General features: G+C 54.5%; 6 protein-coding genes across 8 annotated transcripts in view; 5 read left to right on the top strand and 1 right to left on the bottom strand.

Moving 5' to 3' along the window:
- Positions 1–32527: 32527 nt before the first annotated feature.
- FRMPD3 (FERM and PDZ domain containing 3) lies at positions 32528–62783 on the top strand. The gene is made up of 13 exons (XM_059482958.1): positions 32528–32630; positions 32977–33022; positions 34063–34167; positions 35166–35273; positions 35754–35885; positions 36873–36992; positions 37109–37245; positions 37998–38121; positions 38703–38792; positions 40659–40841; positions 52644–52788; positions 57396–58211; positions 58981–62783. The coding sequence occupies exons 4-13, from the start codon at positions 35169–35171 to the stop codon at positions 61821–61823; spliced, it is 4695 nt and encodes a 1564-aa protein (XP_059338941.1). The 5' UTR covers positions 32528–32630; positions 32977–33022; positions 34063–34167; positions 35166–35168; the 3' UTR covers positions 61824–62783.
- Positions 62784–72322: 9539 nt separating this feature from the next.
- Positions 72323–84947, top strand: PRPS1 (phosphoribosyl pyrophosphate synthetase 1). 2 transcript variants are annotated; one of them, XM_059482765.1, is made up of 8 exons: positions 72323–72337; positions 72870–73085; positions 75283–75466; positions 75810–75908; positions 77553–77677; positions 79376–79549; positions 80422–80581; positions 80816–82872. In XM_059482765.1, exons 1-8 carry the CDS (start codon positions 72330–72332, stop codon positions 80906–80908), a joined length of 1059 nt encoding a protein of 352 aa, XP_059338748.1. In that variant the 5' UTR covers positions 72323–72329; the 3' UTR covers positions 80909–82872. The 2 variants fall into 2 exon arrangements, with proteins under 2 accessions (XP_059338748.1, XP_059338749.1); XM_059482766.1 differs by lacking the exons at positions 72323–72337; positions 80816–82872 and adding an exon at positions 82885–84947 and having other exon boundaries at positions 72822–73085.
- A 4228-nt stretch (positions 84948–89175) lies between these two features.
- Positions 89176–90644, top strand: LOC132080216 (thymosin beta-15A homolog). Its single transcript, XM_059483243.1, has 3 exons — positions 89176–89319; positions 89637–89741; positions 90143–90644. Exons 2-3 carry the CDS (start codon positions 89642–89644, stop codon positions 90178–90180), a joined length of 138 nt encoding a protein of 45 aa, XP_059339226.1. The 5' UTR covers positions 89176–89319; positions 89637–89641; the 3' UTR covers positions 90181–90644.
- Positions 90645–103136: 12492 nt separating this feature from the next.
- Positions 103137–104195, top strand: RAB9B (RAB9B, member RAS oncogene family). Its single transcript, XM_059482957.1, has one exon. It carries the CDS (start codon positions 103149–103151, stop codon positions 103752–103754), a length of 606 nt encoding a protein of 201 aa, XP_059338940.1. The 5' UTR covers positions 103137–103148; the 3' UTR covers positions 103755–104195.
- A 6499-nt stretch (positions 104196–110694) lies between these two features.
- On the bottom strand, positions 110695–117615 carry PLP1 (proteolipid protein 1). 2 transcript variants are annotated; one of them, XM_059483090.1, is made up of 7 exons: positions 117509–117615; positions 115078–115264; positions 114402–114663; positions 113472–113640; positions 113204–113277; positions 113028–113093; positions 110695–112672 (listed from the first exon to the last, which is right to left on the bottom strand). In XM_059483090.1, the coding sequence occupies exons 1-7, from the start codon at positions 117510–117512 to the stop codon at positions 112601–112603; spliced, it is 834 nt and encodes a 277-aa protein (XP_059339073.1). In that variant the 5' UTR covers positions 117513–117615; the 3' UTR covers positions 110695–112600. The 2 variants fall into 2 exon arrangements, with proteins under 2 accessions (XP_059339073.1, XP_059339074.1); XM_059483091.1 differs by having other exon boundaries at positions 114507–114663.
- Positions 117616–131715: 14100 nt separating this feature from the next.
- The window catches only part of LOC132079895 (glycine receptor subunit alpha-4-like), a 10663-nt gene continuing 4855 nt past the window's right edge, over positions 131716–137523 (top strand). The window contains exons 1-8 of the mRNA XM_059482763.1: positions 131716–131901; positions 134306–134439; positions 134875–134942; positions 135615–135838; positions 135968–136050; positions 136241–136381; positions 136464–136678; positions 136917–137066. Of these exons, the coding sequence (XP_059338746.1) occupies positions 131819–131901; positions 134306–134439; positions 134875–134942; positions 135615–135838; positions 135968–136050; positions 136241–136381; positions 136464–136678; positions 136917–137066 (1098 nt within the window). The 5' untranslated portion in view covers positions 131716–131818. The remainder of the gene's footprint in view (positions 131902–134305; positions 134440–134874; positions 134943–135614; positions 135839–135967; positions 136051–136240; positions 136382–136463; positions 136679–136916; positions 137067–137523) is intronic.

Here is a 137523-nt window from a genome sequence, read left to right as displayed (position 1 = left end):
GCCATCTCCTTGCACTGTGGCTGCTCCCTCTCAGCCACCAGGACAGCCTTTGCTCCTGTGTGTCCACAGCTCCTGGCTGGAGCTGGGCTTTGGGGTGCTGGGACTGGCTCTGGGTGCTCTGCCTGCATGGAGGAGTGCCTGGTGCTGGAGCAGGCTGAGCTCCTCGGGCTCTGTGATGCTGCTGCAGGAGCCTGTGGGGGAAATCAGCCCCCTGGGACACCCTGGCATGGGTGGGGAGCGTGGCTGCTCTCCTGGATTGACAGTTCAACCTGCCAGCTGCCCACTTGATTGGCATGGCAACAGCCACGGTGCTGCAGCTCTGCTTGGGAGGCACAACTTCAGCCTTGCTGCAGGACCAGCCATGAGGGGGCTCAGGGTGCTGCTGGTGGGGTGCTCCACCATGGACAGCGCTGGGCCAGCAGTGTCCCACAGCTGGAGCGTGCCTGCCCCCTCCCAGGGCTTCAGCACTGCTGCCACCAAGGGCTGTCCCTGCTGCAGCCCCAGCTGATGTGGCTGGTCCTGCTGTGAGGTCCCTGGGGGCCAGTCCAGCTGCCAGGAGCTCACTCAGCTGCCCAGGGAGCTCTGTCAGCTCAAGGGAATTGGGATCACTTCTCAAGGATGGAGCCATGGAGCAGATGCAAACCCACATCCCCTTGGCACAGGGGCAGGTGTGGGGAGCACAGAAGTTGACTCAGGCCTGGTCCCTTCTGCAAACCAAGGGGTGCAGGGCTGGAGACAAGGCTGGGCAAAGGAAGAGGTGCCACATGTATTAGGGTGGACAGGGACCTCAATCTTCCTAAGGCAGGAGGGCAGGCACAGGTTTGCAGGTAACAGCAGTGAGGTTGCAGAGAGCCTTGGAGCTCATTTCTGCCTCAGACCAAGGCAGTCTGAGCTTTGGACTGGAACTGAAGCCCTGTCTAGCACAGGAAAGGTCCCTGAGAGAGAGAAGATGCTGTTTGCAGCAGCCACCTTCATGTTCACCACCCAAGCTCCTGGGAGCTGACCTGCAGTGCTGGGGCTGAGCAGAGCTCTGGGACCTGCCCATGGATCTGCAGAGGATTACCCTCAATGCCAGCCCCAGGATAGCAGGAAGATGCTTTTGTCATTTTCTTGGTGGCTGCACCCTGACACGGAAGGACAAAGCCTCCAGTCCTCAGCTTTGCCTTAGCACTGGTCCTTCCTCCCTCCCACGATGTCAGGAGCAAGCCTCTCTCCTGATTCATGCCCATGAGTTCTGTGCCCTTTGCCAGGGCAGCTCCAGCACTCAGGCTCCATGGTTTGGTGGTGAAAAAAGTGTTTAGATAAAGGTAAAGTTGGGTGCTGCCTTGAGGAGTCTCTAGCCTGGAGCAAGGCTCAGATCATCTGAGGGTCTTCCACAGAATGAATCCCCCATCACCACTGGGGCAGCAAGGCTGCTCCCATCTCTCCTACCATGGGGCAGGAAACAGCACAAACCTGCCAGGGCTGAGATGCTTTTTGATGCCACCTTCCCCTGCCAGGACAGAGGAGATGCTTTTTGATGCCACCTTCCTGTGCCAGGACATCCCTGGGTGATGTCTCAGAGGCTGCAATGGCAGGAGGAAGAGGAGATGAAATAAGGGGGCCTTTTGCTCCATCACCAGGGCTTGTTTGGGTGTGCCCTCCCCAGGCTGCTGGGCTGCTCCAGCTTTGAAAGCAGGGGACAGAGACATGGACCCACACCAGGGAGAAGCACTTGGGAGAGTGGAAGGAAAAATGGCACCATCAAGTCATGCTGCTCATCCAAGCAGTGGCCTTGGGCACTGGCTTGTTGAAGGACACACCTTTTCCCACTTGATCCACCTAAAACAGAGTCTTTCTTCTTCTGTGGCTCCTTCTGGGGGTGTGTGCAGCTCCCTGCTTCTTGGAGGGCTGGAAATCTCTGATCTGGCTGGATATTAATCCTTGTGCCTGGCTGTCCTCCACAGGGAAGAGAGGGATGGCTGCTGCACAGCCTTCTGTGAGGCTGAGTGAGCTCTGCCCATCCTCTGCTCTCACCTGTTATGGTGGGAGCTGTCTTCCCTGAAAATGGAGAGCCAGGAGAGAGCTGGGGGAGGCCCTGCATGTGCCAGAGCAGATTTCTACAGCCAGGACAGACATAATGGCCAGGAGCCACCTTGGAGGACCTGACAGTCAAGAATATCTTCCATGCCACTTGAAGAGATGATCAGAGCACCATGGCTGGCTGTGGGGTGGTAGAGGAGCCTCAAATGTGGTGGAACCACAGCTGCACTGAGGGAACAGCCTGCCCAGATTTGATTTTTGCTCGATACTGCAAGTGCTCACACACATTCACAGATGGGCCTTTTCTCCCTGAGAGTGCACAGATCCTCCACTGTGGAAAAACCACTGTGCTTCTGCCTGGCCATACCTCCATCCCTGTCCCCTACATCCCTGACCCTTCCATCCCTGACCCTTCCATCCCTGCCTGCACAGCCTGAGCATGCACATGGATGCCCGGTGACGTTGGGAACACTTCAGAGCTCCCTCGTCATTCTCCCTCTCTTTCAAATTAAGCAAGAGCTGGGCTCAACAGCCAGTCAATAGCAAAACTTATCTCTTAAATAGCATTATTGATTGCCCAGGAAGCCTGGGTTTGTATCAATAGATGCATGCACACACAGGCAGGTCCTTGCCAGCTCCTGGTGGTGAATGGCACAGAGGAACGTGCAGAGAGGGTTTGCTGCAGGTGGGGACACACGTGTGAGTCCATGTGAGGAAGATGCAGCTCTCCATTGGAGAGGCACCCCAGAGTCTTTGGTTATGGGCCTTTCACACTTGCCCAGCATTATTGTGCTGCCTTGACCACTCCTGAACGTGTGTCCCTTTCTTCCTGACACATTGTGATGCAGGTTCTGCCAGCTTGCTTTGCCTCTGGTTGCAGGGAGGCTTCTGGACTCTGCTTTTGGAGAAGATGTGCAGGTGTCTGCCCACAAATTGAGTGGTCTCCTCAAAGGTCACTGACCCTACAGGGATTCTTCATGTGGAGTCTTGGGAAAGATGTGCAAAATTCACTCTGCTGTAGAGGAACTAGAGGAGAGGAGGAACTGGCTGGAGAGGAGGATGGATGAGACCCATCCTGCCAGGGAGGGCATTGCCTTGTGTCCAGCTCTGGGCTGGCAGTGCAGGCTGTGAGCTGGCACGTACGGGGAGTGTGGTGGCACCTGGCTGAGCTCCGTGTCCCAGGTGGAGCCATGGGAGTGTGGCAGGAAGGCAGCTCGCTGCCATGCCTGCTCGGGAAAGGCAAGGTGTGCTGCTGCAGGTAATGGGCAGTGGGTGGAGGAGGGCTCCCATGGGCTGTGGGGCTTTGTCTCCTCAGGGCTCAGAGTGGCCCTTGTCCCTCAGAGGTGGCAGAGTGCTTGCAGCAGCCAGGTCATGCATGGTTCACTGCTCAAGTCCCTGTTTGCCGAGGCTCCTGCACTGCCCGTGCCTTCCTAGCATGGAGCCAGGAGAGGGCAGGGTGTGAGCAGAGCTGTGTCCTTCCTCCTGTGCAGCACCACTGCTCTCCCTGGAGCAGCTCAGCCCTGGCTGCTCTGTCCTCCAGGGTCATGGAGCACGGCCAAGCTACAGTGATGCTCGTGAGAAGAATTGCAAAGCCTCCTGCTGACTTTGCTGTGGTAAAGTTCAGGCTGGGGCAGTTTTGCCCTGGTGCTGCAGAGCCCTATTGCCCAGCCTGGGGCTGGGAGCCCTGTGGCTGCCACAGAGCCAGCCTTGCTCACCTCACCTCATGTTCTAACTCCCACTCTGAGACAGAGCCCCATGTCCCATACCTGGCGTCCAGCCTTGCTTTGGACCATGCTGCCTGATGTTCTGCTCCCTCCTGGGATTACCTAAAGCTGCGAGAGGTGTCAGCAGTGTGATCAGAGGCAGTGAAACAGCACAGATGATCTGTAGGGTCAGCTCGCCAAAGCCTGGCGAGCCCCTACAGCAGGGGCTTGTAAGACCTCTGGCTGTGTCCCTTTAGCTGATCAGTGGGCATGAGAAGTTCTTGGCTGTCATGCCCGTGTTTCCATGTGTGTAAATGTGTGTGGATATGCAGCACTGTAAGATCTTGCTCCTGTTTGGAGCCTCTCAGCGTTTTTCTAGGCAGTGCCTGCCCGCGGCGAGCGCCGCTTGCTTGATCTTAGCCAGCCAATCTATGCAGGATCTCAGGAAAGAACAGTTGGGGTTTTATGAAGCTGGCATAATTTACAGCTAAAATAGCACACCAGATATATGTCCAATCAAATCTCCTTTGTAATCTTGTTTTCATTAATGCCTCCAGGGTGGTGATGGGGGGAGTAAGGCAAGCGAACTGCAAGGGGAGTTTATTACCCATGCCAGGGAGATTTGCATGATGCTCTGCACCAAGTGACCTCAATTTGCAGAGGTTAAAGCTGCCTCTGGTGGTCCCTGGCTTGGAGGGGTGTCTGCTGCCTGTGCTGGAGGCACTGAGCACAAATCCTTGTGCAGATGGCTGTGGATGTGTGTCCAGGACCATGCACACTGGAGCCATCCCAGGCAGGAAGAGCCATGGATGCATCCCTGTCACCCTGGCCAGCTCCAGGGGAAAAGGAAGGAAATGATCTCGCTGCCTTTGCAGGCTGCATTTCTCTTTAGTGTTCAAACCACATATTGTCCCAGATCTCCTGCCAATAGCAGGGAGCAAACTGATAATGCAGCTGCTATTAATAAAGCAGCATTGTTACATATTCATATCAATCAGACTTGTAATTCCACAACATTTTTTCTCCAGAAGAAAAGGCAGTGCTTCACTGGGGCGATGGAGGAAGCTGTCAGGTGGGATGATGGTGTTGGAGATGGCTTCCACCAGCACTGGCAGAACCTGCTCTCCTCACGTTCTTCTCGTGGGGATTCCTGCACTGGGGTCCTCATCCTCCTCCCCTTCAGCTTTCCTTCTCCCAGGGAATGCTGAGCTAAAGGGGGGATCCCCAAGGCAGCTCCAGGATGCCCAGGGTGCTGTCACTGTGGGGAAACACAAGCAGTGTGAGACAGAGAAGTGCTGAATTCCAGTGGCTGGTTTGGCAGGAGCTGCTCCATGTTCTTCTCCATTTTATACAGGAATTTTCGCATATTATGCAAATTTCAAAGCAAAGTATGGAAAATCTGGGTATAAATCTGGGATGTATGTATGTTTGTGCAGCCATTAGATAGGAAAGTGTACCACAGAATTCTGGCCAGTGGATAAATATACTTACACTGCCATTCCTAGAGTAAAATATGCTTTTTGTCATTGCTATAGTGTAACAAAAAGTACTGTCTCCAAAACTGTAGCAGCACTTTATGGTACACTATAAATTGGAAGAGATACCTGATTATTCATAGAGTATTATGGAGGTCTCAGTGACTTCACCATTAAGCCCACACCAATACTTTGTCCATAAAGCAAAACCCTCTCTCTGACTTCTTTATGATTGAATTCAACGTCCAGATCTGGCCAAATAAATCTTGTGAGGCTGAGCACATTTTTTCCATGAATGTTTTTCTGGAAACTCTCCCTTACCCTCGGGCTGGGAACATTTTGAAGCCTTAGCTGTGGGATCTCCAAGTCCTAAACCAAAGCCTCGCAGCCCTCGAGCCTTTCCAGGCTCTCTCGTCCCTGGCGCGTGGCAGAGCTGCTCCCAGCTCATCCCTGGATCCCCTGGCTGCTGGCACGTGCCAGGGAACGGGGCAGGGCTGTTCCACCAGCTTCTGTGGTGGCAGCTCTGGGGAGTGGGCTGGCATTGAGCCCTCCTGGCAGCAGCTGTCAGTCGCTGCAGCAAACAGCTTCCAAGCAGCTCAGAGGCTGAAACGACTCCTGATAGAGGTTTGTGGTATTAATTGGAGTTATGGAAAGGAGCAGCCTCGAAGGGCAGCTGGTGTGGTGTCACCAATGTCCTTCTGCCATCAGTAGTGCCACAAGTGCTGGAAAGGCTGGCACAGCCACAGCTCTGGTTCCCCTCTGCTGCCATGGCATGCAGGGTGTTGCTGTCCTGCCAGATCTTCAGCTGGGGAAGATGGGGAGGGGGAAAAAGGTGTAGTCCGTGCCCCAAAGGGTTTGTGTCTGGGGCCTCCATCCAGCTTTGGCACCTTCTCTGAGCATTGCTCAGCTGTGTCACAGCCTGCACCAGTGCTCTGCTCACCTGGGACAGGCACTGGGTGCATCAGGTGGGTCTGGCTGCCTGTGCAGATATCCAGCCTCAATCCATGCCATGTATTTCCTCTCTAGAAGCTTAACTGCTTCTTTCAGGTCATATTTCCTTGCTCTGCCTCTCTTTATTTCCAATATTTCAGTGCTCCCTTGAATCCTGTGCCCACTTCCACCATGGTCAGCAGCACCTTGGAGCATCCACGCCCTTCTCTTCACTTGGCTGTTGCTTGCACCCTCTGGGCTGTAATGGGGGCATTCCCACAGGGACTGCTCAGTGCTGGGAGTTACCATCCAGTGCTGCCTTCAGGTGGGGAGAGCAGTGGGAAATCAGTGTCCGCAGGCACTTGGAGCAATGTGTCCCTACCCATGGAGCACTTTGGAGATTGTTTCCTCCATTCCTTCACAAGGACAAGCTGGAAATGCTGCTGCTGCTGCTGCTCAGAGCCCTGGAGGCTGGTGTGGTGCTGGTGGGACGTGGACCAATGTCACAGAATCCATAAAAAAAGGATTTTTTATGAAAAATCCTTTCCTTAGGATTTTTCCTCCTGAGAAGCTGAGAGGCCTCAGAAACAAAATGTAAACAATGGTTATCTGCTGCTGTGGAATGCAACAGGTGCATCTGGGATTGGCCCATGTTGGATGTTTCTAATTAATGGCCAATCACAGTCTGCTGGCTCAGACTCTCTGTCTGAGACAGAAGCTTTGTTATCATTCTTTCTTTTTTTATTCTTAGCCAGCCTTCTGATGAAATCCTTTCTTCTATTCTTTTAGTATAGTTTTAATATAATATATATCATAAAATAATAAATCAGCCTTCTGAAACACGGAGTCAGATCCTCATCTCTTCCCTCATCCTAAGACCCCTGCAAATACCACCACAGACCAGGAGCTGCCATCAGTGTCACATCTGCCTTGGCTGTCACATCCCTCCCCTCAGCTGCTGGGTTGGATCCAGGTCTCTCTGGGGAAGGCCTGGAGTGGTGTCTGGGAGGTTCCTACCATGGCTGGTTGCTCTCCAGCCCCATGCAAGCATCCTCCATCCCAGGAGCAAGCACAGATACCAGCCCTACACTCTGGTTGAGCTCTGGGAGGGATCTAGTGACTTCTTGTCATGTAAGTGGTGAGTGTCCCTAAGTGCACTGGCAGCAAAAATCCCTAAACATCTCCAGAGAACCATGATGGTGCCTGGAAAAGTTCCAGTACAACAGTGGGGGATTTTACTGCCTGGATGCCTGAGCTGTTTGTCCTGAGGGTAGTGAAAACACAGGCTGGGGAGATGGGTGGTGTGTGGGCAGCTCAGGGGTTCATGTGCACAAAACTCTGTGGTCACAGGAGCAGGCAAGCAGGGTCTCTGCCTTCATCCCCATCACCAAAAGCATGGCAAGGAGTGCTGGGACATGTCCCTGTGGCCAGCTGATGGTGTGGGAGAGGCCAGCAGTGCTTCTGACCTCTCAGAAACCTGAGCCCAAGGGAGGAGAGATGCCATGGCAGTGCTCACCAGGATTTGAGCTCTGATGCCTAAAACTAAGCCCTTCCTTTGGCAGTGAGCAGGTCTGGGGTGTGACAGACAGCTGGGAACAAGTCCAGTTTGCCCACATTGGAGGCTGGACCTCCAGTGCCTCCTGACAGATGTGCCGAGTCTCCATGAGCAGTCTCTGGTGTGCAGCCATGCAGAGGTTCCATGCATGTTGTGCTGCCTCTGTTAAGGTTCCACGTTCAGGTTCCACATCAGCTCCTTGGGCTGAAGCAGGAGTTGGAATTTTGGGGAGAAGGAAGGAGGAGGAGCAGCCTGTGGGGTGTTGGATGGGAAGGAGGAGAGGGCAGGCACTGCCAGCTGTCCCTTGGTCCCCAGCAGGGCAGAGCAGTGGAGCCCAGCCTTGTTCCATGTGCAGTGGGTACAGACTGAGGTTAGTCCTGAACTGGCACCTCCAGCAATCCCCTTGCCCCCAGCAGAGTTCAAGTTGCTTGATTTTGGGAAGGAGTAAGAGAGTCAGAGCTAACAGAGAGAAGTCAGGAGCTGAGCTCGCTGCAGGTGGATTACTGGTGTCACAGGGGAGCTCTGAGGTGCCTGTGCTGTTTGCTGTGGCTCTGCAAGCAGGAGACATCTGGCTTTTCTTACCTTGTCTGTGAATTTAACTTTGTGTCTCTTCTCAGGCGGTGTCAGCTCAGGATGGCAAGGGAGATAAGGAGGAATTGGGTTTTTTGGTGATCAAAAACAAATCTGACAGACACATGGTTGTGAGCATGGTTGTGACCTTGCAGGAGTGCAGAGGCCACAAAGAGCTTTCTGTGGAAGAGAAGACCTGCCTGGGGAGACCGGGGGTGAGCTCCATCTCTCCCTGTGCATGGGAATAAACTGCTGGGTGTGTCATTGGGACACTCAAATCCAGAGATGAATTTCAAGAGGCAATGGCTGTCATGGTCCAAATGAGCAAAGTCCTGATCCTCAGGCAGATATTTCACCCTGGAAGTGGAGAATGGGTGACTTGGCAGCTCCTCTGTGTTGTGGTGTGGGCTGGGCTCCTCCCTGCTGCAGGGTGGGCACCCAGCCCAGGGCAGCACACAGCACCTGGGCAGGGGACACCAGGTTATCTGTGACACTCCTGATGTGTGCCAGAGCTGCACGAGGCTGTCTGCAAACAGGCTGAGCTGGAAGGTGCCCAAAGAGGGGCTGTGACAGCAGGAGGAGGGAGGACAGGGCCATCCTGCAGGGCTGGGGCTGCCCTGCAGCTCAGGATCCCAGGTGCAGGGACAGCCAGGCTGTCAGGAGCAGACGGGCTGTCTGTCTGTCTGTCTGTCTGTCTGCTCAGTCCAGCATCCCCTCTGCTGCTCCAGCAGGGCAGAACACGGGTCCCCATCTGCCTGGAAGCCTGGATGAGGTGCAGGGTGTCCCCTGCAGTGCTGGGTGAGCAGTGGCAGGGTGCTGCCCAGGGACACACTGGCACTGGGCACTGCTCCTGGCACAGCTGTGGCAGGGGATGCTGGCACCAGCACAGCAGTGCCTGTGCTGCCATAAATCTGCCTGGCATCAGTGCAAGGAGCATTCCTGCTGACTTATGGCTTCCGTGCTCCTCCAGGACAGGAAACAGCGTCTCATGGCTGGCTCTGCTGGCATCCACTGCGTCATGAGCTGTCCTTCCTCCCCGTGTGACATCAGTGGGACACGGAGCGTGGCTGCTGCTGAGGGCAGGGGTGCTGGGTGCTGTGCTGGCTGCTCACACCCATGGCAGGCTCTGCTGGCTCCAGCAGCACGGTGAGAGGAGCTGTCCCCACCCAGGGAAGCTGTATGGTTGTGGCAGAGCAGTGCCATGTCAGCTGTCACTCAGTCCCACCTTGCTCTGAGGACAGGGTGGTGGCCAGGTGTGAATGGTGCCACCCCTGCTGTGCTGCCTGAGGGCCCTTGTCTGTGTGTGTGTGTGTGTGTTACCCTCCATCCTTGCAGGTCAGTGCTGGATCCTCCCAAAGCTGCCTTGCTTGCAGAGCAGGAATGGCTGCCAGGGTCCTGTGCCACCACCAAGGGTGGCAGCACCCCTGTGGCACCAGAACAGACCCATGGTGGCAGTGGATAATGCTGGGGCAAGACCAGGGCAGCAGAGCACAGGCAGGGCTGTGCAGGGTGTGTGATGGTGTTCACAGGGGTCTGAGGATGAGGGAAGAGACGAGGATCTGACTCCATGTTTCAGAAGGCTGATTTATTATTTTATGATATATATTACATTAAACTATGCTAAAAGAATAGAAGAAAGGATTTCACCAGAAGGCTGGCTAAGAATAGAATAGCAAAGAATGATAACAAAGGCCTGGAGCTCGGACAGAGAGTCTGACAGCTGACTGTGATTGGCCATTAATTACAAACAACCACATGAGACCAATCCCAGATGCACCTGTTGCATTTCACAGCAGCAGATAACCATTGATTACATTTTGTCCCTGAGGTCTCTCAGCTTCTCAGGAGGAAAAATCCTAAGGAAAGGATTTTCCATAAACGATGTCTGTGACAGGGTGGCACCCTGAGCCCTGCTCCTCTCAAGCCAGGGGTGCCAGGCCTGGGAATGCCACTGTCCCCATCTCACTGTCCCCCTGTGCTGTGGCAGGACAGTCCCTGCCTGGTGCATTGAGACTCACAGGTTCCCCTTGAGTCTTAGTCTCACCAGCCTTGTGGCTGCTGCTGTCCCAGCCCACTCTGGGTGTCCTACAGGGGCATTTTCCCCCAGTGCCATTCTCTGTTGTTGCCTCTCTCCACACTCTGCTCTAGCTCTGGGAGCTCTGCCCTGTCCCACCCAGGGCACTGGGCAGCACTGGGGTGCCCTGCTCTGCTCCTGGCAGCACCTCAGCCTCTCCTCTGCACTCTGGGTCTCATTAGCCAAGTGCCTTCTGCTTCTGTGCCTCAGTTTCCTTGTTCTTGCAAGGAGAGTGTGTCTTGAAGTGTTTTGGGAGGAAAGGGAAAAGCCACACTCCATCTCTGTCCCTGATGTGATGGTCACCAGGCTGTGGTGCCTTCCTAAAGCCTCTTTGCCCAGGGAGGTCCCTCTCCACCTCTCAGCACTATAAATAGATGTGATGCAGCTCTTGGCTAAACAAATTTTCTCCACGGCTCTTTTCTTCCCTACTCAGAATTCAGGGAACATCGTTTTGGTAACCAAGGTATTTGCATAATCAGTGTTTTGTGGTAATTGCTCCCTTTCAGAAGAGGTGCTTATCATCCCATCGGGTTTTGAGGAGCCTGTGCTATCTTTGAGGCCAGGCAGGGAGGTGCTTTCCAAAGGGGAGTGCCTGGGCTGCTGCCCTGTGCTTTGGGGGATGCCTCCCCCGAGATGAGCAGGAGCGGAAGAGCCTCTGTGCTTCAGTGATCTGCTGCAAGTCCTTTCCTCCCCCCGTGCCTCAGTTTCCCCTTAGTCCCAAATAAGCTGGGAGGGAGGAGATGCCCCAGTGCAGTGGGACTCAGGGTGTCCCTGTCTGCAGGAGCTGCCTTCCCAGGGCTGCTCCTTCTCTCCCTGATGCGGTGGCACAGAACAGCAGCCCTTGGGACTGGCTCTGCAGGGCTTTTATAACCACCAGCCCAGTGGAGCAGGGTGGGAGGGATGGGGCTGTCCCCCAGCTGCAGTTTCGGGATCCTGCTGCTCACAGTGACCTCCAGATGTGTCAGAGTCTCTTTTCCCAGCCTGGCAGTCAAAGATGGAATCAGGACTCTTCCATTCTCATTCTCAAGGTTGTTTATTGTTTCTTATCTATGAAATTCTTTCTCTGGCCTGCCGAGGTCTGTCCAGCAGGTCAGACAGAGGCACTGCCTGCCCCCGGGACGGTGTTATCTTTTTATACGAAAAACTACATGTACATTATTTACCATAACTTCCCAATAGCTATCACCTATGTTAGACAGGGAGTTTCTACCTTAAACCAATCCAAAAGTGCCAGCATCACCCAGAACACGGAGGCTAGGAAGAAGGAAGAAGAAAGAAGGACAGGGCACACCCAAATTCCTCCATCTTGGGACCTCGAGCCCCCATTCTGAAAACCCCAAAAATGTGTTTTTCACCCTGTGACAAACTATCGTTCTACTTAAACTTTCGTGGCATGTAAATCCTTATATAAGGTTGGTAATTTTTTCCATGGGTCAAGATCAAAGGCACAGGGGTCTTGGGCTCTGTGCCAGGGTCTCTGAGCCCCCTGGCAGGGGTTTGGGCAATCCAGGACTGTCACGGACATATTTTGTGAAAAATCCTTTTGCCAGGACTTTTTCTCCTGAGAAGCTGAGAGGCCTCAGAAATGAAATGTAAACAATTATTATCTGCTGCTGTGGAATGCCACAGGTGCATCTGTGATTGGTCTTACGTTTGTTTTTAATTAATGGCCAATCACAGTGAGCTGGCTTGGGCTCTCTGGTCAGTCACAAGATTTTATTATCATTCCATTCCCTTCCCTTCCTTGCTAGCCTTCTGATGAAATCCTTTCTTCTATTCTTTTAGTATAGTTTTAATATATCATTTTAATATAATATATATCATAACATAATAAATCAGCCTTCTGAAACACGGAGTCAAGATTCTCATCTCTTCCCTTGTCCTGGGACCCCTGTGAACAGCACCACACAGGCCAGCCAGAGAGATGTCCTGGGTTCTGACACTGCAGGAGATGCCATGCCATGGGCACAGCCTGGCTCTGTGCCCTGTGTCACTGTCACTGCAGCCCTGGGCGGGCGAGTGGCAGCCAGAGCCCGGTGCCACCCTCGCCCAGCACTGTGAGTCACTCCCTGACTGAGCAGCAGCTCCCACTGGCAGCGTTTCCAAGGAGCCCAGGGGATGTCTCCCCGTGGCAGAGGCTGGCACCCCGACCTGGGGATGGGCAGGCTGGGAGCTCCCCTGTGCCAAGGGGGCAAAGCAGGCAGCCTGCTCCGGAGCAAAAAGCAGCAAAGCCTGGTGTTCCTTGTCATTGTAGGACATGCACACACTGCTCTTCTCAAGGTAAAAAAAGGAGATTTATTTTCTGACTCCCAACATTTATAGATTTCCAAAAGTGACAGTGGATTGGAGTGTGAAAGTGCTGTGACCGTGTTCACAGGGGTCTTAGGATGAGGGAAGAGATGAGGATCTGACTCCATGTTTCAGAAGGCTGATTTATTATTTTATGATATATATTATATTAAAACTATACTAAAAGAATAGAAGAAAGGATTTCATCAGAAGGCTAGCTAAGAATAGAAAAAGAAGGGATGATAACAAAGGTTTGTGGCTCAGACTCTCTGTCCAAGGCAGCTGACTGTGATTGGCCATTAATTAGAAACAACCACATGAGACCAATCCCAGATGCACCTGTTGCATTCCACAGCAGCAGATAACCATTGTTTACATTTTGTACCTGAGGCCTCTCAGCTTCTCAGGAGGAAAAATCCTAAGGAAAGGATTTTTCATAAAAGATGTGTCTGTGACAAAGTGCCGCCTCTCCAATGACAATGGGCAAACTAACAGTCTATCAAATTTCTCCTCTTTTACAAAAAAATGTAAAACAATAAGTTATTTATAGAAAGTGTATAAAAAAATTTGTTGCAAGAATGTAAACATTAGAAAGCTTAAAAAATCTTAAAAATCAAAACAACAGTTTCCCAGCACTGGCAAAGGGTGGAAAAGCTGTGAGGAGGGAGCTACTGGCTGGGACATGGCAGAGAGTGAGGGAAATGCCCAGCTCTGATGTGGTATTTTTGGGGTCCCTCAATGAAGGGAGGAATTGATGAATCTGACTCCATGTTCTTAGAAGGCTATTATATTATATTATATTATATTATATTATATTATATTATATTATATTATATTATATTATATTATATTATATTATAGAGAAAGGATACAGACAGAAGGCTAAAAGATAATAATGAAAAACTCGTGACTCTTTCTTCCAAGTCCGACATAGCCTGACCGTGATTGGCCATTAAGTCAAAAACAATTCACATGTTGGATAAACAATCTCCAGATCACATTCCAAAGTAGCAAAACACAGGAGAAGCAAATGAGATAATATTGTTTTCATTTTTTCTCTGAGGCTTCTCAGCTTCCCAGGGGAAGAATCTTGGGCAAAGAGGATTTTTCAGAAAATGTGACGGTGACATTCTGAGGCACCCCCAGTCCTGGAGGAGAGGCAGGATGGCAGATCTCTGCAGGCTGCTCTCAGGTTTGCTGCATTCAGCCTCTTCTGCCTTGCTCTTGCCAAGCCCAGGTGTGCTGTGCACAGCTCCTGGCGTGCCTGTGGGTCAGGACAGGCAGTGATTCAGGGCCCAGCCCGGCAGTGGTGCAGAGGTTAAAGCATCCCTGTGCTCCCTGGCTGCAGGAGGGAAAGCAGCCTGTCCTGTTCCTGCCTGGTGCTGCCTGAGCTGCCTGCTAAGCAGGGCTGGGGCTCCTTGCAGCGCTGATCAGTGCTCACCGAGCCATCCCTGCCTCCTTCTCTGCCTCTGTCCCACTCCCTGCACTGCCATCATCCCAAAGATGGCTCTGCCCTGCAAACCCAGCTCCTCTCCTGCCTAACCCATCCTCTGTGCCCTGTTCCTGCCCCATCCTCTGTGCCCTGTTCCTGTGCTGCATCAGTCAGAGAGCACAGGCTGCTCCTGCCCCAGTACCGGCTGTTCCCCAGCTGTATCAAGTCTCTATTTATCTATATAAAATTTCATGTCATTCATTGTCCTAAAAGGCTGGCAGGTAATTCTGTAATTACCATCCCTCCTGTGGTGCTGGCCTCTCCTCTCTCTGTGCTAGTTGGATATCCTCTTCAAGTTTAATCCCCTGGGAATTTACATTGTGTTTGCCATCCCCAAGGGAACAGTGCTGTTAAATCCAGGTGCCAGTGCTGGCCTCTGGGAAGCCCTTAATTACCTTTCCCATTAGCAGAATGCCCAATTAACAGCCCCTTGTGACTCCTCTGCTGGACCTTCTCCTGCCAGAATTGTTCTAGGGCTGGCTGTGTGGGCTTGGATGTGATGGAGTCTGTGCCCTCATCCCAGACAATCCAGCCTGGCGTGCTGGGATGTGCCAGCACTGTTTGTCCCACACCCTGCAGACCCCTTTGATTCCTTCCAGGGCTAGGAAAAGCTTCAAACTGCTTTGCACCCACCACTTTGCCTCAGAGACCCCAAACCCCATGGAGGTTTCTCATTGCAGCCATGTCATGAGCAGGATGGGAAGGGGGGAGGCTGCCCTGGAGAATCCCCCAGGCTTGGGGTCTCAGTGGCAGAGAGCATTTGCAAGGGCCCTTTCTTCTGGTGAGGCAGAGGATTCTGTGAAACACTTCAGTGCTTCGTTGGTTTTTGTGCTTTGCTTTTTTGTTCCCTTTAATGGGAATTGTATTCTGGGCATGGAGCAGCTGGTGATGCTCCTGGCTGCTGCTGCTGCATCACCTTTGAGCAGCGCTCATGAGACTCCTCTTTTCACTGCCTGTGCAGAGACCTGGAGCTGAGGAGCCCTGGGTGTGTTCCTGCTGTGACCCTGCTGATGAGAGAGACATTTCTGAGAAGGCAGGAGACACCTGGTCCTGCCTGGGGTGGGGACACAGGGACAGACCTTGGGAGCTGTGGGGGTTCACACAGGGTCTGTGTAATCACAGCCAGCCCCACTGATGGGTAACACCAGCAAAAGGCCGGGTTTTGATTGTTATTTCTTCTTTTAAAAGGTGCTTTCCTCAGTCAGAATCCTCAGGTTGCAGAGGGGAGCCAGGCCTGAGCCAGGGGAGGGATGAGAGCATTCCCAGGGCGTGGGGGCCTCTCCAGAGCTGTGGGTTCCTCCTGGGAGGAAGGAAGGCTGTGGGAGAGAAGCTGGATGCTCCAGTCTCAGCTGCCATCCCTTGGCTCTGTGAGAGGGAGATGTGGGGTTTGCTTTCTTTCAGCTCTTCAGAGGAGATCCCTTGATAAAAAGGGAACATCTTCCCTTGCTGCCTGCTCAGGCAGGGTGAGATCCCAGTTAGACTCTCTCTGCTGATGTGATACTGATGACTTGCCTGTGTTTACCTGCCCCTGGCAGGATTGCTGCAAATGAGGTGTCAGCAGGGATGCAGGCTGTGTGGGTTTTGCACTGGAGCAGGCTGAGGCTGTGGTCAGGATGCTCTGGCTCCCAGGGATGCAGGCTGTGTGGGTTTGCAGCAGGCTGAGGCTGTGGTCAGGGATGCTCTGGCTCCCAGGGATGCAGGCTGTGTGGGTTTGCAGCAGACAGGCTGTGGTCAGGGATGCTCTGGCTCCCAGGGATGCAGGCTGTGTGGGTTTGCAGCAGACTGAAGCTGTGGTCAGGGATGCTCTGGCTCCCAGCCACCAGCACGTGGGGAGCTTGGAGCTGACACTGCCTCATCACTCGTTCATCCACCTGGCACCCCTCCAGCTCAGGGACCTTGTGAAAATGCCTGGAGCACCAGGGGTGCTGAGCACAGCTCCTGCAGCCCCTCTGCTGAGGAGGTGGCATTTGTTGCTCCAGCACAGGAATCTCCTGCTTGTCATCAAGAGCAAAGGCCACATACAGCACCTGTGGGTCTCCCAGTCTCTGTGTGATTTGGCTGCAGAGCCCTGCTCTGTGGCTGCGTTTCTCTCCACAGAGAAAAGCAAGGCACAGCTTCCCAAGGATATTTCTGGGATTCACATTCTCTGAAGAGAAAGAAAAAACAATTCTTATCTCATTTACTGCTCCTGTGTTTTGGAACAAGTGGAATGCATTGAGGAAGATTATTTACCTGAAGGACTTTGCTTGATTTGATTCTGGTGTGAGTGTTTTGATTCACTGACCAGTTAAACCCACGTGTGTGTGTCAGGACTGTTGGCTGACAGTCATGAGATTCTGGGCAGTTCAGTGCAGTTGGTTGCTTATGCAGATTCAGTGTAATAGAGTATAGAATAATATAGTATAATAAAGTAATTAATTAGCTTTTTGATATCCATGGAGTCCAGCTTGTTTTCTCTCCCTGCCTTTACAATGCTGCTCCTGCCTGCCCATGAAGGAGCAGAGGAGTCTCTGATCTGCCCATCCTGCACAGGGTGTCAGGTGTCTCTGAGGGGAGTGGGAAGCACATCTCCATCCCCAGCACGGTGTCTGTCTCAGATTGCTTTGCTCCAGTGTTGGTTGGTGAAGGCAGAGCAGTGGTGCTGTGGGCAGATCTGGCTGCTTCACTCTCCAGCAGCTCGAGGGCACAGGCCAAGGCTGGTGGCTCAGGGCAGGGGAGGGGATGCAGGGCTGTGTCCCACAGGACTCAGAACCCCACCAGCACTGGCATGAGGAGATGTTTTGCCCCATGCCAGCTTCTCTAAGCCACCACCAGCCATTATTTGGAAACTGCCCCTAGACCCTGAGCTTTGCATTGCGTGTAGCCTCCAACATGTCCTGACCCTTCTGTCTGCAGCAGCAGGACTGGTGGGGCTGTAAAAATGTGACCAGAAACCTGGGAGCATCTCATCTCTGCCCTGCAGATGTGTGGCACCAAAATGCTGCTGGGTGATCCATGCCCAGTGTGTGCCCAGGCTGGCACAGAGCCGTGGCTCCAGGGATCTGCTCCTCCTCCCTCCAGCACTGGCACTGGTGTGAGGATTTGCAGATGCTCTTGGCCACAGGGCTTTGTCTCTCCTCCCCTTTAATTGCCACAAGGATAATTGGGTTTGTGTTGAGCAGGGGGAGTCCATGAGCTCTCGTTCCTCTGCAGCACCCATGCAGCTCCCTGGCAGCAAGCTGAGTGCTGAGAGGGTGCCGGAGCATCCCGAGGTGGGAGCTGAAATCCTCCCAGCTCCTTGCCCAGCTCTCCCAGATGGATGTCCCCAGGATGGAGCTCACAGCTCCTGTCCACCCATGACAACGAGCTGCTGGCAGCCAGCAGGAGGGAAGGACCAACTGGCTCATCTGTGAGAGCATTTGATTGATGCTGTTATCGTTTTGATTACCTTTTTTATAGGCTAGCAGAAGGATTTTAATCTGAACAGTGAAGCAGGAAATGGGAGAAGCTGTGCCTGAAACATGACGAGGAGGCAGCGAGGGCTGGTGGCTCCTTGTGCATGCTCCTGGGAGGTGATTTTGGAGCTGTTGGCCAAACTGAGAGTGTCAGGTAGAGGCATTCCCGATCTCACAGGAGCTGTAGCTGCCTCTTGTGTTATTTACAGCACAGCTGGAGCCCAAGCAGCTTAACCCCACCCCAGAGCTGCCCAGAGCCAGGCACTGCCTCAAAGCATCAATCTGAGCCAGCAGAGGAAGGGACAGCGAGCTCTGGGGCCAAGCTCAGCTCTCTCTGCTGCTTCTTGTGACTCAGGACAAAGTCATCTGATGTCACGGCACCAGTGGCTAGGAATTGTCATTCTCCAGCAGTGCCAAGGTGACAGCTGTGGGGACCACGGGCGGTGCTGGTCCTGGCTCTGCAGTGCTCTGTGGATGTGAATGCTGCATCAGAGAGCTGCTGCTGCTCTGCTAACTGGGCCACCTCTCCTCTGAGGCTTCTCTGAGCCTCTACCAGTGCCCTGCAGAGGGTCCAACCTGCCCCAAAATTGCTTTGCTCCAGTGTCTGTTGGTGAAGGCAGAGCAGTGGTGCTGTGGGCAGATCTGGCTGCTTCACTCTCCAGCAGCTCGAGGGCACAGGGCAAGGGTGGTGGCACAGGGCAGGGGAGGGGATGCAGGGCTGTGTCCCACAGGACTCAGAACCCCCCCAGCACTGGCATGAGGAGATGTTTTGCCCCATGCTAGGCTCTCCATGCCACCACAGATGGTTCCTGGAGGGTGTTGCAGGGTGGGTGTGAGGTGGGCATGGTGCCTCCATCTCCATCCTTCCCCCCCTCACCAAAGGGGTGTCAGGGACAGACAGAGGTGATACAGAGACTCCATCCTCAAAAGGCATGAAAAGGCACTTTATTATTAGAAATCCACTGTTCTTATAAAAACATTGATGGACCTAAGTCCTGATTGGGCTTTAGGAATCTTCTCTCACCTATTGATCAAGAAGGGACAACTCCTTCTTATAAACATCTTTGACAAACAGAGATTGCCTGCCAGGTGCAGAGATTGAGATAATAATTGTTCTCTGAGCTTTCTCACAGTTTCCCAGGAAAATCCTGGGAGAGCTGTGTCTCTCTCTGTCCAGAGCATTTGTGATTTCCACACCCCTGTGCCTGCCCCAGCTCCTGGTGCTTCAGTGTGGGGGAATAGAATGTAAGAAAATAAAGTCAGTGCAGAAGGCAATCTCACCCCTGAGGAGTTGCAGCTGTGCCAATCCCCAAAGATTAGGGATGGCCGGCCCTTAACAGGCCACAGCTGTGTCCAGTGAGGATGAGTGCTATAAAGGAGTGGGTTAGGTGGTTGAGGAGAGAGCTGGAGTTTGTTAGTTGTGCTGTGAAGAAGAAGGCGTCAGTGCTATGAGGAGAAATCACCAAGAAGGTATGGAACTTTTGCAACAAGATGATAACAATTCAGTGGCAGCCAAGTAGCTGTTTCAGCCTGATCCCATCAGTTTGCCATGGTCTGCAAAGCCACGAGTGTCCTGCTGCAGGAGACATACAAGGAGCCAGGTGCCAAAAGCAGTGGCTGGCACCCCTTGGGCACTGCCCAGGGAGCTGATGGGGCTCCCACAGGCAGGCTTTGTGTGCTGAGGCATGGCAGGGGTGCCAGAGCCCCGTGGCAGGGTGGCTGCAGGGTGGTGTGCAGGAGTGTGTCGCAGCTAATGCAGTGTGACGCTTTGGCACGTCCTGCTGGGACAGCCAGAGCTGCCATGTCACCTCCAGAGCTGTCACAGCTGACACAGCACAGTGCTGGCTGTACACAGGCACTGAGGGGAATGCTCTCCCTGGGTGGGGAGGGAGAAGGGCTCTGGGCTTATTTGCATGTCCTCGGATGATCAGGAACATGTCACTTGGCACTGGGATGGATCCTTCAGAGACATGGAGCCAGCTGGGGTGAGGGCAGAGAGAAGGGGGGGCTGACATGCCCCTAAGCCAGGGAGGTGATGCTGAGCATCTCCCTTAGAAGATTCTGGCATGAGCAGAGCATTGCCTGCCAGCCCAGTGAGGGGTTTCACACCCACCCAGGCAAGCTGGGGCTGCCACAGTGCCCAAGGCCATGGCACAGGCTCTTTGGGGCTGGGGTGGTCACTGAGCCCCGGGGGATGCTCAATGGGGCCCAGAGAAGGCTCTTGAGGCACCTCCTGCCCAGCCCCACAGTTAAACCTGGAGCTGGATGTGGCACTTCATAAGTGAAATGCAGGAGCTGAGGGACACAGTGCTGCCTTTCCCAGCCCACTGCACTTCACCCAGGATGTGACCAGTGTCCTGAATGGACCACTGTCCCCTGGCAGGAATTCTGGGGCACAAGGTGCCCTCATGGAGCAGCCCTGGGGGATGCTTGTGATCCTGCACCTCCCATTTCTCTGCTCTTCCTGCTGCTTTTGATGCTCTCCAGCAGCACTGAGGCTCACAGTGCTGAAACCCTTCTTCTCAGAGAGAGAAACAAACGTGGCACAGGCCCAGGGGAGCAGAATTCCCGTGTGTCTGGGGAGGCAGGCACTGGAACCAGACAGGCTCTGACAGCTGCTCCCAGGTCTGCAGCGCCCCAGCAGCGTGTCAGCCACGCACAGCTCGTCCTGCACAGCATCAGCCCCCCTGTTCCTGGCTGCTTTGGCCATGATCAGCCTGTCCAGCTCCCAGGAGCTGCCTGGTTTCACCTGTCCTGGCTGGGAATGCATTTGGGGTGAGAGCTGGGGTGACAGCCTTGGGCTGCATCCTTGTGGGGCTGTGCCAGTCCTGGCAGTGGGACTGGGAGGCAGAATGTGTTTCCAGGCTGAGTCATGCTGAGGATTGTGTCTTGTGCCTTGTTACGGGTCCACTTGCAATATTCACTTGGCAGAATCAGCCCATCCTCCCTCCCTCCTTCCCCATTTGTGTGTCTGTCTGTCCCTCCCACCTCCTTCACGTAGCAGCAGAGTAGCACTTGTGGGGGGGGAAAAAATTAATAAAATCTCTACCTGGAAGCTCTGCAGGCTGTAAGGTCAGGACAGCAAGCACTGCTCGCTGTGCAAGGCACGGAGCTGGTGTGCTGGGCAGGCAGGTACTCACCCAGCTGCAGCTGCAGGGCTGGACTTGGGGGGAATTGCATCCATGGGAGGGGGAGATGGTGGCAGGGAGATGGAGACACACAGCTCCTGTCCCCTATGCCAGCCAGAGAGCTGCAGAGAGGGACAGGGCACCTGCACTGCTCTGTCCCCCTCCCTGAGCTGTCTCTGCTCAGCTGCTCTGTGTCTAGGTTATTTTAGCTTTGATTCAGCTCTGAAATTGCCTTGGCTGAAACTCTGTCTCTATTGTTTTTGGTCTGCAGAAGCATCATTGAACGTGTCAAAAAGATAAATTGGAGAAAAAGAGAGGAAGGGGGGAACAAAGAGAGGAGTGCAGTGCAGTTGGTGAGGAGAGCCGTGCTGATTGTGGTTTCCTGGCTGCCCCAAGCCCACACTCCCTGTCCAGAGGCAGCTCCTCGCAGCCCTGTCCCCTCCTCTGCAGGACTGAGACGCCCCTCCAGTGTCTCACCATCCTCCTTTACCTTCTGCCACAGGGCTTTTCCCCCTTGGCAGAGCTCATTTAGGCTGAGCATCTGTCCTGCCTGAGCCTTGTCTGGAGCATGGTGAGCACTCTGAGACCTCTCTCTGTCTCTGCCCTGCCTGGTGGGTCAGCCAGAGCACCACAGCAGGGCTCTGGAGATCAGAAGTGGATAGGATGGGCAGCAGGAGGGGTCCTGGGTGGGGCAGGGGCTCAGAGCAGACCTGTGTGTGTCCCCAGGGGTTTCACTCACTGGTGGCCCCTTGGGTTTTGTGTGCTAGAAATGGCTCCTGAGGTATTAAAAGTCTTTTTTCCCAGCCTCGTGACCAAAGAAGAAGTCAAGATTACTTGGTTCTGGTTTTCAAGGTTGTTTATTTTCCTTTATCTATAAAATTCTTTCCCTGGCTGAAGTCTGTCCTGCAGATTGGGTTGAGGCACACTGACCACCCTTGAGGTGGTGTTGGCTTTTTACACTGAGAACTACGTGTACTTTATTTACAATAATTTTCCAATACCTATCACCTATGTTAGACAGTCTGTCTCTACTCTAAACCAATCCAAAAGTGCCACCATCACAGCAGAAGATGGAGGACAAAAAGGAGAAGGACAGGACACGCTCAGATTCCTCCATCTTGCCTCTTGAACCCCCATTCTAAAACCCCAACATTCTACTTTTTCACTCTGTGATAAATTCACTATCATTCTATTCAAACTCTTGTGACTTGTAAATCCTCACACAAAGTTGGGAATTGTTTCCATGGGTTAAAATCAAAGGCTCAGGTGTTTATGACTCCATGCCAAGGTGTCTGAGCCCCCTGGCAGGGTCTGGAGTCCTCCAGGGCAGCCAGAGGAGTGTCCTGGTTCCAACAGAGGCCTTGTGCACATCTTGGGGTTCAGCCCCCACAGCACCTGGTCCAGGGTGCACAGAGCTGGGGAGGGTCTGTGCAGGTCTGATGGGTCAGTCTGGGCTCCAGCCCAGGAGTTCAGGGCACCACTGTCCCAAAGCTTTGAACAGGGCTCAGGTTTCTGCATGCCTGGAAGGATCAAGCCTGAGGGATGAGGTTTGGGGTGTAATTTGGTTCTGGAGGACATGGTGCTGCCCATGAGCCAGCACTGGGGCTGTGGCACTGAACAGCATTGCTGTAACACCTTCATAATTGCTAATTACCTTTGGGGAGGAGGGGGAGGCACCTGGGAAAAGAGCTGGCAGTGAGTTATGGGAGGTGGCAGGAGTGGTTGTTGCTGCTGCTGAGGATGTTGGGGCAAATGAATAACCTGTTAAATAAAATGTCAGCCAGGAGCGGATGGGAGCTGGCATTGCTTTTTCCGTTTGCACTTTGCAAAATGAATCTCCCTGTGCGTGGTTGATTTGCTTATTCAAAATAGGCCGTGGTGGAGGGGCTCTCCTGCTGAACCTGCTGGCACCAAGGGCTGAATTGTGTCAATTCCCTTATCCAAATGCTCCTCTGAATGGCTGCAGTAATCTAAGGACATAATCCATTGCCAGAGGAGAGAGGTTTTCAGAGCCTAATTCCCTTTGTTTCTGGGAGCAATGAGAATGTGAGAAATGAAGCTGAGAAATTGCCGTGGAGCTCCAAGCTGCAGCCCAGTGCTGGGAAAGGTGAAACCATTCCCTGCCCCAGTTGCCTTTCACACCTGCAACGGGGAAGATCGATCTGTGTGAAAACTCCAGGAGGCAAATACTGAGTGGGTTCCATTAGATAAGGCTGGTTTCAAATGGAAACTGATTTGCATGGGCTGATTAAGCTCATTACTACAGCAGGAACTCAGAAAATCATCAGATCCCTCTGCAGCAGGAGTGCTGAGCTCTGCTGCCATGGTGCTTGGTGTGCAGCACTGCTGTGCCTTCAGCAGCATCTCCTGGGGCTGCACACAGCACCTGGCCAGCACCAGCCTGAGCTGGCCAGCTTGTCACACCAATATTTATAAATGATTTTGGCTTGTTTAGAATCCTGTTGGGGCGGTTTTGTCATCATGGGTGCTTTCAAAGCGCTCTGGTGAGTGCAGGTCTGTGGGCAAAGCAAAGCTGTGGGCACCCACAGCATGTGGGGAAGGAGCTCCTGCCTCTGTCTCTGTCTGGTACCCAGAGGGCTGTGCTGGCAGCCCCTTCTCTGCCACAGCCAGGTGAGTGTGACCCTGGGGGCTGTGTGCCAGTAGGGACCAGCATGGAGCTGTCCTTTGGGGACAATGTGTGCATGCAGACCACAGGGAGCCGGGTGTCCTGTGGGGGACAATGTGTGTGTGCATCCCACAGGGACCTTGGGGCATGCCAGGAGCAGCTCTGTGTCCCCATGTCTCTTTCAAACTGAGAGCAGATTGATTATCAGGAAATAATTCCTCCCTGTGACAATGGGGAGGTCGTGGTGAGGGCTGCTCAGAGCAGCTGTGGCTGCCCCATCCATGGAGGTGTCCAAGGCCAGTTTTGATGGAGCTCTGAGCAGCCTGGTCTGGTGGAAGGTGCTGCTGCCCATGGCAGGGGGCTGGAACTGGATGAGCTCTGAGATCCCTCCCAACCCAGGCCATTCTGTGGTGCTGTTCCTGCAGCATTTCCCCAGGTGAGCAGCTTGTGGAGCCTTGAGGGTGAGGAGTCACAGGGCTGTACACAAACAGGTGCTGCTGCTTCTTCAGTGCAGCATTTGTACACCCACGTGTTGAAAACAGAGTCCACGTGGGCAGGTGTGCCTCTAAAAATATATATATATTTATATGTATATATACACCTGGCAAGTGCACTGCACTGATGAGCACACACGGACTCTGCAGTTTGCAAAGTCCTCTCCTCTCCCTGCACCCCCAGGGCCACCCTGGCACAGGCAGCAGGGCTGGGAGCTGATTGTGAGGAGATTATAAAGAGGAATAAACTAAGCCTCTCTGCTAGAAAGGCCAGGAGCCCCAGGCTGGAAGCATCACACAAAGGCTCCTCTGCTCTGGTGCATTTTCTCTTTTTAATGTCTTTGCCTTTATCTTGCATCAGCTCAAGAGCTTTGCTGAGCCCTGGAGCATGGATAGGGATCCTGGGGAAGGCAGGGGTGGAGAGGACTCTGTGTTTGTCACCTCCATGGGCAGGGTCCTGTGCAGCTCCTGCCAAGGCTGGTGGCAGTACTGGGGCTTGTTGGGACAGTCCCTGCTGCCATGCAGGTGAGCTTGTTGGGCCAGTTGTGTCACAGCTCAGGGGACCATCTCACCAATGCTGTAGCCCCAGAAATGCTCCAGTGTTTGCCACCTCTGGATGGGCTGGCAGGGCAGGGCTGTGGGTTGCTGGGTGAGCTTTGGGTCCAGCTCAGGCTCCCTGTGCAGCCAGGGGCTGTCCCCAGCAGTCTGGGCTGGGGATGCTGTTATCTGTCCTGCTGTTACCTGTCCTGCTGTCCTCCCTCCTTTCCCCAGGTCCCTTCCATGCTCTGTGCTAGGTAGAGATAGCACTCCAAGTCATCCACTGAGGAAATTGCTCACTGTAAATCCACACTGAAAGTCCTGGGATTCCTGAGGGCCCAGAGGAAAGTGCTTGATTGGATTTTCAAGCCTCCCTGCCAGCAGTGGGAGAGGAGGGCTGACAGCCTCCCTGAATCTTCCTCCCTGGTGCCTGGGAGGGGATGCAGGCTGTGCCTGCTCGCTAATGGAATGTAAAGGATGTGTAAATCTCCTGCCTTATTTAACTCCCCCCCTGAACTTTAGATGCAGCCATAAATTTCTCCTCCTGCAAATCTGCTGGAGCAAGGTGGGCCCTGGGTGCCCACGCAGGTGTGGGGGGAGCCATTCTGCTGGCTGTGTCATGCAGCACAGGCCCTGTCCCTGAGGGGCACGAGGCTCTGGGGACACACTGGCTGCACTTGGGGGCTCCTGCAGGAAAGGCTCAGTTTGGGTTCAAGCTGCCCAGGCCAGCAGAAGAAGTGCAGGAGCACCTGGGGTTGGTGTCATCCCCCTCCTCCCCACGGGGCCGGGGGTGTTTGCCTCCAGTCCTGCCAGGAAGCAAATAAAACACAGAGATCTCCCGAGTTACAGCTGCAGCAGTGACAGGCAGAGAGTGGCCAGGCTGTGGTGGGGATCTGGTATCACTCCAAGCCCCCATCATGCAGCTGAACATCACACAAAGAATGGAGAAAAATGCTGCAAATTTTATTCTATTGCTCCTTATCTCTGATTAATCCTCTTATGTGTTCATCTCATTTTATCCCAGTGTTGACTGTCTGTTTATTGTATTTCTGTAGTCCTCACAAAGACAAAAATCCCTCTGAGTCTTGCCTGGCTGGGCGAGGGGGGGCTGGCACCAGTGGAGCACCACAGAGGGGAGGACCAAGGCACCGTGCCCATGGTCACCACAGCAGATGGTGGCAGAGGAGGGGCTGGAAACCAGTTTCTCCCAGGCCCTAGATTAGTGCCCAGCTGCTTGGGCATCCCCAAATGCAAAGATAGATACCATAAAATCAGTTGTTTTATGGTGTGGCTGTGCAGCCTGTGCTCAGGGCATGTTCCCAGTGCACTAGAGAGGAGACAGGCTTTCCTCTTCACACCCCTCTCTCACTGCAGGCAGATTTGTCAGAGCCCTGCCTGTCTCAAGTCCCTCTTCTCCATCCCAGGCTCTCTCAGTTTTGCCAGCAGCCCCCTGGTTCTCCACCTGCTGCTGGCTGAGTCAGGAGCCTGAGCCTTCTGGGCCTGACCCTACTGCTAAAGGATTTTGCTTTGATTCTCTTCTCCAGCTGGGGAGAACAAAAATCCCTTAAACAGCCAAAAATCGTAGGGAAGGTTGGAGGAGAATTTTTTTACCTGAGTGGGAGCCCCTGGTTGAAACAATTTGGTGGAGGAGGATGGTGACTGTAATAGCATTAAACAGTTTGGAGGAGAATGGTGTTTGTAATGTGGTGGAGACTTGCACAGATGAGGGAACCCACTGTCTTCAGGGGGCATTTAGACAGGTTCCAGCACCCCAGCCTGTCCCAAACTTGTGCAGGCATGGCCAGGCTGTGTGAGTGAGCAATCTGGGGGTTGTCATCATCTCACACTCAGCATCCTTCTCTCCTGCAGGTGCTGAGTGCTGCCCTGGGACCTGAGGGCATCCAGTGGCACACTCAGCTCAGTCCCATCTCTGCCACACCCACGTGCACCTCAGGCAGCCCATGCAGATGCACTGTGCCAGCCAGGTGGGCTCAGGTTCTCTTTCCTGCTGCACATTGATGAGACAACTCTGGTGTAAATTCTCCCAGGATCTGGCAAGATACAGCAAGGAAAATGTGGAAGCTTCTGGCTTTAGTAGCTAGAAATTGCTTTTCAAACCCAGTCGAATTTCCAGCTTCCCCAGCATCCTGTGGCAGGGAGCTCCTGGGATTAATTGGTTTCTGTGTGGCAAAGTGCTGCCTTTTCCATGTGCCAAAACCTCCTTCCACAGGTGCCTTCCAGTTCTCACCAGTGCCAGCTCCCTGCCCAGTGTCAGGCTGCTCTCAGGGACCACCATGGTCCCTCTGCTCCTTTCCAGCCTGGAATGCCAGGTCTCAGCTGGGGAAGGCAATATCTGTGTGTGTTTGCCTCTGGAAAGTGCAATACAGGCTGAGCTGCACATTCTCATCTGGCCGTGTCTCCCAGAGCTTGTTTCAGGACAGCCTCTCCCTCTGCAGAAGCTGCTTTTTCTGGTGACCTGAGCGTGGCTGGAGGTTGTGGTGACACACAGGGTCTTTGCTAGCCATGCTTATACTCCATTTTTTTGTAATTGGCATCATTACTTTGAGAATTTTTGAGCCCCTCTTGCCCCCAGCGCCTTGTTGAGCTGGCTCCACTCCTTGCCAGGGGGATTTAATTCCATCTCTGCCACCTCCAGGATATGACAGGTCCTGGGATTTCCAGCTAGCCCCCAACTCACCTGGCCCTTCAGCCTGTGTTTATCTCGAGGTGAGATGCCAGGAACATTTAAAAAGCTGCAGGCTGAGCAGCAGAAGGCTGCAGGTGCTGCCCAGAGCCAGGCTGCGGCTGCTGCCTCGTTATTTACAGCTGCCTTTGGCTGCTCATCAGCTTCTCCGGCAGCCCTGCTGGACACTGCTCGCTGTCTGCTTGTCCCTGCTCTGAGAGCCAGGGGGATTTGTGCCCTCCAGTGGTGCCATCTGGCACCCACCTTTGTACCAGCAGCGTTCCCAGCTCGCCTGCCAGCTCGGGACAGCCAGCTCCCTCTGAGGAGTTTCAAACTGCTGCCCAATCCTGACAGCAAATCCAGGCTGGAGCACAGGGGGAAAGTCGTGGGCCATATGGCAGAGCTGCGTGCAGGCTGCATTCTCCTGGCTGGGTCCAGGAAGGATTTCACCCATGAAGGCCAGGGTTATTGTGCTGCCCTGGTGCTGGTCTCAGCCAGGCTGGCACCCCTCACCCAGCTCTCCTCGCTGCAGTCAGCTGTTGAACACTGCCAGAGCAGGGGCAGCATTACCAGCCTGTCTGGGTCTGTGTGGCCAAGCACCTCCTCAGGCAGGACAGCATCTGTTTGCCCGTGCTGGGGGTGTCTGACACCTAAGCGTGGCCAAATGGCACTGCCAAGGTGCCCAGCTGCCTGCTGGGTGCAGCTGCAGGGCTGATGGAGCAGGCACACTGTGGTGGATCCCGTGCCAGCCTGCCCGGCCTTTGTCCCTGCTGTTGGTCCCCACGTGCCCTGGCAGCCCCACGGCTCCATCTGAGATGCAGACTGGGCTGTGAGGCTGGAGCTGCCATATGTTCCCCATAAAAAGCCCTTCCTGGCCCGTTCCCTGGTGCTGCCACACGTGCCCAGGATCCCACATGCCTCACCAGCCACTCTCCAACTGCAGCCTGGCAGATGGAGGAGCAGCCATGGGCTTGCAGTAGGAGAGGCAGGACTCTGATTGTTCTTGGGTTCTTCACAGCAGCACAGGAAGGGGGAGGAGAGCTGGCACATCTGCAAACTGCCCCTCTGCAGAAGGGACAAGACCTTCCCATCCCCATTCCCCATCCTAGAGCTGAGCTCTGAGCTCTTCCTGGGCTGCACAAAGTGCTTTCACCTGGTGCACTTGTTTAAAGGCAGGTGGAAATGGTGTGAGTATCCTGGCTGGAGGGAGACCATGGTTCCTCCCAGGCAGGTGGTGCTGGTTTGTTCTGGTGGCAGATGGCCAGTCAGCATTGAGAGCAAAGGCAGAAAATGAGTCCTCAGAGGGAGCAGAGATTTATTGCGGTAGGAAATTAAAAACGGATGCGTCAGCTTTTGGAGTAACTCCTGTTCTGCCTTTATCTGTTTGGGGGGATGAGGGCTCTGTGTTAGCCCTGTTCATGGCAGGGGGGGGCTGAAGGTGCTCAGGAGGCTGAAGGCACATCCCTTGGTGGTGGGTGAATCATGATGAGCAGTGACTGCACCGAGCTGATGTCTCTCTCTCCTTGGGTGGCAGAGTGTGACCAGATCCGTGTCAGCTCTGAGCACACGAGTGTCCCAGCCTCAGGAGTGGGACATCTTCATGCCACATCAGTCAAGACACCATGAAGAGCCAGGTGCTCCCACAGGGCTACATCCATGGTGGGCTCCTGCTGCTGCTGGGCACAGAGAGCTTTCTCCTGATAAATCCTTTCACTTTGAGCTGAGCTGTTTTCCAATGTGCCATGGTGGTCACTGAGGACGCAGGGGGGTGCAGAGCAGGCTCTTGGGCTGAGGGTGGGCAGCAGGCAGGTAGTGACACAGGCAGGGTGGGGACAGGGACACAAACAGCCACTGGCTCCCTGCAGGGGGATGGGGTCAGTGCTGGTCCCTGCCCTCCAAGGTGGTGGCAGTGTGGCCCCGGGGTGAGGCTGGGTTTGGGTGCTGCTGAGCTCCAGGGATTGTTTCATACCCTCACTCCCTGCTGCGAGCCCAGCCCATGAGCTTTGCAGCCCAGCACAGCTCTCTGCCCAGAAATCAAAAGAAGAAACACAAAAAAAATGAGGTTCTAAGGAAGTGATAGCTCCTGGGGTGCAGCCAATTACCAGTGTTGGGGAGAGAGCTGCCCTAGCCCCTGCTGCTGCTGGTTTCTCTGACCTCTCCTTCTGGTCCGGGGTGAGCACACGTTAATCCCTGAGCCTGGCGAGGGAGAGCTGCTGCGGGAAGGACAGAGCTCCAGCCTGGAGAAGGCATCTTGTACCTGCTGCTGAGCATATTACTGCTTCTCCAGGAGTGGATAAGTCCTGCTTAGGAGGACGCTCGTCCTCTTTTATTTAATTTCCTGGTAATGCTTCTGCAGCGTCCAAGTCTTATCAGGAGAGGAGCAGCTTAAGAGGCCGGTAAAGGAGTTTTTATTGTCAGTATCCATCCCTTTATTCCCCTTTTCCCTTTGACGCTGGATGGCAGGCTGGTTGTGGCTGAAGTGAGGTGTGCTTTCTTTTCCTTTTGTCTGTTAAAGCTGCAAAGGTTTCCCGGCTATCCAATTCTGATCCTAATTTGGGCTGCGGGAGCCGCCGCTGTCCCTGGTGCTGGGCTGTGCCTCAGCCGCGGGGGCGCTGAGGGTGACACCGACACCCCCATTGCACACATCTGGGGACACAGCTGGGCAGCTCTGCTCTGGGACTCGCCACCCACTTTGCTGTGACTCGGTGAGCAAAGCCCTGCCTCTGTTTCCCCGGAGCCATGCACTGAGCTCAGCCCCATCTCCGAGCATCCCAGCGCTCCAAGCCCTGCTGCTCATCCTCATCTTCATCTGCTGGGGGGCTGCAGTGGCTGTGGGCAGCACGGGTGGGATGAAAGGAGTGTCCCCTGGGAGCCAGCAGCTCTGGGGCCATCTGTGTTGTGGCAGCCAGCTCTGGCATCCTCCCTGGCCGAGACGCAGTGCTGCATTCAGCCTTTTCAGCCGCACACAATGGCCTTGGAGAGCGTTTGTTTGAGAAAATTGGCTGGATGGCGTGATTCTTTTTGTTGTGGTTGTTACTGTTGTTCTTTTGAATGCTCATGGGAGTAGCAGAGCAGCTAATGAGGTGGTGCAGAGACGGTGGCTGGGGAGATGCTCTCGGCGGTGCTTCCCTGCAGCTGCACTGTGCTGGGGCTGGCTCTGCTCCTGCTGGGAGCTCTGATGGGTGCAGCACTTCCCGAGCTCAGGGGTGCCCAAAGCCTGCTGCTCCTCACCATTCCCTGCCCCAGGCATCGCTGTTTCATTCTCCAGCCATGTGCTGCTGCAGGCGGGAGGGGAAATGGCACTGGGAATGGTCACCTGGCTGTGGTGACACCTCATTGTCACAGAGCACAGCTCACCCATAGACAGCGCTGGATCCCTGACCCTGGGCAGACTCACCTGTGCTCAGAGCCCTCCTGGCTCCCGTGGCAGACGTGGCATTCTCCCTTGGAGGGTTTTGGGTGGTTACCTGGTTACCTGGGGATCAGGCTTGGCACAGGGCTGTCTTTGCTGACTGTGATGTCCTCGAGGCCCAAGCTGTGTGTGCTGGTGTGGGGGTCCTGTCCCCTCCAGCCCCACGTGCTGTCCCCCTTGGCTGTGCAGCAGGTGCCAAACACAGTGCTGGGAGCAGCTAGAGGTGTCAGAAATGCAGACAGATAGCATTAGATGGATGATGCATCAAAGCCTAAACTGATAAGAGATGGAACAATTGGTGTGTTGTCAAAAGGCCGGGAAGGATCTCTGTTAAATAGACTAAATAGTCTGGACAGGAACAAGCAATGAGCAGCACAGGAACAACAGCACGTTCACCACTTTGTTTTTCTGGCTGGGCTGTGTGTGTTGCCATCTGTGCTGTGCTCTGTGGCCATCCCGTGGTGCTGGGATTGCTCCCCCGTGGCAGGCTCACAGCCTGGAGCCATGGCTGGCATTGCTCCAGGATGCCAAGGGCAGCTTTGACATGACCTTGCCCTGGGCTGGACCTTCCCATCTTCTGCTTGTCTCTATTCCAAGAGTCCCTGGACTGATGGTGGAGATTTGGTTGTAGCAGCACAGCTGAGCCTGCCTTAATCCCAGTTTTTAGACTGGCTAAACTTGTTTTCACTTATCTCTGATACTGTTGAGCTGTGTTACACAGCATGAATAAGCCAACCCTGGGGTTTGCTCTGAAAGCTCTGCAGAACGGCAGAGAGAGCTCTCAGTCTGCTGCTGTCTGCCCTGACCCTCAGGGAATGTCCAGAGCCACACCAGCAGTGCTTTACCCCACAGAGATGTCCCATCTCATGAGGGCAGGGGTGGCACAGTGGGGTGCTGGGAGAGGACAGTGTGATTCACCCTTCAGTGGCACCTTCATCAGTGTCCCCTGCCCGAGCTGCCGGTGCGGTGGCACGGTCAGGCATGGAGCAGCACGGCTCCGTGGCAGGGACAGGCAGTGAACAGCACGGCTCTGCAGGGAGAACGGAGATGTGGCCGGACCAGGAAGGGGCTGGGAGCGCTGCAGGGACAGTGAGGTGCTGGGAGAGATGTTGTGATTTTCCCTCGTGTGGCACCTCCATCAATGTCCCCTACCTGAGCTGCCAGTGCAGTGACGGGGACAGGCACGGATCAGCTCGGCTCTGCAGGGGGATCGGGGCTGTGGCTGCCCCGGGAAGGGGCTGGGAGCTCTGCAGGGACAGTGAGGTGCTGGAAGAGATGTGATTTACTCTTAAGTGGCACCTCCATCAGTGTCCCCTGCCGGTGCTGTGGCACGGATCAGCACGGCTCTGTAGGGGGATCGGGGCTGCCCCAGGAAGGGGCTGGGGGCTCTGCAAGGGGATCGGGGCTGTGGCTGTCCCGGGCATGGGCTGGGGGCTCTGCAGGGGGATCGGGGCTGTGGCTGTCCCGGGAATGGGCTGGGGGCTCTGCAGGGGGATCGGGGCTGCCCCAGGAAGGGGCTGGGGGCTCTGCAAGGGGATCGGGGCTGTGGCTGCCCCAGGAAGGGGCTGGGGGCTCTGCAGGGGGATCGGGGCTGTGGCTGCCTCAGGAAGGGGCTGGGAGCTCTCTGTCCCGCAGCCCCCGAGGGCTCGGAGCGGCAGGCAGGGCTCTCGGAGGGGCTCCTGACACGCAGCCTGTCCCTGTGCCTGCAGCGCAGCCATGTGATGCCGGAGGAGCGCGGTGGCGATGATATGGAATGTGGGCAGCTGCCTCCGGCCACGCTCCGACAGGTGACGGTCCAGCGCCACCCCCTCCTCGGATTCGGCTTCGTGGCTGGCAGCGAGAGGCCCGTGGTGGTGCGCTCGGTGGCTGCAGGTAGGGTGTGGGGCTGCTCCTGGACACGGCGGCAGCGTGCCGGGACACACAGCCCTGCTTCCCTCCCTGGGCTCCTGTCCTCTCCTGTCCCCTCTGCTGGGCCTGCTGCAGGGCGTCCTCCACGGCCACATAGGTGGGCAAATGCTTTGGGGATGCTTGGGACCCCCGTGCTTCCCCTCCGCCCCGCAGCTCCGGGATGCCTGGGTTGGCCCTGACCCTCTCTCCTGGCAGGCGGCCCCTCTGAGGATAAACTCCTGCCAGGAGACCAGATCTTGGCCATCAACGATGAGGATGTGAGTGAAGCCCCCAGGGAGAGATTCATCGAGCTTGTCAGGTGAGGACAACGCCCCTGGGGAGGGGCTCATGCCAGGCTGCTGTGCCCATAGTGCCCAAAGCCTCGCAGTGCCAGTGTGCACCCACGGCACCAGTGCTCACTGCTGGGTGGGGAACTCCCAGCCTGAGCAGGGGGAGACCCTTGAAGCCAGTGCCACAGCCATCCCCAGCTGGCCAAGAAGTGGGAAAGAATCCACAGCCACGTTGTCAAGCACCCCAAGGAGCCCACAAAGGTCCCGGCCAGCACTGGGCTGGAAGGGTGGGATGTGCTCTCAGTAGCCAGCTGCACATATTGAGGTCCATCACCATGAGGCCCCGTCCATCTTCATTTCTCCTTTCTGTCACAGGAACGCCAAGGACTTCATCATCCTCACGGTCCTGCACACCCACCAGGTGAGACTGGCAGGGCCATGGCCAGCTCCAGGGGAGCCAGGACAGGGGTCAGAAGCACTTTTGGACACCAAGGCAGGGTCCCTGGAGACCCTGAGAGACCTGGAGACCACTCAGGCAGCTCAGCTGATTTGTTGGGGCCATGTCCCAGCAGCCCAAGGCTCTTCCAGGCCGTGGGGTCTGAGAGCTGCCACGGCCCCTTGGGGTCATTGGCGTGCAGCATCTCCCTGTCCTTGTCACCAGGAGGGAGGGAGGGAAAATATCCCCATCCTGTGTGTGTGATGGAGTAACCCACCGTGCCAGGGGTGGCAGGGAGCGGTCACTGCTGGCCCAGGAGTCCCTGGGGAGCTGGAAGGGCTGGGGATGCTGATGGTGCCCTGGGGCACACTGAGCTGTCACGCCAGAGGCACAGTCTGTGCTTCACGGAGTCTTTAATGTTGGGAGAGAGGTGTGAGAGCTCCCCTGTGCTCCCCTCCTCTCCAGAAAGGAGATGCCCCACCCAGCACTGCCCTGTCAGGAGCAGGGGCGTGTGCCACACTCCAAAAAAGCTTTTTTCCTCCTGGCCCGGGTGGCAGCTCAGCTGGTGCTGGCACCATCAGACACACACAGACTGTCTCTGTGCTGCAGTGTGTGCAGCACTGCCACCAGAACATCCTGCAGGGGTGCCCGGGGTGCTGACATCTCCCTGGGGCTGCAAACCACAACCAAGGGGTTCATCTGTCTCATCCAGCTGGTGCCAGTGCCTCCAGGCAAGCCCTGGCTGACATCTGCTGGAGCTCAGCCTGCACAAGGGCTGCCAGGCACTGGGGTGCAGCCTCCCTGCCACACTGATGCTGCTGGTGTGACTTCAGGGGCTGCTGCTCATCCTTCTGGCCCTGTAACCACAGCCAAGGGGCTTTGCTTTCCACCCTCCCCATCTCATGGTTTCCTGCCCACTCTCCATCACCAGGCCGGCTCCAGAGGGGTTTCCTCTGTGTGTCTGCCTTTCCCCACACCATGGCTCCCAGGGCAGGCAGGTGATTTACCCAGTGCTCTCTTTGCAGTCCCCCAAATCCGCTTTCATCAGCGCAGCCAAGAAGGCAAAGCTCAGGTCCAACCCGGCCAAGGTCCGATTCTCTGAGCAGGTGACGGTCGGTGAGACAGACCCAGTAAGTCCTGCCTAGTCCTGCCCTGCCTTCCCTGTGCTTCACTCCCTGAGGGGTCCCCAGGGCCTGTGGGGTAGTTGGGGGCCACAGGGCTCCTCTTGCCTGCTTTGGGCTCTGCAGGTGAGAGCAGCTGTCTCTGGAGAGCTCCACAGGGCTGATGCCCTTGGGCACAGTCAGTGTGTTGGGTCATTGCTGAGGGGATTTTCTGTGGTTATCCCCTGTCCCTCTGAAGGAGCTCCAAAGACTGGCTCAGAAACCTGGTCTCAGCTGAGCCCCCCTGAACACCCAGGCAATGCCAGTGCCTGCTCTAAGAAAGATCTGTGGCTTCCAGCCTGATCCCAAAAGCTTTGGGATGCCTCTATGTGGGGCAGGGTGACCAGGGCACTGCTGAATGGCTGTGGAAGCTGGAGAGCTACAGCCCAGTGCCTTTATCTCTTAATTGCAGAAAGGTTTTGTTAACAACAAAACAAATGTGGAAAAAAAAACCCTGTAAAGCGCTTCTAGCACGTTCTATTTTTAAGCAAAATCAATTAGGTAATTATCTGATTGAAAAGCTTCTCACCAAATAAAATCAGCCTTCTCCCAACTTCCTGCAGAGGGGATGGGCAGGGCTGAGGGGGGATAGGCTTGGGGTGAGGGTCAGGAAGGGGGGATCAGCTCTGAGCCACGCCAGCCATGCCTCCTGTCTGGGACAGCAGCTGGGGAGCGGGACAGGCTGCCAGGCACGGGCACTGGGGTGTGCTGGGCAGAGCCAGGCGCTCTGTTCCTGCAGCTGCTGGGAGCTGAGCAGGTGAATCTGTCAGGCAGCTCTGAATTGCCTCAGCTCTGCGCTTCAGAACGCTGGCTTTCCAGGGGAAATGTGCCTCTTAGCACAAAGCCCAGAGCAGCAGAGGATGCCACGAGTGAGTGCTCCATCACTGACACTCTCTGTCCCCGCCCTCCCTCCTCTCTCCGTGCCCCCCACCCTCCTCGCCTCCCCCTTTGCTGGCCCCACATGCCAGGACATGTTGAAGAAAGAAGCTCTCCTCCTCATTCCCAACGTGCTGAAGGTTTTCCTGGAGAACGGGCAGATCAAATCCTTCACGTTCGATGGCCGAACCACTGTGAAGGTGAGCCCCTCCTCTCCCCCGGGGCTCCGTGCTCTCCTCTCCTCCCACCTGCCCGATCCATTTCTGCTTCCCGAGCACGATCAGCAGCGCTGGGCTGGCTGTGAGCCGCTCTGGCATGATGGATGGCCCGTCTGCCTCCCCAGGCTGCACGCTCTGCAGCTGGCAGGGATGGGGCTTTGCTGGCTCTGCCTCTTCTGACTTCTCTCCCTGCTGTGAGCCTGCCCTCCAGCCAGGCTGGATCTCCTGTGAGTGCCCCTGCCAGGGGCAGTTCCCTCAGCACACCCAGGGTTAGCCCAGGCTGCTGTCACCTCCCACTGCACGGTCACTGGTGCCACCCTGGGCACCCTTTCAGCCTCATCCTGGCACTGCCCCGGCTGCCAGGGACTCTCAGGGGGCTCAGAGTGGGCTCTCAGCGACGTCCCAGCTCCCCCTTGGGAAGCACCAGTGCCTGGCACCCAGGGCTGTCCGTGGTGTTTGCAGGACGTGATGGTGACACTGCAGGACCGCCTGTCACTGAGGCACATCGAGCACTTTGCCCTGGTCCTGGAGTATTCCAGCCCCGAGCAGAGCCACCGCTTCCTGCTGCTCCAGGACAAGCAGCCCCTGGCCCACGTAAGCTGCTGGGGTGGGAGGGTGGTGGGATGGCCCCAGTGAGGGGCTGGGCACAGAGAGCCTCCCCTTCCCCCAGTGAGGGCTTGGATGGTGTAGGGGCACAGTTTGGGGTCACTGGGATGGGGCTGTGCTGCAGGCACAGTTTGGGGTCACTGGAATGGGGCTGTAGGCACAGTTTGGGGTCACTGGGATGGGGCTGCAGGCACAGTTTGGGGTCACTGGGGTGGGGCTGCAGGCACAGTTTGGGGTCACTGGATGGGCTGGCCCAGCCCCATCCCCAGTGGGCACAGCTGTGAGCAGCAGGTGAGCAGCACTGACAGCAGTGAGCCATGGGGTGCCCAGGTGTGCTGAGCAACCACCAAAGGGAGCAGAGGGCACACAGGGGCAGGGCATCAACATGAGGAGTGTAAAAGGTTGGGCTAAAGAACAAGAAAGAAGAGATGCTTACAGCCTTCTGAAGTGACCTGATGTTACTCTGTCTGGGTTGAAGCCTTCTGAAACTGTATTGTGATACTCTGTGTATTGTGGCCATCTGAGCTGTGACATGTGCTGTGACAGGCTGGGATTGTGCTGTGGGGTGTTCTGGCCTCTCCTTGCCTCTGCCATGGTCCTGCGGACTCAGGGGTGAAAAGAGTTGCCAAAGAGGGAGACAGTCAGGGTTTTATCTACCCTACCCTGACAACACCATGGAGCTGCTCTGTGCCCCAGCCTGGGCAGCTGCAGGCAGCACTCATGAGCGTCCTTGGCTGGGAGAGCCAATAAGACCAGGGATAAAATGGGGATCATGGAGCAAACATTAGCCTGAGTGGCATAAACCCCACAGCACCAGGCAAAGCTATCCCACCAAGGAAGGCTGGCATGTTGTTGGGATGAAAGGTGGTGCATGGAGGAGAGAAATCAAATATAACACCAGAAGAGAGGAGAGGGCATCTCATGCTCTGCAGCCAATGGTTCCTGGGCTCACTGCTCCCTCTGCTCCTGCCACAGGTGGTGCAAAGAACACACTACCACGGCATGAGATGCCTCTTCCGTGTGAGCTTCTTCCCCAAGGACCCGGTGGAGCTGCTGCGCCGGGACCCTGCAGCTTTCGAGTACCTGTACATCCAGGTGGGCACTGGGGGCTGCTGCTGCACATCTGCCAAGGCTGGGCCCTGTGGTGGCGCCCCTCGGGAGGCAGTGGCTGTCCCTGGGGCTGTCTGGGGACACTCTTCTCCCTCCCACAGAGCCGCAATGATGTGATCAGAGAGCGCTTCGGCACAGAGCCCAAGCCTGAGATGCTGCTGGGGCTGGCTGCCCTCCACATCTACATCACTGTCTCAGCCACCCGCCCCAGCCAGAAGGTGTCCCTCAAGAACGTGGAGTGAGTGCTCCTGCCTGTCCCCAGGCTCCCACAGAGCCCTCCTTTGTTGTCCCTTCCCCGTGTCCCTGTGTCACAGCCATGTTTTGGGGTGTGGAGCATGAGATGCTCTGAGCTGGGTGGTGGCTCAGGGGCTTGGCAGCAGGGACAGCCACCCCTGGTCCCAGCACGGGGCTGTGTAAGGCCTCCTCACGCTGACACACAGCAGCCTGGGCTGGGGACACTTGCTGTGAGCCCAGGATCATTTGCACAGGAACCTGGGCTGGTTTTCCACCTGCACCCAAGGCAAGGAGAAGGCTGTGTGGCTGTGTAACCTCAGCCTGTCACCAGGGACTGGCTCAGCCCTCCTGTGGCTCCTGGGGGACCTAAACCCAGACCCAGTCCATCTGTGCAGGCTGGCCTTGCCCAGTCGGCACAGGGAGGAAGGAGGGAGGGGTCACCCCAGAAGACGTTTGGGAATTTGCCCTGCATCCCTAACTTTACATGAACATGAGTGGGAGCTGGGGTCTGCTGCAGAGCGTGGCACTGCTGTTCCCCAGCCTGCAGCTGGTGGCTGTGTCACCAGCCTGAGGTCCCATCCCCTTGGGGACCCGAGCTGGGGGCTGCTGCTGCTCCGGCTGCGGTGCCAAGGAAGTGCTGGTGTGGCTCCAGCTCCCTCTGACGGCAAGAGGATGCTCTGGGACAGTTTTATGTCCCTCTGTGCTCTCTGGCAGCGCCTCCGGGCTGGCAGTTCATGCAGGTTTCCCTCCCCACAGGAAGGAGTGGGGGCTGGAGCCCTTCCTGCCCCCCTCGCTCCTGCAGCTCATCAAAGAGAAGAGCCTCCGGAAATCCCTCTCGCAGCAGCTCAAAGCCCACCAGCACCAGCCTGGGGGCACCAAGGTGAGCCCAGCCCACAGAGACCCTGTTCAGGGCTGGGGGGTGGCGGCCTGATGTCCCCAGCTCCTCAGGGACTCATTAAATCCCCTGGGATGGGAGATAAATCCCACAGCCAGGTAGAGTCTCCCTCTCCTGAATCGGCTCTCAGGAGCTGATGTGGATTGCAGGGAGTGCAGTGAGGATCAGGGCTGAGATCAGCTGAGGCTTGGCTGAAGTGGCACACACCAGCTCGCTGTTATCTCTGCTCTGGGCTTGGAAAGCTCTGGAGGCAGCAGCTGAGCCACTGCCTTGGTCCCTGCAGCCTTCACAGCTCCCCGGGGAGGGAGGGTGGGTTGCACATCTCAGGGGGGTTATACACCAAGCACTGGGGCTCCTTCCGGGCTGTGCCCTGCTCTGACTTACCTCCCAACAGCTGCCCAGGCTGGCAGGGGAGTGCAGACCCCCCTCACCCCCGACTCAGACCCACTACCATGCCCAGAGCTGCCTGACAGCTCGCTGTGCCCCCCTAGCTGGGAGCCCCAGCTCTGCCCCAGCCTCCTGCCTCCTTTGCTGTGCTCACAGTGATCAGCTGTGTGTTTTGTCAGGTCTCCACAGCCCAGGCCAAGCTGCAGTACCTGAGGATCCTGAACGAGCTGCCCACCTTCGCTGGGGTTCTCTTCAACACCGTGGGACTGGTACGGTAACCCGGGCTGGGCTGGGGGGTGCCTGCTCCTGCCTGTGCCAGGGGGGCACTTGGCTCCCACAGAAATCACTCCCCTCAGTGCCCTGCTCTGCCCTGCTGAGCTCCAAGCCCACCCAGACAGCCTTGGATGCTCTGCTGTCAGCAGGTTGGGTTTTCAGATTTATTGGGTCAGGAGCTGCTCTGTTCCTGCAGCCTGTGGGACAGCAACATGACCTGCTCAGTGAAGCTGGAGGAGTTTCAGGCATGTGTTTGTAGCTCAGTCATCCCCTGGCACATCCTGCCACCCATCCTGGAGGAGGGCAGCTCCTGGCCAAGGCCACTGTGGTCCCTGCTTGCCCACAGCTGGGCTTGCTGCCCTGTCACGGGTGCTGCAGCCCGATCCCTGCCACAGTGATCCTTCATCTGCGCTGCTCACCAAACCACCTCAGCAGGGGGAAAGCCACCAGCACAAACAGCACCTGGCTCAGCCCTCATCCCTCTCACTCCACTCCCACCCAGAGGTCCCCATGTGGGTGCTATTGCCAGCTGGGGGCTGTGCACCAATCACAAACAGGACAGCACTGCTGGGAACATGCCTTGAGCTGTTTTATTTTCCAGCATCAGTCTCATTCCATGGTTATGACAATGGGAAGATGCCAGCAGCTCACATCCCAGGCAGCAGACAAAGAACTTTATGTTACAACTCACTTTTTAAGTTTTTTGACCAATCACACAAAGCAAAAGCACGTTGTCAGTAGTTCCATCCAACCACTATAAGCACAGGTACCTTCTGTTAAAGCAATGCTTGCTTATTTTGGATACAGTACCTGCTTGTAAGCCTTAAAACACAATGCACAGAGCTCCATTATTAAGCTTCAAACTTCTTAATATCTTGCTAGATAAACTTCTCTGTAGCTTAGGGAGTTATTCTAGACAAGTGTTAATACACAGACCATTGTTCTATTTGTCCTTGCTTTTCTACTTTTTAAATAATTTTTCTGCTGACCTATCTCAGGGCTACTGCTTAGCTCTAATCACAGTTTTACTGTCTCTGAGGCCTGCCTTTTGCAGCTTTCCCAAAACACTCTAATTTTGTAGATTCACACAGGTGCCACCTCTCTGCCATCCCTCCCTTTACCCCCACCCATGGTCTCAGCATTTTCTGTGCTTTGCCTGCTGGGTTCCATCTCGGGCAGCCTTTGCTCTGCTCTGTCCCTCCCCTCACAGCTCAAAGGGCTGCCTGCAGGAAATCAGTGCAGGCACAGCTTCATGGTGTCTGCTTGGTGCCATGGCAGAGCACTCAGAGCCTGCCCCTGACACTGCCTGGGTAGACAGCATTTATTCCATCTCTGACACCAAAGCAATGCCTGTGAGCTGAACTGTGTTGAAGTGGTAAAAAGTATTCCCTTATTATCTTCTGCAAGGCTCTGCCCAGCTCCTCTTCCCCTCCACACCTGGCTTGAAACATCCTTTTAGACCAGAGCAAGAAACATCCCTATTTCCAGTCAAGCTTTGGTCTTCTTTTCTGAAATCCATTCACTCCCTCCCTTGCTTCCTCCTCTCAGAGGCAATGTCAGGTCAGACAGATTTGTAACACACTTGCTTTAGTGTAGTGACACCAGTGAGCCTGAATATTTCATGTGGACACTCCGTTCAGAGCTTTACCTTTAAACAGCCCTGGCACCCTGCACACCACTCCCAGCTCTGCCCGGGCGCTCAGGGGAGCAGGTTGGTGGCACCAGCCTGGTGCCAAAGCCATCCTAAGCGTGACCAGGCTGCCAGCACTGAGGCTGGGCTGCATGGAGGGAGCCAGGAGCCGGCTGTGCCATGCTGGGTGTGTCTGTTCACCCGTCTGTCTGTCTGTCTGTCCACGTGCCAGCAGGATGAGAAACAGCCAGCCACCACCCTGCTGGTGGGACCCCGGCACGGCATCAGCCACGTCATCGACCTGAAAACCAACCTCACCACGGTGCTGTCAGAGTTCAGCAAGGTCAGCAAGATCCAGCTGTTCAGGGAGAACCAGGGCGTGGCCCGGGTGGAGACCAGCATCCTGGATGCCAAGGTAGGCGTGGAGATGAGGCTGGGGCTTTGGGGCCAGCCTTTGAGGGGGTTCACATCACAGCTGTGTGCTGGACAATCTGCTTGGGAGCCCTAGAGGCTCCAAAACCCCTTCACAGCAGGGCCTGCAGCATCTCCCCTGCTGCTCTGACTGCTTGTGCCACACAGGAATGGCTGCTGAAGGCCACAGGGCAGGCATGGTGACATTCTGGCTGTGATCCAGGGCCACAGGAGAGGCATGGTGGCATTCTGGCCATGTCCCAAACACCTCCCTCATGGTTCAAGCAGTGTCCTCAGGGCAGATGGGGTGGCACAGGCCAGGCAGGCAGCAGGACCCTTTGGAGGCAGGACAGCACCTCCCCTGTGCTCAGGGCTGGAGAGGAGCAGTGCATGGCCATAGCTGGGCTGGCTGCAGCTACTGCAGGGGACTGGGAGGTTTTATGCATTAGTAGCACTTGTGGAACTGGCCAGGGCAGGCAGGATTGTTGAATGAGGTGGAAATGATGGGAAGGAGGTGTCAGGCTCAGGGTGAGCACAGATGGCTCTGTGTCCCTGGCCCAGCAGCCACCCCCTGGGTCCCCTGCCAGCTGCCCCTGTTATCCCCCCTTCAGCCCCCAGGGCACTCCTTGGCACACCCTGAGCCCAGTGTGGTGCCATCCCCCATCTCCTGCTGTGGTTGTGTAGTGCAGTGCTGGTTCTGATGGTCAATCCCTGTGCTCAGCCCCTGCCACCCCTCAGGGTTCCCAAACCCTCCAAGAAAAGTGTCAGCAGCACACTAAGATCTTTATTTCCTTCTTTGGTGCCTGGTACAGGAGCCTGGTACAGGTACAGATCCTGAGGAGATCTTCCCTTGGCCTTTGCTGAGGTTTTTAACAAGCTGAGGCATGGCCCTGGCAGACTCAAAGGCACATAACTGTGTGTGTCCCCTGGGCATCCTCGGTGTCACTGCCTCCTTGTCCCCAGGGGAAGGACAGCTGAGAGGCAGAGATCTCACTGATAAATGCCAAATCTTCTCCTCTCCTCCCACCTTGAATTCAAGAGGACAGAGTTAGGATTGGATTTGGGGTTAATCAGTCGGGAGCAGTACTTGGCAGAGTCTGGCTCTGTGAGGCAGGGAGGTGTTGCTGCACAAACCCTCTGAGCCTTTGGCTGTGGCTCAGCTTTCCTGCCCCTGCATTCACCCCTTTTCCCCCAAGACTGATGAAGCTGAGCTGCTCTGCCAGCTGTCTCTGTGTTTCACCTCCTGCAAGGTGTCCAAGCCTCAGCCCTCTCTGCAGCCCTCCCTTTGCACTGTTTCAGTGGTAGTCTCACAGCTGTCATCATGGTGGATTTGTTTAGGATTCTCCTGCTGCCTCCTGTCCTGGTGGATTTTAGCACTTTCTCCAGCCCAGCACATTAATTCCTCCAAGTCTGTTTTCCTGCTGCCTCTGTGCCTGCTCCAGCTGCTCTGCTCACCTGCACTAACACCCCAGCAGCCTCTGCCAGAGCTCTGCTAATCCTCATCCCCTCCCCAGCCTCATCCACAAAGCCCTTTCTTGGAATTCCTAATCCAGTGGGTATTTGGTCAACTGTAACATTTTTAACATTCCCTCTTCTGCATCCCACTGAGGTCAGATGTTATGCAGTTCAAGCCTGGCTGTCCTGCTGTGCCTGTCCCAACCCCTCAAAGCCCTCACCCTGCCCTGCTCAAAGCCCTCCAGCTGCCTGGGCTGTGCAGGAATCCATCCATTTTCTCCTTATAGAACAGGAATAACCAGGGGACATTGGCTGCACCATGAGCAGCCCTGCTGGGTCCTCCTGCTGCCCACGGCCCTTGGACTTGTGTGTCTAAAACCACCCCATTAATGCATTAATGATGGGGGACTTGTGTATAAAATCACCCCATTAATGCATTATAAAACCACCCCATTAATGCATTAATGATGGGGCATTTGTGTGTATAAAACCACCCCATTAATGCATTATAAAACCACCCCATTAATGCATTAATAATGGGGGATTTTTGTGTATAAAACCACCCCATTAATGCATTAATAATGGGGGATTTTTGTGTATAAAACCACCCCATTAATGCATTATAAAATCACCCCATTAATGCATTAATAATGGGGGATTTTTGTGTGTAAAACCACCCCATTAATGCATTAATAATGGGGCATTTGTGTGTATAAAACCACCCCATCAATGCATTAATAACAGGCTGCTCGTGCCCTGCTGCTGTGGCTCACTATGAGTGCTCTGAGCGTGACTGTCCCCACTGTGACCCAGCTCCATGGCCCTCTGTCCCCTCCCTGGTGTGGAGGAGAGCACTGTGCCCCCCAGCACAGGCTGGCCACAGGAGGGACAGATGCTCTGGAGGCTTGGGTGCTGCTGGCATCCATCTGCTCTGAATTAGGTGGCAATTCCCACGCACTTGTCCACGGATCCTGCGGCGCTGCTCCCCACAGCCATTCCCCGCTGCAGAAATCCACTCTGTGCCTCCAGCAGCCCTTTCCTGCTGCAGGAGCAGACTTTCCCCTGTGACCCTGCTATCCAGCCCCCCAGAAGCTGGAGGAAAGCCATCTCACTGGAGTAAGCAGCTCACACTTTCCTGCGAGCATCCACATGCACAGTGCCTTTATCTCCAGGAGAAATTCCAGGCAGCTGCCTCTGGCCGCCAAAAGCCCCTCAGCCTGCCTGGAATGGAGCATACACCCCATTTATGGATCTCAGCAGGCTCATCAGCACCGTGCCAGGGCAGGGCTGCTGTTATCTGTCTTCATTTAGCCATTATCCAAAGGGCTGGGTTTTAAGGCAGAATGTTTGCTCCAAAACCAGGCATATGCTAATCCCACGCAGGACAGCGATGGATGAGGCAGGCTGAGAAAAGCAGGCAAAAAGATCATTAGCTCACAGTGCTAATCTGCAATTATTCTGTTGCACTGAACGTGTCACTGGCTAAAGCCCCAGGTTGCAAATCAATCAGTTTCTGCTGTGAGTTGCAAACCATTAGAGGGCTCCAAGTGGTGTCCTGGCTGCTCTGGGGACCTGTCAAATCCCTGTCACCCCTGGGAGCCTGTCAGAGCTCCAGTGTAGGAGGGGATGTCCCCCTGGGCTGTTCACCCTGCTGGCAGGGGATGCTGGTGCTGGGGCAGCTCCCAGCTGAATCTGTGGGAGGTGCTCACTGAGTTACTGTGGAAACACAGGTGGCCAATGATGCTTTAGGGTTTTGTGCAGAAAGACCATCTTGAATTTCTACGTGTAGCTAAAATGGGTTAAAAAGGGGGTCAGGTCATGGAGCAGCCCTCAGCTGGGGGGTCTGAACACCCTGACCAAACCAGCACAGTCCAGACATCCTTCCCTGCTGCTGAGCTGCACCCACAGCCCAGACTCACCTGCCAGGAAGGAGCTGGGGGAGATTTTCAGGTGACAAACAGGCTTGAGGAGATCATAAACCATTTGCATTTATTTTGGGCAGAAAAGAAATACTGTTTGTCTTATGAATTATTCACTAGGTGTAGTTAATTGGTTTGTTTTGGAGCTTTTCCATCCTGGGCTTCCATTTCTGTTTAGAATAGCCCAGGGATACAAACCCAGGGCTGGGACCTCTGCTTTGCTTCTTGTTTTTTGCCACTGTGGCAAGAGGGGGGCAGATGCTGACAGAACCCCTCAGAGAGGAGCCACACCACCTCAGGACAGAAAAACAAAAACCTCCAGGTTTTTCTGCTGCTGGTTCCAAGGATTTTTGTTCCCTGCCAGGTCTGTGAGAGCTGCAGGGAGGACAGGAGCAGGTTTTGTCTCAACAGCCATGGAAGGAGTGAGCAGCTCTGCTTGGGAATGCTGAGAAAGTTCCCAGCCTGCAGGTGGGGGCAGGACTGCACATCCCCAGCTGCACTGCAGTGGTGCAGGAGGTCCTTTGGCCGGTTCCAGTGGTCCTTTGGCAAGTTCCAGTGGTCATTCTCACCTGGCAAAGCCTCCTTTCTGCTGGGGCTGTTGCTCCTCTGTTCTTCCTCCTCAGAATCAATGTTTGGGCACTGATCCTGGAGCTCAGTGCTGGGGGCAGGGAGGTGGCACAAGGTGTCTCCTATGATCTTTATGCATTTTACATCATCTTTATTAAGTGCACCTTGCCAGGTTAGGGGACTCTGCATCTCCCAGGGGTTTCCCCCTCCTGCTGGGACCAGGATTTGAGAGTGGCCAATGCTTCTGAGCCAGCTCAGAATGGAGCTGCAGGCATGCACCTCCCTGGTGCAGCACTGCAAATTCCTCCTGTACCTGCCAGGAAGGGCAGTGCCAGCATCTCCTGCCTGGCATCTGGGCAAGCCTGGCAGCCTGGAGGGGGCACAGGAGGTGGCTGCTCCCCAGTGCAGGCTCCAGGAGCTGTGGGGAGAGCTGTTCCAGGCTCCCCTGGCTGTGCAGCTCCACAGCTCCCACGGGAGCAGAGGGTTTGTTCTTTCTGAAATGGCTTTTCCAATGGAGCATTTCTCCTCTCTGATTTAAACAGCTGCACACTGCTGGGTTTTTTGTTATTAACAGTCCTGACATTGGGACAAAGGCTGCTGAAGCTCTCTGAATGTGAATGACAGAAGGTGCTTGGGGGACAGCTGGATCACCTGAGCCTGGGCAGGCTCAGCAGAGGAGCTGGCCCAGGCTGTGCCTGTCCCTTGCTGGCTCTGGGGCACTGGCTGCTGGCCAGGCACAATTCAATCAAAGGCATTGGGGTAATTGACTTTGGTCTCCCAGCAGGGCCTGCAGCCAGCCTGGTGCTTAAGCTGAGGTCAAGACTTGAGAGAGGAAACCAAAGGAAAAATTAATTCAGAAAGGTCCCTGGCTGCTGCTGCTGCTGTGCCTGGAATGTGGGTACTGGTGTTGGTGTCCCAGGGTGTGCTTCCAGCCTGCCATGGAAAACAGCACGATGCACAGCTGGGGCTCAGTCCTCTCCTCTCCTCCTGGAAGGAGCCAAGGAGCCCCTTCCTGTCACAGGTGATGGATGATGAGCCCTTGAGCCAGCCCCAAGCCTGGCTGTGCTCCCTGGGCTGATCACAGCAGGGATGGGATGGGCTGCTGAGGCCAGAGCCCAATGTGCATTTGCCAAACCCCAGTGTGAAAACAGTGGGGAGCCACATCAGAGTCACCAGGGCAGGCCAGGCTCAGGTTCCTCCTGCACCTGCAAGCCCTGACTGAAGCCCCTGAGATTTCTCCTACAGGAAGAGCGAGGCTTTGGAGAGATAATGGACCTGAGCTCTGATTCCTTACACTGAATTAATCTTTATTTGCATGGAACCATTCTGAAGCACCATCATCATCTCGGGGGAGAGAGGGAGGGATTGAGATTTCCTTTGGCTCGGTACCTGGGTGAGAGGGGCAGACACAGATGCCTGCTTGCAGTGGGATGAAAAGCAGAGGAATAGAATATAAAGCAAGGGACTGGGATGAAAAAAGCAGGGGAATGGGATGAAAAGCAGAGGAATGGGATGTAAAGCAGAGGAGTGGAATATGAAGCGAGGGAATAGGATGTCAAGCAAAGGAATGGGATGAAAAGCAAAGCACTGGGATACAAATTTAAGCACTTCCCATCTCCAGCAGCACCCAGAGCACTGCCTGCAGGCACCCAGGAGAGGAGCCAGCCAGAAACAGGAAATGCAGACAACATGTGGAGAGGATGGGTTTCCAAGCCTGCAAAGCCAGATTTGATTTCTTCATTAAAAAAACAAAAACAAAGCCCCAAACTCGACCAAAAAATGCAGCCCTCTAAGGAAGGAGAGAGCTGCAGGTCTAACCAAGGCAGTGCCCTTATTGATCAACAAGTGGGAAATGGTGGTACTAGTCACAAGCAGCCTGGTATTGATAGAGCTGAGTTATTAATGCTGCAGGGGAGAGAAGGAAAGGTCAAAGTAGAAGTGAAAAATTGACTGCTGCCTCATTAGGCCCAGGTGCCTGTATTATTAAATAAAAACTTGGCAGTGCACCTCAAGTAAACCAAGGAACATAAATTATGTAAATTCATCTCCCATCTTTCTGCTGCAGTGCATTAAAGGAAGCAGGGTAGGACCCAAAGTAAAGCAGGGAGATTAAAGGGAAATGCATATCATCTTAGAGGTTATAGTATGAATAGATTGGGTCATAAATTAATTTCAGTGTAAGGACTGTTAAAATCATCTAGCATAACCCTGGCCAGAAAATTTCCTACAGACCTTTGTTTGAGCAAGAAAATACCCCCCAGAAGGACACTGAGATCTTATTTAAAAGCAGGGCATTATAGAAAAATCACTTTATCAATTATAAACTAATGCAAAAGTAATTTCTTCTATCCAGTATAAACATATTTTGTTTAACTTCACAGAGAGACTGGTTGTCAAGCAGGAAACTTTGAATGAAAAGGTGTCCTTTCCTCATGAGGCCTAGAAAATCTGGGAACCATTATGCATGAAAGATCAAACCATCAGTAATTTCAGGCTGGTGTTACACATGTAGATGTAGGAAGAGCATCCTTGTGAAAATTTGCTTTTTTTACATGTCGGCACATTGCAGGTCAGAGATGAACCTTTATCTGGGCATCTGATATTTGGCCAATTTTTAGAGCAGTAGCATTGTCCCAGAAAGTTTGGTTCTGTGTAAAACTTGGAGATTTCACCCTAAAGGTGCTGCTGTGCTGACAAAACACAGACAGGCACTTCTGCTTTGCAGAGCCCTGGGGCTGCTGAGGAGCTGGAGCAGCAAGAATGTGCCCGTGAGAATGAGGAAGAGGATGGGCTGGTGGGCATGAGGCAGGCCAGAGGAGCCTGGTGGGAGGACAGCCAGGGGTTATCCAGGTTGATAAGTGTCTTGGTTTGGAAATACAGGTGCCAGCTAAGGGAGGCAGGAGCCTTCCCTGAAATGGAGAAAATTAACCCCCCTCCCTCCAAATTGCTATAAATTTTAAATTAAGGGGCTCTCAGGCAACAAAAATTATGGGAGCAGGAAATAAAAGTTCTTCAATAGGGAAGAAAATAAAAGGATAAAATAAACAATGCAGTAAACTAAACCAACACTGACAGAGTCAGAACCCAGCCTGACACCCTGTGGGTCAGGGTGTTGGCAGCAGTCCCATTGGAATTGTGGCTCAGCCCTCCTGCAGTGTCAGGGGTGGTTCTGCTGGAGCAGGGATCCTGTAGAGAAGGATGGATTCTTCCTCTGAAGATCCAGGGGAAGGAGAGGCAGCTGCTGTTCCTCTGGGGAATCCAGTGGAGAAGCTGTGCTGGTGTTCCAGAATCTCCAGATTATATCCGGGTAGGAATGCTTGGCTCCTCCCTCTGGGCTCACATCTCCCAATGGGCTGCTGTAGTTCTTATCAGCCATGCAGTGACATTCAATAGCTGTTATCAGCAGATGTGCCCTCCCAAGGGAGGAATGATTGTGGTCACTCAGAGAGAGAGATAAGGCAAACTGCCCACCTGACAAAAGACAACTACATACAGTAATAGAATGCATCTTACCTTGCAGTCTGAAACAATAAGCTGTTCCCCATCAGTTATCAACCTCATCTCCTGATCAGCAGCTGGGACAGAGGGCTCTGCACCGTGTGGCCAAGGTGCTGCTGAGCAGGGCTCAGCAGAACAGCACTGCTCTTGCCCCTGCTGCATCCCTCCCTGCATTCCAGCCGCTCTCACAAGGCTCTGCCCTACTGCACCCCTGGGTTTGGAAAACTTAGGAAGATTCATGCTCTTCCAGGTCGCTGCCTTTTTGTTGGGTTTGGTTGAGATTGAGCAGTGAGTTGAGAAAACTGCAGGAGGTAGACAGGGATAATAAACCCCAGCCCTCTGCAGTCCTGACCTCAGGCAGGAGCCCCTCTGCCTCTTGCAGGATGTTTCCAAGGGAATGGAGGTGAATCCTGTTTGCCAGAAGCCAAGGAAGCCCAAAGCACAGTTCTTTGGTTTTGCTCTCAAACAACCCTGCAGTTCTTCAGGGCTGCTCTCATTTAGAGAAGCTCCCCACAAAGCTGCCCTGAATTTGCCATCTAAAGGCCCCAGCACCCTGAGCTGGAAGTGCTTGGTGCACCTGCTCACAAAGTCAACATTTGCTCAGCTCACCGTGCCTGGCTGTCTCCACAGGATCTCGTTTGCTCTGCCCACATGGAGCAGGGTGGCCAAGGGTGCCAATGCCTAAAAATAACGCCTCCATTAGCTGCCAGCCCTGGCACCTCCTCCTTGTGGAATCATGTCCCAGGGGAACAGGGCTGCTGCAATCATGTTGTCTCTTTGCCTCTTGGCCCCATAAATCACTTCCAGATCTGCTGGCCACTCTCAGGGGGATGTGGCAGCAGGGTGGACATCCCAAAGCAGCTGAGCTGTTGCAATCTCAGCAAAACCATTTAATAGAGTGGAGTGGAGTGGAGTGGAGTGGAGTGGAGTGGAGTGGAGTGGAGTGGAGTGGAGTGGAAGAGAGAGAGTCAGCCTTGTAACCCCGTGTGGGAAGGGCTCAGATGCTGTGCCAGAACTCTGTCAGTGAGCAGCAGAGGAGCCAGCAGGGCCAGGGGAGATGCACAGCCTGACTGCAGCAGCTTTGCTCACCATCAGTTGTTGCTTTGATTTTTTAAGATTTTCTAAGCCTTCTGTTGTTAACATTCTTGTAGCAAACTTTCTCACACACTTTCTGTAAATAACTCATTGTTTTGCATTCCTTTATAGAGAAAGAGAAATTTGATGGACTGTTGGTTTGTCCAGTGTCATTGGAGATGTGGCACTGTCACCCTCCAATCCACTGTCACTTTTGGAAAACTATAAATGTTGGAGTCAGAAAATAAACTTCCCTTTTTCCACCTTGAGAACAGCAGTGTGAGCTTGTGTTCTTTCATGTAGCAACAATCAGTGTCTTTGTAAAAGCTCATAACCCATGAGCAGAGCACAGACCCAGGTGTTGCTCTAGGACATGAAATAAAATGACACAACACTGGACTCTCCAAGGTAAAAAAGAGGGAAGGTTTAATTCTGACTCCAACATTTATAGATTGCCAAAAGTGACAGTGGATTGGAGGGTGACAGTGCCACATCTCCAATGACACTGGACAAACCAACAGTCCATCAAATTTCTCTTTCTCTATAAAGGAATGCAAAACAATGAGTTATTTACAGAAAGTGTGTGAGAAAGTTTGCTACAAGAATGTGAACATCAGAAGGCTTAGAAGAACTTTAAAAAACAGGATGACACCCAGGCACTGTGGGCTCCCAGGCCATGGGGAGATGACACATCCACAGCATGGGTGGATGGCTCCAAGCTGCGCCTGAAGTGATTTAATCCCCAATAACAATATTTAAATACCTGACAGTTGAAGAACCCTCACACAGCTTCCCTGCCAGTATATCAGAGTAATCTTTTCTAAGCTGTAACATTAACCAGGTTTAAGATTCCTCCTTTTCAGAGCAGAGTGCCACAGTTAACCCCTGCATGCCATGCATTTATAGCTGGAAGCCATTCTGGAGGCTGGACTTGCTTGGAGAGCTGGTAGGGAGCTCACAGCACCCTGGTGCTTCATTTGTAATCAAGGAACACCAGTCAGGGTTGCTGTATCTCAGTCCTGTCCCCCTTCAGGAGGACTGATCCAGGGGCTGTGTCCTGCCAGCAAGAACCTGCAGTCCCATCTCTGGATGGGTGGGAGCGTCCTGAGGCAGAGGCAGCTGAGCAAAAATGGAAACATGGAAAGATGGAAATGGGTCCTGGAGATGCTGGTCACCAGCTGGGAAATATGGAAAGATGGAAATGGGTCTTGGAGATGCTGGTCACCAGCTAGGAAATACAGAAATGTGGAAATGGGCCCTGGTCACCAGCTGGGGCACTGGGGCTGCCCTGGGGGCTGCAGGGTGAGCACTGACATGGGGGCAGTGAAGGTTCACAGCCCTGTGGGATTCACGCATGGTGGAAATTACCCCCTGCTTTGCCTTTAGGATTGGGACTCTCAGCCCACCTTGGCCTCTTGGTTTAGTCTCCCAGCAGTGGGTGTTCATCACCCACTGCCTCCCTCCCACTGGGATTTGCTCCCTCCCTTGCTGCTGGCACTCCAAACCCTGCAGAGCAGAGCAGGGAAAATGCACAAAGATGTCCTCATTCAACAGATGGCTTGAAAAATCCAGGAGGGCTTAGCCCTGTGTAGAAGCCACTTGTTTTAAGGATGCTTCATACACAGAACACATGGTTTCCTTTCATCACTTATGTCAAGACTGGAGCTGGGCTAAGAGTTGTCACCCCCCACCACTGCATGCTGCCTCCTCTGAGCTATCTTGAGAACCTCTTCACTCCTCTCTCTCTGCTTTGGTACTTCCCCTTTGATCTGTGTCATCTCAGGTTTATTTTCCAAGATTCAGAGAGAGCCTTGTCAAGCAGGCAGGGGCAGAGCCTCTCAGCAGAGCATGTTCACTTGTCAGGCTGCTTCTCCTCCACATCAAGTTATCTTCCTGCACAGCAGCCTTTCCCTTTATCTTCCTGCACAGCAGCCAAAAAGGGAACTTCTTCACCCTGGCCCTGGGAGAAATGTGCCAGGGGCTGGCATGGCTTGGGGATCTCATGTTGATGGCTTCACACCCAAGTTTGTTGCACTTTATGGTCCAGAGCATGACACTGGCCTAAGGTGGGCCTTGCTGTGCCAGAATGGGCTTGGTGGCTTACAGAAGGAAATATTGAGCAGAGCACAAAACTGGCCAGTGGGTACCAGGAACCTCTTGTGGTTATAAAACAAGAAAACCAAAATAGCTTTAAAGCTTTTCACACTGTGTAGGCTCAAGCGTTTTGTAAAACAGCCTTGGTGTTCCCTGAGTGTGGTAAATGAGTTCTTCTGAGTCCTGGAGGGCTCTCAGTGTGCAAGAGGCTGAGTGTGGCAGGACAGGCAGCCTGAGAGAGCAGCAGTTCAGCATCCCCAGTTGGCTCAGATATCCCCTGTACCTGGGGATGCTTTGTGCAAGGGGTAGGCAAGGGCAGGAGCTGCTTTTGCCATAACTGTTGAAGGCACCTGTCAATTTTTCCCATCTCATGGGTCTGTCCTGAGCAGTGCTGGGGGCTCAGATGGAGCAGGGAGCTCCCAGGTGAGCTGTGCTGACAGAGGCTGCTCTGCCCAGCCTGCTCCCAGCAGTGCCCAGGACCTCACTGGGTGGGTAACAGTGGATCCCACCCCAACAGCTTCCCTGGCACGCTGATCCTCTCCTTGGGACAATCTGGGAGCTGGGAGTCACACTGTCTGCTGCTAGATTGTGCTGTGAGGTTATATGTGTCACACAGATCATGTCTGAGTTTTATTTCTCTTTAAAGCAAAGCTCTTTTTTAGCATGCAAATAAACGCTCTCCTAAAAGGGAAGGCACCATCTGCTCCTAAGCACAAATTTAATTTTCCAAAGGGTTAGGTTTAAATAAGATCCACAGTCTCAGAGTGGTAGCTGGGGGAACCTGTAATGGGGTTTGGCCCTTTTGGCATCTTGCTGGAAGCAGATATTTTAATTTATGGTAGGGAAACACAGTGCCTGCAATGAGAGAGGTGTTCTGGCAGCTCTGGAGACTCCCAAACTCGCTGTGCTCCTCCCAAGCCCTGATGGTTGAACAGGTGGGCTCAGAGCACTGATATGCACACAAAGGATCAGAAGGAATTGTTGTGGGTCCCTCAGCAATCAGGAACCACAGCTGCAGCCAGGCACCCTCCTGTGCTCAGCTGGGTGAGCTGCAGCCAGGCTGGTTTCACCTGGCAGTGCTGGGAGCACCAGCAGCTCACCAGTTCCACCAGTGCAGGGCCCAGCAGAGCCCTGTGCAGCTCTGGTGCCCATGAGCTGAGCCAGGGGCCCTCACTCTCTCTGTCCCTCCTGCCTTGCAGCCCCTGGTGTTGCTGATGGAGTGGCCTGAAGCCACCAACTTCGCTTGCCTCATTGCGGGCTACTGCCGGCTCCTGGTGGACTCCAAGAAGATGATCCTGTCCAGGGCCCCCAGCCAGCCACCCCCTCCTCAGATTATCAAGGCAGGTACGTTTCAGCCTCTGCTTTCTGTGCCAGCCCCTCTGCAGCCTCCTGCCCTCCCCTGCAGCACCAGGGAGGGAAAGGCTTTCCCTGACAGCTCCCATTCACCTGGAGAAGCAGCAGGCTCCCTCTTTAACGAGAAAGCAAGGAGCAGGGAGACAGGTGCTCATTTTGGGTCAGCCAAAATGACTTGTGGTGTCAGCTCAGCCCCTAAACACTCCCCATGAGCCGTGCTGGCAGCTCCTGGAGCAGCTCCAGGAGGAGCTGATTGAGGAGGAGCCCTGTGAGGCTGCCAGCCACAAGCTGGGGCTCACAGAGCAGCCTGTGCACTCCCTGGCTGGCATCCTGCTCCACCTGAGTGTGTGAGCTCAGGGGCTGCATTCCTGCTGCCTCTGACACCCTCGCAGAGCTGCAGGGGTGCAGCACACACTCCCTGGCTGCATCCTGCTCCACCTGTGTGAGCTCAGGGGCTGCATTCCTGCTGCCTCTGACACTGCTGCCCCCCAGCCTGGGGCTCTGAGCCTCAGGGGCAGCCTGTGACAGTGTTCACAGGGGTTTTCAGGTGAAGGGAGAGACCAGAATGTTGACTCTATGTTCAGAAGGCTTGATTTATTATTTTATGATATATATATATATATTACATTATAACTATACTAAAAAGAAATAGAAGGAAAGGTTTCTTCAGAAGCTAGCTAAGTTAAGAATAGAAAAGAAAAGAATGATAACAAAAGGGCAGCTCTCTCGGACTCTATCCAAGATAGCTGTCTTGATTGGCCATTAATTATAAACATTCAAGATGGCTCAATCAAAAATCTACCTGTTGCATTCTACAGCAGCAGATAACCATTGTTTACATTTTTTTTCTGAGGCCTCAGCTTCTCAGAAGGGAAAATCCTAAAGAAAGGATTTTTCATAAAAGATGTCTGTGACAGCAGCCCTGTGAGTGTGGCTGTTCTGCTGATTTCCTAAATCAGAAATGAAACTTGTCTGTCCCAGCTTTTCAGGGAGCAGAAGGCTGGTCTGGACACAGCAGGAGCTTCTGTCCCAGCAGGCACCAATGCTGTCCCTTAAGGATGGATTGCAGGTGTAAGTCACCCTCCAGAAAGAGCAATGATTCTCAAGAGTGATTTCAAACAAGAGCCAACCAGGAACCACATGCTGTGGCTCACATCCAATATATTTTGTACAGGAACTATAAAATATGGGTTTAGTGACTGGAGATGGGCAAAATACCAACCCAAGGTCACTCTCAGACCCCCCAAGTGACACTGTAGCTCCAGAGGGCTGTGACAATTGCTTAGTTTAGGTCCAGTGTCAAAACTCCCTTCTCAAGATGGGCCTGGCCTGGGGAGGAGTGCAGAGGGTCCTTGGGAAAGCCTTGGTGCCTTTGAGGAAGGCACCCAAGCATGGATTTGGCACCTGTGGGAGGACACACTCACAAGAGGGATCAGGAAAGCACCTGCAGCAACCTCAGTGAATCCAGAACAGGCCTGGCAGGTGATTTTGGTGTAAGTACAAGCAGTTTCCTCTCCTTTCTTCCTCTGTGCCCTGACTGACAGCTGTCACTGTGCTCTGCCCAGTTGCCCTATGGAAATGTATTTAATCACATTTTGCTGTGAGCAGAGGGTGTTTGCAACTGAGCTGGTTTAGCTGCCATCAGAGTGCTCCTTCCCTGGCTTGTGGGACACAGGGGACACGTGGCTGTGGGGAGTCAGAGAGGGGCAGAGCACCCCACACCCAAGGGCTTGGCAGGAGGCTGGCAGCACCACAATTCCTGGCATCTGGAGATGTCTCAGCATGTGCAAGAGGTGTTTTCCCACATTCTGTGGCAATAGCCAGAATTTTTTTCCTGAGGTTTTGCTTCAGGGTCTTCATCCAAACCTCTACCAAAGAGTTGTAGATCTTGCCCTACTCTTGTCAGTCTCAAATAACCAATCTCAGTAACCCTGCAGGGTGGGAGTGATGTGAGAGGGAGTCACAGAGTGGGCAGGACAGCAGTGGGTCTGTGCCAGCCCTCTCTGGGTGCCCTGCTCCATCCTCCTGGGTGCAGTGAGAACTCTGTGACCCGTGGGGTGGAGCAGGTCCCTTGCAGACCCAGGGCACTCAGCCCAGCCACCCTTCAGCAGGAGTGGGTTTAGGGTGTGCTGGGCAAACAGTCTGCTCACATCCTGCTCTCTCCAGGGCTGCAGGCTGAGCTGTCAGAGCTGGCTGGATCACAGGGAGCAGGGATGCTGATCATTAGCACATCCTTGCAGGAGAGAGCCCCACTGGGATGAATTAAGTTAGCCCAGACTTCCCAGGCTGCAGGCAGACTGTGCCAGAATCTTAAATGTAAAAATCAAGCCTTGGCCCATGCTTTTACCTAGAAGAGGAGCACATCCATCTTCCCTGAGGCCCATTAGAGCCTCCTGCTGAACAGCAGACATTTTTAGAAATGCACACGCTGTCTGAACGCTGTCAGTGAGATCCATCTCTGCATCTCCCTGTGGAGCCATATGCCACAGCCTTGCCCTCCAGTGTGCCCTGCTGGAGCTACCCGGGTGATTCAGCTCCCTGTCCCTTCTTCTCCCCACTCTCACCCTCAGCCACCATCAGCTCTGTGCCCTTAGCTGCTCTCTCAGCTCCTTGGCAGGCAGTTTTCTCCCTCCTGAGCATGCAGCAGCTGGATTTGGATTTTTGGGGTTTGGCCCCATTCAGCAGCAGGCCTTGCCTTGGCATGGGCAGCCAGCAAGCCTCTGCCTCAGCCTTTGCCACCCTCCTAGAGCCCACACATGCCCAGCTCTGGCAGCCTAGTGCTCCCTCACCCAGCTGTCATTCTGAGCGCTGCCATGGCCAGGCATCAAAGAGATTTTGATTTTATTGGGATTTTAGCATTGCAGGTGATGAACAGTATAATACAAACATGTGTTTGGGGAGACAAATTGTCCAATTTGTCGAGCTAATGAATTTAATTAGGATTTATTTGATTTAATTTTCCCTTGGTCAGACAGAATCTGCATCCCCTGGCTCTCAGCACAGCTGCACAATCCAACCTGCAATGCAGACAGATTCCCCTCCTGAGGGATGGACCTCTGGCCAGAAATTCAAGTAGTATTTCAGCCACTTTCCCTGCACAAGGGAATGAGGGGAGGCTGTCACTGGGAGATGCTTAACAGCAAGAGCTGTTATAGCTCTGTTATAGCCAGCCTGATCCAGTAGCTGTCAGCCAGATAGAAATAGCACATGGATCACAGGCAGTGAGGGACAAGGGGCTGCTCCTGCCACTGGAACACAGCTAAACTGCAGTGGATGTCTCCCCAAAAGGCAATATTACTCCACTTTTAGTGGTATCCTGATGAACACTGCTTGGTGTAGCCAACATTACCCAAAAATGGCAACAATTCCTTCTTGCCATATTACATGTGAGCTGGCAGGGTGAGCCTGGAGGTCCTTGTTGGAACAGGAGCTGCTCCTGCTGCCCTCTGGACACACTGGTGGGTCAGTGATGAGCACCCACATCCTTGTGTGCAGTGCCTGCTGTGCTGGCCAGCCCTCCTCTGCCTCTGTCTACCCAGCAGAGGGATTGAGCTCAGGGACCTGTCCTGGCACCAGGACTGTTTCGTGTCCTCATCAAGGACACTGTGGAGTGAGAGCACCCTCAGCAGGTCTGTAGATGACACAAGCTGAGTGGTTTGGTTGATAGTCCTGAAGAATGGATGACATCCACAGGGACCTGGACAAGCTCCAGCAGTGGCCCCTGGGAATCCCATGAGGTTCAACAAGTACAAGGTGCTGTACCTGGGGCAGGGCAACGCCAGTACTGATCCAGGATGGGGGATGGACAGATGGAAAGCAGCCCTGCAGAGGAGGACTCAGGGATGCTGGGGGATGAGAGGCTGGACAGGACCCAGCCACGTGCACTCTCAGCCCAGAAAGCCAAGAGTGTCCTGGGCTGCCCAAAAAGCAGCAGGACCAGCAGGTCAAGGGAGGGGATTCTGCCCCTCTGCCCCACTCTGGTCAGACCCCACCTGCAGTGCTGCCTCCAGCTCTGGGCTCCCCAGCACAGCAAGGACATGGAGCTGCTGGAGCGAGTCCAGAGGAGGTCATGAAGATGATCAGAGTGCTGGAGCACCTCTGCTAGGTGAGAGACTTGGAGCTTTTAGTCTTGAGAAGAGAACGCTCCAGGGAGGCTTTTTAATAGAACTTGTAGCTATAGGACAAGGGGCAGAGGTTTTAAATTGAGAGTAGATCCAGATTAGATCAAAGAGGAAGGGTTTTATGATGAGGGTGATGAGGTGTAGGCACAGGAGCATTCAAGGTTTCCTTGAATGTTGGACATGGCTCTGAGCAACCTGATCTAGTTGGTGTCCCTGCCATTGGACCAGATGGCCTTGAAATGTCCCTTCCAACTCTTTCTGTGGTGCAGGACATTTCTCCTACCCTCATTCCTGGCAGCCGGGCCCAGCAGGTTTTCCAAGGGACAGCCAGGTTGGCTGGCTGTGCTGCAGGGAGTGTGGGTGTCCCAGTGGAGGGCAGAGAGCACAGGGATGTTTCTCCAGGGTGGGCAGGAGCTTCCCCAGCTGTTTCCCCTCACTGGGTGCTGCTGCTAACGCTCCGTTGTGCTTTTTGTTTAGATTACATCAACGCACACAACTTCCAGCGGCCTGTCACGGCAGGGCACGTGGGAAAGAAGGAGAATGGGCTGGTGGGTGGCTCTGCCACTGTCCCCGGAGCAGCCGGGGCTGCTGCCAGCCGGGACTCGGAGCTCATCCGCTTCTGCTACCTGCACATGCGAGAGCAGAGGAAGGAGAGGGAGAGCGCCACGGATATCAATGAAAACCTGATCTTTTTTGAGGAAACTCGTCCCAGGACCAAATCTGACCCCACTTCCAAAAGCTCTGGCCAAGGCTACAACGGGGCAGCCAAGGAGTGTGACCCGGCTGGCCTCGAGCAGGAGAGGCAGGGCAGCAGGGCCAGGGCTCACACCATAGACACGCACCTGCGCAGCGACAGCGCCCACCTGTACTGCGAGTCCTGCCAGGCCAAGATCCGGAGCCGGCTGGCCTCGGGCACGGCGGGCAAGCCCGGCAGCACCCGCGACACCACCGTGGACCTGATGTCGCTTCCCCCTCCCGGCAACGACGAGGAAGAAGACGAGACAACGTCCCTGCTCCCCGCCATCGCCGCTCCCCCTCCTGGCTTCCGAGACAACAGCTCCGACGAGGACGACCCCAAGCGCCGGGCGGCTGCCCAGAGCCAGGAGCAGGGCCGGCACCTCTGTGGCATCCTGTACGACGAGATCCCGGTCACCCTGATCGACAGCGTGCAGCCACGGACCGTCCGCGACCACGCCCAGGAGCTGGATGATGCCCTGGTGTCCACCCTGCAGGCCCTGGAAGCCCTGGCTGCCTCAGAGGATTGTCCACATCCCCCACCACAGCAGACAGCAGGTATTTCAGTGGCTGTGACTCCCTTTTTTGCCTATAGCCTTTCTTTCCTACTGTACATCCTTCCCTTTAGTCTCCTCCTGTCCTATAAGTGACTGTGAAGCAGCTTTTAGTAAAAACTAACTTGTGGCAGCAGGCTGTAGCAGGAGCACCCAAGTTGCTGCTCAGAAGATTTCTAGGAAGCTGAGGTGGGACTCCTGTCCCTGACAGAGGCTGAAGGAGTCTCTTGGTTTGTCCCAAATCTGCCATATGCCGCAATGCTGGGGTGAGTCCATAACCAGCCAGCACTGTGAGCTCCTCCCACTGTGACCCCTCTCACCTGGGACCTTTGGCCATCGGTCTCTGCAGGTTCCCACCCAGGTTTTGCAGTGTGTGAGCCCTTCACAAGGCAAACCTGCTGCCAGATGGGTGACTCTGGGACCAGCCTGCTGGCAGCACAATCCTTTGTCCCTCTTCCCACCTTGGTTGCCCTACTCACTGTGGCAGAGTACCTGCTGCCCAATTTTCCTTCTTGTGCCAGGCACATCCCTATAGCTCTGCTACCACCAACAGTGGAAAGCTTCACAGGATATTTTCCTGGGCCAGAAGCTCTTGCTGAATTGAGCCATCAAACCCGCTCAATGCTGACAAAGTGATTTCCCTTACAAGCCTTTACTCTTAGTTGTGAGAAGCCACAGAAGTTTCTCCAATGTGCCCTGTCACAAGGAGTTCCCCTCTCCTCCACACTGTGGTGTGAGGGTTGTTGTGGGGTTTTCTTTGTGTCCCTCCTCAGGTCTTATTGTCCTGGCTGCCATCACTCCTGAGTCATCCCTGGACTCTGGCCACGAGACAACCTCCTCAGAGCTGACCGATGTCTCGGAGATGGTCTCTGCCATGAAGCAGCACCAGAACGCTGCCTACTTCCTCACCCAACACATCAACAAAGAAAACCTCCTGGCCAGGAAGGACTTGCCTTTCCGAATCCAGAGCTGTGCTGCCCAGGCTGTTCTCACCTCCCCCTACGCCCTGAGCCGCCAGGAGCCCTCACTGAAGCCAGCCTTCTCCACCCAAAGTCCCAGCCTTAGCAACTGCAAGAGCAAGCAGGAGCAGCAGCCCAGGGAGCAGAACTGCACCTCGGCTGCCCAGCCAGGGCTGAGCCCCCAGCTCAGTGAGCAGGGCAAGGGGGCTGCTGTGCCAAGCTCTGAGTGCAAAGCTGCTGCAGCTCACACAAAAGCTGCCTTTGAGGTATCTCTGCATGCCACAGCAGCCCCAAGCAGAGAGCAGGCACAGGATCTACAAGAGAAGATGCCCAAGGAGGTGCAGCTGAGCTCCAAGCTGCTCCTGGATCAGAAGAGCAGTGTAACTCCAGCCATCGTTTCAGCTGCACTGCAGCAGGTGGCAAATGCAAAAGCCTCAGCTCCCCAAGTGGTATCAGCCTTAAAAGAAGACCAGAACGTGAATGGTACCAGCAGCAAGCCTTTGACACTTAAAGGAGGTCCACAAACTGCAGAGACATTGTGCAACTGTCAGCAGCAGCAGCAGGTCTCTCCACAGCAGCACTGTGAAGTTTCTCCAAGTCCTAAGGAAGCTCCTGGCAGTCAGGCTGAAGCTTTCCACCTCACCTCAGCAGGCGAGGAGATGATGCCCAGTAAGACTTTTGCCTCTAAAAGCTACCAGCAAAAAGTGATTAGAGATGCTGCAGGAAAAGCTGCGAGCGGAGAGACAGGTCAGAAGGCAGGTGGAGAAGCCACAAGCCTCATCTTGCAGAAACACTCAGCTCCTTCCAACCAAGGACAGAAAATACAACAGGAAAGCTCGGCCAAAATCTTAAAAGCTGAGAGCAGCAATGTGCACTCTGCATCACCTGGTAGCACTTTCAGGAGCACCAGTGAGGAAGCCAAAGGGCCAATCCAGCTGATGCCCAGATCTGAGAGCCTGCAGATTAGCACTGTGCCTTCCAAAAAAGCAGAGAAAGTCCTGGAGGTAACCCAGCAAGATGCTGATGTCCCAGCTAAACCCAAAGCCCCAAAAGCTCCCTTTAGGCTTAGGAACCTGTTCTCTGCAACATTTCCCACCCGGCTGAAGAAGGAGACAGACGAGCGGCAGGCCCAGCTGCAGAAGGTGAAGCAGTACGAGCTGGAGTTCCTTGAAGAGCTGCTCAAGCCAAAGAGCAAAGGTGACCTCCCACCACAGGAGTACCTGCACCCGCCTGCCCCTGGGCGCTGCAGCTGCCAGCTGAGGAGCAGTCCTGTGCAGAAAGTGCCAGGGATGTCCAGGGAGCAAAGGCGCAGCTGCGACTGCAAGCGGATTTGCAGGGGAATGAGGCCACCCCCCAACCAGCTGGTGGTGCCAGAACTGGAGAGGCGAGGCAGGGACAAAGCTGCAGATGAGCAGAAGCAGGTGGAAGCCATTAGGCTGACCAGCATGAGCAGCCCTTCCAAAGGCAAACGGATCCGATCCACAAGTCTGGAGTCCCGAGACAACCGGTCAGACCCAGAGAACGGCATGTCCTGTCTGACAACGTGCACCTCCCGCGGGGAGTGCATGGGTGCACCCCACTACAGGAAGCTCTTGCGTCGCTACAGTGTCAGTGAAATAGATAAGACCGAAAGGACATCCCTGTCCTCTGACGTCTACCAGAACACCTACTCAACCAAGCAGAAAGGCCCCCAGAAAGAGCCTGAGCCCAGCATCCTCTGTCCTGTTCTGAAGAGCAAAATCCAGGAAGCCACTGGAGTGGCTGACCCCTCCTATGTCCAGATAGCACAGGACAAGAAGAGCCAGAAGGGTTCAGCAGTGTTCTCTGTCCAGGAGGAGATGTACCCGAGTCCTGCTGAGCTGCGGGATGAAGACATGGAAGATGAGAAGTGCTGCTCCATCCGCTATTGCTTCTACTACAGGAAATGCGATGTGGCAGATGATGGGAGCGAGAAGGATGAGCTGTCCTATTCCATCCCCATGCAGATACTCCCAGGAATGAAGCTGGACAATCAGATGGTCCCAGTCATGAGCAGGACTCTTCAGGTCCTGGACGCAACAGCCTGCAGCAGTCCCAACGAGAGCCAGACCCAGGAGATAGATTTAAGGACCTCCAGTTTTGAGGGGAGCTTGGCAAAGATCAACACCCTTCGAGGCCATGCCTACAGCTTCCCCAACGGGTTCCTGCAGGTGCAGCTGGACACCAACGAGCTCCTGACCATCCTGAGGCAGTGTGTGCTGAGCCCTGAGGTGCGGGACTGCAAGCCCTACATCTCCCAGCTGGCTGAGTACAAGCAGGAGCTGGCCCTCAAGTTCAAGGAGTTCCGGGCATCCTGCCGCCGCGTGGCCGCCGTCGACAAGAGTCCCACCCACATGCTCTCGGCCATCACGAGCAGCTTCCAGGTGCTGAGCAGCCTCATTGAGACCTTTGTGAGGCTGGTGTACGTCGTGCGCTCCGAGTCCCAGCGCCAGGAGCTGCTGACCAAGGTGGAGGAGGTGGTCAGGAACTACACCTTCCTCCTGAAGGCTGCCGAGGAGTCCACGGCCAGGATGCTGAGCCACCAGCACACTGTGGAGCAGCTGGCCCGCCAATCGGCCACGGTGGCCACGGTCATGAGCACCCTGACGCGCTCCCTGAAGACGCTGATCAATAAGTAAAGCCAGCTGTGAAGACCAAGGAGGCAGTGTGTGCCAGGCCATGCTCTCACAGCTCACAGGCCTGCTGAGGATGCGGTGCCTGCAGGCCCACGCTGACCGCGGTCTGCGGTAGCCAAGACACTCTTTGATCTCTGCAGAATGCATGGTTGTGTTGGTGAGGGGTTTGAAGGGTGAATCTGTGCCCTGTCACAAGCTGTGCAATCTGCTGGTCCAGGGGCTCAAGCAGCTTCTCTGCTTGTTGTCCCACACTGGCTCATTGGTGACAGTGCTTGGGAGGTACAGGCACCCCATCCCCACACCGTGCGGTTCCATGGGGCTCTGGGCCTCGCTCCTGCAGACCTCTGTCACAGTTTGAGGTGGGCCAGTGAGCTATCAGGAGCTGAGCTGAGATCTCCTGACTCCCCTTGGGCACTCTGCAGCCAAACCAGTGTCTTGCCACGTAAGCAACTCTTCTGCCTCCAGGATCTTCCTGGCCCAGAAACACAACGTAATCAGCAGCAGAAGGGATCTGTGGGGTGCAAGCCCCTGATGCTGTGCTGGGGCTTGGCAAGCAGTCCTAGCAGGTTATGGCAGGTTGCCATCATGCTGGCACAGAGCTGGGGCACCCTACTGGGCTCTGCTCTCACAGCTTAGGCCCCAGTGCTCCAGTCCTGAGCACAGGCACTGCCTGTGCCACTGGCAAGGGTTCAATGCCTGCATGGGGGGACAATCCAGAGAACCACAGGACTGTCAGTCCGACCTCGGTGACAAGAAGGTCACGGAGCAGATGATCTTGGGTGCCATGCCATGGCACACACAGGACAAGGGGTTAGGCCCAGCCAGCACAGGGGAAAGGCAGGTGCTGCTTGAGCAGCTTGGCCTCCTTCCATGACAGGGTGACTCTCTGTGGGTGAGGGAAAGACTGTGCATTTTAGTAAAAAATCTAACACTGTGTTCTTCACTGTGTTCTTCAGCATTCTCCTGGAGAAACATGATGGATGGATGGATGGATGGATGGATGGATGGATGGATGGATGGATGGATGGATGGATGGATGGATGGATGGATGGATGGAGAGGCCCCAGAGAGTGGTGGGGAATGGAGTTAAATCCAGCTGGGGCCATCACCAGTGGTGTTCCCCAGGGCTCAGTGCTGGGGCCTGTCCTGTTTAGTACCTTTTGAGGACACCTCCAGTCAGTCTGCACGTGACACCAGTTTGGTGGGAGTGCTGTGCTGCAGGGCAGGAGGGCTCTGCACAGGGATCTGGCCAGGCTGGCTCCACGGGCTGAGGCCCAGCCAGGCCCTGTCCTGGGGCACACCAAGCCCTGCAGCTCCAGGCTGGGCAGAGGGGCTGGAAAGGGCCTGGTGGGAAAGGCCCTGGGGGTGCTGCTCACCAGCAGCTCAACAGGAGCCAGGTGTGCCCAGGTGGGCAGGAGGCCAAGGGCACCTGGCCTGTCCCAGCCATGGTGGGGCCAGCAGGACCAGGACAGTGACTGTCCCCTGCCTGAGCACTGCTGAGGCCACTCCTCAAATCCTGTGTGCAGCTCTGGGCCCCTCACAACAAAACAGACACTGAGGGGCTGGAGCGTGTCCAGAGAAGGGAACAGAGTCGGGAAGGGTCTGGAACACAGGTCTGATGGAGAGCAGCTGAGAGAGCTGGGAAAGGGGCTCAGCCTGGAGAAAAGGAGGCTCAGGGGGGACCTTCTGGCTCTGCACCACTCCTGACAGGAGGGAGCAGCCAGGTGGGGATCGGTCTCTTCCCCCAGAGACAGGATGAGAGGAAAGGGCTTCATGTTGTGCCAGGGGAGGTTTAGATTGGATGTAAGAAACATTTCTTCATGATGGTGGTCAGGTTTTGGAACAGGCTGCCCAGGGAAGTGGTGGAGTGACCATCCCTGGAGGTGTTTAAAAGACCTTTAGTTATGCCATTTGGGGACATGGTTTAATGATGCCCTTGGCAGTGCTGGGGGAATGGTTGGACTCAATAATCTTAGAGGTCTTTTCCAACCAAAACAATTCTGTGTTCCTCTTCTGGATGGCTGAATCCATGCTAGAAACCCTGCAAGGAACCCAGACTGATTGATCCTTGACCACTGCAGGCCAGAGGTGGGCTAGCAGCTGAGAGGAGACCACTGTCACACCATTCTCCAGAGGTCAGGTTCATGCCCCCAAGGCTCAGCCCAAACCCTCTCCTATTTCTTTTCACTGTGACCATCAGAGAGGAGCCCAGATCAGCTCTGACTGTGAGCCAGGCAGGGGCTGTCCTCCTTGCCAGGGTGTTGGGGTTCCTTTTCTGTCTTCACCAGGCTGACTGCCATAAGAAACATTATTTAGTTCTCTGAGGTGGTTATTTACTTGGAGTTGGGAGGTTTGTTTGTTTTGGGGTTTTTGTTTTGACTCCTAGGTGAATGGTAAAATGGTTCCTAGTTGTGTTCCTCCCCACCCCAAGGTTCCCCTCCTCCTCCTCCTCCTCCCAGTCTAGTATCAGACATAACCAATGAGACAGCCTTAACTGGTGTCCCTGCAGCCACCCACCCTCCAAAAGAGAGCAAGGAGAGAAATGCAAGGTCACCCATGGCATTGCCCTCACCCTGCCACCCACTGCAGCTCGGGATCCCTGTGCCTGTCCCTGTCACAGCCTCTGGCCGGGCAGGAGGGCACAGCCCTGCTCACAGCCCTGCTCACAGCCTCAGGGGGTGAGGGCAGCTGTCCAAGCCAGGCAGCTCACCCCAGCCCTTGGAGATGAGCAGTCACTTCCCATCTCTATGAGTTTTGATAAATATGCACATTGGAAATGTCTCGTTCTTCCATAGGAGCTATGGAAATGCACAGATGTGCTTTTAACACTGCGTCCTCGGAGTGCAATAACCTCCCCTGGCCCGGGGCTGTCAGCAAGGCACAGAGCATCCTGCTGTGGGGACAGCCTCCTGATTCCAAGAACCATGTAGCAAATATCCAGTGGAAGAGCCAGTTGGGACTTCAGTCCATGGTGGGCAAGGCCTGTTTCAGTGCTGAAGGCTGACAGGGTGTTTTCCTTTTCCCTGGGAATTACCTAGTTATGAAACTCTGAGTTTCTTCAAAGCTCCCCGTTATGCCTATATCATTCCTCCATAAATCTCTCAGTCTAATACAGAGGAAAATTTTTTTATTGTCTGTATATATTATATATAAATTAAAAAATATATGTTATATCTATACACAAATTTATGTCTTGTTTTACAAACAAGAAAGATTAAATATATTAATCTTAATATCCAAACTAGCATTTGTGTCTTTTTTTAAGAACTTTGTGGAAATATGGCTATTCTTAGATGTACAAGACACTGTTTGTAAGCAAAACCTCCTATTTTTGTTGCTATAGAAATGCAGGTATCACAGACAGGTTTGAAATGAACTGTTTGGCTTGCCAAGGTCACTTTTGTTTTGCTGATAGCTGTTCTGGTTTCATTCTCCCCCAGAAGGGGAGGGCAGCAGCAGTCACCCCTTCAGTGCTGGCACTGGGCACTGTGGCTGTGCTGGGACACCCTCCTGCCCTAAAGCTGGGGAGAAAGGGGGGATTTGACAAAGCCCTGCCTGATCCCTCTCAGGTGAGCCAGGTGAGCACCACTGACCAGCTCCAGGCTGTGTTTTCAGCCAAGCCTTGAGGTGACAGTGTGGCCCTGCCATCATTGGCCTGATGGCTCTGCTGCCTCTGGGACTACTCTGCTGTGTCTGCAGGGAAAGCCCAGCAGGGCAGAATGCCAGACCAGGGGAGAATCCAGAGCCAGGCAAACAATCTCCTAGCTACAGACAATATCCAGTGTGCACGTCTTTGCCTGGCACCATGAACTGCTCTCTGTTTGTCAGGGAGGGTTGTCCCTGCATCCCCACAGTCTGCTCCCTGCCTTAATCTGACGTCTGCTCTCAAGGAATTTCCCCAAGGCTCTATCAGTGACCATGGACAGAAAAGGAACAAAATTTGGGCCAGGCTGGTCCCACTAATGCTCAGGAGACCAACAGAGGACCTGGACCAGCTCCAGTCTGTGTTTTCACCCAAGCCTTTCCCAGCTTTTCTGCCTGGGAAGAGGTGACAGTGTGGCCCTGCCATCAGTGGCCTGATGGCTCTGCTGCCCTCTGGGACTGCTCTGCTGTGTCTGCAGGGAAAGCCCAGCAGGGCAGAGTGCCAGACCGGGGAGAATCCAGATCCAGACAAACAATTTCCTAGCCACAGACGATATCCAATGTTTTTGCCTGGCACCATGAGCTGCTCTCTGTTTATCAGGGAGGGAGGCGTTGATGTGTGTTCACTCTCTACACACCAAAGCCTCCAGGAATTATAAAAGCCAAGTCTAATAAGGATCCAACCCAAAAAAAGCCCCTTTAGGAACTGGGTCATTCTCCAGACGGGGGTTGAATGTGTTGTCTAAAGCAAAGGCAGCAGCACTTGAGACTCACACAGCTCTCTGTGCCTCCAGGCTCGTTATTTTAATCTGCATCACACCCTTTCCCATGCTGAACTAACAGTGACACTGAATGGCACAAAACCCACCTATTTATAAAGCTGGATATGGATCAAAAGCACGGAAAAGCCAAGAGGTTTTCTAACAGCCCCCAGAGCCTGACAGTGTTATTGACAGCAGGCAGTGAAATCAGTGATTTCAGACTCGGTGCTTGGTACCATCTAGAGGGCAAGAAGCACAGATCAGAATGGTGTTATTTGTACAGAAATGTTGTCCAGGAGCAGCCAGATGTCCCTCTGAGAGCAGAGGAGCTGGACTGGTACATTCCCTGCGGGATGACATTGCTATGTTCCTCTCAAAGGTTCGGTCCCTGCTCTTGTTGGGGACTTGTAAATATTCCCAAAGGAAATGATCCAGGTAAAACGTTCTTGTTAATGGTTCTGAATCACAGCTATCTTAAAAAAATGCATCTCAGTAACACAGCACAGAGAAAAGCAGGTTTTTTCCTCCAAATCTAGTTCCTATTTCACTGCCCATCTCCCTGCAGACTGCCTGGTTCTCATTTAGCACCAACAGTTCTTCACCTCAAACCCACTGTGCCCCAGGAAGTCAAAGTTAAAACACTGTGTGATAAACCAATTTTTCTGCATCCCCTCCCACCAGAGCAATCTGCCTGAGAGTGGCAGATTGTGTTTGCTGCCCTTCAGCACCTCCTCAGAGCAAACCAGCAGTACCTGCCCTTCTCACATTGCCTTCCCCCTGAGTGTTCTGCTGTAGCCCCACAGCTGGTGCAGATTTCCTTCAGGACCTTCCCAGCTCCTGGACCCAGCCACAGCATGCACTCCTGGCCATCTGATGTCCCTGCACCCCCATAATCTGCTCCCTGCCTTAACCTCCCCTAATCTATGTCTGCTCCCAAGGAGTTCTCACCACAGCTCTATCAGTGACCATGGACAGAAAAGGAACAAAATTTGGGCCAGGCTGGTCCCTCTAATGCTCAGGAGACCAGCAGAGCACCTGGTGTGCTGGTTTTGGCTGGGCTAGAGTTAATTTTTCTCACAGCTGCTGGATTTGGTGCAAACAGAGCTGATAACCCAGGGGTGTTTGAGCTCTCCCTGAGCAGGGCTTGCACACAGCCAGGGCCTGTCCTGCTCCTCACCCTCCCCAGAGAGGAGCTGGGGGGCACAGCCAGCACAGCTGATCCCAGCTGACCCCAGGGACACCCCAGACCTGACAGCATCACCCTCAGCACACAGAGCTGGGGAGAAGGAGGAAGGGGAACATTCTGGGTTTGTCTTCCCAAGTAATCGATGGAGCCCTGCCTTCCTGGAGCACCTGCCTGCCATGGGAGGCAGTACATGAATTCCCTGTTTTGCTTTGCTTGCTTGTGCAGCTTTTGCTTTATCTGTCCAGCTTTGTGGTGCTGCTTTGCCAGCTGAGGTTAAACCCCCCCTACCTGTTTGTCAGGGGTTAAAGTGTCAAAGGGAGAGGCTGGGAAACCAGCAGGCCTCAAGCAGCAGTCCCAAGACAGGTTTTGTGTCTCCATGAACTTTGCTGGCCATTGTCAGCTGGAGACAGCAACTGGGCACCATGGCTGAGAGCACTTTGAACTCTAATCCCCATGGCAGAGCAGCCACATTCTCCTGTCGGGATTTCCACCCTCTCCAAGGTCTTGGCAGCACTACACAGGACTTGCAGGAGCCCCAGATACAACAGCAGAATAACTGGGACCCACTGCTGCTTTCATCGTGCCCAGGGGAGCTGACAGTCAAATGGAAGTGAGTAATGTCTAAATGTTCTCCTCATTTAAAGCAGTGTGTCTGGATTGCTGTGTGAAATATCCTAACGAATTCCTCTCGTGGGCAGTCACAGTGGAGCTGGGCAGGACACCCATGGACTTCTGTGCACATGGGAGATGTCTGCCAGGGAACAAAGTCATCTCAGCCTATTTACAGCACCCAAACATGCCTCATATACACAAAACCAGTCTGGTTTCATATATATTAGGAAATTTTTACAGAGGTTTTTTGTCATGTTATGCAATTCCATGTCAGGGCACGAGCAGACACCTCGTCCCACTGCAGCTGCAGCCCAACATCCCAGGCCAGGTGACATGGTGTCCCTTGATGTCACCTGTCCCCCACTCACAGAATGGATGGAGGGGGCTTCCTGCAGCTGGAATATTAAAATTATTAAAAAGCAAAAGTTATTGAAGTTATTAAAAAGCAAACACACCGTGCCCAAAGTGGCAGGAATTCCAGTGCTGCCCCTCTGAGGTTGGGAAGATGAAAGGGCTGGGGACATGCTCTAGGTCAGGACACTTTGAAATGCTTTACTAAATCCCACTTTCAAAAAGCACCTCGGAAATACTCCTAAATCTAATGAATATTCACGTCTTCCCAAGGCGAGAGGGGTTCATTCTTCATTCTTTTACCTGGGCTGCTTAAAAAGGCACAGTAAAAACGCAGAGTGGAAAGAGCAGGAACACAAAGGGAACCAGTCAAGATCGTTTAAAAACGATCTCTAGATCTGTATTGGTTCAAGTGGAGACTTAGCAATACCATTTATTTCCCAGAATTTTCACTTTTTCCCGATAAACGGCGTGCTTTTCCTTGGTGAGTGTGGTCCAGCGATGTCCTGTGTGACTCTGGGAATATTTACAGTGCTAAGGGTGAGCACCATTCCTAAATTTCCCCCTCTCCACCTGCCCTCATGTCAGTCTCTCACCTCTTTTTGGCATCAACTTTCAACCTCCCTCCCCTTTTTAGCCTCGACTTTTCAGCCTTCCAACTTTTTGGCATTATTTTTTTTTTTCTCATCTCTACTTTCTTATCCATCCTCCCGCCTTTTCTCTACCTCTACTTTTCTTTACTTTTTTTTTTTTTTTTTTTTTTGACCTCCAATTTTTCCAGCCACCAAGGCGAGAGGGCAGAGCCCGGTGTAATTTCCATCGAGTGCCATTCATTAACAGAGCCGGCTGTGAGGAACTGAAGTCACAAGGCAACAGAAAGAAATAACAACCCTCAGCCACGGGATTTTTGCATGAAAATGTGCTCTTGATTAGTGGCTGGTGGTAATTGAGTGGCAATTGTATGCAGGAAAGTGCCAAGAGGGGGACGAGGGCTACTTGTCTTGATTGATGTCGCCATGAAATTTGATGCTGTTAATGTGCTGCTGGAAACTTCCTGGGAATTTCATTCTCAGCTTGTGACACACAAAGGTATTTCTGATTAATTGCACCTCCTCCGAATCAGGTAAGTAAAGACTTTTTGGCTGTTTGTGTGTTTTCAGGCTCTCCTCAGTTGGACGCTAATTTAATTCACAATTTGCAGAACTTGATGGAACACAGCACCTCAGGCTATGAGCTTGTCCTTTCTGCCTGTCCAGGCCAGCTTGTGCTTGTCCCTACTGTAAACCACTTGCAAATTAAATAAAATCCTTTCGATTGAAAGGAAATAATTCAATTTCTTGCATTTTGCTTTCAGAATGAGGCTCACCAGCTGCAATGAGGTGCTTTGAGGTGAATAAGGGCATCCACACCAGAGCTGAGACACTCCAGTGCATTTTTCCATGATCTGTGGTCATTCCCCTGAGCATCCTTTGACACAAATCCTGACTCCCAAGCCAGTTCGGTTTGGTTTTAAAGGGATGCAAGCAGAGTGTCTCCTTTCATCCCAAGAACCAGATAAACCCCTCACTCCTCAAAGCTGCTCCTCCTTGTCCCTGCATGGCAAACCACCCTGCTCTAGACCAGCTGCGGCTCAGGAACCTCCTGAGCGAGTTCTGCCTTTGTTTGACTCAGACTCTGGTGCATTAACAGCTTCTCCTTAAGCAAATCCCCGAGGTTATCCTGTTCCCAGAGCTCGGGGAGTCGTTATGGAGGTGGACTTTTGTCCTCAGGAACAAAGCCCTGGCTAATCTACAAAGGCTCCGTGGAGGCTCAAATAGGAGGGAAAGCAGGTGGGTGTGAAAACACACCTGGCTGCCAGCTCAGAAAAGGAAAAAATATCTTTGATTTTACACAGAGCAGGTTGCTAGTTCCTGGTTTTAGGATTAAGGATTTAATTACTTTTTTTTGTCCAGTTTTTCACTCCCCCAAATCAAATCTCTGTGATGCCAGGAGGATCCTGATAGGAAAGCTGCTTCCAAAGTCCTGTGGAGGGAAGCCCAGGCAGGGCTCATCAATGAGAGGCAGAATTTGCATGTTTAAATACACCCTCTGCTGCCTTCAGCCTCAGGGCCCCACTGCCTGGTTCACAAATAAACTGAGAAGTTTCTGTTTCTGTGCTTGGGCACAGAAAATTCTCATTCTGTATTCAATTAAATGGAATTTAAAACAAGAGTTTTAAGCAAATACTTCAAAAATCAAGGTGTGCCCCAGACTTGGAGGCAGCAGTGAATGGCTGCAGGGATGTGGATTTGGGGCAAAAATGTGTCTGCTGGAAAATTGGGAGGTAGCCTCAAATCCCATCACTTGAACCATCAGGTACCCACTCCCCAGTGGAGTTTTCTTCACTGCTAAGATTAATTTTGTTTGTTAAGATGAATGTTCTTTGCTAAGATAAGCAACAATGATTAGCAACAAATTAGAAGCAAAGGGTTGTGTTCTTCCTTCCCCATTCCCTGCATTTGTTGTCTGTCACAGCATCTCAAAACTGCTGCAGGTACAGCAGAAAATAATCAAAATTGCCAGTATTAATATTCCAGTTCCATCCATGCAAAGCATGGGAATCGATATCTACTTTTATGCAGATGAATTCCAAATTTAATGACACTGTACAAAGTGTTCTGGAAAACCTCCTCCAAGCATGGTATTGCAGTCATTAATTTATGGGTCTTGGGGGATAGTGGCAGCAGCATTTGGGGCCAGGGGAGTTTAAAGAAAATAAAGAAAACACGGCGAGCCCCATCCCCCTTGATTGTGAATGATTTCTTCTGGTTGAATTCTCAAGGACTGGAAGCAAATCAATGTCAGATTCACTGCAGAAGTTTATTGCCTCTCAGAAATTCAGGTAATATGAGCAGGAATTATACAATTGCATAAAAATTCTGAAGAAGCTGTGACTTATTTATATCTAAATATTTGTATGTTTATATAAATGTGTCAGTCTTCCTCCTTCACTTCATGGGGAAACAACAAGCACAGTCAGGGAGTGAAGAGTCCCTGACTTGGTCTCATCATTACCCTGGACTTGCTGGTGTTGTGTGTGTGACAGAAACACAGAAATGTGAGCATTTATCAGTTCCTGCATTCTCTGTGATGAATCACACAGCCTTTTTATTTTGAAGGGGTTTATAATAATGTATACAAGCTAAAATTTGAGTGTCATTTCTTTCAAAGTACTGAAAGCTAATTTGAGATAATTAAGTCTTAGAAAAAGGACAGGACTATATTGGCCTATTAGCAACTGGAGACTGAATCAGAAATTCAGAACAAGAATAAAACACTATAAAAATCACTTTGGTGGGATTCTTGGGGATGTCCTGTGCATGGCCAGGAGTCAGGACTTTGTGATTCCCTCACAACCCAGTATATTCTATGATTCAATGATATCCAGGTTTAAATGTTAACAATCCAGGTTTAAAGGTTAAAAACCCTTAAGCACAATGTTTATTTTCACCAAAGATAAATTAAGGTGCATAATGCAGTCACATACAGATAATTCACAGAAGACTGATTTGGTGTTAGTCTACAGTTAGTTACGTATATAATTATATATATTATTAAGATAGATAAGATATAGACAGACACATATATGTATCTATCTTATATATCTATATGTGTATATATATATATATATAAATATATAATTTGATATGGAATTGACTACAAAATCCCGACTATAAACATAAAAGCCCCTCAGGAATTAATCAGCCGCCAGGCGGGCTGCAGCCCTGACCCAAATCAGAGCAGCCCTTGAAGGGCAGGGCCGGCACCCTGTCGCGGGGCTCGGCGGTGCCGCAGCGGGCCCGGTGCCACCCGGTGTCAGCCGGTACCGCCTCACACGCGGCCCGCCGGGTGACGCCAGCTCCGCGCAGCGCCGCGCAGGGCGGCGGGGACGGACGCGGCGGGCGCGGGCAGGCCGGCATGCTGAGGTAACGGTGGCGGCGGCGCGGCGGGGCCCGGCTGGCGGCGGAGGGGCGGCGGTGGCGGAGCGGGGGCGGCGGTGGCGGCGCCGTGAGGCGGCAGCGGGGCCGTGGCCCGGAGCCTTCCCCCGGCGCGGGGGGCGCCATCATGGCCGCCGGGGGGCGGCTGCAGCGGCGCGGACACGTGGGGCACGGCCGGCCGCGCGCTCGGCTCGCCGCCGCTCTGGCCAATCGCAGCGCAGGTAACCACATAGCGACCAATCGTAGGCCTCCTCTTGATCTAGGCCCCGCCCCCAGCTGGGGGCCGCGCGCGCCTCTCCTCGCCCTCAAGGGGAAGGGGACGGGACAAGCCACGCCCACTACTGCCGCGCTTGTTAGCGGAACCCCGCCCCCTTCTGCGGCACAGCCAATAGAAAGCGATTGGGGGCGTGTCCTCGAGGCGGAGAGGCTATAAAGGGTGGGCGCGGTAGGCGGGAAAGGGTAAGATGGCGGCGTAGAGGCGACTGGTGTGACCTGTACCTACCGTGCCGCGTCCTCGCAGGAGGCGGGCGGGTCCCCGCGCGGCAGCCGCGGGCGCTGCGTGGCGGAGCGACGAGGAGGGAGAGAAAAAGGGCGCCAGTGCCGCAGCCGCCGCCATGCCCAACATCAAGATCTTCAGCGGTAGCTCGCACCAGGACCTGTCCCAGAAGATCGCCGACCGCCTGGGCCTGGAGCTGGGCAAGGTGGTCACCAAGAAGTTCAGCAACCAGGAGACATGGTGAGGCGGGGCGGGGCGCGGCCGCACTACAGCTCCCGGCAGGCCGCGCGGCGCTGCGGCGCTGGGTACCGCGGGGCCTGCGCGCGGGGAATGATGGGGGTTGTAGTTCGGGGGCCGTGTGGATGGGCCCGGCTGCGGAGCTCGGAGACCTCCCCGGAGCGCTCCCGCCGGGCCCCTGCTGCCCCGGAGCCCTCGGGTGCCTCGCTGCCGTCCCCCCGGGCACAGCCGGCTCTCGGTGCAGGACGAGGCCGGGCCGCGGTGCGCCCCGGGAACCATGTGCGGGCCGGGCCATGCCTCCAGCGGCCCCCGCCTCACGGTGCGGGCCCCACGCGGGCTCTCCCCCCGCCGCCTTTGGGGTTCCCACCGCTGCCTTTGGGGCTCCCTCAGCACCCGGGGCCGCGCGGGGCTCCTCACCTTGCAGGGTTTGTGTGCCCTGGCCACTGTGGCAGTGTTGGAGCGGTGCAATTCGCCACCCCGACCTTGCCCCCTCCACCCCGAAGCCGCGAGCTGATGGGACTGCACATCTCGGAGTTACACCTACACTGATCAGGCTTTTCATACTTAAATCTAAACTCTGATGACTTGAGGCTTGATAATTTTGTGTTTAGCATGTAGCTGGTACCTTAAAACTTCGCTGAGGAGCTTCAGAGTCTTAGAAAGTATTGCTGGAATTCTTAAGGAGAGAGAGGAGGCTCACACCTCCGTGCATCCCACGGTGCATTTGCAGTCACGCAGTCTGTTTCCCTCCAGCTTTGAAACCTAATGTTCGCCTTGGTTTATGTAGCTGTGCTTTAAAAATCTTGCTGCCATCCCACGTAAAGCTAAAAAGGAGGTTTAAACTTGTTCAGAGCTCCTTAAGCTTGCTTTAGAGAATACCCTAACCCTGTATAAACCAAGAGTATAATATAAAGAACCTTGATTGCTCCAACCCACTCCTTCTGGAAGTAGATTTTTTTTTCCCCAAAAAATCCATGCTGTACATGTGACATACAGTATTATGGTTCTCTTGCCATGGATATCGATTGTGAAAGCTCAGAGGTAGTACAGAGAGTTGTAGAGGAGTTATGAAAAGTTCTGTTTGATTTACAGCCCTTGCACTGTTCTCATTGTTCTTTATTAACTGCTCTTACCCATTTAGCTGGCTGGCCAGCAGGTTCCCATGTCAGCAGGTAATGTGACTTGAAGACTTAGAAAATCTTATTTACCCCAATAAACTGACAGCAGGTGCTTTCCCAGAAGAGTAAGACTTTCAACAGAATAATTCATAGACTTTTTTGTACAATAAATATCTTAAATCACCCCAATATTGCAGATGACACTTTGTTGCTAACTGCTGATAATCAGCCAGTTGCCCAGCAGAGTTCTCATTGACAGAAACTCTCCTCAAGAGATGGATGCATCCTGCAAGTTAGGGGCAGTAAAGATGACAGCAGCTCACTGATGGATATTGAGCAGTAAGATAAAAATAGATAACAGTCATCAAAAAAAGTTAGAAGAAGAGATCAGGAAGGTCAGATAAGGAAGTATTAGAATTAGAGCTCTACCCTGAGGGGCTCTGTAACTGAAGTGGTTTCTTTCCCACTCTTTGTGGTGCAGGTGTCTCCATACGTGCACTGGAGCTGGCATTTTGCTGCTGGCAAACAGGACCTTTGGCTTGTGTTCAGGCCCTTCATCAGCAGGGATTAGTGTGCACTGCATCCAGGAGAAAATTAACCCCAGAAGCCTTTCCAGAGTGAAAGGCTGGAGTGCTTCTCTGCTGGAGCCCTGGATGGCTGTTATGAGTCTCAATCTGATAATTGGCTGCAGGGTTGCTCTGGTGGCAGCTTGACCCCACTCTGGCTGGTGGCTGGCCAGGGCCCTTGCTCCTTTGTGCCCTGCTGCTTTTAGAGGTGGCTGTGCTTGTGATTGCAGGGGAACAAGGCCTGCTCTGGGGTGTTTACATGCTCAGCTTGTGTTGAGATCAAGAGTACAGGCTGAGTGCTTTTAGCTTTACTGGCTAGACCATTAAATCTGATGAGTGAGTGCTGTAAAATAGCCACTGAGCAAATAAACAGCAGTGTTGCTGTTAACAGCCTTGATTACATGGCACTGTCACCCTCAGAACCTCGGGGATGCAGGGCCTTGGTTGCTCTGCAGGCACAGGTAATGGCTGGGCTTTAATTCGTGTTTGGCTCCAACTCTCTTGTGATGTTTGCAGCGTGGAAATAGGCGAGAGTGTTCGAGGGGAGGATGTCTACATTGTGCAGAGTGGCTGTGGGGAAATCAATGACAATCTGATGGAGCTCCTCATCATGATAAATGCCTGCAAGATTGCCTCAGCCAGCAGAGTCACAGCTGTCATCCCCTGCTTCCCTTACGCCCGGCAGGACAAAAAGGACAAGGTAAGGGATGTGGGGAAGGTTTCTGCAGGGAACTTAAAGGCACACCTTGAAAGTCCTGGCTGCTGGAGAGGATTTAAATAAAGTTTTGTCACCTCCTTTGAATATCCAACCTCTCTTCAGTTTGTTAAACTTTGAGACATTAGACTGCAAAATGATCTTCTCGTAAAGATCTAGTTCTTCTTGAAAATATACTGAAGTCTAATCACTAGCTGATGAGAAGATGCAATGTTAATGAGTGCTGCTTTTAGTAACTGCTTGTGAATCACTGCCTGGAAGCAGAAGGCTGACATCTTGATGAAGGAGTTGAACTTGTCTTGTACTGTCTTTTTTTCTCCTGTACCAGAGTCGAGCTCCAATCTCTGCCAAGCTGGTTGCAAACATGCTGTCTGTGGCAGGAGCAGATCACATCATCACCATGGACCTGCATGCATCTCAGATTCAGGTAGGAGCAAAAATCAGGAAGGGGCTTGACCTGTTCCAGTCTGAGCCTCTTGGCTGCTTTGCAAGCTTTCCAGTCATCTGCTTTTTGGAGATAGTGCACTGATCAAGAGTTGGGAATTTGGGACTGGATGGGGAGGTGCATAGCAGGTTAACCTGTAAATGAAAGTACAGTTGTTCTTCATCAGACTGAATTGTGTAAATGAGCTAGTAAAGGATTACTACAGCTTTGTTGCTACACAGTGACACTTTGTTCTTCACTAGACCTTGGAGGAATGTGACATGGAGAGTGTCTTTAAATTCTGAGCAGTATTTCTGATACTTAGTGTGTTGTCTTGGAGAGGTGAGCAGTTAGTTCTGCCCTCAGGTGGCCTGGCACAGCTGCATTTGTGGGTTTGGTTGAGCAGGATGGTGATCTGATAGCCTGCCTCTGGCAAAGATGGGCAATCCCATTTGTATCCATTCAGTGCCACCCTCCCACACAGGCTGGCCTTGGTTTTCTCCCAAGCTTGTAATGAATTGAAAATCATTCATAGCCTTTGTTGGCTTAGGAACAAAATATCTCACAGAGCAACTAAAGTCTTGATTGGGCTGTGCAAGAAAGCTGGCCGGAGTATTTGCCAGGGAGAGGAGAGGCTGCAAGCTCAGTTTGATTTTGTTTTTCTCTACCTTGAGCAAGTACTCAAGACCAAGAAACCAACTCAGTGCAGCTGAGAGGGGTGTGGCAGAGGGAAGGATGTCTGTTGAATTGCTGCACAGGGTAAGGGAGCTACTGCCTGCTGAAGCAAGTGGGCTGGCTGTTGTTTTAACGCTTGGAAGTGCAGTCATTCACACTTCAGTATGATTTGCCCAGAAATACTGTCTCAGATGAGAAAAATCTGTAGGGGCACAGCTGAGAAGGCTCTCAGAGCATGAAATAACTGAGCCCAAGGGGGTCCCTCTTCCTACAGGGCTTGGAATTGGTGTGGCTGAAAGGGCTGACCTTGCACCAGCAGCAGGGATGGGATTTAATAGGATCATTTGTGCACATGTGCTTCCAGCAGCTGGCTGGTTTCAGCCTGGTTCCTGGAGCTGCTGTGTTGCTGAGCACAGAAGGAATGATGGGGAGAAGGGTCTGTTACCCTGTACCTTGAAGCATTCCTCAGGAGTAGCTGTCTGTTTACTCCAGGGTTAAATTCTGGCATTTGGTGACCTATGAGATTTGGAGAAGTCTGCAGGGTCACTGTAAAGTTAGGAACCAGCTGCATTACTTTAAAGACAGATGTTACTCAAGCCTGTTTTGTAGATGTGAACAGTTTGGGTAATGAGCTTTAAGGACTGACTGTAAACAGGCAGCCAGCTGTTCTGGAAATGAGTGCATTTGCTGCAGGCTTTCTGCAGCCCCCAGGACAGAACTAGTTTCATTTAGTGGGGGTGTTAAATATAAAGTGTTCTTTATGCTGCTGAACTATTTCTGGCTCTTGAAGACTTCTTCCATTACTATTCTGTGTATCCCAAAGACTACTGCCCTTACATCAAGGGAAGTAAAAAGGAAAGCTGAAAGCTGTGGAAAGGTGATGATTGCATGCCTGATGATACAGAAGGCTTCCTACAACTGTTTCTGGAATGGGGCTTTCAGCTTCATCTGTTCCTGTTGTCTTCCTTGTAGGGTTTTTTTGACATCCCTGTTGATAATTTATATGCTGAGCCTGCTGTACTGAAATGGATCAAAGAGAATATTCCAGAGTGGAAGAACTGCACCATTGTTTCACCAGATGCTGGTGGAGCCAAGAGGTGAGCTGTCAGACAGGTAGCTTGAGATGCTGCTTCTGTGTCTGCTTCAATTCCTAAGAATACTTGTGACTATTTTTAAAACATGTTCCTTCTTTCAGTGTGCCTTTTCTCAGGCAGTCTGGGAGAGCTGGTGAAGAGTGGTCAGATATTCTTCCTAGAGAATGTTTAGAAGGTTTCTTGGGCTACATGGAGCATTTAATAGCTTCTGCATAGGTAGCAATTGCACAAGAGCTACCTCCCTTGGAGTAAACCAATTTGCACAAGGGTGTTTATGCCAACTGAAGGAGGAAATAGTGTAGCCTACACCCCTATGCCAAGGCAAGCTTACTGCTGATGATTAATGATACATTTTTATCCAGGCTGCTTTCTTTGCAGAATTAAACTTAGTCTCTTGAGGTATTTTCTTACTTTATTACCTTGGATTTGAATATGTAGCTGTGATTTAAGCCTGCTGCCTCTCTTCATCTTCCCTGAGAACAAGGAAGATAGAGAGTTCCTTTCCAAAAAGCAGCAGCATATGCCATAGCACATTTCTATTTTGATAGCCTTACAATCTCCCATCTCCTTGCAGACAAACATGCCTGTTTGTGGGCAGCCCAGAATGTTCTCAGAGGCTTTTTGGGAGAAACTAGGCTGTTCCTTGGTGCTTCTGTCTGAGGGCTACATGTGAACAGTAAAGGGACACAGATGTATTCTTTAATCCAGGGCTGTCACACCAAAGTGTTGGTGGGTGCTGATGTCATTCACATGCCTCAGAATGTCTGAAGTGATGTGTTACAGACAGCCAAGAGACACAGTGGAGGTCACTGCTTGTCTTCTGTAGCTCTGCTGTGGTCCATGGATTGGGCAAGACCTCATGTACATTCAGCTATTTCTGTAGCTTGTTGCATAACACAGTATATGAAGTGCCAAACCAGCCAGATATAATCTGACTCTTGAAAAAATCTGCTCAAAAGCCTCTTATTCTGAAATGTGTCTGTCTTGGCTGGTGCAGTATTTTATGGAGATAGGCAAAGCCAAATACTTCAGTTTAGTTTAACAGTCTTGTGTAAGACCACCAGGATGATAACTCTGATCTAGTGGGGCTAAGAGTCTACTTACCTCAAGTGAAGAGTTTCTTGGGAGCATGTGTGTTTTACTTCTTCCCCTTTTAAACTTTACTGTTCATCAGTATCAATATATAAAGTTAAGATCCCTCTAGCAAGGTTGCTCTGCAGTCCCTTTAATGGAAGTAAATGTGAGGTGGTGTATTTGAATTTCCTGGATGTGTAATCCTGCCACAATCTGTGCCAATGCTTGTGTGCATGACGACTGATTGCTTACAGGAGTGACAGTAAAGCCCTGTCATAGCTCAATTTAAGCCTTTCCAATGTAGTGTTACAGAGATGACAACTTTCCAAGTGTTTGGATTGCTTCAAGTTTGCTGACCTTGCTGGTTAAGGTTTGTTTTCAGCTTAAATGCAAATTAGTTTACAGTGGTCATGATGAAAGATGAGCTCTGTTTGCAGTCACTGAGAGAGATTAGATCAGAGGTTGCAGTTTAACTGCTCGAAGGGAAACTGAGGGGGCAGAGTGCCTTCTATTAATTGCTTGGGAGCCGTAGCAGATGTGGTGACAGCTCCTCTTAGTGCAGTGTGTTTGATACTGAAGGAGCTGCAGTGTGAGTTAAGAGCTGTTTGGGACCTGCTCTCTCCTCAGAGTGACCTCCATTGCAGACCGGCTGAACGTGGACTTTGCCCTCATCCACAAGGAGCGCAAGAAGGCCAACGAGGTGGATCGCATGGTGCTGGTGGGGGACGTCAAGGACAGAGTGGCCATCCTGGTGGATGACATGGCAGACACGTGTGGCACCATCTGCCACGCTGCAGACAAGTGAGTGGGGCTGCCTGCTGCCCTCCTAATCAGGAGCCTGCTCTTGGAAACACCATGTCATGGGCTAAGCAGTTTGTTTGCATGACGAGTTTCACAAGGCTCGTGCAGTTTCTTCATTATTTGTGTAGTACAAAATAAGGAAAAAAAACACAGTAAGAGTTCTTGCAGTAGGCTCATGCAGTTTCTTGATTATTCGTGTCATACAAAATAAGAAAAAAAAACCCAGTACAAGTTCTTGCAGCCAGGGTCATGCAGTTTCTTGATTATTCATGTCATACAAAATAAGGAAAACAACCCGGTAAAAGTTCTTGCAGTGGGAATAGGTAGAAGACCATAGTGTCTCTTTTTTTCCCTGCATTGAAAATGGACCATCACTGACCATGCCAGGTAAAACTAAGTGTTGTTGTCTGGTCCATCAGCTGCTTTTGTATTAGAAATAAGCTCTTCAAACTTTGATATCATTCATGCCTTTACACTACAAGCAGCAACATATTAACTGTAAAATATAGTATTAAAAATTAGCACAGTATTTCATACTGTATTAAATACAGTATTAAAGTATTAACACAGTATTAAATATCTGCTACCTTGTGTAAGCAAAAATTACAGAAGGTCGTTTGTATGATCTGTTCCAAATATTCCAGAGCTAAGAACAAAGGGGTTTTTTCAGTGTGTGCTTTGCCTGTAGTGGATTTCATGCTACTTGTAAAACTGTTTTTTCCCCCCAAGTCAGTAGAGTGGGGGAATCAAAGGTGTAACCTGTTCCTAGCACATGGGGCTGTCTCCAGTCATGCTTGCCATGTGCCCTGCACTAATGTCAACTTAATACTTGCTGAGAATTACTCATCCTTGTCCTTTACTCCCCCTTGCAGGCTTGTGTCAGCTGGAGCCACCAAAGTTTATGCCATCTTAACTCATGGGATCTTTTCTGGGCCAGCAATTTCCCGCATCAACAATGCCTGTTTTGAGGCAGTTGTAGTCACAAACACAATACCCCAGGAGGACAAGATGAAGCAGTGCCCTAAAATCCAGGTGAGCATCTATTTTCTGCCACTCCTGGGGGGTGGTAGCCTTGTCTGTTCACCTGTTGGGGGTGAAAATCCCACAATACTGTGTAGTGCTGACAGTGGTTCTGTTGGTACTGTCATTAGTATTGCCTTGTTGTCTTGGCCCTATTGCTGTGGGGTAACAGTCATGTTACACTGATATAAAGCAGCTTCTATTGCAGCTCATCTCAAACAGTTCATGAAGGATCTTTTTTTTCAGGGCTTGTTTTACCTAGATCAGGTGTCTGATTTAATGGGGCCACGATGTAGGCAAGTAGTTGGATGTGTGCCCTCTGGAGGGGTGATGTGCTGATGTGCAGTGCTGAAACAGAGGTAGACAGGAGCTTCTGATGTTGGTGCTGACAGCTTTGTTGTGTGTCTGTCACTTTATGCCCAGCCTCTGCCATCCATATGAAAACTAAAAGCTGATAATGAGCCCCAGAATCTGCTGTTCAGCCAGTTCTCAATCCATTCATCCAGTGTACACTTCTGAGTTTTGCCTGTGAGGATTTCATGACAAGGCAATGTCAGCAGCCTTGCTGAAGTTGACAATATCCACTGTTCTCACCCATCCAGGCAGTTGCTTCCTCATAGGTGATCGGGTTGGTGAAGCTTGATTTGCCTTGGTGAATCCATGCTGACTGTTCCTGATCATGTTCTTGTCACCCATGTGCACAGAGAAGGCCTCCAGAATGAAGTGCTCTGTCACCTGCCCAGGGATTGATGTGAGGCTGTGACTGGCAGTAGTTCTGGGTTGTATTTGCTTTCTCCCAGTCCTCAGGCACCTCTGCTGATCTGCAGGAGCTTTCAGAGCTGATGATGAGTGCCTGGCTGTGATGTCTCCCAGCTCTCTCAGTACTCAGGAATGTGTCCCATCAGGGCCCATGGACTTGTGGATATCAAGTCTGCCCAAGTGTCCTCTAACCCACTCCTCCCTAAGGAAGAGTCTTCCAACATTCCCTTACTCAGGTCTGCTGCTTGTCAGTGCAGACTGATGCAAAGATGGTGCTCACTAACTGCCCTCTGTGCATCCTCTGCCACCAGGGTCCCCCTTCCCTTTAGGAACAGGCCCATGTTATTCTTAGGTTTTTCCAAATACATCAATAGCAAAAGGAAAACATTCTTCTTGTCCCTCATGTCCTTTGCTAGATTGAATTCCAGAAGGGCCTTGGCTTCACAGCACCAATATTTAGGACACAAGCATGTGGAGAAGTTCTGGCACTGCTCACTCTCAGCCAGTGCTCTGGTGTGGGTGTAGAGGCTTCCCCACTGCTGGGCTGCTGGTGAGAGAGCAGCTGAACTGGTTGAAGCTGCAGTCATTTTTAAGCTGCTTTTGGAAATATGTTATAAGCTGATTGCTAGCTGCTGTTGGGTTGCATTTCTTTCAGCACTAACTTCTGAATGATACTCCTGCAGCCTCTAAAACATTTTCTGGTGCTTCACCTTGTTTTCAGGCTCCACACAGCAGCTGGTGTAGGCAGAATGTTAAACTGGCAACCTCTGTGTAAGTAGCTGCAGCCAAAGATTGCAGTGGAGCAGTTTTCCAGGCTCTCCTTTAATACCTCACATTTACACACTGGTGTCTGATGTTGAGGAGCACAGAGCTAAAGGATTTGTCACAAGTCTCAGGCTTTACTCTGCAGCTTGTTCATTTTTTCTTCCCTTCAGAGACAAACTATCTAGAAGATTAAAAAAATATTAAATACAATTTTCACTTGGTTTCCTCAATGCACCATGAATATAGGGATTTTTACTAGACTACATATATTGAAATGCTTTAGCTGTGGGGATTCAGAGCTGGGATTTGGCTGAGACTCAGCTTTCCCTCCTGCTACCTTTCTGACCCCACCAGATGGAGCCAGCACAGCGCCCAGGAGCTGAGCTGCAGCACAGCAGCTTCATCTCTCAGACTGCTGGCAGCAGTGGTAAAACCTCTTGGCTAAAGGGAAGTGATTTCATCTTGATTTAGACTGCCCTAACTTCTCTGCACAAGGTGAATAAGAGAGTCCTGTGGTAAACAGATTGAGTCTAGGGAGTCTGAGCAAAGCAAGGCAACAGTAGAGTGTAACTCTGACAGAATAACTGGAATATTTGTAGTGCTATTTGTGGGGTATCTTCAGGCTTAGATGTAATTAAATCCTAATCCTGTGTAGAAGTACTTTATCTACATCTGGCATGTTCAAATGTGGGTGATGAGTTTATTCTTTAGATTGTCCCTGACTTCCCAGCAGCTCTTTCAGGCTCGATGCCTTTTCTCAATGGCACTGATGCATCTTCCTTCCCTTGCAGGTGATTGACATCTCCATGATCCTTGCAGAGGCCATCAGGAGGACTCATAATGGGGAATCTGTTTCCTACCTATTCAGCCATGTCCCTTTATAACAACAGATGTCAGCTGCTGCTTGTATGGCTTTTTTTTTTTTAAACCAAAAGTTGTTCAGCTTGTTGTAAAGTTCAGTAGAAGACTCTGCTTATTCCAGTGCAGTTCTCCACATCTCCTGCTTAAGTCAGGCTTACTGGCTCTGTTCCCAACACTGGGAGGCTGGAGGGGGAAAGCTCATCTTTGTAACAGCCAACTCCACCAGCACCTCTGTGCATGGAGCTGATCAGTAGCACTGACTCAATTCTGCAGGTCTGTGGAGAGCAGGACTGACACATGGCTAATTGCCACAATTATTTTGAGGGGGGGAGGGAGAGGGTTTGTCTGTGGGCAGGGTTAGATGATCTGGCATGTGCATCCTAAATTGTTTGGGAAGTAGAGCTCCCTAGGACATGTTGATCTGGATCTACAGCAAGAGCCCAAGAGACTGCTGGCTGTCTTACCACTCTGTACCTGACACTTGGAGAGTGCTGGGGAAGGCTTGTGTCTTGGCCAAGCTTGACCCTTGTGAAGCCCTGGGAGACACCATGGGAGTGGTTCTGCTACAGCTTCCTCCCATAAAAGGAGATCAGTGTAGCTTGCAAACTTGAATTTCTCTTAATTGTTGATGAAATTAAATGCCCTTTAGTGCACTACACAGCAAAGTGAGGGTGAGAGCAGAGTCTGTGCAGTGCTGTGCCAGCTTAGTGGGGAAGGTGCATCCTGGACATGTGCTCTTTTCCAAAAGCTCTGACGTAGAGAACTTGTGTTGGTTGTGTGCTTTGGTTTCTAGTGCAGGCTAAAACCAGCTTCTCAATTTCACAGCTTCCTGTTAGCCTTGCTAGCTAACTAGAGCACTGCTGCCATGTGCTGCAGCTGCACCTTGACCTGCTGTGCAACCCCCAACTCTTTTTTTTACCAGTACAGTAGTAAACAGAGCCTCTGTCCAACAGCAGCAAGGTTGTTGCATCTAGCAAGTGCCTGCTCAGATGCTGGGGTGACCTGAAACACAATAGCTTTGTGTCCAGCTGGCTCAGCCTCTCACTCAATGCCTGTTACAGTCCTGTTAGCCTGGAAGTTACTGACTCATTGTCCTGCTCACTGTCTGCCTTTCCTTGAATGCCTTGCTTTTTGCAAAATACCTTAGAAGCCAAGGAGCACTGCAGGCTGCAGGACAACAGAACCTGAAGGAGCCCTTAGAGTGGCTCTGATGCTTCCCAGGAGTGTTCATGGCAATGGGTTGAAGAGGCTGGTGATACATAATACTGGGAGAACTGCAGATTTAACACCAACCTGACAGGCCACAAAGTGCCTGAAAGAAAAATACCAAAACTAGAGCTGGCTGAGGCTCTTGGATGTAATAAGTATCATCTGAAACTTGAATACTTTGAAAATGTACCAGACAATCGTAAGGTAAACTGCTAAGTCTCTCTTGAACTCTTACGGTTTATAGACCAAACTGTTTTATTCTGGTTTTCTTTTGTTTTGGTTTTTTGTTTTTTTTAATAAGCACTCCTTTTTTTATTTGTTTTTGAGCTGGAGGAAGGGAAAAAGGGAAAAGAAGGAACTTGAAATTACTTTCTACAGTAACCAGCATGGCTTTGAGAGGCTGGGGGCTGGGGTATAAGTGGAACTAACTGAAAGATGTGGTTAAAATCTAGGGAAGTACTTCTTTAGTTGTGCCTTTTACTGAAGACTTCTCTCCCTTCCTAAACTCCTGTCCTGTGGCAACATTAACACTTCTATTAGTGTAGAGCTTTTCTTTTTGTATAAGAATTGGTGTTTGTCTGGAAACTGTGCATCTCTTGCTTCTTTGCTTTGCATCCTGCACTGAGCTCTCCTGAGAGTCTGTGATCCCACCTCCTGTATGGGAGCCCCTGCTGCTGCTCTGAGAGCCAGAGGCCAGGACATCAGAGCAGTGCTGGGAGGATTTTCAGCAGCATTTGTGTTTAAAGTTAAGACCTGATGAAGGAATTAAACTTTTATTTAAAAACCACGGCCTCTGCCTGTAAATACTTCTAAATATCTTAAGTGACATGAATCTTCTGAGTTGGGTCATTTTAAAGGTAGATCATCAAGTACTTTTATTTAGAAGGGACCTTGGAAGGTCATCTGGTTTAACCCTTGTGCTTGTGACCAGCTGTGAGGTTCAGCTTGGCTCTGCTCACATTGCATGGAAGGAAAAGCATGGGACCAAGCACTGAGTAATTCCTTTTGTCCATCTTTGATTTCATGGACTTAATTGTTAGAGGTGGCAGTGCAGCTTCTCTAGTACTGTTCAATTATGTATCTGAGCAGATTTGTTCACGTCGTGTTCAGGTAGGGGAAGCCTGAATATTTTAACAAGTACAAATGAAGAATTTGTAAGTGTCTTGCACAAAGCTGATGATCAGAGACAGTAGGATTATGTCCTGAGGAGCACTTGTTCTGACTAAACCCTGATCCTTTCTCATTGTGTGTTGCAGATGGGGAAGTAGGAAGTCAGAAGGATGAGATGGCAGGTCTGGAGAAAGGTCCTTGGCATTACAAATCGACCTCCAGACCTAGACTGAACATGACCATGGCCTCAGACAGGCATTTGCTGAGGATCACAATTGTCCATCTGTTAAAATGTCTTGCAGTACTGGCCAGTGAATAAGCGCAAAAAATGGGGTTTTTTTTCCCCCAAATAGCAGGGTAGGTGCTGTGAGTCTTGTCAGGATTATGTAGCAGATTTCACCTTCACCTTTGAAAAAAGCAGAACAGAGTTTTACAGCCATTTCTATACAGGAGACCATTGCTATTAGTATATAATGTTTTCTTATTACTTTAGTAAAACCAGAGATTTGAGTTGGGAGAGGGCATAGACAATGTGCTGTATGACATTGTAGCTCTTACAAAGGATGTAAGATACCTCCTTGGGAGAGTTCTCATACCTGTGTAAAGTTACACTGCTCTGAAGCCTTCCAATCAGAAGGGATGGAGACTTCACCAAAGTCTGAAGGTGAGCTGTGGGGTGTCTTAGGCTTTCCTCACAGCTGTCTGAGTTACTCCTGTACAAAACAAGTTATTTCCCAGGAGAAAATCTCAACTGAGTCATTTGCTGTGCTCATGCAGTTGAAGGTGTGGAGGAGCAGGGTAGGGCTCCAGCATCTCCCTCTGCCACAGGCACAGCCAGAGTGTGGCTGCAGCTGTGAGGATGCTGGAATTGGTCTGGTGGCTATCTCATGTCTGCTGCCTGCTGTTAATTCACCAGAACAAGGAACACATCAATCACTAGTCCTGTATCAGCCTCACCCAACTGACCAGGTACCTGAAACTAATGCACACTGTGGGAGCTGAGCTTGCCAGGTGTGCCCTGCGGCTAGCAGGATGTGTCCACTGTTAAAACCACAATGAGACACACCTCAAATAATTTGCTGGCACCTCCCTCCTGTCTTACTGATACAAGGAGGTCTCCTGGAGCTGGTGTTTCTGTGATCTAAAGAAAGGAGCACCTTGTCTTGCTGCTGTTGGGCAAGGGGAAAATGGTGTTAGCAAGCCCTTTTGTGAACTGCAGCAATATCCACAGGAGGAATGAGCCCTCCTGTGAGACACAACAGCCGCAGTCTGCTGCTGCCTTCCTCAGTGTGTGCTCCTGCCCTGATGGATGTGAAGGGTTGTGGCAGGAGGCTGGGGTGAAAATGGGAGAAAGTGCTGTCACCCTGTGGAGTGGCTCAGCCTGGCAGCTGTCACGGTGGTGCCCTGCAGGCAGACGGGGCAGGAGGCTGAGAAAAACCTCTGATCAGAGCAAACCTGCCTCCTTCCAGTACAGGAGAATAAGGCATTCCTGGAAATGGCTCTCGGGGAGGCTCTATCAGCCTGGCAGCCTTGTTCTGTGCAAGATTTAAAACCCATCTAAAATGGCTGGCAGTCGGTCTGTGCTATTTCAGGTCAGGGCTGTTTTTGCTTTCTCCCTATCTGTTGATGTCTCAGTTCTTTTGTTATAAATTATTGAAAGCAGAAATGCCAAAAGACGTAAGAAAGAAGCTGGTTGTGCTGTTATGGGAGGCTTTGCTAATTTGCTGTGGAAAAGCTCTTGCTGGGATATAAGCTCCTTTCTTGTTCTTTGTGCAAGATGGGTTTTAGCAGCTCCCCAGCAGCAGCCCCACCTCCCCCTGCTGGCAGTGCTCAGGCTTGGCTTTAAAGCTGCTCTGGCCGTGGTTTGTACGAGCGTGGTGGTGCCTGTGTGGCTTGAGGAAGGGGGAGCTCCCCTTGCCCTGCCTGCGTGGCCACCGTGGTGGCTTTGTGCCCAGACAAAGACCCGGGGCTTCCAAAGTACTGCAGCATCGGGAGATGTAGCACATTGTCCAGGGGCTGTGCCTTGCCAGTGCTGGGTGCAGCTGATGTGCTGGGGGGATGGTGAGCAGGTTTTTGTGTGCAGCTGCTGCTGGTGAGGGGCTGTGCACAGGCAGGGTGGGGTTCAGGTTCGTTTGCACTCGCTGCCTGCCAGGGACAAAAGCTACGTCAGACTGCAGCATCCACAAAGGAGAAGCATGTGGAGAACAGGCAAGCAAAGGGGGAAGCTGAGGGGAAGGTGAGCACGGCCAGAGAGTAAACACATGGTAAAACACTCGTCTGACTATTTGCATGAAGGCAAAATGAATTGCCTGCGTTCATTTTGATACTGAATGGATGTTTTGGCTCTCGCTGGCTGTGCAGGAAAGATGAGCCTTTTCTCACTGGGGCTGGGCTGTGTGATGCAGGCTCTGCAGGGTGGGTTTGAAGGATGCTCATGAAGGCAGCCCTTCCTGGGATTGCAGCTCCAAATCTGGCCCTGCCTGGGGCTGCACCGCCAAATCAGAGCAGCCTGGCCTGGAGCTGTGCCTGCAGCCTCTCCCTCCCCCCAGCACAGGAACGGGAGGCTGCTTCTCATCCAGACTCCTCTTGGAGGAGCAACCTGGCCTTAGATCTTGGCCTTTGCCTTTTCAGCGTTTGCCAGCTCTTGGTTCTTGTTGAGTTCAGAGCCCACATTGTGGCAGGAGCGAGAAGGTGCCTCGGGGTTTGCGGCACAGGGCCACCTCCGGCCGTGACCTGCTGTCGCTGGATAGCACCGCTCCCTGCTGCCAAGAAGGCAGTCGGTCTTGCTAAAGAACACAAAGCAAGTGTTCCCTCCGGATTGCTGGGGATTTTCTCTGCAAAATCTCCAATAAGCCCTGAGCAAAACCCAGAGGTTGGCAGGCCAGGAGGAGGTGGAGGTGAGAGCTGCTGCAGCACAGCTGCTACCCCTTGGTGCTCAGTAATAGGTTCCTGTTCGCCATGGCACCAAGATCTCTGCAGAAAGGTTTTGCAAGCCTCATCTGCAGTCAGGATACTCCTTCTTTTGCCTCCTCCCTTTCCCCTCATTCCCTTCAGCAGCTACAGGACCTTCCTGGCCCTCTACCCCCTCTCTATCCTGGAGGCCAGCATGCAAGTGCCCCCCAGACTGCCACTGTCCTTCCTGCTGGGATCAGATGGGCTGCCTGCACTGTCCCTTGGCTTTTACCACCAAAGGTGTTTCTTCCACTTGCACACCAGCCCATGTGCACAGTTTGGGCTGCTCCCCAGCCTTGCTGCAGCCAAGCAAGAGCTTGTGAGTATGGTCAGCTTCTTGTCCACCCATGCTGCTTTTTTAGTGACCAGCCCTCCCCAGGAAGTGCTGTGGCCAGTGTAGATGTGAGCTGGGCAGTGGCCAAGCATCTCTCACAGGTGTGAGAACAGGGTGCTGGCTTTAGCCCAAGGCTTGCTTTATTCAAGCTCTGCTTCAGCAGTGGGAGCATCCCTGGACACACACATGGGCCACACCTGCCTCCCTTGCTGTGGGGCACCTGCTTCTGGTGAGGGGGGTTGAGGCTGGGACAGTGGCTGTGGAGCCATCTGGTCACAAAGGGACCAGCCTGCTGCCCCTCACCTGGCACCCAGGTGCGTGTGCGCACAGGAGGGGCAGTGGGAGCCATGCCCGTGTGGGGTGCAGCAGGAGCTGTGTCCGCGCGTGCGGGGTCTGTGTGCCGCCTGTCCGTGTGTGCTGTGAGGGTGTGTGGCCCCTGTCCCCGGTGAGCCCCCGTTCGGCGTCTCCTCTCTCTCTGTCCCCTCCCCGCCCGGCTCCCTCAGGCCCCTCACGCTCGGTCCCGCTCGCGCCCCCGTCGCGCGGCACGGCGGGAGCGGCCGCCCCCTGGCGGGCCACGCGCTTCCCGGCGGGCGGGCAGCCAATGGGCGCGCGGGCTGGGCGGCGGCCGGGGTATAAAAGGCTCCGCCCCGCGCGTCGCGCGCTCCAGACTCACCTGGACGTGCAGGGAGCGGGATCGGGCTCGGCACCGGCACCAACTGCACATCGCATCCGCTGCGCACCGCGCCGTACAGCGCCGCAGGTACGGGCCGGGCCGCGCAGGGGGGCCCCGCGCAGCGCTGCTGCCAGCAGGGACTCGCCGAGGTGCACCGGGGCGGGGGCTGCGGGCGCGGCGGGTCCCGGGGGGCCATGGCTGCCTGCTGCGGGGAGGGCTCCCCGGCGTGTGCGGGCACCGGGGGCCGCCCCGCTCGGCTGCCCGGGCCCGGCAAGCGGCGCGGTGCCCGGGGCGGCGGCGCGCCCCGCCCTGCGCTATTGTCCGCGGCGGGGGCCGGGGGGGGCCGGGGCCGCCTTTTGTCTGCCCGTCCCCATCCTCGGCTGACTGCGGCGGGGGTCTCGCAGGCAAAATGTGCGACAAACCAGACCTGTCGGAGGTGGAGAAATTCGACAAGAAGAAGCTGAAGAAAACCAACACGGAGGAGAAGAACACGCTGCCCTCCAAGGAGAGTGAGTGCGGGGGCTGGCGGGGCAGAGCCCTTGGGGCCGCTCTCACCGCCGGGGGACAGGGGCGGTTCGGGGCGGCGGGGCTCCGGCCCGGGGAAAGCCGCGGGCAGAGGTGTGTGCAGCCCGGGACAGCGGGCACGGACATTCGGGGAGGGCTGTGGTGCCAAACTGATCCCTCGGGGCATCGCTTTGCTGCGGACAGACGCAGACAGGTGCCCGACGAGCTGCCACGCACACGTGTGGCTTGTCATCTTCTAAACTGACTGTTCAGCCACCCCACTTGGGATCAAACCACAAAACTGGCCATCAGAGCCTGAGTGAATCCTCTGAAACCTTCTCCAGTTCGTGCTTTCACAAAAAAAAAAAAAAGCACAAGATACTAATGGGCCTCTATTCTCTTGCAGCCATTGAGCAGGAGAAGGAATGTGTGAAGTCTTCCTAGAGAGAGATTGCCTGGCAGGAAGAGCGACTACTCAATTATTTTGCTTTGAAATGAATCATGTGGGTTTTTTTAAATTTACATCACGTACATGTATAGAAAACAGCTGTATCACCTAACACACTGTCCCACTTTGCTGGCAGCTTTGGCAGGTGGGGGGGACAAAACGTGGTCCTCTCAGTCCATCAGTAGCCTGACCTGATGCCATCTCTGCTGCTTCAGCTGCCTCCTGTGACAGCACTGATGTTGCTCTGATGCTGTGGGGAGATGAGCAAGGGCTGTGGAGGCTTCTGGGCATGGACCCCTTTTGCCTGGTGGAGTGGGGAACCTTTCTGGCCTCACCTCCAGCCTGGGTCTGTCTTGCATATTCTTCACTGACAGTGTTCTGTAGCCTCACTCACAGTTTTTTGTCTTCCTTGGGGAAAAAATGAGAAGTTTATTATAAAATAAAAAATTGTAATGATCTACCTATGGCTCATGGCTTCTTTTCTGACAAAGGTTCTGGCTGTAGCGTGGCTTGCCCTGTGGAGGGTGGGGAGGTGTGCCTGGTGCTGCAGCAGTGCTGGAGGGTCAGTGTTGCTCAGAGGGCGATGTGGGATGGTTCCCTGCAGGGTGAATCCAGTTTGGTGTTTGGGGATCTGTTCCTGGGGAACTGGGAGTGTTGCTGGCATGATTATGGCCACTGTGCTCCACCACCATTGTGGTTTCTTGGCGCATCTAAAAGCAGAGGCTAACCTGGGTCTCGCTGCCCATGTGAGGGCTGAGCCTTTTGCCTTGGAAAACTTGGTGTCCCCTGCCTAAAACCTTGTGGAGCTGGGCTGGTGCCTTGTCAGCAGGGCTGGGGATGCTGGCAGTGGTGATTCTAGCCTGGGTCCTGCTGGTGTGGTGGCCAGGCCAGCTCTGCCTACCCAAATCTTGGAGCACCGTTTTCCCATCACTGCATGGCACTGCCCTTCTGTTCCCCTTGAGCCAACCTCCACCCCTACCCTTGACTGCAGGTGGTTTTTGCAGCCCTGTAGGGTTGGGTTTGAATGCAGTAAATCCCTTGGGTACTCTGATCCCAGCCCTGCCTTGCAGGTGTGGAGATCCCTGGGTCCTGCAGTTGGCTGCCAGCACAGTGTGGGTGAGCTCTGACAGTGCCTCCAGGTTTATGCTGAGCCTTCCTGGCTACTGCCAGGGCTTCCTCACCTCCACCTGGCCTGCAGGGTCACTGAACACACCAGCCCACTTACAGAGGAGTGGAGGCAGACTAGCCAAAACTTGCCAGCTGACAGCTTTGGTCAGTGTTCCTCACGAGCCTGGTCAGCTGGGGACAAACACGGGGCTGTTGTGCCTGTCTGGACACGGTGCCTATCTATGTGCCTCCACCCACACTGCCTGCCAAGGACTGCAAATAACACTGCCTCTGTGGGGTTGCCACTGCCTCACCCCTTAAAAAGCAGAATTGAAAGAGCTGCAGGTTAAGAGTTTGGTGTTTGTGTGCTGTCAGGGCCGCGTGTGGGGTTTTCCATGGGGTGAGGGCAGAGGCCAGCAATGCAGAGGCCCAGCTGGGGCTGCTGCTCTGTTGGGCTGAGCACTGGGAAGGGTGGCTGTGCCCCTTCAGCACCCTGATGTCCCCAGGACAGACCCCTATCCTGGACATGGGAATGTTTTCCCAGTGCCAACAGCCAGGGTGGTTTGTCAGGGTGACAATGTGTCCCTGCTCAGGGGTGGTTTTTCTTATGGAGCAGAGGCAGGCAGGTAAAGCCAGCCTGAACCCTTTCCCCATCCCTGAGAGCCAGAGGCTGAGTTGAACCAAGTGAAGCTTTTGGGACAGAAACACAGTGTCAGGGCTGATCTCCCCTGCTCGGTTCTGCTTTTGGGGATAGGGGGGTCTCTGGGTGCCCAGAGCACCTTGGCTACTCTGACACCGCCCCATGCCTCTCCCTGTGACATGCTGCAACGGGCCCCTCTGCGGGCATGGAAAAGCACCAGGGCACTTATCTCTCCCTGAGTCACATGGACGTCTGCAAGGCCACGGCAGGAGTGTCCCCTCCCTGGCACTGCTGTGCTTACAATAACTTCCCCCTCAGCCTGTGCTGGGCACACAGGCAGCAGAGCCTGCCAGGGGTGCTGGGCACCCCAGTCCCACAGAACCAGCTGGTTTGGCAGCCAGGGCCAGGGCTGTGGGTTGCTGCATGTGGCAGGGTGGCTGGTGCCAGGAGCTGGCAGTGCTCCAGCATTGACCCCGAGTCTGTGCAAGTGGCCATGGCACCCCCTGCATCCTGGGGAGCCATAGAGGTGTTGATGCATCTGTGTTTGGGTTGCTTTTTCATTGCAGCCATCCCCAGCATGTAGCAATACAGATTCAGACATGGGGCTGTGCCCCAAGGAAGTCACCCCAGCCTGGACCCAGGGACATCAGCTGGAGCTGGGAGCAGCTCCCCAGCAAACACATCCCTGTGTGTCTTATGGCCAATGTCCTGTGGTCACCTGAAGTGAGGGCAGTCCAGGCACTTTTCCCAACCACACTCCTGCCAGAATGGTGCACAGAACACATTGCCTAAATGCCCTGTGCTCAAGACTGAGGGTAAAGAGTTACCTATTTGGCTAACCAGTGTCCAAAATGTCCCTGTTGCCAGCAAAGCGTGAGCCAGGAAGGGGAGAACCATTACAGAGAAGCCTTTTACATCATCACTTTCCCTCCCTATCCCAGACCTTCACCTTTTCACCCTGGCACACATGGGCCCACAGCTGCCAGTGCTGTGGGAGGCCAGGACACCTGCCAGACTGATGTCCCCTAGAAATGTGGTGGCTTGAGCGGCATGGACTGCCCCAGCAGGCACCCACACACAGAGGGTGACATTCCAGGAGCTGGGCCTTCCTGGCAGGGCTCTGTGACCCTTCCCTTGCTGGCACCAGGTGAGTTCCTCGTGTCAGCCCCTCTTGGCAATGCCAGGAGAATATAATCCATGCCTCTCTCCCATCTGGGGCCCATCCTGCTGCTTTGGGGCGGTTTCCTCCCACGCTCCATGAGATGCAGAGGAGGGAGGAGAAGGCTGAGTCACCATCAGGAGGAATTCGGGCAAATACCTGGTGACCAGCAGCATGAGGTGAATTCAGATCAGGGCTTGTGGCTGAGTGTCTGTCCCTGCCACTGCTGCATCCTCTCTGACTCCAACAGGAGAGGATTTGGCCCAACACACACATGTGGAGGATCACAGCCCCATCTCTGGCAGGAGGTGCCTGAGTCAGCCTGTGCATTGCCCTGTACTGGGCTGCCCTGTGCCCCACAGCTCCCTGCCAGTCTGTGGCACCTTCCTGATGTCCCACAGCACCACACTGGTTTGTGGCACAACTCACCCAGGGCAAGGGAGGCTCCTGCACTCTGGCAGCCAGGGTTTTTTCCCTTTGTCACTCGCCGTCTGGCAGTTCCCAGAACTGCAGCAGAAAGTGGTGAGAGCCAAGATCAGTCAGTGATCAAAGCCTAAGGCAGCTCCTGGATGGCAGGAAATTGCCAACCTCAACTTGAACTGCAAATGGGCCGAGCAAACCTCCTTTAAGATATGTGTTTGGGACCAGAGCAAACAGGATAAGGTGAAACCAGGCTGCACAGACCGGTGAATGCTGAAGCTCCCCAAGGGGTGGATCCTGCCCACCCCCACCTCCCTGTTCCCTGCATGCCTGAGGAAAACGTGTCACCATCTCTGTGACACTTGGGTTGGCCTTTTCCTGCCAGGTCTCTGCTGCCTGCACAGACACATTGCCAAGTACAGAGCTCAAACCACCCCATGGTGGCTGAGGTTGAGAGGGGAACAAGGGGCAGCAAGCATGAGCTGCCAGGGGAAACCTCTGCTGGGAGTTCTTGGGGAGGATCTGTTCATGGAGATAGTTAAAGAGGAAGCACATGGCTGTAAAAGAGGAAGGCAGAAAAGAGGGAGCAATAGTGGGGAAATGAAAGTGTTGTATGGGCTAGTGACCACAGTCCTTTGGCAAAGGAGAGTAGGCTACCATGGTGTGTGAGAGTTGTGTGTGATGGGGCCACTTGGTGACATGGGAAGGATGGACAGACAAGCTGTCCCTATCCTGTGGTGGGGAGGAGCACTGTGCTGAAGAACTCTCATGGCCATGGGGAGGGAAAGCCACTGCCCCTTTGCACCCACACAGCGAGCCAGAAACCCTTGGACACCTGTGCTGGCAAACTGGCCTGTGGGCTGCACGCACTCAGCACAACCCAGCACCTTCCCCGGCAGTGCAGAAGTTATTGCTGCTCTTGAAATAATGCCCTGGAGGTCAGGTTTACCAGCAGGAGCTTACTCATCCCCTGCCACGGAGGGCTCAGCACGAGCAGTGATGAACCGGGAGCACGCAGAGCTTCCTGCTCAGGGCCAGGCTGCTGCCAGCCCAGCACAAAGCCGGGGGTCACCAGCCCGCGCTGTCCCGCATGTGCCGGGGCTGGGGCGGCCCGAGGCGCAGGTGGCAGCAGCCGGGCTGCGTGCCTCGCCCGGGCGACAGGCGCTGCTGGCGCCGGGGCTGCCGAGCCCTTCGGGGGCTGCCAGCCCGCTCCTGCCCGCGGCCGGAGCTCGGTGCTCGCTGCCGGCCCCCCCGGCCGCATTCTGCAGATTCCCGCGGCCGGAGGGGCCGTGCCGGGCTGCGGCAGCATGTGCTCCTGCGGGAACGCGGCTCCGGCCGCTGCGACACCGCCCGCACTTGCGCCCGAGCCGGGCAGCTGACGGAGCAGAGGAGCGCTTTATTTTAGGAAGCAGCTGGCTCACACAGGAGACATTGTTTATCATCTTTCTCCCCTCTGGTGTTTTATTACAAAGGATTATGGCATGAAAAGCCATTTTGTTCCACTGTTCGCAATGCATAGCCCCCTCTCCGTGATTTATTCCTCTCAACAGCCAACAGCTGGGGTATGGCATCCCAGGAAGTGGAGGAGGAAATAAGGTGGGGGCTCAAAGCCATGGCAGTGATGGCAGCAGGGATGCACTCAATGCCCAAGTCATGGCACAGCTGGCAGGAGTTTGCCGGGGTGCCTGAGATTGCTCATACACCTTCATGATGTGAGGGGTGGAAAAACAAAATCAAAGCCTTTCCACCGTGGGTAAGGAAATGTCACCTCACTCTGTCTGGCCAGGGCAGAGATCAGTGTCGTCTGTCAAAGCCTGTGTGCCCCACAGGCACACAGTGCTGGTGGCATTCCTGTGGTTCCACAGCCCCAAACCTGCCTGGATGAACCTGCATGGGATTCTCCTGCTGCCCAGGGGGAACCTGGGGCCAGGCTGAGCACAGCATGGTGCAGGTACGAGCTCAGCACGTGGGTGGGGTGCAGGGTACAAACTGAGGATCAGTTTGGGAATATGATCCGTGTGCACTCTCCCCAGAATCACCTCCAGCAGGGCAGAGGCACCTCCAGAGCCACAGCAGGAGCAGCTTCTCTCCATCCCTTTGTCCAGGCACTTTCCTTGCCAAACGACAGCCAGGATACCCCCTGTTCCCCTCCTCTGCCCCTGCTGCCGTGTGCCTTTCCTGTGGATCCCAGAGCAGAGTCCGTGGCAGCACAGGCTGAACTCCCCCCTGCCCAGCCTGGCAGACTCCTCTGTAGTTTTCCAGGAACCAGCTCCGGAGCCATGGGCAGCAGATATGCATGTTGCAACAGATGCCTTGTGCTGTTTGCCAAAGGCCCATCCTGTCTGTGCACCTATATCAGGGTAGAACTATGTCTGCTGCTGCCTCCCATGGTGATACCTGCCCTGCCACCCTGTCATCTAACATGTCCCTAAAAACCAGCCAAGGGGTTCTTGGGAAGGGCAGGGGATGGGCGGGGAGGTGAGGGCAGTGGTGCGTGGCTCAGCCAGTGCCAGGCCTGCGGTTGCACTGAAGCTGGGACAAGCCCCTGCCTGCAGTGTTGTGTCTGAGGCAGCTCTGCAGCCCAGGCATGTCCCCCTCCCTGCTGCCTCAGACCAGCTCACAAAAACAAGACAGGTCACTTTTTTAGGGCAGGTTGGGTAGAGGGGGTGAATGATGCCTCTCCCCCAGCTTTGCTCCACCTATGGAGCTCCTTCCTGGGGAGATAAATGGATGACGGGGTACCTGGCAACTTGCTCAGGGCAAATGGGGGTGGCCAAGGCTAGGGCTGACAGGACTGCTCCGGGGGTTCCTGTGCTGGAAATTGTTTCAGAGCAATGCCACAGGCTGGAGCTGCTGCTGGGCACACGCCTTGGAGAAGCAGCTGCAGAGCCGTGCACCGGGGCTGCAACAAAAGCAGAGGCCCAAGCCCCAGCTGCAGCACGGGACGTGTGAGGAATTAATCGAGGCATGAGCTGGCAGCATTGTGTGACCACGGGCTGGCAGGGGGTCCAAGCTGGATCAGGGCTCCTCACTTTGGCACCAGCTTCCCGTTGTTCACCCTAACTCCCAGAGCTGGCAGTGAGAGCCAAGCAGCCACACATGTGCTGCAGCCCCTCTGGGCAGGGATGCAGCTGAGCCAGGGGAGTAAAACCTCTCATGCTGAAGGAGCCCTGTGCCCTGCAGAGTCCCTGCCCCAGTGCAACCCCCTGGTAGTGCTCACCCAGTGCAGCCCCCTGGTACTGCTCACCCAGCACATGGCTCCTGGGCCATGTCCCCATCTCCAGACAAATCCCCTGGTGCTCAGAACCCACAGGTGAGGTCCCCGCCTGGCCATAGGGCCAGGGCAGTGCTGCTCTCAGCAGGCTCCCACCAGCACAAGGTCATGCCCAGATAAGCCCATTCCTTAACTTGTGCTAAGTGTGCTTTAGCCATAGTAGTTACTAAGTAGGCAGCTCCTGTTGGGCCACAGTGTTTGTAGGCTGCACTTCTTATCTCTTTACTTTGCTGGGCTTTGGGAACATGTTAGTACAAACCATGGCTCTGTGTTTTGCTGTGGCACTGATGGCCTTGCTCGGCTGGGGGAGCTGCCTTGTGGAGAGGATCAGGGAATACATCTCCCTCTCCTTACCCAGGGCTGATGTGGGTGGTTTTGCTGTGCAGGCTCAAGAGGTCCCTGTTCACCCTTACATGGGCTGTTTAAAACTACTAATCAACAACTGGGAGTTTGTGGCAGCAATTTACAGTCTCTGCAGGTAGCTCCTCTCAAGTGTGAGGGTAAGATATCTATCCAGGGAAGACCTTGTGAACTACTCAGGAAAGTGCACCAGCACAGGTGAAGGCATCCAGCACCTGAGAGAATTAAGTAATGCTGGAGGTCATCTACAGTGATCTAGACAATGATGATGTCTTCAGAAATCCAGAGGCTGTTCAGTGCACACATGCTGTGTGGAAGAAGGTGATTCAGAGTGTCCCAGTGTCATTCTGGCAGCTTGGCAGCAATGTATTATCCAGATATGAAAACACCTTATTGGCTCCAAAACTTTGATGAAGTATCTGTCCCTCCTCGTGCCTATAAGCCAGTGCTTGGCTGTCAGGGGCATCCCAAGAAGTCAGTCCCCTCCTGCCCTGCTCAGAGGGAGAGTGAGTCCCAGATGCATGTGCTGTACTCTGTCTCCTCTTGCCTGAGCAGGGGAGGACAAGAGGCAGTGGGATGGTGAACCCAGCTTAAAGCAGAAAGCCCATATATGAGATGTGATAGGGAAGAGAGCTGTTAAGAGGAGGAAATCCCAAGAAGGCTGCCAATATAATTGCTGTAGAGGAACAAGAAGGCAACTGTCTTTCAGAGTAACCACTATGAGTGCTTAAGCCCTACTTCCCTGAAAGCAGCTGGACATCACCTGCTGATGGGAAGTAGGGAATAAATCCTTTGCTTTCCTTAGCTTCTGCATGCAGCCTTAGCTTTATTAATCTGCCTTTATCTTGACCCACAAGTTCTTTTCCATCCTACTTTCTCCCTGCCCTATCTGCTGAGGAAGGGAGTGCTAGAGCAGCTTGGTGGGTAACTGGTGTCCACCACAGATGCCAAACCGGTTGTTATCCAGCTCAGCAAGACAACCAGACTGCACCGCCGCTGGGAGCCAAATCAGACCGGGCACATCCGTGCTCAGGTAGGCAAGTGACTCCACCAGCTGCCAGCACCCACAGATTACCCTGGAGGTACAGGGGAGCCCCTCAAGCATGAGCACGGTCAGCTGGGGTCACTGGCCATGTGGCATCTTTGGCTGAGCTGCAGGGATGTGCTGCCCCCCCCTAAAGCCTGCAGGCAGCTTCCCCTGAGGATTAGGTGTCTGCCAGGTCTGACAGGGGTGGTGCAGGAAGGCAGAGCATGGCACAGTGCTGCAGCAGAGCACCACGCCTCTGCTGCCTTGGCTGTGGCACCATCTGCCGTGGTGGCTCTTTCTTGTTCGGGATCAGGGCTCACCCCTTATATGCTAAATCAGATCCCTGATCAATAAATACTGGCAAACAGGACTGAATGGCTGCCAGGCAAAGGGAACTGGGCAGGGACAAGTGTGCCCTGCTCAGAGGCTCACTCCAGCAATGCATGGTCCTGACAGAGCTGGCATGGGCATCTGGACTGGTTTGGAGGGGTCTCCCAGTGGGTGGTGCAGGCTGCATCTCTCACTGATACCAGCAGCATCCTGCACTTCTGCCCTGGAGCTGCTGTGGAGTGCTGTGCACACTCCTGGAGCTCCCACATTTTCCCCAGGCTGCCCTGGTCCCCTACTGCCGACAGCCTCGACCTTGGGCCCTTGTGCTGCCCTCCCCCTCCTCACCCCCCTAGGCTTTCCTTGTTTCCCATCTCTTCTGACAGATCACTGAGGCCAGTATTAATATAATCCCTGGCTTAATTTAAATCCTCCTCCCATCTCATTCTTTCCCGCAGGGAGAACAGAATGGATGCCCTTTTGTGGCACCCACTCAGTCCTGGAGCTGATGCAGGATCCAGATGGCCATAAGCCCTGGATGTCCATAGCAGGGAAGAGGTCCCTGCTCTTCCCCTCTGGAGAAGGTGTCCAAGGCATGTTTCAGCCCCAGTGAGATGTGTCCCCCAGTTCCAAAGGTGTGTCTCGTTAAGCACCAGGCACTATTAAGAAGAAGAGTGGATGATGCCAACCACAGGGGAACACACAAGTGGCTGCTGCTCCCCAAGACCCCTCTGCAGCCACCTGGGGGTCTGGTTTCCCTCTCCCTCTGCTCTCACTGTCTGGGCGAGGCTGGCCACAATTTTCCCTTTCAATGTAATGTTTTGTACTAGCTGTTCTTCCCCAGAAACCTCCTTAAAGACATTCTCATTCCTGGTCATGTGGGGTATCATGAGGGTGGGGGAGTCTTGCTCTTTCGGGCAGCTGTCACTGAAGTGACAAAGTGGGGACAGGGGGACTGAGAGGAGTGACAGGGGCAGGCAGTGAGGGGGCACAGGTGGGACTGTGAGGGGAGTGACAGGGAAGGGCAGTGAGGGGCTGCGGTGCGACATGTGGGACTGTGAGGGGACAGGAGATCGGGGAGTGACGGGGACTGGCGTTAGGGGGCTGCGGGGGGCAGGGAACATGCGGGGACTGTGAGGGGAGTGACAGAGGGGACTGTGAGGGCGCACAGGCAGGACTACGAGGAGAGTGACAGAGGGGACTGCGAGGAGAGTGACAGAGGGGACTGTGAGGGGGCACAGGTGGAACTGTGAGGAGAGTGCCGGGGGCGAGCGGTGCGGGGCTGCCGGCCACGCAGGGACATGGGGGACATGCAGGGACTGTGGAGGGGAGTGACGGGGGGTGCTGTGAGGGGCACCGGGGGACACTGAGGGGACGGGAACTCGAAGGGTGATAGGGCAGGCAGTGAGAGGGCACAGGTTGACTGTGAGGGGGGACTGTGAGGGGGCTGAGGAGGCACAGGGGGGACATGTGGGACTGTGAGGGGGCTGAGAAGGCACAGAGGGGAACATGCGGAACTGTGAGGGGAGTGACGGGGGGACCATGAGGAGGCACAGGGGGGACATGTGGGACTGTGAGGAGAGTGACGAGGGGACTGTGAGGGGGCTGAGGAGGCACAGTGAGGACATGCGGGACCGTGAGCGGAGTGACCGCGGCACCGTGACGGGGCGGAGGAAGCACAGGGCGGACATGCAGGACCGTGATGACAGTGACCGCGGCACCGTGAGGGGGCCGAGGAAGCACAGGGCGGACATGCAGGACCGTGATGACAGTGACCGCGGCACCCTGAGGGGGCTGAGCAGGCACAGGGCGGACATGCGGCACCATGATGGCAGTGACCACGGCACCGTGAGGGGCTGCGGGGCGGGTCCTGCCCGCCGAGGGCGGGCCCTGCCGGCCGGCGGGAGGCGCGTGCGCGGCGCAGGCGCGGGGCTGAGCGGCACCTGCGCCCCGCGGGCCGGGCGGCGGCGGCGGCCGGAGGGCGGTGAGGGTGAGGTAAGGGCGGGCCCGGCGCCGCCGCCCCGGCCTGGGCACCTGCGGAGGGAGAGGGCTGGAGAGCCGCCCCTTTACCCCGGCCCGTGCCGAGGGGGCCCCTCGCGGGTGCCGCTCCTCGGCTGCGGGCTCCTCCCTGGCCGCTCCCGTGGGACGGGATGGGACCCGCCGGAGGGTCTCGCCTCCGCCGAGCCGGGGCCTGGGGAGCAGGGGGGAGTCGGACCCGGCGTGCCCACCCCGCTGTTGGTACCTGCACACAGGTGCTGGCGCCCCTGAGAGCGGCTCGGCCCTGCTGCAGTGGGGTTCAGCATCCGGAATAGCTCGCAACGGGACCAGCGATGTCAAGGCTGTGTCACGGTGCCGGCAGCGTTCTGACCTGAGCCCTGCTGCTGAGTTCTGCAGGCTCTGGAGCAGCCCGACATAACCTATTAGTCATTTTTAAAAAGAGTCACTCGCTAACAGAGTATATTTAAACAGAAATTCTGCTCGGGGCTGATGGCCTGTGCCAGGAGGGGTGACAGTAACAGTGGTGACAGTGACTGTCTCAACATCCCTCAGGAAGGTTTGGAAAGGAACAAGGGTATTGAACAGTTCACTTGCTCACAGGGCAGGATTTCCCCTGAGCCATGGGCTATGGGGACTTGTGCTGCAGTTCCTGTTTGTCTCTTCTGACATTTGCATTTTGGTCTTTGCTTTTGAAATACTGGGTCACACACTGCTCCTCAAATAGCCCATCAGCTTAGCTCGGCTGGGCTTGGTTTGAGGTGTTTCTGTGCAGGGAAGTGAAATTTGTGAGCCTTTTGTGCAGAAAGTGAAGAAACTCACTTAAAGCAGAAGTTTCTGCTTTTGGCTTTGTGGTAACACTGTTTGAAAGGGCTGCAAAAAGAGCAGAATCAAGGTTGAAGAGGGCCCCCCGAGGTAAAGGCAGAAAGCAGGGTTTGGCCTGGAAGGAGCAGGAGTGCTGATCTGAGCAGTGCCACACGCTCCTGCTTCAGTGGGTTGGAGATGTCATCACTAAGCAGCACTACTCATCCCCACCCTTCCCAGGAATGTTTGGTAGCAGGTGTAAGCAAGCTCCTTGTCTTTTCATCCCAGGCTGTTCCCAGCTGGCTCACTTTCTGGTTAGTAGATTCTGGTGCATGTTCAATCCTCAAATCAGATTCCAGGGTGTGAGTAGGCAGGACAAGCAGATCACAGTTATTATAATCCCCTGGATTGAAGGGAGACACAGGTTGCACAGCCTGTGGTCTCGTGTTAGAGCTCCTTCAGTTGTTCTCTTCTTACCTGGGGTTCAGCATGCACCTTGTACTGGTTCTGTACTGGGCCGTGTTCCATTTCACTCAGGGCAAGGGAAGCTCCTCAGTGCTTTGTTCTTGCTGTTTTACTCCAGCCATCAGTACTGCATGTGCAGGTTCCTAGAGCTCTGCTGTTGTCCTTCCGTCCTCACTCAGCATCACAGACTGAAAGACAACAAGGGCAGCCCTGGTAACCTTGATGACTGATGTTTGTTTTTTAGTGACTGATACACTGGAGGAAGGTGTTCCCTGGACAGTCCTGGAGACAGAGCAGGTACAGTACAACACCCAACAAACCTCTTATTCCATGTCAGGCCTTTACCCTATCCTGCACAGTGTCCCTGGGAGGGAGAGGGTGCACTGGCACTTGGCCTTGAGGGTGCTGACTAAGGAACCTGTGGTGTCTGGGTGGTTGCAATGTGAGCCTGCAGCTGAGCCCGAGCAAACTGGGCTGTGACAGGCACTGCCAGCAAAGAGCAGCTGGTCCTGTGCTGGGAAACCCCTTCCAGCCCTGGGGTCACGCGCAGCTGCGCTGGCAAGGTGAGTCAGCATCCTCAGGGTGATTAACAACTGGCTTGACAAATTACTTGTATTGGTATTAGACCTGCACATCTATTGCATCCTTCCAGCAGAGCAAGTCAGAGAGGAGAAATTGTTTAGCTGGTGATGGTACAGTGGAAAGGAAGGCCTGGTGATGGCCACCCCTGGTGATTTTGCTGTTTCTGTGGTAGCCTCACGGGATGCAGGCCTGGAGAGATGTTTTAGGTAGGGATGATGTGTTTGGAAAAACTGGATAAGCTTTCTGTTACAGAGTTTTCACCAAAAGTGCTGTAATTGATACTAAACTCTCAACAGTTGTTTTTACCTTGCACTTAAAGGGGTCATGTGCTATGTGCTGCATCCATTTTGGACCTGATGGAGGACTTGATTGCCTGAAAGTTTGTCCAGTTCCTAGCTCTAAACTCTCTAATAGGAGAGATTAGGATGATAAGATCTCACTAAAAACAGACATCACTTCCTTAGACACCTCATTTAGACTGAGACTGTCTTATGTTATGATGTAATGTTAAGTTTCCTTGGCATTCTGTTTGATCAGTGAGCTGTTAGCATCTTTCTTCTCTATTGTCATAACAACGTAATTAGACTGATGCTGGGAAAATAAAAGCTCTAGATGCTGATTTCAGGTGTCCCATCCTGCTCGTGGCTGTACAGAAACTGCCGGCAAGGCACTATATACAAAACTTCAGAAATGGGGATGGAAATACCTTATTCTGTTCTGCAGAACCCACAAGTCCAATGCTGTTTTGTACTATTTGTGAACCCTGCAGATTGCCCTGGTACCCTATCCCTCCGTGCTGCTGCAATGAGCGGGAAGTCCTTGCTCCTGAAGGTGATTCTCCTTGGAGATGGTGGAGTGGGGAAGAGCTCCCTCATGAACCGCTACGTCACCAACAAGTTTGACTCGCAGGCGTTCCACACCATTGGGGTGGAGTTCTTGAACCGGGACCTGGAGGTGGACGGGCGCTTTGTGACCCTGCAGATCTGGGACACTGCGGGCCAGGAGAGGTTCAAGAGCCTGCGGACGCCCTTCTACCGGGGAGCAGACTGCTGCCTGCTCACCTTCAGCGTGGACGACCGGCAGAGCTTCGAGAACCTCAGTAACTGGCAGAAGGAGTTTATCTATTATGCTGATGTGAAGGACCCTGAACACTTCCCATTTGTAGTCCTGGGCAACAAGATAGACAAACTGGAGAGGCAGGTGAGCACAGAGGAGGCCCGGGCCTGGTGCATTGAAAATGGTAACTATCCCTACCTGGAGACTAGTGCCAAGGATGACACCAATGTGACAGTGGCCTTTGAGGAAGCCGTGCGCCAGGTGCTGGCGGTGGAGGAGCAGCTGGAGCACTGCATGCTGGGCCACACCATTGACCTCAACTCCAGCTCCAAATCAGGCTCGGCCTGTTGCTGAGAGTGGCTGCTGCTGCCTTGGGAGCAGCTGGATCAAACACACCTGGGCAGCCCTGGGCCTCTCTGAGGAGAGTGGCCACAAGGACAAGAGGTGGTTTGCTCACTGGGGAGCTGCAGCCTCACCATCTAAATCCTGCCTGGGGTTTTCAGGCACAGAGCATGTATCTGCAGGAGGGAGCTGTTAACAGAGCATGTGAGCATAGTCTTGCTTTCATCTCTGCCCGTTTTAGCAGGTTTAAAGGGCTGAGTTAAAGTCCTTTAAATTCCCTAAAGACAATAGGGATTTGTTCTCTTCCAAGAACTGCCTGCAGAGCAAAGCTGAGAGCATCCTAGACATTGAAGTATTTTAGTCCTGAAATAAAAAAAAAAAAAAATAGACCCACTCACGACCATGCTGCCAAAGGAAATCCCACTCAACATACTGAACAAAACCTGTCCTGAAGACTCTGGCCCATGTGACTGTGAGAAAGCCAAATAGTGGAGTGGCTGGGATGTGTGTCTGTTGTTTGGGATAAGTGTATTGTGTCCTGAGGCTGAAATGTGATGAGAATTGTTAGAGCTCTGACCAGAAGCAACATGTGAAGGAGAGAGGGGCCTGTGTTTGAATGTGACAGTATTGTTTCTTCATAGCTGCCTATTTCTGATCTGTTTTTCCTCACCTTTAACTTTGTCTTGTGTGAGTGTTATTTTTTGGAGAGACTGCTTGTTGTTTAATACATGTTTCCTTGTCTCTTGTGGAAGCTCAGCCTTGAAGCCCTGGGTGAAAAACACCGATGTGGATGTTCACTGGGTCATGTCAAAGGGTTACTCAGGAGATCTGGAGTGTGACACTTCAGCTGGTTTCTGTCACAAGTGATCACTGTGTTCAGGTGATGTGCTCTAGCAGGCCAGATGGCAGGTGGGTGGGCTGTCTCCTGGGTGTGCAGGTGGCTCATGTGTGGTCAGCTGTTAAACCCACTGTGTCTGGCACCAGTGACCACTGTGCCTCATCAGCTGGCACAGCCACACCTTCAGTTGCTCTAGCATGGATGTTCCCTGTGAATGCTGCAGTGTGGAACCATTCACCTGGTGTGTCAGGCACAGTTGGCCTGGCCCTTGATCCCTCATAGGAAACCCAGGATGTTTTATCTGTAATTCTGTGACAGACTGGTCAAGTGTCTGCTAACAGACTGCTGTGTTCAGTGCTGTGGGAAGAAAGCTGCACTGCTTTCTCTGTTCAAGGTGTGGGCACCCCAAGGAGCTTCTAGAAGGGATGCCAGGCTTTGCTCCCATCTCCTGCCCTCTGCTAGGTGTTAGTCCCAGGCTGGCTGTGTAGCAGAGATGAGCTTGCTGGCTGCTGCCTTTGCCGTTCAAGCCCCGAGCCCTGCAACCTCCCATGCAAGCATTTGGCCAAAGCTGTGGCTGCCCACAGGCACGTAGGAGCCTGCCCCGAGCACGTATCCACTGGCTGCCCAGTGATTCCCACTGTGATCAGCTGCTGGATGGTAAATTTTGTAGCTCAAATCAAGCAACCCTCCCTTAAGCTGTGCTTTAGAGCAGGGCAGTCCCTGCCCTGTGCTGGCAGCTTGTCCCCTCACAGCACAGTCTCTGAGCATGCAGAGCATGAGCATTTTCCCCCATTTCTTCTGGGGTAACCCAGGGAGATACTGCCCTTGTCTGCAGGGCAACTGTGTGTGGAAGGGACTGGAGTATTAATGCTTTAGGGGGATCTAATTTCTAAACAGGCCTGAGCAGTTATATTCATGGGGAGTGAATGCTGTTCAGGCAGCTCCCTGAAGGAGAAGGTTCTGCCTCTGTAGGTGAAAGAGATTTTTACAGGATATTATTGTTACTGTTTATTTAACCATGTCTGACCTCCTGAGGCCTGTGGATTTTTTCTTCATTAGCACTGCTTGATAGTTCCTTCAAGGTCCCAGGCTCTGTGACCTGTGCTTGCAGTTCCCATCCCTGAACAGGCACAGGGGCTCAGGATGAGAACAGACTTGAGTCCCTCTTTGCTGGCCCCGTGGTAGAGGGGCTGCTGAGGGAGCTCCCTGCAGGTGAAACTGCCACTTTGCCATGGATTTTCTGGGATCTGTGTGAGGACTGGCACCCCCTACAGAAGGGGGCAGAGATTCAGGGTGCCACACTGCAGGAGGCACATGTGCAGCTGTTTGCAGCCCCCTGTGTGTGTCAATGCTGGCAGCTAAAGCTCAAGGGCCTCGTTGTGCACATGTTACACAGCACTTTTATTTCTGACATAGGATCACTGACTTTTTATATTAACCCCCCCATTATATCAGGCTTATGTGTTTTTTTTATAAAAGGTGGAGTATAATATATTTCAGTTGTTTAATTTATTTTAAATGAAACGCACAATTTCCAAAGGAGCCAGGAATTTGAACTCTGTTGCAGTTCAGTGCCAACAGCCATCCCTTCCCGTGTCCCCTCGTGCTGCTGCGGTTGTTGCTATTGCTACAGAACTGGAATTGTAAAACCAAGAGTCTACCTTTATTTAAGCAAATAAAACATGGATGTATTCAAGTGAAGTGGCTGCCTTCTTGGTTTATCCATGTCCAAGTCAGTTTTTGTTCTGAGGATTGCTTACTTACAGCATCTGGCAGAGAGAAGTCACTAAGGGACCAGGGGGATATTCCTTCATGTACCTTACCTGCACCAGGAGCTGGAGGATCAGAGCTCAACAGCTGAATCCAGTGACCAGTTTTGTCTTTTCAGTAGAATCAGAAAGCAGTGTCAGAACAGAAATATTCCACATGGCTTCCTTCTGTCACTACATCTTAAATTCTCAGCCTGGGCTCTCAGCAGCAAGTCCGGTACTTTGCTGTGAATTCTTCCTGTGATCTTGGAACTGGCTCCTCGGGCTCCAGGGGGTTTTAACCAGGCATGACTTCCATAGGATGCTGAGAAGGAAATCAGCATATGGGACTGTTCTCTTTCTCTGTCCTGCCAGGATAGCTGATTATTTTGGGAAGCTTTCTCTGTGTTTGCAGAGCTTGTGCCTGCTGTTTCTTTTGGCAGAATGTTTTTGTTTATTTTCCTCCCAGGTCTGCTTGTGCTATCTGTGATTCCAGGAGGCAGTGTAGGGTTCAAAGTCCTTGAAAACTGTGCATTTTACATGTGGGCTGGAGTATCTGGGGTCCTCCAACATCTCAAAATGCAGCTGAAAACACAGTCAACACTGGTGGGAGATGGCTCTGGTGTGGTGGCACTGTGGGGTTTGGGTGAGGCTGCCTCACATCAGGAAGGGTCTGTCTGAAAGCACCAGAAGCTGCTGACCCCCCTGGTGTGAGATGTTTGTAAGGAAGTGCAGGCAGAGGCAGGAGCCATAGAGAGGCCATTCCCTCATTCCCCACTTTCCCTCTGTAAGCTGTGGCAGAGGGCTCAGTGGGTTTTGTCATGGGATGGGGAGAGGATGGATCCCTGCAGGGCAAAGTGTTTCCAAAGGAAAGCAGGGAGCTGCTTCTGTGTGGGACAGATGTTGTAGCACATCCCAGTGTGTTTGGAGAGGAGTAGGGGTGAGGAATGTCCTGATCCCATTCATCTTTCTCTCCCACTGCCCTCTTGAGGATTCTGCTGCTCTGGGCTGGGTAGTGCCCCTGAAAGGCCATGGAGCTGCTTGGTGGTGGGCTAAGGAAACAGGGTTCTCCTCAAGAGCCATTCTCTGAGGAGCACTGGTGTCATAGGACAAAAAATGAACAACATGCACAAGCTGGGATGTCCAAGGTAAAAAGCAGTTTATTTCTGAACTCCAATATTTATAGACTTTCAAAAGTGACCATGGATTGGAGGATGAAATTGCCAGCTCTCCAGCCACACTGGTCAAACCAACAGTCTATCACTTCTCTCCCCCTCCAGAAAGGAACGCAAAACAATCATTATTTACATAAAAAGTGTGTGAGAAACTCCATTACAAAAATGTAAACATCAGAAGGCTTAGAAGAACGGGGTGACACACCAGTGGCTGCAGATGCCTGGGGCTGCTCCTGCTCTCTGGTGACCAGGGTTGTTCCCTGAGTGCAGGAGGGAGCTCTGGGGCTGCTCCTCAAGGCAATAAACTGTGAGGAGATTGGTGGGATCTCTGGATATGGCATATTCTTGTGTGAAGTTGAGCTGGATGAATAAAGAGTTAAAAATGCCCCTTTAGGAGCCTCTGAACCCTACTCCAAGCTCCAGTTCCAAACAGGAGTTTGAGGACAGCTCTGACACTGGCACTGGTGTGTTCTCCTCTGGACTGAGGAGCACTGCCCAGGTGGGAGGTGATGGCAGCTCCATCAGTGGTTATCTGGAGGACACAGGTGAGTCAGAGTCCCTTTACAGGGAGATTGGGCTAATCTGTGACATGGTGGATTGCTGCTGAGGTGATTGCTCATGCAAAAGCAATCAGAGATGGACAGAGATAGCCCCTGGCCCCACTGCTTGCATGGCTGCTGCAGGAGCTCCTTCCTCGTGACTGCCTGGGGTCCTTTGGGGGCTGCTGCTCATGGCCACGTGCAGGTACAGGACTCCTGGAACAGGTTACTTGGAGAAGCTGTGGCTGCCCCATCCTTGGAAGTGTTAAAGTCCAGGGAGAACAGAGCTCTGAACAACCTGCTCTAGTGGAAGTTGTCCCTGCCGGTGGCAAGGGCTGGATGATTGTTAAAGCCTCTTTGAACCCAGGCCATTCTGTGATTGTGTGACTTTCCACTTTCTCTCTTCATCTTTAGACAGAAGCTCCTGGCAGAGCTGGACTATGCAGAGATGGAGAGAAAGCAGCTTGATCAGGTACAGGTGAGGACTTTAGCCAGGGCAGGTGGGTGTCAGTACCATGCCGCAGCCCTGGCACGCAGAGCTGCCTGCCAGGCTAATCCAAAACACAGCTGAAACCAGCACATCATCCTACACAGCCTTTCCAGGGCTGAGTCCGTATCCTGGGAGAAGTGAGCCTTTGGTGGTGTTTCTGGTGTGTCCTGGGGGGCTCGGGGGAGGGTCTCCAGGAAGCACCATCAGCCGGGGCCGGGGCAGCGCAGGGACAGACCGGGGCTGCGGGGGGAACCGGGGCCGCTCGCCTCGCTGCCCGAGGAGCCGCTGCTGCGCCCGACGGCCGCGGGGAGGAGCCGCAGGACCGGGGATGCGCGCCCGGAGGCTCGGGGATGCTGAGGATGCCATCAGCCCGGCGGCCCCTCGCCCTTGGGGGCTGCCCGAGCGCAGGGCTGGGGGCCCATGGCATCGCCAACACCCCCCGGGTGCCGCCATCCCCTCCCCAGGGCACACAGGGCCGTCCCCCGGGGCGGCAGGGCACAGGATGGAGGGATGGGAGTTTGCCTCGCCTTCTTGCCAGCAAGCCCATGGGACTTGCTCCAGGGTCCCTTACTCTGGTCCAGCCTTTGTGGGAGCAAAGTTCTGCCGCATTTTAGCCGCAGGTGATTGCACTGGGTCCCCTGCTTGGAGCTTTCCTGATGGGCCAAGATGTGGTTTGGTTCAGTTTGGTTTGGTTTGGTTTGGTTTGGTTTGGTTTGGTTTGGTTTGGTTTTTACAGAGATATGGTTTGGTATGAGGCAGAGCTTTTCCCTGTCTTTTCTCAGCCAGTGTCTGGAGGGCACTGGGTGCCCAGGAGAGGAGCTCTGAGGGCATGTCCCCTGTCCCCAGGTGGGGTGGCAGTGGGGCATGGCCAAGGGCACACCTGATGAGGCTCCAAGTGTCCCTTGGGGCCTTGCCCAGCTCCCTGGCCTTGCTGGCCGCTCTCACACGCTGCCACCTCGCACTTGCTGTCCCCAGCCCGCGCCCCGGTCGGGGGGGCACCAGGCTCTGCCAGGGGACAGAGATGCTGTTTTGTTCCCCAGCTCGCTGCTGCCCTGAGGCTGATTGTGCACACACAGGACCCTTTCAGCACGGGGAGAGGAGGGTGATGGCATCTGGGAACGCAGGGAACAAAGGGCCCCGTTGATGCTGGCTGCAGCCCCAGGGGTTTCTGTCAGCCAGGGCAAGGCCGAGCTGTGCCACTGAGCTGGGGCAGCACAGTGCATGAGCTAAACCTCCCCTGGCCAGGCTGCATGGGCAGCTTTGCTGCCTGCTCAGAGGGGGCTGAAGAGAGGGGAGAGTGGGATTTGGGCTAGAGTCCTATTTAGGAATAGTGAAGGTCCCACCCTGCCACTTCTGGGCAGGTGGCTGCGCCTTAAATCTGCATTTTTGGACAGATACATGGGGCTGGGAGCATCCCTCCGTGGATGGCCCCTGGGCACAGCTTCTGGGGAGATTTCCAAGAAAAACAACATTTGAATCAATGATTTTTAAGCAGCTGCTGTGGAAAGATGCACCTAAGGGTTTCTGGGGTAGAAAGGCAGCAGCCAATGCCCTCCTACACACCAGCACCATGGACACATTAACAATCCTGCAGCAAATGGCACCACAGAGCCAAAGACAGGACTTGCAGGGCTCTGTGACAGCCCAGTGTGCCCCTGTGCCTGAACAAGGCCATCCTGTTCCACACAGGGCTCTCTGCAAGCGAGACAATCGCCCACCCTGCATGGCTCTGGCCATGTTCATCCCACACATGCTGCCTTAGTGCCAGCCAGCCTGGCTGGAGATGTCCTGTTAGTTTTGTTGTGGTTTTGTTGTGCTACATGAGGAGACACAGCAGAGGCTGTCAGCACGTGGGCTGAGTGTTAAAGGGCAGCAGCAGCAGCACCAAACACAAGCAAGCAGCTGCCACAAGACCCCAGCTTTCCTCAGGGTGGCTGGAGGAGAAAGAAGAGGTTTTAAGGGCCCCCCCACCAGCTGGGAACAATGATTTTGAAGTCAGAGTTATGAACCTCGTGGCTGGAGTGGGCAGAGCCCTGCAGGGGCTGCTGGCCCACACATGGATCAGCAAGTACTGCTCCTCTTCTGCAGCCTCCCCTTTTTTGTTTTCTTGTGGGGGCAGAAGGTGGGAAAGCCAGCACAACAAATGGACAGGCAGACGTACATCTTGTTCAGAATGTTCTTAATTTTAATGTATTTTCTTTAATTTTTATAAAATACATCCTGTAAGATAAGTCTTTAAAAACTTGCTCCTTTTTATTGCTGGTTAACAAGTTGAAATTCTAGATCAGAAATGAAGGAAACACTTCCAGTTGATTAACTCTTTTTGCGTGTGTATGTGTGTGTGTATGTGTGTGTGCGTGTGTGGGGTCTGGGGACAAGGGTGGGAAGGAGGACCTGGTTATTTTTGTTAAATGGATATGAAAAAAAACCCCAGCAACCCCCCAAGAGAGATAGCACTGATGTGAATTTCCAGATCTTGACTGGTTTCTCCCCACCCTGGCACCCCTGCTGGATCTCCCCCCTCCCCATCCCGTGTGCGTTGGTAGCCTGGCCAACCTATTTCAGCATTCCTGGCAGCAAGGATCCTTCAAATGCACTGCTCAGCAGATCTGCCTCCTTATCCTTGCCCCTGCTGAAACCAGCTCTTAAAAATATATATAACAACAATACAGACATGGAAAAAATAAAATAAATCCATGCAAGATGGAGCTTCAGTCTGCCACTGAAATTAGTTTCTCCAATAAATAAACACAAAGATTAGCACTAAGGAGAGAGGCAGGGAGAGCAAAACAAATCACCAGTTGTCAGGGAGGACGGGAAACACCACTTCTGCAGGTCTGGCTGGATCCATGCTACCCAGCCAGAGGAGAACAGCCATGGAGGAGAGGTCTCCACCCAACCCCTTGCCCCCCTACCCCTCTCCACGGGAAAAGACTGGCACCAGTAAGGATCTGGATTGCAGAGATGGGCTGTGTTTGCACCCTGTGACCCCCACACCGCCACCTTTCCTTCCCTCCTCAATTCCTTCATGGGTTTCACCTGGAAGCGAGATGCTGCCTGTCCCTCCCACCCTGGCAGGCACAAGGCAGCTGTCCTGACTTGCAGGAAAATAAGTGAGGGGACGAGGGGGACAGAAGGAGGGGTGGTTACACTTGACAAAGGGGAGAAGCAAGCCGAGCTCTGTGGCCCAGTGGAGGTTAGAGAAGCAGACATCACCCCAGAGAAGAGCACCATTGTGAAGGGCACGGGCAGGGCAGGCAAGGCACGCGGTCCCGAGGGTTATCCCCTGCCCACGGAGGGATGGCTCTGGCTTTACGCTCCCAGGGCTTGTGCAGAGGTGTCCCCTCCTCAGTCAAACTTATTTGCTGCCTCTCTGCTGCCTGGAGGGTAAAGCCAAGAGTCCCCCTTGCCTACAGAGACACCAAACTCCTTTAGGCTTTAATAGGAGCAGCTGGGTTAGGGCTTTATCGGCATTGGGATCAGCACTCTCTTCTCCACACTGGGAAGATCCTTGCCCTGAACTCCCTTTGCCGTGGCTGCAGCAGGCGATTTAGGTTAAATTCATCTTTCTCTGCTAAGGGATAAAAAATCCTTCTCTTATTCTCCATCCATGGGTGGTGACAGCAGACAGCTCCAGGAGAGTCTTTAGCAATGGTACCACGACTGGGCCAACTTCCTTTTCTCTCTAGGTAGCCTCTTGCTACTCACGGAGCAACCTACATGGATTTCTTCCTCCCAGGAGCTCGAAGGCCTTTGCTCATCCCTAGGCAACACTGGGACATTGGAGAAAGTCCCTCCTCTTCTCTGGCTGGTTTTGATGGGCTTGGCTCTGGAGCGAGCCAGTCACGGATGAGCAACGAGAGAAAAGTGCATGAAGAGGCGTCCATCGGTGGGAAGCTCTCCTTCCTGGTCACGCTCAGCACAATGGATGCGAGGGATGAAGAGGAGGGGAGTCATCAGCGAAGGCAGAATTAACGCAGGAGACCTGGTGTCAGGTGGCTGCAGTGTTAAAGCCTCGGGGTTAGACAAAAGGAGGGCGTTTGGTCTGGCTGGGCTCCGCCTCGCGGGCTAGAACTTGGTGCCTCGGCCCATCAGCCTGAGGACTGCGAAGTTGTAGGTGGCTGCGATGATGAAGGTGACCTGCGGGTGGGAGGAGAGTGAGCGAGGGGGCAGCCCCAGCCCCACAGCCCCGCAGAGCAGTGCCCTGCAGAGCCCTGCAGCCCCACAGCACCATCGGGACACTGCAGTGTGCCCGGGGAAAGGCAGGGCACTCCGTGCACTGGGACCTGTCCCTGGCAGTCTGCTAAAGCCTCTCCAGATCCCCTCCTGCAGCCACCTCTGCCTCATGGCCTGGACTCACCATCTGCACTTACGTGCCAGAAAACGACACGAGCACAGGCTCTGTCCCATCCGTGCCCACCACCTTCGCTGTCCTTTTCCCCCACATCCTTGCCAGGCGGAGAAGCACGGCTGGGCAGGGGGAGCACTGACTCACCAGTGAGACCAGCGTGGCAGCTGCCCCCACAAAGGCTGCGATGAAGAGGTGGAAAGTCATCTGGAACTGCAAAGGAACAGGAGGGTGAGCTCACAGGGTCCCGTGTGCTGCCTGGGGAGGCAGAGCCAAGGTATCCCTGCAAGGGGAGCACACACGAGGTGGCAGGAGTTACTCACCTCGCTGGTCTTGCAGATGGAGAGCAGGTTGGAGCCACACACCTTGCCAGGGAAAGCATTCCAGGGCAGGACACCTGTGGAGATGTGGGAGTCAGGTGAGCAGAGCATGGCTGACAGCTGACTTCCTTGCCCAGCTTCCTGCAGCCTCCTGTCACACACCCCCCAGCATTTCGGGGCTCTTCAGCACCTGCTCTGCTTTACCCCACCCACCATGCCTGGGCCCTGCCCTCCATCCCCTCTCCTCCTGGCTGGTGAAGCCAGCACTCACCGTACATCCTGGCATCTGCACACAGGGTGCCAATGCTGGCCGAGGTCTTGGTGGGGTTGCCAATGGACTGGCAGGTGGTCCAGGTGTTAAAATAGATGTAGACAGGCACGGCCGAGCAGGCGAACACCAGGAGCCAGATGATGGTCAGGACGTAGGTAATGCCCACAAACTGCAGGGGGCAGGACAAAGCCGGGCACAGCCGAGGTTAGCGATGGCCCAGGCCACGGACAGGGGAGCGCGAGGGTCCCCAGGCAGGGCAGGGCGTGGGGCAGGTGAGGACTGAGATGCTCAGAGCCAGCGTGGGCCCAGGCAGGCAGCACAGGACAGCAGCCCAGGCTGGGGCTCCTGCAGCTCACAGGAGCAGGGCCAGTCCCAGATCCACGCCCGGCTGGGTGTGCATGGGGGGACTGGCAGCAGCAGGATGGCTGCCACGTTTAGGGGAGGGGTAGCCGTGGCCACGGACAAGCAGGGTTTGATCTCTGAGGGAGGGCAGCTGCAAAAGCTGCCTTGGCGTGTCAGCATGGCTCTCCTGCCCTCCCTCCATGGTGCCACCCCAACCAGCCCGCGAGGGAACCACAGCCGTGCCCCTCTGCTCCCCTTTGCCAGCACTCTGTCACGGTTCCCAAGCACAGCGGAGTGGAGGACCCCAGGGATACCAGGTGCCACAGAGCTTTGAGCTGCCAGCACTGCAGCGATGCTCAGATTCTCCCAGCCTATGTTTAAACATGAAGCACTTTTATTAAACATAACAATTTGTGCTGTTTTTTGTCCCCAGGAAACACGGCAGGCCTGGGTGAGGACAGCAGGGCTGTGCTTCCCTTTGGGATATCCCAAAACCCGGAGGGGCTCATTCTCCTGCCCTTTGGCCGCGCGGAGCGTGGTGAACCCGCTGGGGCGCGCGAAGGGGTGCCAAACCCCGGTTAAGATCACCTTGTCAGGATGTCCTAGCCACTTTCCCAAACAATGACACACCCGCTGCCACGAGTGAGCTCGCTGGGGGCCTCGCGCTCCCCTCCCTTTCGGGCCCCCAGTTACCGTAGCGCTGAGGCCCTTGCCGCAGATGGTGGTCCTGTAGTCCCCAAAGATTTGCCGGACGGCGCCGGTGGTGTAGAAGCCTTCAGCCAGCAGCAGGGCTCCGTAGAGGAAGAAGAAGGCAGCTGTGCCGTAGATGAAGTACTGAAAGCCGTGGATGCTGCGGGGGAGAGGAGCGGGCAGGGGGGCTCAGGTGCCAGGGCGGTGCCAGAGCTCAGCCCTGGCTGCTGCTGCTTCCCCTCCCCACGCTGTCCCACGGGGACCAAAACAGGGCGAAGCCACAGGAGGAGCAAGCTGGGGCAAAGCTGTGGGGAGCAATCCTCCATATCCTCCAATCCTCCCCCCACATCCTCCATACCTACCCCGTGCAGAGGTCCAGCTCTACCCAGGACACCTAGCAAGGGTCAGATGAAAACTGGTGTGAAATAAAACAATGGAGCCATGGGCAAAGGCAGCTTGGGGTCTCTCTGACGTCTGGGTGAGAGCCTGGCCCTGGCCAGCCCAGCCAGACACCTCAGCCTGGCACAGAGCAGGACAAAGCTGTGAGGTGGGTGCTCTGCAGCAGGGTACTTACACATCGAGGAGGAACTCATAGTCCTGGTAGTTTTTGGAGAAGTAGGTCTCGATGAGCTGCTCGGTGCCTGTGAGGGCCTCGTGCCCACAGCCACAAAACAGGGCTACCCCAAAGAAGCACAGGCCAGTGGCAACCAGGGAAGCAAAGGGTGCCCCAATGAGACATCTGGCACAGCACTCAAGTAAACCTGTGGAGAAAAGAGGAGAGGTGGGACGGGACTGCTGGGACAAGGATTGCTTGAAGCCTGCAGCTCAGGAGTGCAGTGGGAGAAAGGTGCCTGCCAGGAGGAGGAAAACAGGTGGAAGGAAAACCTCAGAAATGACCACTGCAGTGCTGTAGAGCCAAACCCAGCAGCTGCCCTGAGAGCTCTCCCAGCAGCTCAGAGCCCACCCAAGGGTGCCCAGGGATGGTGGCAGTGTGGGGCACAGGGGCTGTGAGGAGCCAGCCATGCTGACCCGTGACAAACAGATGGAAATAGAGCATGATGTAGCGTAATGCCAGTGGGACCTGGCAAACAAGCTGCTAATGGGCTCCCCACTGCCACCACAGCAGCACCACAGCTGCCTGCAGCTCTAATTTGCCATTAAATGTAGAGGGGAACCCAGCACCTGCACAGAATCCAACCCCAGGGCAGATCCAGCAAGGTGGCCCTGCTCGGGGCAGCACAGCAGGAGCCAGCACACACCCTGAGCACTCTGGGCATCCAGGTGGCACCGTGGGCACTGGTGCCTTGCCTGGCACCCTGCAGGCAGCTCGGGCTGCAGCCGCCCCTTTATGCAGGCAGGCGTGCTTGTAGGAAAGAGCCGTGCCAGTTCCACAAATGACAACACTTGTGTAATAGGTTTAGTCCTCCAGGAGCTGCAGGGAAAGTAAGGACACACAGCAGTGTGCTGTTGGAGTGCCTAAATGCTGGATGTTTTCAGCAGTGAGGCCATGGGCACCTGCTCCTCCTGCACGTCGGGGCTCTAACCTGCAGGAGTGTTGGCTCAGTTCCCCTGAGGGCTGCCTTTGGAGGTGCCCATCCAGTTTCTAACATGGGCTCAGTGTCCCTGTGGGCTGGCTTTGGAGGTGCCCAGCCAGTTTCTAACATGGGCTCAGTTTCCTTTGGGCTGGGTTTGGAGGTGCCCAGCCAGCTGCTGTCCTGTCTGCTTTGGGGACAGACAGCCAGGTGGGTTTGCACCCACCAGCATCTGGCTCCAGCTAAGCTGGATCAAGCTGCTGCCCTGGCTGTGTGACACCTGGGGAAAGCTGCTGCCCTTCCCCAGGATATGGGCTCCAGCATCCCACTGCCCAGGGCACAGTGGCTCCCATCTGGGCACAGAATTCCTGCCTTGAATGCCACAAAGGCACCCACACCAAGCCCACGTTGCCTCCACAAACCCCACAGTGCCTATCTCCTCCCCAGGAGGACAAGAAAGCCGAGGGGCCCTGGCCAGCCCTGCCCTCCCCGCTGGGAGCAAGGTTGCGCAGTGGCACCAAGGACAATGGGGGATTGTCCTGGCACTGCCACCCCAGTGGCTGCCCCACGCCAAGAGCAAACAGGGAACAAAGGCAGCGCTATAGGGGAGTGCTGGGACCCCTCCCTCTTGTTTGCCTTGGACACAGCACATCCAGGGGGGGCCTCCTTCATCCTGGGAGCGCTGCTCCCAACCTCGCTGGGACCCACAGGTCTGGCCCCTCGCTGGGGCAAACTTGCCTTTCCTGGCTTGATCTTTGGCACCTGGGAGATGGCACAGAGGTGCCAGCTCTGGGGCAGTGAGCAGCTCCATTCCCAGGGGACTGAGAGCCCTGGGATGCTACAGGGCCCTGCCACAGCTGCTCTGCAGGGGGAAAGTCTGGGGAGGGAAAGGAGGGGAGAAAGAGCCCTTGTGCCACACAATCCTGAGCCTTGTGCCACACAATCCTGAGCCTTGTGCCCAGGCTCCACTGCTGCCAGCGCCAAACAACATGCTGCAGACAGGAGGAAGAGCAGGGGGCCAGCAGAACAAGGCATCCCTGGGAACAGAGCAGCCCTAAAACCTCAGGGGTACCCCGGTGAGTGTTAGCTCTGCTCTATCAGTGGGGAAACTGAGGCACCAGGTGTGGCTCTGTTTTCCCAACTGGCATGAGCTGTGATGGGCTCAGTGCCCTGCCTGGACCTCACAGCTCCTGCCAGCTCCAGGATGGAGCTCTCATGGGGTGAGGGCTGGGGTGGGACAGGCTGTGGGGATGGCATCTGCGCCTCAGACAGCACAGGAACACATGGGGACAGAAAACTGCCTTGGGAAAAAAAACATCATCCCTGCCATGCCAAGGCATCCTGCCACGGCTGGCATGGGCACACCGGGGTCACCAGGACCTCACTGGTGCCAGAGGAGACTTTCAGTGGGCTCTGCTGTGGGATGAGGTCCCCAGAGACACCCAGGTGTCGCCCGGGTCCCCTCATACTCACCCATGGTGCTGGTCCTGCTCAGCTCCCCGAGCGCCGCTCTGGCTCTGCTGCTTGGCTGCTGCCCGGCGGTCCCACGCCCTGGGTCCCCCCTCTGGGTGCCTGTCCCGCTCTCCAGCAAAGAAAAGGGCTCTGTGAGTGACAGCCACCCCCCTTAAAGGCACGGGCCCGCCCTGCCCGCCCCCCAGCACCCCTTGGCTGCCAGCTCCCGGGTATGCCAGCGGCCCCGCACAGCCTCCATGGGGGAAAAGGCTTTGCAAAAGGGACACAGCGCTCTGGGGCAGGGGGTGCTCCCCCCTCATTGGTGGCTCTGGGGACATCCCCCAGCCCCACCAGGCTGTGTTGGTGCAAGCTGCCCACTGGCAATGTGGGAGTGTGGCCCTGTGGGACAGCAGTGGTGTGTCCCTGTCACCTCCCTGATCCCAGCATCTGGTAGCAGGGAAGAGGGGTTCCCGCCCCAGGAACCTGCTTTCAGCTTTGGGGGCTCCAAACTGGAAGTTTTCCCCTTTTTGATGGGAACCTTGCAGCTACTTTGCCCAGCCCCATGACCCCCATGGGGCAGTGGCATCGTGGTGGGGACACCCGTGGCTCCCCATGGCCCCAGGGCTGTGGCAGGGCCAGCCTGGTCCCTTGGGTGCCCCAGTCCCGTGGGTGCCACGGTTCCCATGTCCCCTGCAGCTGTGCAGGCAGCAGAGGGCCCCGGGAGCCTGCAGAGGGCAACCGGGCCCTTCCCGGCAGGCACAAAGGGGGACAAAGCCCTGCTGTGTCCCTCAATGCCCCTCTGTGTGCCAGGCAGTGCCCAGGGCCTGCCTGTCCCCAGCCTCGGGGACACTGCTGGGCTGTGGCACGCTGGGACCAGGCCGGGCCACCCTCTGGGGACCCTGGCCCTTCCCACCAAGCCAGAAAGGCACCCCTGGCTTGCCCACAGTGGGGCTGGGGGGGAAACATCACTTGGGCATCTGTGCATAGAATTTCTGTGCCAGGGTGTTGTGATGTACCCCACAGCAGTGGGGCACAACTCCTGGCCCCACAGACCCCTCCCTGCCTCAGTTTCCCACTGCAGAGGGGCTGCCTGGTGTCCTCAGCCCGATGTGGAATGGGAGGGACAACAGAGCAGGGGGAGTCTCTGTCACCACTGTGGCACCCCTCTTAGCTCCCAATGTGGCATCCAGGGACCTGGCAGCGATGTCACCTGGCCATGATGGCCTTGAAATGGCCATGGGAAGGTGACAGACTTTGGAAATAGCCAGAACCCCTCCAGCCACTGGAAACCAGCAGAGCCCTGCCTGCATCCCAAAGGGAGCCCAAAGGGACCCCCTGCCACCAGGAGGGGAAAGTATTACATAAAAAGTCCCCCTTAAATAAAACATACAAAATGCAACATAACAGGAAAAGAATAAAATATGACATGGGGCAAAAACATACCTGCCCCTCTTTTTGTTTCCACAGAAATTCCAGGCTCGCTGGCTCTGCCATTTCTGAACACTCTGGGGGGAAGTGGGAATTTTATCTCACTGGGCACAAGGTGAGCAGCTAAGAGGGACTGTGATTCCTGCAGAAAGTGCTGTAAAATTCTTGGCTATTGGGCACTTTTAGTCAGCAGGTGAATGACAAAATGTGATGGAAACCCCTTGGCCCTGTGATGAGTGGCAGTGGGGATCACCCACCAGCTCCTGGCAGTGCTCCTTGGATGCTCCAGAGCAGGACTGCAGGACAGGGAAAATGGAAAATCCCCCCTTTGGATTTCTAAGGCTCGAGGGAGAAGAAAATGTGCAGGGAAGTGTTTGGAGTTGCCTTTGCCATGGCAGCATGAAGGGTGCCCTGCCCCAGGCAGCTGGGTGGGCACCTGTGGGGGCAGAGCCTGGGGGCACCTGAGCCACGGGGGTGATGGAAAACCCTTTCTGCATCCCTCTCCTTTTGTGAAAAATGCCTGTTTTATGGTTGTCTTTTTGCAAATATTCACATTAATATTCTATGTCTTGTGTTAGAAAGTTATGCTGTACTAATTCTCTTAAGTACTGTGTTAAATATAGTTTTAGGCTATAAAAATATTAAAACAGAAACTATGCTGTGTAGGATACTTTTTTTAAAGAAAGAACTTGCACCAAGATAGCAGCCACAGGACACCTGAATCTTTCAGAGAAAGAGAATTTATTGCTCGATTATCAGAAGAAATGAACTTCTTCCTGCCTTGAAGGTGCTGTCAGGGTTCAGAGGAAGAAGTTGACACTGACCAGACAGAATCCTGTGTTTGAATGGAATTTATGCATCGTGTATGAGGTGTATGAATATGCATCAGGCTGTTGTTTTTAAGGGTTAATCCTCTGTTAACGTGGGTCCTTTTTTTGGGCTTATTTTGCCCAGAAAGAGGTACCCAAACTGTCCATAACTCTTTGTTTCTATTATCTCATATTGTCCTAATTCAATTTGTCCAAAGTATTATTACTCTAATTGTATTACTTTTTCTATAACCATTTTATTGCTATTAAACTTTTAAAATTTCAAAAACCAAGTGATTGGCGTTTTTCACACTTTGCACTCCAGCTGGGGAGTTTGGGAGAGCCTCTGCTGCAAACCCAGCCGTGCAATTCTGCGTGCCCAGAGCAATCCTGCAGCTCAGCCCCTGCTGGGTGAGCCCCCAGGGAGCTGCAGGGAGCCTGCCAGCCCACATCAAAGCTCTCCTGTCGGCTCATCCCTGCCAGAGAAACCACTGCTGCTTCCCAGGTGGGGAACACGCCAGGCTGGTAAAAATAAACATGCTTATAAATCAATATGGATCACCTTGCAGTTTGTTCTGACCCTTGGGCAGTGAGCAGTTGCATCCAAACCTCAGGGAAATTAAGGGATTAGCCAGGAGCCCTCACTAAGAGAGCCTGGCAGTGCCACACTGCCCCTGGTGAGGTGTGTGGGGGCTGGCAGGGCAGGGCAGGGCTTGGAGGGGGTTTTCCTTCCCCAGCACCCCCAATTTGCACTGAGATGCTGCAAAGGCTGCACCAAAGTGAAGGGTTTGGATGGGCACACACACATCCCTAAATACACTCTCCACGTGGAAAGGACTCCCTGGAATTTTTGTGGGTTTTTCTCTTCACAGCTGCAGCCCAGACTCAGGCTTCCCCTGGGCCCTGGGGCTGGGGGGACAAGGAGGGGACATCAGTGGCAAAGGCACAGACACACAGGCACCGCTGGTTCCTCCACGCCACTGCTTTAGGGCAAAGCAGTGGCATGGAAAAGCAAGCAGGAGCATGTGGGGCAGGGGAGCAGAGCATCCTGCTGTCCCTGTCTGTGTGCAGCCACCATCACCAGAGACTGCCACTGTAGTGATTGATTGTCACTGTGGTGATTGTCACTGTCACTGTGGTGATTGTCACTGCCACTGTCACTGTCCCATCGCTCTGGTGGCACAGCACAGCCTCCTGCCTGTCCCACCCCCTCCCAGCACACGCTGGGCAGGCAGGCAGCCCTCCCTGGGGTGGGCTCAGCTGGGAGAAGGGCTTTCCTGCAGTTCCAGGGAGGATTTGTATTCCCTGCTGATTGATTTCCTTGCTTACAGCCCCACAGGGGCCGCACTCCTCATTTTCTGCGCTCCCCTGGGCATGGGGCTGGGCTTTCAAAGATGCTCAGCGGCCAAAATCAGGATGTGCTGACCCTGCAGCCCCTGCAGTGTGCTCCCCAAAGAGCAGGCACAGCCCTGGGTACCCCCAAGAGGCAGCAGCAGCAGCACGTGCAGTGCCTTTATCCATTATACATCTGTCAGCAGGAGAAACCCCAGCCCATCGTGTCACAGCTCAGAGCCTTGCTGCTATTTTTAGCCACTCTCTTCCCTGGTCAGGATGAATTTCTTGTCATCTGCTGCTGATTTTAGCTCTGCTTTTCTTGCACCTCCCTGCCCCGCCTCGCCCACTGTGATGGTGTTTGAGGGTCCCCAGGACAAGGGAAGAGATGAGGATCTGACTCCATATTTCAGAAGGCTGATTTATTATTTTATGATATATATTACAGTAAAAGAAAATGATATGTTAAAACTATACTAAGGAATAAAATAAAGGATTTCATCAGAAGTCTTGAAAGAAATAGAAAAGAATGGAATGATAATAAAATCTTGTGACTGACCAGAGAGTCCAAGCCAGCTGACTGTGATTGGCCATTAGTTAGAAACAACCACATGAGACCAATCACAGATGCACCTGTTGCATTCCACAGCAGCAGATAATCATTGTTTGCATTTTGTTCCTGAGGCCTCTCAGATTCTCAGGAGGAAAAATCCTAAGGAAAGGATTTTCCCTAGAAGATGTCTGTGACAAGCTTATAGGACCTGGCTCAAGGAGATCATTATCTCAAGGTGTCCCCGACAGAACCAGGAGGTGACAGTGCCTGTGGGCAGGCTGCGCTGGCTGCAGCAGTGTGTGTCTGTCTGTCTGTCTGTCTGTCTGTCTGTCCACCCCTCCCAGGATGCCAGGGGCTCCCCCAGAGCCAGCCCCGCTCCCTCTGCCCGCCCTGGCTGTCCTCACCGTCCTGTCGGTGTTCCCGGCTCGCTGCAAAATGTGCTAATAAAAATTACATTAAAAAAGGAAGGAGCTGCTAGAGGCTGTCAGAGGACAGGGGAGGAGCACTGAAGGACAGACAGACAGCCCAGTGCTGCAGGATGACAGGGGAAGGGAAAGGGCTGCTGAGGAAAGGGGAAAGGGAAGGGAAGGGAAGGGAAGGGAAGGGAAGGGAAGGGAAGGGAAGGGAAGGGAAGGGAAGGGAAGGGAAGGGAAGGGAAGGGAAGGGAAGGGAAGGGAAGGGAAGGGAAGGGAAGGGAAGGGAAGGGAAGGGAAGGGAAGGGAAGGGAAGGGAAGGGAAGGGAAGGGAAGGGCCAAAACCCTTGTGAGGCTCAGCAACGGCTGGGCACAGGGTGGGATCCTGCGCTCTGAGCACCCCAGGGATGCTCTGGGGCTCTCCCAGAGCAGGCAGGGTTGAGGCAGTGCAACAAAGCCCTGCTGGATAACTCGGGTCAGAGCCCTCCCAGCTGGCACCAGCCCTCACCCCTGCCTGTCCTGGCTTTCCTGGGAGCACAGGGGCACCAGGAGGTGCTGGCCAGCAGGGATGGCACCCAGACGAGCTCACCTCCCACGCAGTCACCCTCCAGAGAAGCTGAGCAGATGTCTGCCCTTCTGTTTGGTGTCTCTGGCTGATGTTCCCTCTGCAGGAGCCTGACTTTTCAAACCTACCCAGTTTTGAGTTTGGATGAGCTTGTCCAGCCTGTGCTCCGTGTCTGGCTCGCTGCTGGGGGCAGCAGGGACCAGGGCAGGGTAGCTGCCACCCCAGAGGTGACACTGCAGGAACCTCCCTGCTGTCCCACACCTTCACAGGCTGTGTCACCCAGGTGAGTGTGAGCGTGTTCACACTCCCATCCAGTGAGCAGGGGTCTGAGTATGAGGGAAGAGACAAGGATCTGACTCCATGTTTCAGAAGGCTGATTTATTATTTTATTATATATGTTACATTAAAACTATACTAAAAGAATAGAAGAAAGGAATTCATCAGAAGGCTAGCTAAGAATAGAAAAAAAAAGAATGATAACAAAGGCTTGTGGCTTGGACAGAGTCTGAGCCAGCTGACTGTGATTGGCCATTAATTAGAAACAACCACATGAGACCAATCCCAGATGCACCTGTTGCATTCCACAGCAGCAGATAATCATTGTTTACATTTTGTTTCTGAGGCCTCTCAGCTTCTCAGGAGGAAGAATCCTAAGGAAAGGATTTTCCATAGAAGATGTCTGTGACAGGTGAGTGCAGTTTCAGGCTGTGTTTGTGCCTGGGGGATCAGCTGCAGAGACCAGGGCACACCCAGCAGTGCCAGCAGTGCCAGGTGCAGTGCCCTCACCAGGGCCCAGGCACTGAAGCCTTCCTGACTGCTCACTGCTCCTTTTATCCACCAGGCAGCTCTGTTATTTACTGCAGAAACTGGGGATAATACAGTGCTACAAACAACTCTCTTAGTCAGGTTTCTAATTTCAAAAGAAACTCCCACAAAGCCTCTCACTCGGTGCAGTGAGTCCCTGAGATTAATTACAGGTTGGTGGAGAAGGTGATTTCTTTTCCCCTGGCTCCTTTTCCAGCAGATTTGCCTTTCACATCCACTGCCTTTCTCCTTGATTTTCTCCCTACTGGAAGGTAAACAGATGCCTCACTCTGATCTTTTCCAGGCTGTTCATTACGCTCTCACTCTGCCTTTCGTGGGGTCACATTCTTGAACTGTTCTCATTTACTTTTCAGAAAATCCTGGAAGGGAAAGACAAATGTCATCCTGCCTCCCTGGCAGGAGGGGGTGGGAGATGAGAACAGCAAACAGAGCCCAGGATTGCTCTGTCCCTGTGGAGCTGCACTGGGCTCTGTAGAGGGAGGAGCAGCAATGCCAGCACCAGTCTCAGCTCTGGGCTGTCCCCATTTATTTCTTGCTGCCCATTTGAAAAGGCTCAGGTGAATCCATGTGCTCCCAAATGTCAGGACCCAGAACATCCCTCTGGCTGTCCAGGATGGCCAGGGCCCCATCTCCACCACAGAGGCCAAGCTGGACATGGAGGGGAGTGGTAGGGGCACAGGACAGGGGGAAGAGGGCACAGGGCCTGCTTATTATTTCTTATTCTTTCTTATTCTTTCTTATCCTTTCTTATTCTTCCTTATTCTTTCTTTTTCTCTTATTCTTCCTTATTCTTTCTTGTTCTTTCTTGTTCTTTCTTATTCTTCCTTATTCTTTCTCCCCTGCACCTGCCACCTGATGTGAAATGTTCCATTTTCCAGACTTGTCCCTCCTGGGTGTCTCTGGTTGAAGGCAGAACCCAAACGAGTCCCACCCAGCAAGGAGGGGCAGGCAGCCTGCAGGGCATGGCACACAGCACAGCCCCAGGGTCTGCTCCTGGTGCTCTCCTGCTGCTCTCCTGCTTGGAGACTGCAGGGGCTGAGGGCAGGGGAGCTGTGGAAGGTAGAACAGTGTACAGAGCTCATCAAAGCCCAGTGCTGCTGCTGCTGCAGGGAGAGATGTGCATCACCATGGCAACCCTGGCCAAGGATGCTCAGAGCTGGGCACCCCAATTGGGGAGGGGACAGGGGACCACGCTGGGCCTGTCCCCATTGCCCCAGTGCCACCCTCAGCCCAGCCCTGCTGAGGCTCTGGTCTGGCACAGCAGCTCCTCCTTCCCCTGCTCAGAGCTGCAGAGGCTGAGGGGAAGGCAGGGTCAGGGCTGAGGGTCCTGCAGTGTCAAATCCAGTGGATTTTCCCCAGAGACACTGGAAATGCTGGAGGCAGCCAGAGCAGGGTCAGGCCAGCACCCTGGGGAAGGGAGGTGTCCCCTGAAGGGTTGGGATCTGTGCCAGCCTTTGCTGCTGTCCCAAAGAGTCTTGCTTGACACTTATCTAAATTAAATCTCCCTGTTCATCCTGCTGCCTTGCCAAGGTCACAGGATCAGGCAGTGCCATTGCTCCAGCCTCCCTCTGCCTGCAGCTCCCTCCTCTCCTGCTCTGCCTGCAAACTCAGCCCCCAGGGTCCCCCCAGAGCCGCTGGGGTTGGGACCAGTGTCTCAGTTCACCTTGCAATCCTCTCTGGGTCACCCTGCCCTGCCTGGTGAGGCTCTGGCTCCTGCTGGCACTGCCACACAAACACTGAGCCCCACTGGGGTCCCCAGTGCCCCCTGTGCCCTCCTCCTGCACCAAGGTGCCACCTTCCTTCAGGAGCAGCCCCAAACATCCCCACAGCCTGTCACCTTCCAGGCACAGCAGCACCAGGGCCAGTGCTCCAGATTGCAAGGCAAGATGTGTTCTGTTACCATCTGTATGGCAGTTGTCTTTGTCAGGTGGGCAGTTTGCCTTATCTCTTTCACACCCATTCCTCCCTCTGAGCAGACACCTGCTGATAACAGCTATTGAATGTCACTGCATGGCTGATAAGAACTGCAGCATCCCATTGGGAGATGTGAGCCCAGAGGGAGGAGCCAAGCATTCCTACCTGGATATAATCCAGAGGTTTTGAGACACCAGCAAGGCTTCTCCACTGGATTCCCCAGAGGAACAGCAGCTGCCTCTCCTCCGACTGGATCTTCAGAGGAGGAATCCATCCTTCTCTACAGGATCCCTGCTCCAGCAGAACCACCCCTGACACTGCAGGAGGGCTGAGCCACAATTCCAATGGGACTGCTGCCAACACCCTGACCCACAGGGTGTCAGGCTGGGTTCTGACTCTGTCAGTGTTGTTCTAGTGTACTGCATTGTTTATTTTATCCTTTTATTTTTTTCTTCCCTATTAAAGAACTTTTATTTCCTGCTCCCATATTTTTGCCTGAGAGCCCCTTAATTTAAAATTTATAGCAATTGGGAGGGGTGGGGAGGGTTTACATTCTCCATTTCAGGGGAGGCTCCTGCCTTCCTTAGCAGACTCCTGTCTTTCCAAACCAAGAGAGCCAGAGACAGGAGGTCTGCAGCCCATGGAGAGGCAAAGGAAAGTCTGCACCATCCACTCCATGTCTTCAGGCCAGGGTGGCACTCACTTTGTTGGATATGATGGGTGGGATGTACACAAAATAATTCCTGGAGAACCTGCCACAAAATACCAGAAATATGTTAGATGAGGATAAGCACCTGTTGATGAGGGGATGGTTTTGAAGAACAAGCACTGGGCTCTCCTTTCTTTGATGGCTTTCAGAACAGCTGAAAGGCCTCCAGCCTGCAGGGAAGGGGCTCAGGGGCTCCAGGGTGCTCTGAGGGATCTGCTTGGAAGGCAGAGAGGAGCAGGACTGAGCTGGATCCTGCAGGACTGAGCTGCTCTCCGTGGCCAGGAGGGCACTGGAAGGAACAGGGTTGATCCAGCAGGATCTAGCAGGACTGAGTTGGATCCAGCAGGACTGAGCTGTTCCCCATGGCCAGGAGAGCACTGGGGGAATGGGGCTGGCCCAGCTGGATCCTGCCATGCTGGGGTTGCATCCAAGCCTCAGAAAGGCTCCTCAGCCCTGTCCCCTCCAGCACCCACTCTGGTGTCCCAAACCCAGCAGCTTGGGCACACAGGGACAGGGAAGAACCCTCTCTGATGTCCCCCCACAGCTATATGGAGGGTCTGGGGCACATTTCCTCAGCACATGCAGCAGCCTCACAAGCACAGTGATGGGCTGAGTGCTCAGGCCTCACCTCACTGCACCTTGTTAGGAAAATGGCCCAGGTATAGCATCCCACCCTTGAGGAACCCTCAGATGAGCCCAAGTGACCCTCTGGGATCAGCAGAGAAGCCAGTGCTGGCCCGAAACACAGCTCAGAGCACTCACTGAGGGTGCTCTGTCCCCGCAGAGTATTTTGGGGACTGATGGACGAGCAGCTGCATCTGGCACAGCCCTGGAGAGAGGTGCCAGGTCACTTGGAGCCAGAGGAGAGGTGACCTCTGTGCCTGGCTGCTCACAGAGCAGGAGGGGCAGCCCTGGGGCTGCTGGCAGGGCCAGCCCAGCTGGATGGTGCAGCTGCCCTTGGCCAGCCCACAGCACAGAGCATCCCTGCCCAGCCTGCACAGCCCACCCCAGCACCAGCAGCTGGGGTATTTTTAGCCTGGAAAAGTGCCACAAAATCATAGAGCAACATTTGCTGGAGTTGGGACCAGTGTCTCAGTTCACCTTGCAATCCTCTCTGGGTCACCCTGCCCTGCCTGGTGAGGCTCTGGCTCCTGCTGGCACTGCCACACAAACACTGAGCCCCACTGGGGTCCCCGGGGCCCCCTGTGCCCTCCTCCTGCACCATGGAGCCACCTTCTTTCAGGAGTAGCCCCAAGCATCCCTGCAGCCTGTGACCCTCCAGGCCACAGAGAAGACAGTAGAAATAGTAGAAATAGCAGAAATAGTAGAAATAGTAGAAATAGAAGAATCCACCCCACTTGCCAACTTCAACTTCGAATGCCGATCCTCTCTAATATCATCCCAATCATTAAGAAGCTATGAACAAGCATTAACCTTTTAAGCTAAAGGAGGAGGGTTTCCCCCCTCCTTAATGGTATGCCTCAACTAAACCCTAGTCCTTGATTTTTATCATGCTCACTTCATGACTCTCTTTATTTATCCAACCCCAACTCCTGTCATTTGTATCAATAAATCCCTCCCAGCAAACCACCCATCGCTCCAAGCACCATCCCCTGAACCTGACCATGAACTTAAGCTTCTTTCACCAATTTCCAAGCCCATCCCTCCTAGGAATCCCACATCCTGCCCTGTCCCTGTGGTGGCTATACCTGAGCCCAGAGCCTGCTTGCCCTGTGAGGAGCAGGGGCATGGTTGGGCTCTGGTGCCTGTGGGGCTCAGTCCCTCCACCAAAACATCACTACAGCTGCTCATGCCTTCACTGTTTATTGCAATAAGATGATTTTTGTTCCTGCAGGGAAAGGAAAACACCCACAGCCTGTTGGACAGCTTCTCCAGGGAAAGGCAGGAGCAGCAGGACACTGGAAAAGCAGTGACAGCACATGGCAGCACAGTGCCCAAACTGGGCTCACTCTGGGCAGCCATGGGGAGCTGCAGGCTGGCAGCACTGCACAGCCACCCACCAGGGTGTGTTGTCCCCAGCATTAATTTCACACCCCATTAAATGCCTCCAAATGTTTGCTTTGGGGGAGTGTGGCTCCGTGTCCCCCAGGGTGGAGGGGATGTTCTCTCCCCCACTGCAGCACGTGGGGTTTTCCTGTTTGTTTTGCTGCTTTCCTTAGAAACAGTGCTGGGACTGTGCCTGCTCTCCCTTAATTTCACTTGTCAGAGGATTAAAAGAGGGAAAGGAGAGCTGACATGGCCCTAAACTGAAGGCAACAGAGAGCCTGAATCTTTCACAAGGACTGCTTTGCTCCCCAGGGCTCATTAAGCATTTAAGCAGTTGGTCCAGAGGATGCACAGCAGCCCTGGCACGCTGGCAGAGCCCTCTGCACGCAGCAGCTCTGCTTCACACCTTGCTTTCTGCAAAAGAAAATCCCATTCCTGGGGGAAAAGTGACAGGAGGATGTCCAGAGCTGGCTGGGAGCCTTGGGAGCCTGGGGAGAGGGGAGGAAGTCAGGAGAGAATGAGGACACAGGATGGAGGTGCTGTGATGTGGTGTGCTCTAATTACAGCAAGCACAGCCTCCCAGAGCGTCAGACTCTGTGCCTGATGAACTGCAGGGCTGTTTCCCTGTCCAGCCCTTCATGGGGCTGGGGCTGAGGGATGCAGAGCCAGCAGTGCCCCCAAGCCAGGAGCTGCCTCTGAGCTGCTCCCAAGCCCTCCCCAGAGCAAATGACCCTCCAAGCCTGCTGGAGCAGGCTGCTCAAAGCCCACCATGAACCTGTGCCCACCTGGAGCTTCTGTCCCTCCTGGTGCTTCAGGTCTCCCTGGCTCCAGGGCAAAGGCAACTCTGTGCTCACTCCAAAGGAGGGGCCAAGGATGAGTGGGAAGCAGCAGGATGACTTTGTGGTCCTGCATGAAGAGCAAAGTGCTTTTCTTTGCCTGCTGTCCTTCCTTCCCTCACCCCTCAGCACAAATAGCACAGAGCTGGTCTGGTCTTTATCCTGAAACTGAGCTTAAGCACCTGAACCTTTTCTCTGGAAAAAAGCCCAAATCTGTTTTCAAGGGGTTGAATGACTCACTCCCACCTTGTAATGGTGTTGTCTGCAAATACACCTCAGGGTTTCATTTATCAGACAGGATTCAGTCTGTAGATGTGGCAATGCAGAGAGGGGCTGGGGCAGTGTGGATTGGCACAGCCCTTCCCCAGGCTGCAGATTTGAGGTAGGGAAGTGTCTGGCCTCAAAGGAGCAGGTTGATGTGAACTCAGAGACAGTGGAGGGAAAGGAAATAGATCCCCCACTTTTCTGGCCATCTGAGCAAGCCCAGTCTCTGCTGCCTGCATGTCTCCTGTCAGCAGAGCCTGCACGGTGACAGGGACAGCTTTGGGGATGCCCCTGGGGGCTGCTCCAGGCCGGCAGCCACTGGATCACAGTGTGGTCTCTGCCGCCTGCCCCTGCCAGCCCTGCTGCCCCTGGGGAGAGCAGCCACAGGACAAGCTGGTGGTGGATGCCTGGAGCCCAACGCTGACAGCTCCTGCTGCCTGCAGTCTTGACTGTTTACACAAAAACCACCTCACACCTTGATTCCAGGGACATGGGGGATAAGCCTATCCCTGTCATTCCCAAAAATGCCCTGCTCAGGATGAGGCACCATCCTGGCATCCCCTGGGCACTCTCTGTTTGTGCAGCTCTTGCTCCATCCCCGGGCCAGCCAGCAGCAAATCAGCACTGCCTGCGCCCTCCTGGTGGGATGCTCGCTGCCTTCATTTGCTCAGAGCTTGTTCTCAGCGCTGCTCTCAGCACTGCTCGCCGTGCTGGCTGCCTGCAGAGCTGCAAGGAGGGCAGCAGGGCTGTGGCTGCAGCATCCCCACGGTGCTGCCCACCTGGGAGCCTCCTTGGCCTCTCCAAGAGCCCCGTCAGCCCAGCCCTGCTGACCACAGCATGTGCACCCATGCCTTGGAGCTGCTCACCTTGAGCTCCCACGCTCGTGCCCACCTGGCACGCTGACCCCACTGCCTGACCATCCTCAGCTGCTGCAGGGACACCGTGCCAGTGCCTCAGTTTCCCCAGAGAGCAGAGAGGGAGCACTGGCTGCCCTCCTGACAGTGTCAGGTCAGTTTAGCTGGACAGTGTCAGGAGAGGAGCTGTCACACCGTGTGTGTTTGCTCTGCTCCCTGGGGCTCCCCGCTGTCCCTGCCCCTCCTGGCACCGTGGCACTGCAAACATTAATGGCAACGGTAATCAGAGGAGACTTCTCCAGCTCCTGCTGCTGGGGGAGCTGATCAGAGGGGATGGGGACCCTGCACAGCACCTCGGGCCAAGTGTTCTCTGGCCAGCAGCCCCCTGTGCCCTGTGCTGGGCCAGCACCCTGGGCTGGCTTCACACAGCCCTGATCCACACTGCCCTCCCAGCAAAGCCACTGGGAGCTCTCCAGGTCCTGTGCAGCCCCTCTCTTTCCCTGGGAGAGCAGGCACAGGGGACACCGTGCTCTCCTTCCCCGCTGAGCTCCTCCTCTGTGGGGCCCTGCAGCAATGGCTTTGTACAGCAGCTCCCAGCCATTACCAGACTGCAATTAATACAAACAAATGAGATCAGCCAGCCACAGCAGAGTGAACAGAAACCTGACTGACATATCTGCCAGGAATCATTTATTCTGCGCTTTTATCTTTTTAAAATACTATTTACTTCCTTGCAAATTAATCACGGATTGCCTTAGAGCAGAGGCGACTCTGCGGTTCGGGTGGCCTCAGGGGACAGGGCAAAGGGAGCCGAGCACCGAGTCCCGGCCCGGGCTGTGGTTATCAGGCAGCTCCCCTCCCTCTGCCTTGGCTGCCCTGTCCCCGGCAGCCGCGGCAGCTCCTGAATCACACAGACACGAGCGTCGGTGTTGTGCTCTCCGAGGAGCTCACCAGGACAGTCCTGTCCATCCGCTGAGCCCTGGGAAAGGCTCCCAGCAGGAGGGACCTGAGCTGCGGCCCCAAGACCGGGCACAAGGGTTTAGGGGCCCGGTTTACCCAGGCGCTACCCCCCCATCCGACGGGCAGTTCCTCTGGGACATCCCTCATCCCCGCACATCCCTGAGCCCGCACATCCCTCAGCCCCGCACATCCCTCAGCCCCGCACATCCCTCATTCCCGCACATCCCCTGCACATCCCTCATCCCCGTACATCCTCCAGCCCCGCACATCCCTCATTCCCGCACATCCCTCAGCCCCGCACACCCCTGAGCCCGCACATCCCTCATCCCCGTACATCTCTCATCCCCCGCACATCCCTCAGCCCCTACATTCCTCATTCCCCGTACATCCCTCAGCCCCACACGGGCTGCTCCCGGTACGGTTCTCTCCCTCCGAGCGTCCCTCGCACATCCCTCAGCCCCGGCGCATCCCGAGCCCGCTCCAGCCCCGAGCCCGGCGCGCCCCGAGACCCCCCAGCCCCCGCACCGGGAGCCCCCCGAGGGCCGCGGGCTGCGGGCCGGGGGCAGAGGGCCCCGAGGGGCCGGGGAGGAGGCGGGCACCGGGCCGGAGCCCCCCACCCACCGCCGCTCCCGCCTCCTCCCCGCCGCGGCGGGCGAAGCTCCGCCCGGCTCCCGGGGCCCGCAGCCGGCCGGCGCCCACCCCGCGGCGGGCGCCCGGACTATGAGGAGCGGGAGCGGGCGGAGGGCGGCGGCAGCGGCCCCGGTGCGGCCCCGGTGCGGCGGGAGCGGGAGCGGGGACGCCGCCGCCGCCGGCCGGGTCATGCCCGAGCGCCCGGGGCGGCGGGGCTGCGGGCTGCGGCGGGATGGGCGCGCTCCGGGCCGGTGCCCTCGCCTTCCTCCTCCTCCTCCTCCTCGGCTGCCTCCTGCCCCGGCGCGGCCCGCTCAGGTGAGCGCACGGCGCGGGTGCTCGGTGCTGCGCGGGGCTGCGGGACCCCGGCACCCCGACCCCGTCCATCCCCCGAGCCGCGATTCCCCCGGCACACGGGCATCACCCCCTCTCGGAGACAGAGCTCCTGCGGGACCTGGGCATCCCTTCAGACCCGGACCATCCCCGGACCCTTATCCCGACCCCCGATCCGGAGCGGGCTCCGCGGCCTGATGCCCCGGACAGAACGCTCCCCGCTCCTGTTTGAACCTCCCGCAAACCTGGCCTCCCTGCCCTTTCCCGGGACCGTGACCCAGCACCCCGGGACCCAGCAGCCTTCCCCCCACAGTCCCCACCGCACACAGCCAGACCCTGCCTGTCCCCAGCCGCCCCCGAGGGCTCCCCGGGCCAGCGGGAGGGTCACCCACGGGAGAAAGGGAGAGCTGAGCCCGTGACAGCCCAGACAGCTCCTTCTCTGCCGCTGCAAAGCCCCCGGGATGTCCAGATCCTCTCCTGGCTCATGGGGTGTGGGGAAAGGAGAGCTCAGGGCAGACCCTTTCCCAGACCCTGGCTCACTCGGGACAGTGGGTGGGTGCCCCAGGTCCCCTGGGTGCAGGAGCAACTCTTGGCCCACTTGGGTGGAAAATCTAAAGCCCTCAGGTCCCTTTTTCCATCTCTGTCCACCTTGGGTGTTATCTGTTATCTGGTCCACCTTGGGCGTTATCTGGGACGAGGTGGGATGCAGGGGAGAGGGGAAGGGAAGGGTTGGGGGCTGAGCCTGATCCCAGTCCCCCTCCCAGCACTCAGCCAGTGTGGCTGGAGGGGCACGGGGGGATTTGCAACATTCATGCCAGGGAGGGGTAACCCAGAATTGCTTCACGTGCAGAAACTGCCTGTCTCAGGGCAGCGTTTTTAGGCAGACATCAGCGTTTTCAGCCCTGCCATCCACGGGCTCCACAGCGGTGCTGAGTGAGCTCCAGGGCCCCGCGGTGCCCGGCCCGGGTCGGGGCAGAGCCCCCAGGGCAGGCAGCGCTCAAGGCAGGGGCTGTGCCCCAGGGCTGATTCCCCTGCCGGGGATGCCGTGGGAAGCGGCGGCACTCTGGGCGTTTTGGCATCCCCCACGCTGCTCTGAGCATCTCGGGGCTGCAGATCCGCTGTGCCTCTGTTATCTGAGCCTCCTCAAGGAGCTACCTGCCAAGGGAGCCCGGGAGCCTCCCTGCCACGTGCTGCAGGGGAGAGCCCTCACTGTCCTCTCCTGTGAGAGGACATGGCTCACGGCTCTGTGCCAGGCAGAAGCCTCACTTAACCCCTTGTTAGCCTGGTCCCTGGCAGCCCTCCTCCCAAAGGCACCACACCTTGCTCATGCAGCTCCTGGCGGGGAATTCCTCCCAGCCTTTTGCTCTTGATCAGGATGAATCTCAGCTACTCTCTGCTCCCCTTCTCCAATTAAAGGAAAACCTGCCCCACTGGAACACTTTGGTTGTGGCCATTTCTAGCTGGTAAGGTGCACATAAACCCCTTTAGGATGAATCTCACCCCTTTAAAAAGAGGTAGGAAGAAGGATCACAGGGTTCCCAGCATCATCCTCTTCTTGCAGTGCTGGGGCTGTAGCTCCAAGCAGGAGTGAGATCCACCTGGGCACAGACCTGGTGGAGTTATAAGCATCATGCAGCAGCACCAGCAGCATGCTCAAAGCTTCTTTTGTGTCCAGAGATGTCTGGCTAACTCCTCTCCATCACAGCCACATGCCTGGCAATGTGGTGAGTGAACATCTCTCGCATTGTTCCTTGAAATTATCATTATAGACTGACGGCAGGAGAGAAGCTGGCAGGCTAAGATGCATTCACAAAAATATCCCCTCCAGAGTCAGTTTAAATAAATCTCCATCGTCACTCAGAGCGCTGTGTGGGAGAGCTCATCCCCATGGCTCGTGTGGAGGTGGGCTCTGCTGCTCCTCTCTTGCCACATCTCCCTGGCCCCTGGCAGGCTGTCAGAACCCAGCTGGACACTCCTCACTCAGGCAGGGCCGTTGTGTCCTCCAGCCCCCCATGACAGGCACTGTGTGATTGTTTGCTCAGCAACTCAAGCTGAGCTGTAGGTGGAACCTGAGAAGGAGCTGCCCTGCTTTCCCTCCAGCACTGGCTGTGCCCTGTCCCCACCACAGCCCTGGAGCCAGGAGACAGCAGCCCCCCACCCCATGCCAAGGGATGTGGTGGAGCAGGGACAGGCAAAATGTGGGCATGTGACACTCAGGCTGCTGCAGGTGAGGGGAAAGGCCACCAGGAGCCCAGCAGAAGGAAGGGATCCCCCACCATGCTGATCGGGCACTGGAGTGGATGCAGCCCTGGCAGCTGAGTGTCCCCAGGGGAGCCCAAAATGTGCCTGCAAAGCCCTGGCAGCAGCTGACCTGCCCCCTGCCCCACAGGCTGGTCTCAGGGCGGGAGGAGATTAAAGCTGGCTCCCGAGGCTCAGCCCAGCCCATGTCACCCTCTGATTTCCTGGACAAGCTCATGGGACGAACCTCAGGGTACGACGCCCGCATTCGACCCAACTTCAAAGGTAAGAGGGGGGATGTGAGGGCTCCAAACCTGGCAGGTCCTGGCAGCTCATGGCTGCCCAAACCCAGGGGCTTTGGGGCAGGAGCCTGCCCCACATCCCTGTCCCAACACCCTGCCCAGAGTCCCGGCTGTGCTGCCAGCCCTGTGTGCTCGCTTGGCCGGCAGCATGGGCGTGCTGGGGTCACCCCAGCCCCGGGGGTGGCCCCACAGGAGGGGATGCCTGTGTGCCTTCAGGGTGTCCCCAGGGACGGCCCCAGCAGAGGGGATGCCTGTGTGCCTTCAGGAGCGGTGTCCCCGGTGTCCCCAGGGGTGGCCCCAGCAGAGGGGACGCCTGTGTGCCAGGCGCACAGAGGCACGCAGCAGGAGCGGTGTCCCCGCGTGTGCCCGCACGTGTCTCAGCAGCCAGCAGCAAGAGGAGGCTCACGCTGTTTTCCAGGTCCGCCTGTCAACGTGACGTGCAACATCTTCATCAACAGCTTTGGCTCCGTCACTGAGACCACCATGGTGAGCGTTTGGGCAGCCTCTCCCAGGGCCTCAGGGCTGGCAGGGGCTGTGCTGGGGAGGGTGTGGGTCCCCCTGCCCATGGCTGTGCTTACAGGGCTCCTGTGACCCCTTCTGGCACCACACTGGGGACAGGCAAAGCCATAGCACGTGCCTGTGGCTTTCCTGGGGTCAGCTAACACAAGCTTGGCTATGTGGGTCACATTCCCTGTGCCTGAGCTGGAAGAAAGAGCCCCCCAAAGGGTCACAGTGGGGCAGATGGATGTAACCCCCTGCCATCCTGAACCTCCTTGGGTGCATGAGGAACACATCAGAGGAAGTCCCAAGGCAAAAAATTTCCTATTTGTGCTTCTGCAAAAGCCTTAATACTATCAAGAGTCCCACAGAGCCATGTGCAGAATGCTGCAGGCAGCAGTTACTGGTCTTCCACCTCCTCCTCCTTCTCTCAGCTGCTGTGGCCTTGGCTTTTTAATTTCCCCTGGCTGCCAGCAGCATGGGAAGGCTCCTGAGCTGCCCCTGCTCCCTGCTTTATTAGTGGCAGGCACGCAGCAACAGCAGGGCTGAGCCTCAATGGAAGCAGCCCCTTCCATCCCCTCCTCCATCCCTTCCTCCTCCTCCTCCTCCTCCTCCCTGGGCACCGGGGGTGCTGTCACTGACTGGTGCCCCCTGTGCCAGGACTACCGGGTGAACGTGTTCCTGCGGCAGCAGTGGAACGATCCCCGCCTGGCCTACCGGGAGTACCCCGACGACTCCCTCGACCTTGACCCCTCCATGCTCGACTCCATCTGGAAGCCAGACTTGTTCTTTGCCAACGAGAAAGGGGCCAATTTCCACGAGGTCACCACTGACAACAAGCTCCTGCGCATCTTCAAGAATGGCAACGTGCTCTACAGCATTAGGTAGAACCTTCCCCTCTGGTGCAGTGCCTGACTGGGGAGGCAAAGCTTTCCCCTGGCCTTCCATGTGGTGACTTTTCCCCAACGACTGCCCCAGCTCCAACAACTCCCTCCTTTCCTCTGCCTCCTCAGGCTGACCCTGATCCTGTCCTGCCCCATGGACCTCAAGAACTTCCCCATGGACATCCAGACATGCACCATGCAGCTGGAGAGTTGTGAGTACCTTGGGGGGGTTCAAGCTGTGCTTCATTTCCCTCTTCCCATCCCATGCCCTCCCATTCCATGCCATCCCAAAAGCTGGCAGCTCACTTTTTCTGAGGGACATGAGCAGGAAAAAGCAGTTGTTCAGGGTGGGGTTGAACGGGGTCCATGTCCCCATCCCATGGCTCCCTACATCCCCTCCAGTTGGCTACACTATGAACGACCTCATCTTCGAGTGGCTGGAGGAGCAGGAGGCCGTGCAGGTGGCAGAGGGCTTGACACTCCCACAGTTCATCCTCAGGGATGAGAAGGACCTGGGCTATTGCACCAAGTACTACAACACAGGTGAGCCCCCCAGGGACCTGCTGCCACCCCCTCCCATGGCCCAGGGGTCCCTCTCGCCCACTGGGGCCCTCTTTCCCTGCAGGCAAGTTCACCTGCATCGAGGTGAAGTTCCACCTGGAGAGGCAGATGGGTTACTACCTGATCCAGATGTACATCCCCAGCCTACTCATCGTCATCCTCTCCTGGGTCTCCTTCTGGATCAACATGGATGCGGCGCCGGCCCGGGTGGGCTTGGGCATCACCACGGTGCTCACCATGACCACGCAGAGCGCCGGCTCCCGCGCCTCCCTGCCCAAGGTCAGTGCTGCTGCCTGCTGGGCACCGCCCCAGGGCCAGGGCCAGGGCCAGGGGCAGCCTTTCTCTGGCAATGCCTTGGCTTTGGAGCCTCATCAGCTGGGGCACCACACGGCTGAGGGGTAACGCTGGCTGCTCTGGCCCGTGTGCCCAGGCTGAGAGGGCTCCCAGCCTCCTGGCAGTGAAGGGGATGAGCAAGGTGGGGGGCAGTGGGTCCCTGAGCCCCCTGTCACCCCGGCAGGTGTCCTATGTGAAGGCCATTGACATCTGGATGGCCGTGTGCCTGCTCTTCGTCTTCGCCGCCCTGCTGGAGTACGCGGCCGTCAACTTTGTGTCGCGCCAGCACAAGGAGTTCATGCGCCTGCGCCGCCGCCAACGACGGCAGAGGATGGTGAGTGTCCCCCTCTCTGACATCTGCTCCTCCTCAGCCCCTGAGGGGACAGCCCAGGGCTGCAGGGACAGTTTGTCAGCAGCCCCCAGGGCAGGGCTGTGTTCCATAGCCACAGATGGCTCCTCTGGCACCCCGGGGACCCACGGGCACTGCAGCACAGGGCTCGGCACCCATGGCCCTGCTTAGGGTGCTGTCCTTCTCCTGCTGGGACATCCTCGGGCTCTGCTTCCTCTAAAAATGCAGAAAAATAAGCAGTGAGGATGGGGGAAACCAGCCTTTCCCCTTACATGCAGCCCCAAACCTGGGCTCCTTAGAGTGACAGGGACTCACTGCTGTGTCAGGGAGAAAAATGTAGAAAAATAAGCAGTGAGGATGGGGGAAACCAGCCTTTCCCCTTACATGCAGCCCCAAACCTGGGCTCCTTAGAGTGACAGGGACTCACTGCTGTGTCAGGGAG

This window comes from Ammospiza nelsoni, chromosome 15, assembly GCF_027579445.1.
Source record: "Ammospiza nelsoni isolate bAmmNel1 chromosome 15, bAmmNel1.pri, whole genome shotgun sequence".
In the NCBI taxonomy this organism is placed as follows: domain Eukaryota; kingdom Metazoa; phylum Chordata; class Aves; order Passeriformes; family Passerellidae; genus Ammospiza; species Ammospiza nelsoni.
The sequence above is the reverse complement of the archived record's forward strand: the minus strand, read 5'-3'. Positions and strand labels throughout refer to the sequence as shown.

Excerpts from the sequence above, each read along its gene's own strand:
- FRMPD3 (XM_059482958.1), top strand. The coding sequence starts at position 35,169 with ATGTTGAAGAAAGAAGCTCTCCTCCTCATTCCCAACGTGCTGAAGGTT. Across the intron at positions 35,886-36,872 it reads ACAAGCAGCCCCTGGCCCAC|GTGGTGCAAAGAACACACTA; the intron begins GTAAGCTGCTGG and ends CTCCTGCCACAG. Across the intron at positions 36,993-37,108 it reads TCGAGTACCTGTACATCCAG|AGCCGCAATGATGTGATCAG; the intron begins GTGGGCACTGGG and ends TCCCTCCCACAG.
- PRPS1 (XM_059482765.1), top strand. Across the intron at positions 75,909-77,552 it reads TGCATGCATCTCAGATTCAG|GGTTTTTTTGACATCCCTGT; the intron begins GTAGGAGCAAAA and ends TCTTCCTTGTAG. Across the intron at positions 80,582-80,815 it reads AGCAGTGCCCTAAAATCCAG|GGCTTGTTTTACCTAGATCA; the intron begins GTGAGCATCTAT and ends CTTTTTTTTCAG.
- LOC132080216 (XM_059483243.1), top strand. The coding sequence starts at position 89,642 with ATGTGCGACAAACCAGACCTGTCGGAGGTGGAGAAATTCGACAAGAAG. Across the intron at positions 89,742-90,142 it reads CACGCTGCCCTCCAAGGAGA|CCATTGAGCAGGAGAAGGAA; the intron begins GTGAGTGCGGGG and ends ATTCTCTTGCAG.
- RAB9B (XM_059482957.1), top strand. The coding sequence starts at position 103,149 with ATGAGCGGGAAGTCCTTGCTCCTGAAGGTGATTCTCCTTGGAGATGGT.
- PLP1 (XM_059483090.1), bottom strand. Across the intron at positions 113,641-114,401 it reads GGCTAGGACATCCTGACAAG|TTTGTGGGCATTACCTACGT; the intron begins GTGATCTTAACC and ends TGCCCCCTGCAG. Across the intron at positions 113,278-113,471 it reads TGCAGATGCCAGGATGTACG|GTGTCCTGCCCTGGAATGCT; the intron begins GTGAGTGCTGGC and ends ACATCTCCACAG.